The sequence below is a fragment of the Cervus elaphus genome, chromosome 20 (genome assembly GCF_910594005.1).
Source record: "Cervus elaphus chromosome 20, mCerEla1.1, whole genome shotgun sequence".
Taxonomy (NCBI): Eukaryota; Metazoa; Chordata; class Mammalia; order Artiodactyla; family Cervidae; genus Cervus; species Cervus elaphus.
The window spans coordinates 56,076,025-56,220,203 of NC_057834.1; the positions used below are offsets into that span (position 1 = coordinate 56,076,025).

General features: G+C 40.3%; 4 protein-coding genes across 10 annotated transcripts; 2 read left to right on the forward strand and 2 right to left on the reverse strand.

Moving 5' to 3' along the window:
- Positions 1–8,240: 8,240 nt before the first annotated feature.
- On the forward strand, positions 8,241–28,288 carry DENND2D (DENN domain containing 2D). 4 transcript variants are annotated; one of them, XM_043875772.1, is made up of 13 exons: positions 8,241–8,468; positions 12,146–12,285; positions 13,000–13,175; positions 14,512–14,624; positions 15,312–15,381; positions 16,065–16,142; positions 17,433–17,573; positions 19,690–19,838; positions 23,027–23,204; positions 26,250–26,291; positions 26,646–26,730; positions 27,057–27,296; positions 27,768–28,288. In XM_043875772.1, exons 2-13 carry the CDS (start codon positions 12,207–12,209, stop codon positions 27,842–27,844), a joined length of 1,428 nt encoding a protein of 475 aa, XP_043731707.1. In that variant the 5' UTR covers positions 8,241–8,468; positions 12,146–12,206; the 3' UTR covers positions 27,845–28,288. The 4 variants fall into 4 exon arrangements, with proteins under 4 accessions (XP_043731707.1, XP_043731709.1, XP_043731705.1 ...); XM_043875770.1 differs by lacking the exon at positions 8,241–8,468 and adding an exon at positions 9,257–9,905; XM_043875774.1 differs by lacking the exon at positions 12,146–12,285 and having other exon boundaries at positions 8,243–8,468.
- Positions 28,289–30,865: 2,577 nt separating this feature from the next.
- Positions 30,866–68,374, reverse strand: CEPT1 (choline/ethanolamine phosphotransferase 1). 2 transcript variants are annotated; one of them, XM_043875779.1, is made up of 9 exons: positions 68,273–68,374; positions 61,347–61,756; positions 56,141–56,288; positions 53,450–53,591; positions 48,431–48,515; positions 33,628–33,759; positions 32,991–33,149; positions 32,369–32,494; positions 30,866–31,641 (listed from the first exon to the last, which is right to left on the reverse strand). In XM_043875779.1, the coding sequence occupies exons 2-9, from the start codon at positions 61,683–61,685 to the stop codon at positions 31,522–31,524; spliced, it is 1,251 nt and encodes a 416-aa protein (XP_043731714.1). In that variant the 5' UTR covers positions 61,686–61,756; positions 68,273–68,374; the 3' UTR covers positions 30,866–31,521. The 2 variants fall into 2 exon arrangements, with proteins under 2 accessions (XP_043731714.1, XP_043731713.1); XM_043875778.1 differs by lacking the exon at positions 48,431–48,515 and adding an exon at positions 40,719–40,803 and having other exon boundaries at positions 68,273–68,372.
- Positions 68,375–68,399: 25 nt separating this feature from the next.
- DRAM2 (DNA damage regulated autophagy modulator 2) lies at positions 68,400–95,966 on the forward strand. 3 transcript variants are annotated; one of them, XM_043875781.1, is made up of 9 exons: positions 68,400–68,549; positions 68,931–68,987; positions 76,927–77,071; positions 81,322–81,389; positions 82,985–83,124; positions 92,306–92,483; positions 93,002–93,084; positions 94,400–94,492; positions 95,015–95,966. In XM_043875781.1, exons 3-9 carry the CDS (start codon positions 76,941–76,943, stop codon positions 95,120–95,122), a joined length of 801 nt encoding a protein of 266 aa, XP_043731716.1. In that variant the 5' UTR covers positions 68,400–68,549; positions 68,931–68,987; positions 76,927–76,940; the 3' UTR covers positions 95,123–95,966. The 3 variants fall into 3 exon arrangements, with proteins under 3 accessions (XP_043731716.1, XP_043731715.1, XP_043731717.1); XM_043875780.1 differs by lacking the exon at positions 68,931–68,987 and having other exon boundaries at positions 68,402–68,549; XM_043875782.1 differs by lacking the exons at positions 68,400–68,549; positions 68,931–68,987 and adding an exon at positions 69,384–69,444.
- Positions 95,967–104,165: 8,199 nt separating this feature from the next.
- LOC122676741 (syncytin-2-like) lies at positions 104,166–105,539 on the reverse strand. Its single transcript, XM_043876326.1, has one exon. The coding sequence runs from the start codon at positions 105,537–105,539 to the stop codon at positions 104,166–104,168; it is 1,374 nt and encodes a 457-aa protein (XP_043732261.1).
- Positions 105,540–144,179: the final 38,640 nt, after the last annotated feature.

Here is a 144,179-nt window from a genome sequence, read left to right on the forward strand (position 1 = left end):
TAAAAGATTACTGTCCAAAATAGCAAAAAGGTGATAGATGTACTATGTTGTAAGAAAAGCTATAGGATTGAGAAGACTTCATAAGAATAGTTCAGTTGATTCATTTGTGGCTCATCTAGAATGATCTTAGAATTATTATGTAAGCTTTGTTTAGTCATCCAGAGTCTCAGACCAAACTCTGATTCTGCAATGTCAGTTACTACAGTCATGAGACTGAGGAGTTTTTTTCCCTTGGTTGGATGAAAAAAATATGTAGTTCTAAGAAAATGTACAAATAAACCAGGAGACAATAAACAGATAACTGTGGGATCAGTACTTTTGGTAAATTGTGTTCATTCAGGTAGTGATTTGTCTTCATGATGCTGCTCTGGTTGGGCTTCCCCAGTGGCTCAGCAGTAAAGAATCCTCCTGCAATGCAGGAGACACAGGAGACTCGAGTGTGATCCCTGGGTCAGGAAGATCCCCTCGAGAAGGAAATGACAACCCACTCCAGTATTCTTGCCTGAAAAATCCCATGTGCAGAGGAGCCTGGTGGGATATAGTTTATGGGGTCACAGAGTCAGACATGACTGAGCACACACACATGCTGCTCTGGTTTTGTTCTATCTGCTCACCAAATTTAGCAGGTGGATCTGTCTGATTTGCAAGACTCATTCACATGTTTAGAAGATTCACTTGTTGGATTAATGTATCTTCCCTGCCAGAAGTCTGAAGCGTTGGACAACTGGTCATTAAAATTTTTTTAATGTAGAAGTATCTAAGGATCTTTGAGGAATTACAGAGCCACACATGATCTTCAGAGCACCTACTTTACCTCTACAATGGTGAATGGTGGAGTTTTTTCCCTTCCATTTCAGTAGAACTGTCTACTTTATCTCTAGGGGGTCATTTATATCTCTGAGGACTTTTAGTAGCTGGGACACTGATTATGGTAAGCCTCTGTCCCATATAGAGAAAAGCAACAACAACAAAACCCACATAGACTTTGAGGAATTCCTTCATGGGGAAGGTAGGGCATTTTAGGAGCACCAAGCAGACTGGCCTGACTGTAATCATAGAGGATATCTATCTGAGGACATCAGGGAAGGTTTTGAGGACCAGACCACTTACTTGTCAGTTCCAGAAACTGCTGGTGGGCTCACCCACAATGCCTCAAGAACCTGGAGGTAATGTTCCCATCTCAGAGTGAATGAAAGTTTCACTCTACCTCACTGTGTGACCTTGGGCAAGTTTCTTAACATCTCTCAACTTGTTTCTTCATCTATAATGCAGATATTGTAACACCTAGCTGAAAGGATTATTAGTAATGCTGATTTGAAATAATATTTGTAAAATGCTTAGCATAGTTCCTGGAACATATAAAGAGCTCAAACCATGAGAACTATCTGTTCCTGTTAAGTAAATAGCCAAGGAGAATTGGAAATCTCCTAAGTTAAAATCAAGGTTTAGGACTACAGTTCAGCTCAACAAATATCTACTAACCGTGTGCTAATGTTGTAGTCATAGCACTGAAGATTAATTCATATTTGTTCAACAAATATTTATTAAGCAAAGGTCTGTCTAGTCAAGGCTATGGTTTTTCCAGTGGTCATGTATGGATGTGAGAGTTGGACTGTAAAGAAAGCTGAGCATCGAAAAATTGATGCTTTTGAACTGTGGTGTTGGAGAAGACTCTTGACAGTCCCTTGGACTGCAAGGAGATCCAACCAGTCCATCCTAAAGGAGGTCAGTCCTGGGTGTTCATTGGAAGGACTGATGATGAAGCTGAAAATCCAATATTTTGGCCACCTGATGCGAAGAGTTGACTCATTGGAAAAGACCCTGATGCTGGGAGGGACTGGGGGCAGGAGTAGAAGGGGACGACAGAGGATGAGATGGCTGGATGGCATCTCCGACTCGATGGACATGAGTTTGAGTAAACTCTGGGAGTTGGTGATGGACAGGGAGGCCTGGTGTGCTGCGATTCATGGGGTCGCAAAGAGTCGGACAAGACTGAGCGACTGAACTGAACTGAACTGAAACAGGTGCTTGTCAAGGACATTTGTTATGCCTGTTGGTCACTCAGAGCTCTGAATAGTGTTGAAAGACACTGTCAACTTCTTACTGTTTTGTTCTTTTTCTTCGGAATGTATTTTGCATTCAGAGAAGTTTTTTAAAAGGTAAGTAGATACTGTTAAGTAAAAGAAGCCAATCTGACAATGTACATGCTACATGATTCCAATTCTATCACATTCTGGAAAAGGCAAAACTATGGAAACAGTAAAGGAACCACTGGTTGCCAGGGATTACAGGGAGGGAAGGAGGCAAGAATAGGTCGGAACATGGGAGATTTTAAGGCAATGAAACTACGCCATGTGTTATCGTAATGATGGAGACACATCATTACACATTGTCAAAACTGGCAGAATTTATAAGACCAAGAGTGAGTCCTAATGTAAACTATGGAATTTAGTTAATAATAGTGTATCAAAATTGACTCATCCCTTGTAACCAATGGAGTACGTTGATGCAAGATACTAATAATAGGGAAAACTGGGTTTGAGGGTGGGAGTGAAAGATATGTATAGGAATTCTCCACACTTTCCATTCAGTTTTTCTATAAACCTAAAATTGCTCTAAAATTACTCTATTAATTTTTTTAAGTAAGTAGCATTTTCACAATTCATTGTTTATCCCAGGCCTGCCTCCTGGAGATTAGATTTCATTCCACAGCTAGAATACATGTTTCTCCTTGGCGTTTTTGGACTGTTCTGTATTTCTCTTAATCTCAGCATCTCTATGCTACAGTGTCTTTCCTGCAAGAATGCAGAGTTCATGAGGACAGGGACCATGGCTTATTTATCTCTGTGAGAGCATGTCAGTCTTCTGTTCAGAGATCCCAATTTCTTCCCTTTCCAAGTGTTTTGGGTAAATTAACTTGTTTAATCCTTAAAGCAGCACTGTGGGGTAGGTCAGTCTTATCCTCATCAAATATGAGAAAACTGAGTCACAAAGAGGTTAAGAAACATGTCCAGTGTAACAAAGCTAGGAATTGGCAGAGGTGGGATACCACAGTCTGGATCCACAGTCTGAAGTTAAAAGTACCAGAAAACCCCAAAATGTTTTTTTTTTCTATAAATATATAAATATATTTATTTTTTAATTGAAGGATAATTACTTTACAGAATTTTGTTGTTTTCTGTCAAACCTCAATATGAATCAGCCATAGGTTTACATATATCCCCTCCCTTTTGAACCTCCCTCCCCAAAATGCTTTGAACTGCAGATTATACACATTTGGGGAGTGATAACATCATTTTAGGGTGCCTTAAATAACCATATTTTTAATGCAATTATAGAATGGAAGAAAAAAGTGGAAGTACATTGCATGTAGTAGGACTGGTATTGTTTTGTGAAACTTGTGTTTTTTTGTATATTACCTGTGTGTGTAATTGTGTTGGATGCCATGTAATATACACTTAGAAAGCTCACTGCCTTAATCTGTAAGACGAGTTGTTACCACAGACAGGTACCAAGAAATACAGGTCTGAGGCGTCTGCAGGCTCCTGCCAGCCCAGCTGCGCCTGGCTTCCATCTCCAGCAGCTTTCCCCTTGACTAGGATAGACCTCCTTACCTTTCACTGGACCAGAACTGAGTCCCCTGCCTGCTATAAATCATTCTCAAGAAAGGAGCCTGGGACTGCCATGATCAGATCTCATTGATCTGATATACCTCTGATCAAAGACTCTTCCAGAAAAAAAAAGAGAGAGACTGGGAGTTAAGTAATCTTAGTGTTAGCCCTGAAAGAACTTGGAAGACCAAAAATATTCCAATAAACTTTATGTCTACTTAGATGCAGACACTTTGGGCAGACTACCCACCTTGTCATTCACTCATTTATTCAATCAAGAAATGTCTACTGATTACCTAATGTGTGCCCAGCACTGTGCTAGGCACTGGGGACATAGGGATGAGCAAAAGAGACACGATCTATGTCTCCTGGGGACGACTCTATAAAGGGAGAGAATAATTGAACAACTAATCTCAAAAATACATGTATAGCTATAAATTTTTAAGTGCTTTTAAGAAAACAAAGGAAAGAGGGTGATCTGATGTTATAATAGGAAGGTCTGTCTGACTGAAATAGAGAGAAGGCATCAGGTTTGGTCAAACTTATCCAAATAGAACAGAGACTATAGTCCAGGAGAGAGGTTTGAGAACTTTGATTTCAGGATCTCCTTGTGGGAATGTAAAAGGTGGTCTTTGTTTCCAATATTCAGAGATCTTTTGCTAATTCTGGCTATTGTTGATTATTCTAGCAGATGTATGGGTTGTTGTTCAAGTCATTTTTTGCAGGAGATCAGAAGCCAAGACTCCAAGGTGGCTTGAAGAACAGAGAAAGAGTTGAGCTTCTGTGCATCTCAAGAAGAAAAACTGTACAGGACTATGGACAGTGCTGTTCTGTACTGAAGAATCCATTCTTTGGAGATGTATTTTGCTGTGGTTTTGTTCTGATACTTTGTGCCAAAAGATAGGATCACATCCTGTCCTTTGGGGCAGGGGTCCCCTGCTGAATGTGAACACAGAGGCAGGTCTGTGATCAGGGCATTTCCTCTGCAGTCGGGTCTGCCGGTCCCTGCAACATGGGGGCAGACCTAGGGGCAGGCAGAGAAGTACCAGGACAAGACCCCTCTGCAAACCCCAAGAGCAGTGATACTTAGTTTTGAAATTCTCTGTTTCGTAAAAATAAACTTTTCTTATCACAAAACCTTCAGCAAAGTCCTAACAAATCTTATTTCCTGATCTCAGTTATCACCTTACTGAACAGGAGATAGGGCCAATGTCCAAACTGGGCAAAATGACACAGGGGAGAGCAGTAGTTGTCTTGAGACAAACACGCCTAACTGAGGAAGGAGAAAGTAACAGTTTGCTTCCCTATTGCAGATTCTGATGACAAGCAACTACCAGAATTCATTTTCAGAATGTGTAAATACTTCTTAACAGTTTCCCAGAAATCCCTGGAAACAGGAGCCTGGTCATACATGGTACTTCTGCAATTAAAAGAGAGAGTTGAGACTACATGTGCATTAAAGGGATATGTGAAGTTTCTATATTTGGATTACATATCAATTCTTTCTAGTCTTCACAAGCACCCTGCTAAGCGATTCTGTTGTTTTAGGAGAGTGAGGTATCAGTTCTGCTCAGTTTCTCAGTCGTGTCTGACTCTTTGCGACCCCATGGACTGCAGTATGCCAGGCTTCCCTGTCCATCACCAGCTCCCGGAGCTTGCTCGGACTCATTCAGTGATGCCATCTAACCATCTCATCCTGTTGTCCCCTTCTCCTCCTGCCTTCAGTCTTTCCTAGAATCAGGGTCTTTTCCAGTGTGAGTGAGGTACAGGAAAAGCCTAACCCAAGACTGCAAGTAAGCAGCAGCCTGGGGCAAAGTCCATGCACCCAAGTCATTCTGCTGTGGGTCTTCTGCACCCAAGCCATGCTGCCTTCCTGAATAACACTTACCTGTTGGCTTCCTTTCAAGACCTTCAGGAAAAGGCTGGCACATTTTCTTCCACTCCACAGCCAGTCTCTGGGACAACAGGCAGAGGGATAGAGTGGGAGGCAGCAACTACAAGAACGGAGGGGCAGGGGGAGGTGGAATTTTTTCTAGTTGAAACTGAGCCCTCCTTTTTTATCCTTTAACTTATCACTTCCTCATCTACAAATTAATCCACATCTATGACCATTTCCCACAAATAAAGCTTTTTCCCCATTTAAAGCCAGTCTTCTGCCAAAGCCCCTTCCATCTTCTCAACCCTCTCAGACCTTGTTCCACCTACCACTTCCTTTACTCTACCTCTCCCTGCCAATCCCCGCTTCCGGCCCCTGTTCTGTAAATATGCTCTCATCTTCCCCACTTTATCCCGCTTTAAACCCAAATCTCCCTCTAACTCCACTTCCTTACATCCCAATAATTTCTCAATTAATTCTCAATTTGCTTTGCTATTGTTCAGTCGGTAAGTCGTGTCCGACTCTTTGTGACCTCATGGACTGCAGTGCACCAGACTGCAGGGTTGTTTACCTTTAGGATTAACTGGTTTGATCTTCTTGCAGATCAAGGGACTCTCAAGAGTACTCTCAACTTGCTTAGGCCTCCATTTATATCATCCAAACATCCTAATGTATACTTTTAAAAAACAGCTTTTTAGTTTCACATGCACAGGAAGAAGTACATGTAAGTATATACTGCAAAGAATGACCATATATTGAGCACACCTATGCATCTGCCACCAGGTTAAGAAGTAAGACATTACTAGCACCGCAGAAGCCCTATGACGTTCTCAATTATTACTTCCTCCTTCCTTCCTAACATAGCATCATCCTGACTTCTCATTCCATATATTAGTTTTGCTTGTTTTTAGCTTTACATAATTGGAACTTAAAATATGTCTTCTATTGTGTCTGGCTGTTTTGCTCAACATTATATTTGTATGACGTAGCCATGCTATTGCATACAGTAGTGGTTTATTCATTCTTACTGCTGTATTGTACCCCCACTGCAAGAGAATGTTGTGATTCATCCGTGTCACTAATTATGGATGTGTGATGTTATTTCTAGTTCAAGGCTATTTCAAAAAACTTTCGACATGAACATTCTTGTATATAACTTTATGGTGTACTTACACACAAATTTCTTCATCTGTTTTTAAAGGAAGGGAGTAGTTTGGGTAAGACCACCATAAAATAGATTGGGAAAATTGAGGCACAGTTATGTTCAACCAGTTGGAGAAGTTTATCATGAACAACCACTGTACTTACACAGCGAGGCCTAAGACACAAATGCAGCCAAGAGAAGGCACTTGATGAAGACATGTGTCCTTGTCTGTGGGAATTCACAGAGAATAGGGAACAGAACCAGGCTATGTAATTAAGTACAGAATTGCATAGGCCCAGAGAAGAGGCAACTTTTAGAGCCTCCAGGTTAAGGCTAGACAGTTTAATACCAGGGCTCACTCCTGCTCACCCACAGTCTGTGACATAAGAGTCACCTGGAGGCCTCGCATGTAAAGGATAGGGGTTGTGGGTCTGGGGGTCATTGCTATAGATCCCAGACATATTTCTTGCACAGTGTCCTCTTCCCCCCATCTCCCATACCTTAAACTGGGCTAAAACCTCTGTGAATGGAGAAATTTCAGATGGACTCTGTACTTCTCTATCTTTTCCCTAAAGATCCTGGGAAGCAGAGGGGGACCAGTGCAGACCCCTCTGGGAGCAAGTGGAGCTTATCAAATGCAAATTTTCATTTCTGACAGCACAAGCTTGAAATCTGGGTGTGTATGTTGTTGCTCAGTCGCTCAGTTGTATCCAACTCCTTGCGACCCCATGGACGCCAGGCTTCCCTGTCCCTCACCATCTCCTGGAGCTTGCTCAAACTCATGTCCGTTGAGTCCGTGATACTATCCAACCATCTCTTCCTCTGTGGTCCCCTTCTCCTCCTGCCTTCCACCTTTCCCAGCATCAGGGGATTTTTGACACACTTTTCTAGGTGTGTATGGAAGCTAATAAAGATGAGAGGCGCGGAGGAGGAGCTGAAAGGCTGTATTGGGATGTGGGATTAGAAGGGCAGTGTGGCTAGCTGCAGCTGTCATCATCACTAGCATCATTTTATTATCACCATCTCTTAAATTTACATCACTGTAGAGTTTACGGAGAGCTTTTCTATTCTTGACTTTCACATCTCTGCCGTGGCAGGGTGGGGATTGCCTTCCTTTGACTGAACTGCCCAAGAACAGGCAGGATGGAGGGCAGAGTCCAGGCCCTAAGCCTCCTCTCCAACCCCTCTTCGGGAGCCCACATGGCTCCGGTCCTTTAATTGAAGTGGAATAGCGAAAAGAGCAACGCAGGGATACGCGCCCCGCGGAGAAGGACAAACAGCGAGAGGTCTGCAACTGGACAGAGGCTAAAGCCCTTGCAGGCGGTAGAGGTGAAGGGGTTGGAGAGGTGTGCAGCCGCTGAAAACTCCTTCTGGGGTACGTGCCCCAGCCACCTGGACGGTGCACCGACGCTCTCGGAGCGGGCACCCCCCGCGCTTGCCGCGGACGTAGAGGGAGCCTTCGCGGAGACGCGGGGCTGGGAAAGTCACACTTTCCGGGGCGCCCCACGAAGGGTGGGAGCGAGGTGGTGCCGCCCCTCCGGGACGCGCGTCGGTGTCCTCTGTCACCGCACGCCGCCCCGCCCGGGGCCCAGGGAACAGCGGGCCCGCCCAGGTGCGCCGGGGGTTGGGCCGGAGTCCGGAAGGTGCGCCGCCCCGCCCCAGGCCGGTTCCCTCGGCCTCCCCCCGCGGGAAAGTGAAAGTGTCGCGCCGGCGGAGGTCGCGAGTTGGGGGGCGGGGCCGCCACGGACCTGGGAGCGGGCGCCCGGCACCCGAGGGGCCATGGATGGGCTCGGCCGCCGCCTCCGAGCCAGCCTGAGGCTGAAGCGCGGCCGCTGGGGTTAGTGCGGGCCGGGGCGCGTCCGGGCGAGGGCGCGGGGACGGCCGGGGGACCGCGGACCAGGACGGGAGGCGACGGGGGCGGGGGGCCAGGGCAGGGGTTGCAGAGCGTCGCGATCGATCGGGGAGCAGTCTAGGGGGCATTCCAGGGGCTTGGACAGGGGTCAGGAGAGCTAGAGAGAAAGGGCGCAGGTAGAGGTGGAAACGGGCGGATGGGGAAGGAAGGGGTAGGAGGTCAGAGGAGAAGCCACGCCAGCGGGGGTGAAGCGGAGGCTGTCAGCCAAAGGAAACCGCTGTGGGGCCCCGGGGCCACGTGTCCTTCCAGCCAGGAAGCTGGTGGGGCAACCGCAGGGTGCCTGCAGCGCCCTCACGGGAGACCCTGCCTCTGCTCCCGGCCGCCCACCGCCCCGCCCCGTCCCTCCCCACCCCCGGACTCCCCTCGTGGGAGCCCGCGATTCTGCCCCGCGCAGAGCCGCGGGCTACAAAACCGCTCTTACCGGCTACGTCACCCCCGCCCTACCCCCCACACCCGCACCCAAGGGCGACAAGGAGGCCTGGAGAGTGTGGCCTGGAGCAGAGCCGGGGTGGAGCCGGCTGAGCTGCTTCCATAGAGCCTGGGAACCTGACAAGTTAAACCTCCCTTATCCCTGAGTCCCCATTAGAGAAGCCAGAAGGATTCCTCCCGTCCAGGGTTGTAGGGATTAAATGAGAAGTCAATAATTAGAAGTCAATATTCGTTTCCTTTCTTCTCAGCTGGAGCGCTAGGTTTTGGAAGGAAGGGAATTCAGAATTCATTTTCTTTTTTTATTCATTCAGCACACTTTTTTTGCTGCTTCCCACTAGCCAGTCCTATGGCTCAGCAGCCACAACTCTTAGTCTGTCCAGAGGTCCCACCTTTTGAGAAGCAGGGAACCAATGGAAAAGTAGGGGTCATTCCCAAACAGCCCACCCCTTCTAACATTTGCAGTGAAAAGAGTGAGTGAGATCTCCTTCTATTCCAAGCGCCAGAGCTGGGGAGACCTGGAGGGGGAAACCAGCGCTCCTTCTGCCATTACCCCTGCCCCCACCCCAGCCCTGGCCGTTGTCCCTGAACGCAGGTTTCCATCATCTGGTCATTCTGCCTGTGCTGAGGCAGAGAGGTCAGAGACCATAGGTGGAGACAGAGCCCTGGGTGTGAGTGGTGGCCGGAGCAGAGGCAGGGTGGGGCTGGCGGCCTCTCTTCTCTGCCGAACGCTGTCTTGGTGTCTCCTTGGTCTCGCTCAATCCTCAGAAGCCTGTGTGAATGGAAGGGCTGAGAGAGACCTGTGTGAATGGCTGCTTCTGCAACCCAGAGGAAACATTCCAGTTGTTTCCAGAACAAGGCTGATAATTGTGGCTGGAGGAGCTTCCTGGACAGTGAGGAACTGGGAGATGCACAGCCAGTATTACCTGTCCTGAGGTCTGGCACGCAGCCTGCAGGAAAGTGTGCTCTTTTCATCTTCTGTACTATTCTCCACCTTCCCTGGAGCTTCCCCTCCCTCTTTTGCCCTTTTGGTTCCAAGGCAACTGTGTGGTAGGAGGATGTGCGTGTGTGTGTGTGTGTGTGTGTGCGTGCACAGATGCAAGTATAAATCATCCTCTGGGGAGCAGTGGCATGGTCCTGGGTTGAGAGCGGCTGAGCTAGAAGAGGAAGCTTTCAAGACCGAGGGCCCAGAAAGTCTCCTCACCTATATTCCAGCTGGTTCTGGGACTTTTCCTCAGAGGGCTGTGGGAGGGGCTTCCTGGTGGAGGAACAAGTGTAACCAGACTTCTGACTTCTCTAGAAAGGGTGGCTCCCTCTTCTACTTAAAATTCAAGATAATGATTCCTTTCCAGGGCACTGGGGATTAAACGAGATTGTTGTTGTTGTTTAGTGAGAAGCCCTTAGATGAGATGACCCATTATAAACCTGTGTTTGATGGACCTTTTCTCTTCTGTTGTTAACTCCCTTTGAGAGGGAGAAGGAAGCTATCTTTTTTTCTCTGGATTTTCTTGGTCTGCAGCCCAAAAGTCAATCTTCTGCTTGAGTTTGTGAGTTTTGCTGTTCTCTTGGCTTTTCCAATAAAGCAGGAAGAAATGGGCTGAAAATGCAACCCAAACAATTTAGGGAAAGAAATCATTTCCTTAGGTTCCAGAATGATCAGTGAAAAGATTTTGCTTCCCAAGGTCTTTTGCAAACAGGAGGCATCCCACATCTGTGAGATGTTTAGTGTGTACTGCATCCAGAAGGTAGGAGCACGAACATGAAACTCTCATAAGTCCCACCCCCAAGAGATTCTGTTGTATTCCCTAAGTAGTCCCTGAATTACTCTGTGCCTCAGTTTCCCCATCTGATCAGGAGATGCCTGTTCTTCAGATTGGTGGTGAGTATTGTGCAACCTGTCCGTGCAGATAGTGTGGTGACGGATCTGAGTGTTCTGGGTCACTGTTCTCACCATTGCAGTGACTGTAACATTCTTATTTACTGTGACTGTCGTTCTCCCCAGGAGTCATGGCTGGGCCACTGAACAATGGATTTTACTAGTCCACAGAAGTCAGGTCTGGAGCTATTAAGAGCAAGCAGCTGTCTCCCTTATTTCAGCACCCCACTTTTCTCCCAGAAGGCTGTTGATTCTTTGCAGGAGTGGCAGACACTGGCATCAAACCCTTTTGCTGCCAGGCTTCTCTTAGGGACAGCATCTTGGCAAAAGTCCTTCTCTCTTACCATGTACATTTACACACTCAAGAGCTTATGTGAGAATCCCAGGTGATGGATTGCTATTCTGTCTCTTTTCCCCAGCCTCCAGACACAGCATCACTGGAGCCCCAGGGGCCAGCTGTTCCGCTTTTAGCTTGTGTAGAACTGTTGACCTGGACCATCTGGGAAAAAAGACTGAGCAGGAGTAGGGATGGAGTGGACAGCACCCAGATGCTTTCCATTCCACCGAGTGCCCCTCAGGCTGCTGATGCAACCAGTCCCCTCCTGTAGGCCAGGGAGAATGTCCTAAGTCAGTGCTTTCTATCTGGGGGAGGGGTTCTCTGCTGGATCCCTGGCACACGTCCCAGCGAGACAAGTCTGCCTTAGGACATATGGCAGGGGGTGAGAGATGCACCATGGAAGATCCTGCTGCGATATCAGGAACTCTCCAGCCCAGAGATGGACTTTGTTCTCTATTTCCCCACCAGGAGAGGAGATTTTTAGGTTTGTGCTGATATCCAGGAATTGCTCTTGCTTGAACAATTTCTCCACCTAGATAATGGATGAGGTGAAGTCTATTGATGTTAATCAGGGGAGGCCGTGGCAACCTTGCTGCAAGGAGTCTTTGGTCCGTCCTCTTGCTTGCAGTCTTGAAGTCCTAGACATCCCAGAGTGCAGCAGGGGGCAGTGCAGAGGTTAAGAAGTGAAGGATCAGGGATCAGTTATGGAGATTTATGATCCTGGTCCTGGGGCTGATGAGGTCCAGTGCTCACAGTCTGATGTTATCAGGCATTCTTCCTTGTCCGGAGGTTGTACATAAATCCATTGCACAACCTTCAGCCCGGAATTAAAAGCCCTTAGCCCAGTAGCAGCTGGGCTCTGGGGGTGTTTGCCTATGACCTTTTCTCTCACCACACCCTGGGGCTCTTGGGAGGAGCTGAGGTCTGAGCTGCAGTGCCAGGATGCTGCCTCTGTCACTGCAGGCGTTCTGCTGCCTTCCTGGGTCCCGCCGCAGTCTTCTTGCTCAACCGTTGGGTGCACAGGATGGAAACAGCGCTCCCCTATTTGGAAGACAGCGTGTGGCTTGGCTGCATAGAGTCGTTGCTGGAGACTGAACCGGCAGGTGGTTTCTCAAGCTTTCTCTAGCTGGTCTGTATTGGAGGAAAGGGGGCACTCCATGCCTGACAGGCCCAAGAAGATGGAAAGACAAGCGGGAGGCGGGATCCTCAGTCGCTTCCGCAAACGACTGCCTCTACACCGAGCAGGTCTGGACTAGATTACCCACTTCCTTTTTTTCCAGGATGGCCCTCTTCATTGGGGCTGTTTCTTCCCTTGAAATACTTCTTTTTCTTCTTCCTTTTCTATCTCATCCTCCACGCGGTTCTCCCATGTGACCGAGCCGGGAGGTTTCCCCTGTTGGTTTTTAGAGCCGGTCATGCCCTCTGTGGGGGTTGGTGTGGTCACAGCCACGTGGCCCTTGGCCTGTTCTGATTTCTTGAGTCCAGGTTGACTTGGGGGGTGTATTACTTCAGGTAGGCAGGATCTCTACTACATGGGACTGCGGGCCTCCCAGGTGGCCTCCCTGGTACATTTTCTTGGCTTCTGAATCAGTGGTTTCTTTCCTTCTCTTGACTCCTGGTGGTTCCAAATGTTGCAGTTGCACAGAAACTGCCCAGTTGGCTCTGAGCCCGTGCTGGGATGTGAGGCACTGGGCCAGCTCCAGGGACCTCAGCGTGGGCCTGGCCGCCTGGAGATGCGGATGTTGCCAGAATCCCACAGCCTCCACTGGGAACCCGGATCAGTGAAATACCCATGGGCCCTGCTGTCTTGATTTCAGGACCTCCCCAGGACAATGTGGGAGAAGTAGTGAAGGAACCAGAAAGAGCCTTGGAGCACTATCTACCCAACTTTGCTGGAGGCCAGCACTTCTTTGAATACCTCCTCGTGGTTTCTCTCAAAAAAAAGCACTCAGGGGAAGATTATGAGCCCACAATCATCTACCAGTTTCCCAAGGTAAGGATTGAAGGAAGGGGCAACGGGGGCCGAGGGTTCAGCTGTTTGAGGGGCAATGGGGAGGGGTGTGCCCTCTCCCTCCCCCACCCACCCTGCCCGGGCTCCGCTGGAGCTGCCCTGAACTCACTGCTCCCATTTCCTTCAGACCCAGCCCTGTTTTCCGTTATCATCCACAGAATCTAGGTCTGGCCTCTTTGTGGGGAACAGACCTAGGTTCCCTAGCCAGGAAACTAGGTTAGTTCTTCTGCCTTTGGGGGGACCTTCTAAGACTTCCCTGGTGGCTCAGACGGTAAAGCATCTGCCTACAGTGTGGGAGACCCGGGTTCAATCCCTGGGTCGGGAAGATCTCCTGGAGAAGGAAATGGCAATCCACTCCAGTATTCTTGCCTGGAAAATCCCATGGACAGAGGAACCTGGTAGGCTACAGTCCATGGGGTCACAAAGAGTCAGACACGACTGAGCGACTTCCCAATTCCATCCTCAGCCACCCTGTTGAGAAGCTTACCTTCTGCCAGAGGTCCTTGCAGGAATCCCCTCCCTGGGGTGGGAAAGGGAAGGGCAGGCACACGGCTGATGGCCCCAGCCCAAGCATCAGGCTCCTTCTTGTCTGGTCCTGCTGCGGGTGAAGGGGTGGGGTCAAGGCACCCTTCTCATTAACCCTGACGGTGAGGCAACTGAGCTGGCCGCTTCTCTTCTCAGATGTGGTATCTCTCTGATGTGGTCCTTCCAGGAAGCTGGGCGGTCTCTGGGCCTTTCTGTATTCAGCGTGGTCCTGGCCCCCTTCCTGACCATGAACACCATTAGGGATACTGAAGTCCAACTCAGGTTCATGTAGACTTGGCCCAGGAGTGGCTGTTTCAGCCGTGGGATTGTTCCAGCCTGACCCAGAATGCAGTCTGCATGCAGTGATGGGCACAGAGGCAAGCTTTAGGTTGCACACGAGTGGAAAAGCTTATTCTCAGACTGCTTGCTGCTGCTGCTGCTAAGTTGCTTCAGTCGTGTCCGACTCTGTGCGACAACATAGATGGCAGCCCACCAGATTCCCCCGTCCCTGGGATTCTCCAGGCAAGAACACTGGAGTGGGTTGCCATTTCCTTCTCCAATGCATGAAAGTGAAAAGTGAAAGTGAAGTCGCTCAGTCGTGTCCGACTCAGCGACCCCATGGACTGCAGCCTACCAGGCTCCTCCTTCCATGGGATTTTCCAGGCAAGAGTACTGGAGTGGGGTGCCATTGCCTTCTCAGACTGCTTAGGAGCCTCCAAAGAAGCTCACCAGACCCTAAGCCCTCTCCACCTGCTCCTACCTCCACACCCACCTGTCTCTTTTCCTATCGTAGCGAGAGAACTTGCTTCGGGGTCAACAAGAGGAGGAGGAGCGGCTGCTTGGAGCCATCCCCTTGTTCTGCTTCCCAGATGGGAACGAGCGGGCCCCACTCACTGAGTGTCCCAGGTAATAGCTTGGCTCTGGGCAGGGGCCTGAGATTGGAGGAGAAGGGGACAGTGTGAACCATGTGATTCCTGTGCCCCCTTCATCTGGACTTCTCACCAGCTTCCTTCCTGTTGGGGAGGGACTGGAGTTGATTTGTTTTTTAATATCTTGCCTGGGGTCTCTCGAGGCAAGAGATGTTAACTAAACAGGTTAACCAGTCCCTTCTGTCCAGTAGAAGGGTGAGGTTCTCCTTCCTCTCCTAGAAGTGATTGTCACTGTGTTTTGACTGCCTCTGGCAAAAGATGGACACCAAAGAAGTCCTTTGGTCACGAATGAGATCCTTACATGGCAAAGCCCTTTACACCATGAGTCCTGGAATGTGACTGCCTGAGCTCAAATTTTGGCTTTACCACTATGAGTTGAGTGACCTTGGATAAGGAATACTCCCTCAGAGTCTCAGTTTCTTCATCTTTAAAGTCAGGTTAGTAATTGAACCTTCCTCAGAGTCATTTTGAGAAGTAAATGAGATGATGCATTTAGAGCTTGACACCAGTAAGCACTTTACATAAACTGACCGCTGTTATGATTACTCTCAGGATCACTCAGCAGCTCCCATGGCCCTCCTCTCCCCGCTCATCCCCCCTGATGTCGACCACCTTCCTGCTTTAGAACCCAGTGCAAACCAGGCCTTTGTTTGCTCTTCCTCAGGGAGACCTTCTCGTTCGTTCTGACCAATGTGGACGGGAGCAGGAAGATTGGATACTGCAGGCGCCTCTTGGTCTGTGCCACTCAGAATGCCCCCTCCTCTCTGCATCCTATTTTGCCCCACAGCTGGGTTTGCTCCAGCCTCAGCTGCAAAAGCCAAGGCTCCTTGGCAGAGGCGGTTGCAAAGAGAGAGCACAGTCCAGCACCTGCTGCCTTGCTAGTGCCCTGGGCAACCTCACAAGAACGGAGACACGCAGCCCTCCTCACCCACCGAGGGCACCTTTGCTGCTGGGGTTGGGTCTTTACTCTTCCCAGCTTTCAACCGTTCCCTTCTGTGGGAGGCTTCATTCTAGTCTGCTCTCCACCATCTCTATCTAGGCCTTGTTGCCTTGGCCCCTGGGCCCTCCCAGAGCCTAGCTTGGGATTGGGACCTTGAGGTTCAATCCTTGGGTCTCCCCAAGTCACTTTTATGGCACACCCTCCCTAGCTGTTTCTTGTCTCTACAACACACTTGCCCCCTCCTTGTCAACCCCTGAGGCTGTGGGTGCTGACAGAGGCAGTGCTTGCCCGTGAGCCAACCAGCCCCCTCAAGGCCACGGTCTTTTGGTTTCTGTGACTGCTCTGGCCTTCCCAGCTGCCCGTCCCAGGAGTGGGATCCCCCAGCCCCAGCCCCCAGCCCTGTGTCCCATCAGCCGCAGTCGGGCAGAGGCCCTGGAGAGGCTGCGGCACTGAAGGAGCCTGTCTGTCCCTCCGCAGCCCGCCGGCCGTGGTCCTCGCCTCCCCAGGGTGTACTGCATCATCAGCTGCATTGGCTGCTTCGGCTTGTTCTCCAAGGTAGGGGTGGACCAGGATTCCGCCAGTCCTGTCGGGCCTGTTTGGCCTCCAGCTCTGCCCTGGCTGCCTGCCCTGCCTGGACTCCAGGCGCTCCTCCCCCACAGTCGGGGTCAGGCGAGGCACTCTGGAGACACTCAGGCAGAGAGGGGCTTGGGCTTCACCTGGCTTTAGAGAAAAGTCGGAACTGAAACTAGTAGACTGTCTCCCCTGCAGAGAGTTCACTGCCCTCGAGTCTAGGCAAGGTAAGAAAGCAACTAAAGTAGGACATGAGAAGAGCTTCAGGTTAGAAATTGGGAGTTGCAGATTCGTCATCTGTCAGATGAATGTAATGATGCCTCATCTTCCTGTCTCATGGGTTGATGTGAGGTGCAGGTAACATGATATATGGAGAAGACAGAATGCTAAACAAATATAAAGACAATTATACAACGGGGCTTGGGGGACTCCCTCTGATTCCCTCCAGGATAGAGGGGAAGTTGAGGTCTTCTTGTGCCAGTACACCTGAGCCGGGGTTAGAAAGGAGTCCTTCAGGATGGATGGGGCATGTCTTTTTCTTCTTCTTTGTTGTTGTTTTAGTCGCTAAGTTGTGTCCAACTCTCTTGTAACCATGGACTATAGCCCACCAGGCTCCTCTGTCCATGGGATTTTCCAGGCAAGAATACTGAGAGGGTTGTCATTCCTTCTTCAGGGGATCTTCCCGACCCAGAGATCGAACTTGCAGCTTCTGCACTGACAGGTGGATTCTTTACAACTGAGCGACCAGGGAAGCCCATGGGGCATGTGTTGGTGGCCAGGAAAGGGCATCAGTGTGCTGTGCCCCAGACAGACCCCTTGGGGGATGAAGGCAATAAACTCCATCAGCCTTTGCTTGGGCGGATGGTTCATCTGTGTAGGGTTCTGCAGATGGAGGCCGTTCCTGACCCTGGGGAGTCTCCAGTGGAAGTTGGAGGTCAGAGTGGCACCCAAAAGGCCCAGCTTCTAGGCCGCAGCTAGCACAAATGAACATGGTACCATCATGAATGAGGAGTTTACTCTAGGATGACTTCCTGGGGAAGGTAGTTCAGGTTGATGTTAGGAGAAGGGAGGAATATGAATTGGTAGAGAGAGGATGAAAAGAAGAAGGCTAGGAAAAACATCAGGTCGTGTGCAGGAGATAAACAGCAGACTGGTTTTTGCCAAGAGGAAAGAACCCAGTTAAGGATTGGCTGGAGCAACCTTACACATGCAATCTTGGCTGGCAGCCCAGGAGCATTCCTCGAGTCATGTCTCCTGTGGTTCTTTTCCATACAGATCCTGGATGAAGTGGAAAAGAGACATCAGATCTCCGTGGCCATCATCTACCCATTCATGCAGGGCCTCCGAGAGGCAACCTTCCCCGCTCCTGGGAAGACTGTCACCCTCAAGAGCTTCATCCCTGACTCAGGCACTGAGGTGGGTGAGCAAAACGGGGGAGACCCTCCCTGGGTGGAGGGGGCGGGTTCCAGCAGCACCTCCCATCACAGAGTGCCCATTTACCAGGTTAACATTCCAAGAACCTGAGCTAGGCAGGGCCTGGCACTTGGCTAAAATTATTGGCAGAACTTAAAGTCAAACCCCAGTTCTCTGATTTCCTCAAGCTGATGCTCACAAAGACTGCTCACAGTTACTGCTCAAGTAACCAAGATCTTTTTTTTTTAAATAATAAACTATGTAAGTGGAAGCTCCCAGTACTAGAATGGCCTTTGCCTCCAGTTCCCAAACTGCTGCTCTTCACCATTACCTCCCTTATCTCCCTGTGTCTGTCCTTTATCTCTACCTATGGCTTCCACCTGTCTTTTTTTTATCACCCATCCCCACCCCTGAGTCCCCACCCATTCGGTACTGGGGATGCTATTGCTTTAAGACATTAAACAGACAAAGCAGCAAATAGAAAATTATTTTAAGAATCCCAGTCTTGACCCCTGGTATTCTGGATATTCTGTGTGTCCGTCTGAACTCTGGCTTTCCCATATCAGAATAAGGGGAGGGGTTAGGCTTCTTCACTTACTCAAAAAATAAGTGTGGAAGGCTTGCTATGCCCCAAGTTGTACTATTTTCCAGCTCGTTGTTGTTGTTCAGTCACTAAGTCATGTCCAATTCTTTGTGAGCCCATGGATTGCAGCACGCCAGACTTCCCTGTCCTTCACTATCTCCCTGAGTTTGCTCAAAGTCACATCCATTGAGTTGATGATGCCATCCAACCATCTCATCCTCCGTCACCCACTTCTCCTCCTGCCCTCAATCTTTCCCAGCATCAGGTTCTTTTCCAGTGAGTTAGCTCTTCCCATCAGGTGGCCAGAGTGTTGGAGTTTGAGCTTCATTAGTCCTTCCAATGGATATTCAGGACTGATTTCCTTTAGGATTGACTGGTTTGGTCTCCTTCCTGTCCAAGGGACTCTCAAGAATCTTCTCTAACACCACAGTTCAAAAGCATCAATTGTTTGGTGCTCAGCCTTCTTTATGGTCTAACTCTCACATCCATACATGAATACTAGCTTTGACTATACAGACCTTTGTCAGCAAAGTGATGTCTCTGCTTTTTAATACAGTCTTGGTTTGTCATAGCTTTCCTTCCAAGGAGTAAGCGTCTTTTAATTTCATGGATGCAGTCACTGTCCACAGTGATTTTGAAGCCCAAGAAAATAAAGTCTGTCACTGTTTCCTTTTTTTTTGCCCCCTCTATGTGCCATGAAGTAATGGGACCAGATGCCATGATCTCAGTTTTTCAAAAACTGTTGAGTTTTGAGCTAACTGATTCTGGCTACAAAATGGTAAATAAAAACAAATGTGGTCCCTGACCTCATGGAGCTAAAAGTCTAGTGGGGGAGACAGACTTAAATAAATAAACACACAAATAAATAGATCATTGAAAATTATATTGACGGAAGGAAAAGAAAACAGGATGCTACACGAGAAAATGATGAGAAACGTGTGTTGCATTATGTGGCCAAGGAAGGCTTCTAAGATATAAAGGAGAATAAGAATGAAGAGAGAAAATACTGTAAGTCAACTACATTTCAATGAAAAGCTAGTTAACTAATTAAAAAAAAAAGAATGAGGGACTTCCCTGGTGGTCCAGTGGCTAAAACTCCATGCTGCCAATGCAGGGGGCCCAGGTTCATTCCCTGGTCGGGGAACTGGTTTCCACATGCTGCAACTTAAACTCAGTGCAGCCAAATAAATAAATAAAACAAAAAAGTATTTTTTAAAATGAAAGGCAACCTAGGGGAGGGAAGTACCTCGGGCAGGAAAGAAGGAAGGCATGTGGAAGGAACAGAAGGGAGTTGATGTGGGGAAGCAAGGTGGTGGAGGAGGTGAGGGAGGCAGGGTGTTGCGAGCCACATAGAGGTTTACAGCAGCATTACCCTCAGAGCAGAGGGGAACCATGGATGGTTTTTTAGTAGCTGGGAGGTAGGATCAGATATACTCTTTTGGGGAGGATAGGGCAGAGGTAGGTAGAGACCCAGCTTTCTGGGGCTTGTGTGATTTTTCAGTGTGGTAACAGCCTCTCTCTTTGGTTTCCCGACAGTTCATTTCCCTGACGCGTCCCCTGGATTCCCACTTAGAGCACGTGGATTTTAGGTCTCTCATGCGTTGCCTCAGTTTTGACCAGATCCTTCAGATCTTTGCCTCTGCAGTGCTGGAAAGAAGAATCATCTTCTTGGCAGAAGGTCTCAGGTTAGTCCAGTCACTGAGCAGGTCCCCTGAACTGACTGGCATCCCTGGGTTCCAGGGGGCAGACAGGACGGTTCTCCAAGGAACCCAGGCTCTAGGACCTGTGTGTTCACCTTTCCTCCACACTGTCTTGATCTGCACTAAAGCCTAGAAAATAGCTGCTGTAATAGCTGTTGTAATTCCCTGTTCCTGTCTCCAAACTTGATCGCTGCCTAAGCCTGAAGGAGGTTTGTGATTTAGCTCTGAGAAGTGCATGAGGCATTCTTGTGACAGCCTAGGAGAAAACCAGTTAGGGTGGATGCAGAGAGGATTCTGCTCCTGAAAGGCTGAGGGAAGACAGGGCAGGAAGATGCTATGTATAATGGTATGGAGGTCAAACCCATTATCCTAGTGGCAAACACACCTCATTTGTCCATTTATTTACTCATTCAACAAATACTTATTGTGTGTCAACTGTTAACCAGACGCCCAGCATCAGGGAGATACAGACAAACAAAAGATGGCCCTAGACCTAAAGGGGATATAGACTTACTCCTGATTGAAAGGAAGCTTAGGTGTTGAAATCAGCAGAACAATTCAAGTTCTTTTCTTCTACCTTTAGCAACATGGTGTTCCTTAGGTTAGTTTCTTAACTTCTTATATTTTTTGGATGCATGGGCATGTGGAATCTTTAGTTCCCCGACCAGGGATTGGACCTGTACCCTTTGCGTTGGAAGTGCAGAGTCTTAAACACTGACTCACCAGGGAAGTCCCTAGTTTCTTAACTTTTTGAAGTCATGATCTCCTTACCTGTAATTGGACAGATTGACTGTACCTACCTCATAAGGGCGTAGTAAGGATTAAATGAAGCAATGCACTTTAGGTACCTAGCACCCTGCCAGGCCCACACTGGTAAATGCCAGTTATTTTTCTTAATAATAATTTCATAGTTGAGTATATCCCTGTATAGTGTATAGTTGAAGCAGAATACTATCATATCTTGGCCTCTGCCTCTTTGAAGCTTCAAGTCTGGTTAAGACATGGGGAGATATATGACAGATGGAGACAGGAGAAAAATTTTAAAACAGTAGAAGGTTGACTCATTTATGTCTGGGGATGGAGAAAGCTGCTTATGTTGAGCTGACAATCCTGGTTTTATCTTTTAGGAAAGAAGAAGGAAAGCACTTTAGGGACACAAATGTTAGACCAGAGGGTCAGGTGAATGTCATGGGTTTTAAAGGAAAGGAAGTTTGGGCAGGCAGTGGGGTCTGTGTAAAAACCCGTGATAACCAAAAAGGCACCGTGTGTGCGTGCAAAGTTGCTTCAGTCATGTCCAACTCTTTGCAACCCTGTGGACTGTAACCTGCCAGGCTCATCTGCCCGTGGGCTTCTCCAGGCAAGAATACTGGAGTGGGTTGGCAGGCCCTCCTCTGATCTTCACAACCCAGGGATAGAACCCGCATCTCTTGTCTCCTTCATTGGCAGGTGGGTTTTTTACCACTAGCGCCACCTGGGAAGCCCCAGAAGGCACCAGTTGTGGGCTAATCCTTGTGGGAAGTGGTGTAAGTCTCTTGCTTTAGACATAGCTCTTCCACTCTTGGCCCTTTAGGGCAGGGATCACCAACCCCCAGGCACTGGTCCATGGCCTGGTAGGAACTGGGCCACACAACAGGAGGTGAGCAGCCGAATAAAGCTTCATCTGTATTTACAGCCGCTCCCCACCAACTCCCATTACCATCTGAACTCTGCCTCCTGTCAGAGTAGTGGCGGCGTTAGATTCTCATAGGAGCACAGACCCTACTGTGAACTGTGTGTGCAAGGGATCTAGGTTGCATGCTCCTCGTGAGAATTTAATGCCTCATGATCTGAGGTAGAACTGAGGTGGTAATGCTAATGCTGGGGACCTGCTGCAAATACAGATTATCATTAGCACAATAAATGTAATGTGCTTGAGTCATCTTGAAACCATCCCACCCCTCCCCCGCAACCCCAGCCCTCGGTCTGTGGAAAAAATGTCTTCCATGAAACTGGTTACTGGTACCAAAAAGTTTGGGGACTGCTGCTGTAGGGAACTGAGACGTTTCTGTTGTGGCTAGAGCTGGGATTCTGGCTTTTGCCCCTTAGGGTCAAAGTGAAGGGGACTCCAGGTGTCAGCTGGCCTGGAGACAGGCAAAGGTTGGCAGGACTCACCTCTCAGGCGTTAACTTTCTTCAGGGAAACCCCACCACTCCCCACTTCCTTCCTACACTGAATATTTCAGATCTCTGCTGCTCAGTCAGGAAAGGGACTTCCAGTCAGCTTAAGCCTTGACTAGACTCTCAGAGACTCTATCTTTCTAACTCAGGAAGTGCTAGCTTGATACGAAGAATTGAAACAAGGTTTCCGCATCTGTGTTTTTGTTGGCCTTGGCTTTGGGGCAGTTTGGAGAAATGAAGAGCCACTAAAGCTAGTGGAGAATAGAGAAGACAGGGAGGGTGTGTGTGTTGGAAGGGTAAAAGGGAGGGTGGCGTGAGGGGACTTGGGTCTGAGTCGTGACTTAGGCAATAATTATACAGGGAATGCTTCCTTGGAAAGGGTGGAGGAGTCCTCTCAGGGGGACTTTCCGGGTGGGAATTGCTGGTCAGAGGTTCCTGGAATCCAGGAATTTCCCAAGCAAGCTCAGGCACCAACCTGATAAGTTTAAATAACCACGAGTGGTCGGAGGGAGCCGTGAGAGTTAAGGCCTGGGGATGAGAGATAAGGAGGAAATAGACTTGACCTCTCTGCTACACCCCAGTGTTTACATGTTTGTCTCCTTAACTACACTGAGTGCTTTAAAAGCAGGGCCAGTCTTTTGCTTCCTGGTACCCACATTCCTAACACAGTGGTGAACATAGAAAAGGGGCTCCATCAATGATCAATGACCTCATAGAGGGAAGATATTTCTTCTTCCTCCTCCTCTCTTTAAAGACACTCCCTCCACCCCCAGTGGAAAACAAGAATCACATAGAGGCCCCATACTTGACGAGGGGAGCCTCAGCCTCTTCTGGTTTCCACCCCTCCCCTCCCAGCATCGGGTAGCCACAAGCTCTGAGACCGGCATGGCTCCCAGACTTGCTGAGGCTCCGGCACAGCCAGCACGAGCCGCTGCAGCCTTGGCGGGCGGTGGGGAGGCGGCGCAGGCGGGGGCCTGGGGGCCCCTCTGACTCTCACTCTCTGTGCCCTGTCCCCAGCACCCTGTCTCAGTGCATCCACGCTACTGCCGCGCTGCTCTACCCCTTCAGCTGGGCCCACACCTACATCCCCGTGGTCCCCGAGAGCCTGCTGGGAACTGTCTGCTGCCCCACTCCCTTCATGGTTGGAGTCCAAATGCGCTTCCGGCAGGAGGTTTTGGACAGCCCCATGGAAGAGGTATGATGCAGCAAGAAGGGGGCCTGATTTGGAGCCAGGCAGACCTGGATCTGGATCCCACCTCTGCTGCTAATAGCTTTGTGATTTTGTGGCAAGTTGCTTAACCTCTTTAAGCCTCAGCTTCCTCATCTGTAAAACTGGAGTGGCAATGTTTAGACCCTAAGGATCCTAGGGGGAAAAATCAGCATAAAGCACCTAGCCTGGTGTCTGACATATAGCTGATACTCAGTAAGTGCTCCCTTCTCTGAATGATTTCCGTTTGGACTTAAGGGGCAACACATGGCTTATTTGGGCTTCACCCAACTGTACTAGGCCAGCTAGTCCTAGTGAGCAGGCCCTGGGTGTCCCATTTTTCTTCTGAATGGACAAGCACAGCTGGTCTGTACAACACACACCCCACTGGAATTTATTCACGTTGCTTGGAAGTGAACGAACAGTCTTCCTGGAAACAATGTCTTGAAAATGCAGATTTTTTTTGTAGTAGGGGTCATCCTTCCAATTAGCTCAGAGCTCAGTTGGTTAATGAGGATATAGGTCCAAATCCCCTTTGATTTTGTCGGCCTCTTGTGTCTTGGCAGTGCCCCCAGATACACCAAAGAGCTCAGTGGTGAGAATGGGTGTTAATAACATAAACCTCCCTCCAGTGTTGGAAGAACAACTTCTGCTTTGCTTGAGTTGTCAATAGAGACTTTCAAGAGATAGCACATTACTATAATCTCAAGCCAAAAGAGCTACTGAGGTTGGTCTGGCTAACCATCGACTCCCTCTGTGTAGACAGAAAAGGAAGCGGCAGAGCCTTGAAGTAAGCTACTGGAGGCATGCGACCAGCCCTAGTGGGAAGACTTCCTCCATTTACGAAATTATTTAAGAAATAACTAAGGTCCAGAGAGCTCAATCCACTTATCGAGGCTGCACAGGCAATCCCAGAATCTAGCAGAGATAGAAGCAAAGCACCTCTTCCACAGAGTGCTGCTGGGAAGTAAAGAAGCAGGCTGTTTCCCTTCCTTGCCTCCCTAGCCCGCCCTGCCCTCCTCAGAACTGCTGAGTACACATGCCCTTTGAGCCAACCTCTGCCTTGTGACTAACTGGGACAGAGTATCAGCCCCACGTTTAGTAATACGACTCAATAAATGTCCCAATCCCAGAAGTTATGAAACTTCCTGATGCTGCAGCGCCATCTTCTTGGACGCTGTGATTCCTCCCCCAGTGGCCTGGCGGGGAGACACCCCAAGGCTAGTCAGACTCCAGCTTGTGCTGTCCAAGAGCCCCAGCTGATGAAATGGTCAGGGGGTAGGGATGGGAGAGGGCAGGGAGATAGGTCAGGGAGAGAGATGGGGCATTCCTTGACTCCCAGGTCAGCTCTTTGGAAGGGCTCCTTGGACAGACAGTAATATACTCAAGTACTGGAAAGATTTCTGGGAGCAACCTCAGAAAGAAATTCTTCATACATGCCCTTACCTCCCAGCCCACAAGTGAACAACCTGCCCTAAATGAAGGCATCTGAGCGTATGTATACAAGTGGTTTCACGCCTGAACTAGTTCAACTTTTCTCCCCTGATGATGGATAATTACAGTGCCTGCTCTGTCTTTTGGCACACATTCCTATTTCTCTCTTCTTTTTATTTGGGAGAAGGGTGCACGGAGGGATCACTCACCCTCTTGTCGAGACCAAGGTCACAAACTGAAAAGAGGGACCCAGCAGGCATTTTAAATGGCCAACACAAGCTCTGGGGGATTATGATAAACTGCTGAGCACCTGCCTTGCCTAAAGGAGGCAGCTGTAACTCAGTTCCCTCTGAATGTGGATCAGCGTTAGAGCTCCTGACTTTTCCAGAGAACCCCTGGACCCAAATTCTATGTGAAATTTTTTAATTTAAATATTGGAAACTAATTCAATGATTTGAAAATTCTCTGAGTCTCAAAGAAACAGGTTTGTAGGTTGGAATCTAACTGGCAGGATGCGTATTGGTCTTCTCCAGTCTAGACTGAAGGCCCCTTAGGCTGTGTTGGAGCTGATACTAGAACTCAGGTCACCCAAGTTTCGGCCCTATGTTTGTCCTACCTGCACCCTACAAACATGTGATTACTGCCTTTCCATCCCTCCTCCTGTTGAGCCCAGGCTTCTTTTCTCCTCTCACTCTTCCCTGCTGAAGGTCCAAAGCTCTTGTGGGAGTTTTAATAATTTTTATTTATATATTTTTGGCTGTGCTGGGTCTTCATTCCTGTGTGGGCTTTTCTCTTGCGGTTGCAGAGGGCGGGGGGCATGCAGGCTTCAGTAGTTACAACACCTGGGTTCAGTAGTTGTGGCACATGGGCTCAGTTGCTCTGTGGCATGTGGGATCTTCCCCGAATCAGGGATCGAACCCACGTCTCCTGTGCTGGCAGGCAGATTCTTTATCACTGAGCCACCAGGGAAACCCTGTGGGAGTTTTAAAAATGGAATTCTAGGCAATTGTACATAAAGTTGTTGTAAGCATTAAAAAAAAAAAAAAATCAAAAGATGCCCATCCCTGTCCTAAAACTCACCAGAGGGAAGGGAACTGAAGAACTGTAGGAAGAATGATGCACTACCAAGGACAACACAACCCAGGCTTGGAAACTGGTTCTACCCTTTGCTGGCAGTATCACCTCAGGCAGTTTAACTTCTTTGGGTGTTTCCTCACCTGCGTAACAGGCACAGTAGCTGCCTCTGCAGGAGCATTGGGAGGATTAAATGAGATAAGATGTGCAGAGCACAGTGTGTGCCATGCACGTAAGGCTTCACACATAGAAGTTATTACTATGATCGATGCTTTTTTATTAAGGGAGTGACTGGCTTCAGTTTACCCATGTTGTGTACCCCATCTTCCTTAGCTCTCTCCCCTATTTCCTGCTTCCTATGCCCTCCTGCCCTTTTCTCAGGAAAGAGTGGGTGGTGAGAAAGGTGTATCAGACAGGAAATGAGAACTGAAGATGCTGATTTTGTTGTTACTTGGGCTGAAAGGTACAGCCACAGGCAGAAACGGAGAAAGGGGGAGAAAACAAGCTGTCCCGTTTTTATTTCAGGTCCTGCTGGTGAATCTTTGTGAAGGAACCTTCCTAATGTCAGTAAGTGTCTGGGTTCAGATCCCTTGCAGACCCACAACCAACTCAACTACTCTTGGCTCATCAAAGTTCCACTACTTTAAAAAACTTGAAGTATGCTAACAAGACTTCATCTCTTTCAAGGAGAGTGTGACTTCACGAGGCAGTCGGTGTTAGTGCTTTTAGAGCAAGGACATAGTCCGAGTACCAGAGGGAAAGAGACTTTCTAGTGTTTAGAGTTGAAGCTTCTTTTGTTTCTCTTGTAGGTGGCCAATGATTTGGGGGTGGAATGGGGTGTAGAATTCATGCCTCACATTCTCGTTCAACGCTTCACACCTGCTCCCTGACTGCTTGACCTCTGACTCTGTCCTCTCCTAGGTTGGTGATGAAAAAGACATCCTACCACCCAAGCTTCAGGATGACATCTTAGAATCTCTTGGTCAGGGCATCAAGGAGTCACGGAGTAAGTCCCAGGTCCCTCTTATTCTGGCTTTCTCCAAAGTTTAAGGGCATGATTCCCAAAAATTCCCTTCTAGAGCTAAAAGGGATTCACTCCACAGTCCTGGGCTAGTCCAAGAGGCCTTGATCCTAAAGGGCAAGTATGAGATTTTATTCTTCCTAAGCAATGGTGACCCCATCTCCAGTCTCACATTTTCATCAATCAGTAATTATGAACCCTGCCTCACCCCACCCCTTGCCCAAGAGCTTTCAGCCTACAATGAAAGCCACTTAGAGGTAAGTTTTCATCCTTCTGCTGCCCCTGAGATGGTCTCTTTATATCCCCTGCAGCTTCTGAACAAATCAATGAGCATGTTTCAAGGCCTTTTGTGCAGTTCTTTGTCAAGACTGTGGGCCACTATGCTTCCTACATCAAGCGGGAGGCGAATGGGCAAGGCCGCTTCCAAGAACGGGCCTTCTATAAGGCTCTGACCTCCAAGGCCAACCGCCGGTTTGTGAAGAAATTTGTGAAGACCCAGCTCTTCTCCCTTTTCATCCAGGAAGCTGAAAAGAGCAAGAACCCTCCTGCAGGTACGCAGTGAGAGCTCCCTATCAGCCCAAGCCCAGATGGTCACTGCCTCCAAGTCAGGTGTGGTCCTAGGAGGGGAGGGAAGAGCACTTCTAAGAGAGGTTCACGAAAACAGCTGTGATCTTATCAAATCGGGTTGGAAAGAAAGATCCCGAAGCCTAAGAAAATGCCTCCGAGGCTGATGTTTTGTAGACGTTGCTCTGTTCATCAGCCAGTAGGAGGACCTTTGCTTTCTGTTTTAGTCTAGAGCTAATTCCTACTAATTATTCTGTTTTAGGCCCCCGTAGGAGCCTAATCGAATACCTAGATCTACAAAGGCCTAGGATGGCATGGGGATCCTGGGGGGAATGTGGGTACAGTGGGGGAGCATGGGCCGCAGACATTGAGAGTATCTCTGACCCTTGTTCTTGAGCTCATCTTAGCCTGCCTGGCCAGGTTAGCTGCCTCTAACAGCTGTATCTCTAACTTCACAGATTATTTCCAAAAGAAAATACTTGAATATGAGGAACAGAAGAAACAGAAGAGACCAAAGGAAAAGACTGTGAAGTAAGAGCCGTGTTGAACACAAGTGACTAGACCTATAGGCCAGTAGTGGACTTTTACCCCTGCCAGCACGGTAGGATGTGAAGCTCTCAGTCAATAGAATCCACAGCCTTCTTCCGAGTCCTGGTAACCAGGTCTCGCTTCAAGTTGGTGTCTTGAGTTTGGGATTCCTGAAATCAGCTTTCTCGAGACTTTGGAAGGCTCTGACCTCTGTGCTCAGAGCTGGGCACATAGCTGCCTTTTCTGCAGAGGTGACACAGGGCAAGAGACAGTAGTAGAGGTGGTGTAGAGCCCCAGAAGTTTCTGGAACTGCCCTCTCCCAGGAAGCACTATTACAAAATCCTCCACAGAGAAACAAGCTGTCACCCAAATGCTCAGTTTCTTCACACATAAACAGAGGTCTGTGGACATGTGAGGATAAGAATAAAGATGAAAATCTTCCTGCTGTTTACACGTGTATCTCTGGCTTCCACTATGGAGAGATAACCAGCAAAACAAGGCAAGAGATGTGAGAATAAACTGGACTAGATGTGGAGGATCTGGCAACAGTGCCCAGAACTCTGGTGCTGTGTCTGGAGTAGTAGAATGATGGGCATCAGGAAAGCCTTCTACTAGGAAAGGTGAGGGATACTGGTAAACACAGCGGCAGTACTGAGGATACAGCGGCGGTTCTTGGTCCAAGTTAGGTGTTCTTTCCAGAATCCTGGGACGAAAGGCTGCTAGCCTTTCATGAAATATTTGAAGTTAAGAGTAACTTGACAGTAGGAATCTCAGCTGAAGAAGCCAGTGAAGAACACTACATTGTTTCCATCAATGGGTCTGTCCGCCCATCACTTCTAGTTTGGAACTTTCTGTTTTAGACATCCTACTTCCAACTTCATTATTGTGAGAAGCCAGTTCAACTCTTTGGCTAAGGGCAGAGGGATCTCCTCATTGACATTTTTTCTTTCGGAAGAAAAGAGAATCATCATCTTAAAAGTCCAAAGTTTAGTAGTCACCTGGTCCCTCTTCCCTCTGAATCTCTACTGACAGCTTCTGTTTAAATACTGTAAGGGATGGGAAACTTTTAGGAAGCATCCTGTTTTTCAAAAATTCCATCTTTTTAATGTGTGTATGTGCATGTGGCCCTCACAGGCCCCTGGATTCTGTACAGAGAACACAAATGTTGTTGCAGGATGGAATAGGAGACTGGGGTTACTGAATTGAAGTTAAAGTCAATATAATTTCATTTCAGGGGCACAGACACCTACCGCAGGTGGCACATGTCCTACTGTGCACATACCACCCCAAACTAGGCTGCTACTCTTCACAGCTTCCAAGGGTCAGTGCACTTTTTTAGGTCGTTCCTAATCCTAGTTGTACCTCAGGACTGGAATCCTGGGGAGTTTATGAAAATATGAGGCTCCATCTTTAACCTTCCAAATCATCATGAAAGACAGGACATGGGAACCCATATTTTTAAAACTTCTTCAGCTGATTCTGACACCTAACCAGGTATATAATATGCTCACAAGAATCAGGACCAACTGAGGTTTACTATAAACATAACTTGATCTCATGTTGATGGTTATCTAGAGCTGAAGGAAGCACACACCAAATACCTAGATGTCTTCCAGATTTCCATTATGCTGAAAAAGATTCTAGCACCTCAGTCTGTAGCTTTAGCTCACTAAAACCTAGTATAGTGTAGAAGATAATGCTGGACCAGGATTCAGAAGATATGGATTCTAGTCTCCATTTGGAAAAGGAACAACTGTTGTGCCACTGGTATGCCATTTAGCTTCTCCAAACCTCAGTTTCCACTGTAGGCAATTAACATCTGCTGTGTCTATCTCATAAGACAATGATGTAACTCTGCCAAAGTTAATTATCCTTCCTTCTTTTTCCCTTTGTCCTACCTTGTGACATTTGATCTGCCCTAGCATTTTCTTGTATGAACGTCTCTACCCCAGATGCTGGAGAAGTTGCTAGCAAGCAAAGATAATGAAAACTTCCTTTTCCAGCTACATTCTAGCAAATAAATGAATAGTTTCACTACCACTGCTAATCAAGATTACATGGAATTGATGGAATCATTAGAAGTGCAAGAAAGAGTTCTGGTTGCCAGGCAAAGCAGCACAGCTGTTGTGTATCCATGATTATGGAAACAGGGTATAAATAATAATCAATAGTAAGATACCTCATTTTAGTCAATAGTTTAAACCTTTGCTGTTTTTCTGCCTCTTCATTCAAGCAATTGAACTATACACAACAGAAACAGATCTGGTTTATAGTTACTGAGGACACCTGTTTTTTGTTTCAAACTTGTAGCCAGAAAAGGAGAGTGCAAATATTCAATAATTTCCAAGAGAGGCACAAGCCTCTCTTATTTTACACCTGGGGGAAGGGCTTGAGATTCTGAGAGCTACTAACCAGTCAATCCTAAAGGAAACCTGAATTTTCATTGGAAGGACTGATGCTGAAGCTCTAATAGCTTGGCCATATGATGTGAAGAGCTGACTCACTGGAAAAGACCCTGATGCTGGGAAAGACTGAAGGCAGGAGGAGAAGGGGATGACACAGCATGAGATGGTTGGATGGTATCACCAACTCAATGGACGTGAATTTGAGCAAACTTCAGGAGACAGTGAAGGACAGGGAAGCCTGGTGTGCTGCAGTCCAGGGGCTCACAGAGTCAGACACGACTTAGCAGCTGAGGAACAACAACAAAGACCTACTAAACTCCTGTGGGCTTTTAAGATTATGGTTCTCCTTTTACAAAGGGAAAAAGAGACTTAGAATCTTAAGGGTGATAACTATAACAACAGCAAAAAACCTACCAAGAGGGAAAATGAACATAGCACTCCCATGTTTTAAGTTAAACAGTTTTATACAAAATAGAAAGGTCACAGGACACATGTTGACGACGAGGCAGCTGACTTAATTTCCTTATTTACTAAAGAACAAAAATAAATTTTGCTTTAAAATTTAAAAAGCAACATTAAAACTTAGTTTATGTTTCCACTGAATAAAACTGAGAAAAAAAGACTGGCTTTCAGATCATATGTTTATTTAAAAAAATAAAATGGATCGACAAAGTTATCACATTATTATGCATGCTAACAGGATTTCCCAAGCCCATGAGATACCGTATCTTGAGCAATAAAAAAATGACTTCCTCAACAATGTAAAGATAGGAAACTTTTCAATCCAAATTCAAAATCTTTATCAAGTTCCACCTCATAAGCTAGTAGGATATATCTGTGCCACAAGCTGAGCTCCTTAGTAAAGAAAGCTTGAGAAGATACTAAACAAGGATGTCACTAAGAAGATGATGATTTGTTAAAATTATAAAGCAACCAATTTTGGCCTGCAAATATTCTACATTAGAAATCACCACTGGGGATCTGCTCCCCATGATGATTTTACTCTGAATCCAGGATAACTACAAACACATGGTATTTTTTTCTTGCATGCTTTCTTGGGCCAACCCTGCATGACAACACGTACATTTACAGGATGGAACTTGAAATTCCCATTCTCACACAGGGATAGTTAAGGAGTGTTATCAATAACAAAGAATAAAAGTTATACAACATTGATTATTATAAATTATTCTTGTTCTTAACCGCCCCATTCTCCTTAATATGTTTGGATTCTTTCCTGCAGAAAACACGAGCTTCCTATGTAACATCAGTTACATCATTAATGATGATTAGAATGAGCTGTAGAGACCTTGATTCTGAAGACATGTATATGCAGGTGAGATGCAATCTGATTGCAAACACTGACACAGTAGCGAATCAAATCAAAGAAAGAGAAAACCTGGAAAATACAAAAAAAAAGAAAAAAAAAGAGAGATTATTAGATTCTCAGCACCTGCTCAGGCCATCCCTAAAGCCGGAGAGGCTTCTGACTTTCTTCTCTTCTCCTGAAATTCATCTTCAATTCCATGCAATTTAATAACTCAATTTCCCCACAGATCTCCTTTACACCAAGGAGCAACAAACTTAGTGAATATTTTATGCTTTGTGGACCATACTTTGTCACACTGTTCAACTCTGCCTCTGAAGCATAAAAGCAACCACAGAAAATATATAAATGACAGGTTTTAGTAACTATGTTTCAAGAAAACTTTATTTACAAAACATGGCCACTGGCCCACATAGTATAGTCTGCCAGCTACTACTGCCTTATAGTCAGAAATATGGAATTTATGAGCCAGGATGTAGGCAGGACTAATAAGAATACAAAAGAATGACTAAAGACGAAGTCACAAGGAACTCTCATGAAGTCCCACAAATGTTTTCTGGTATTCTAAACCATTGTAATTTTTTAAAAAAATTTTGGCCACACCCCATCGCCTGTGGGATCTTAGTTCCCTGATCAGGGATAGAACCCAAGCTCCTCATTTTGGAAGGTGGAGTTTTAACCACTGGATGGCTGGGGAAGTCCCTAAATCATTATATGATCTCTCTCTCAGGACTGGCCCACTGAAACAAGAAAACAAGCAGCCTCCAAATCATGAAATAGAACACAGTACCAAACTTACCAGGGCTATCCAAAGTACAATATACTCATCAATAAAGCTGTTAAAATACTGGTCCAGAAACAACAGTGCTGGCCCGATGAAGGCTGTGTCATGCAGATGCATCTCACTTTTGGTCATGTGTGCCACCTATGAATAAAGGAGAGTCAGTGATGTAGGCAGCCGGTTCACTTTACAGCAATTGTGAGCTACACAGTAAGTCAGCATTGTGATCACATATCATTCTTTCAAGAACCCGTTAGCAGTATCTGCTGAATGTTCAAAACTAAGATGACAACAAGAGTGGGTTTGAGAGCTATAACACTGAAAGTATGTACCATGACAACAAAATCACCCCCAGAAGAGCTCTTCACAAGGAGCCATAAGTGTACAGAATGAGAATGAAGAATAGAGACAAACTAAATAATCAAATTAAACTGTGGACAGAAGAGTTGCAGAGGTTTTATGAGCTTCTGTTAATCTCAAATTGTAGCTTCATGTATGAGTAAAAACAGCTCCTATGTTGATGTCAAGAGATTTTGACTGGAGGAGAGCAAACTCTAGAATTGCTTAAGAAACTATGAAATAAAAACTCTGGCCATAAAACCAAAATAAGAAGAAAGTTAAAAACAAAACTGGTGCTTACCACAAGCTTATTGGTGATTTTGGCAGATACAAAACCAAATGTCAATATATAAAGACAGGGATGCTTTTCGAAAAGCTGAACTGCTGATTTCTTGTAGATCATTGCAGCTAATGTAATTACTGATCCAATATGGAGGAAAGGAGAAAGGACACTTGTTCCCTGTTTAGAGTAAAGAGAAGTGAGGAATTAGTGGTTTTCTATACCGATCAGATACTGTATGGATCTGCTTGATGTAAGACAGAGCAACTCAAACTTCTAAGAACCTCATGGTGTCTTGACAGCCAGCAATTTTTATAACTGAACACCAGAACAGCTAGGGAAAAGTAGCAGTGTGGACTGGTAAGGCACAAACTGATTTTACTTAAAGAGGCCAGACGTATTTTACAAAGTAGACTGCACTCTTTAAAAAAGATACACGTTTTTAAAAGTGTGTGTGTGAGAGTATATGTGCATGCACAAAAATATGCAAATATGAGCATAACGCTAAGTGCAAATTCTCAATTAACAAGTGATTTTTAATTAATTCAAATAACAATTCAAATAAAAAACAAAGCAATTACAAAACTAAGTCCAAGCACAGAGATTACAAAACTCAAGTTTGAGCAGACAATAACCAGAAATCTTAAGAAATACTTACTGCTATCGTTGATCCATTTTTTCCAACACCACCTGTGAAGATTACACGGAAGTAATTTGTACAGGAAAATATGGTCCCTGCTACAGTACAAAGCGCAGGAAAAATTTTCATTTGAATATTCAGCACTGGAATCTTCAATAGGTAGAGAGAGAGAGCAATTAATATATATATATATACACATATACAGATTAAAATAACAAAACACATATTTGATTCATATTCTGATATATTCTCCATTCCTTCTATAGTCTGTAAATACTCAAACTGACAGAAGTTTCCCTAGCCTTTCCATTATAAACAACATAACAAGTCTCAACAAATGAGAGACTACATAAAAATTAATCTTACTCCTAATACAACTTAAGAAAAAAAACGGATTCAACTTTATTAGTCTGTGTCATAGCTAAGTTCACCTAACACATCCCAGAAGTCTGGCAACACTGAATCAGGTTATCTTCTAGCCTTTTTATAAAAGAAGTGAGCTCTGCCTTTTTCTTTGTGCATTTTTTGAACTCTATTGGTAAATCTGTAACTAGTTATTAATTGTTATGAGAAAAGCATAGAGCATAAAGGACCAGAAGTATGTGCAACAAGATTTAAAAAAATCTCCAAACTTGAGAATGGAAGAGGAAAGAAGGTTCTACTGAAAAGAGGTCCCAATTCCAAACTGTTGGGATATAAACTGCTAGCAAAAGCAGACAGCAACTAAGAAAGCATTCATATTCAAGAAGCTTCTGATAATCTCAAATTATAGCTTCACATAAAAGTAAAAACAGCTCCCATATTGATGTCAAGAGACATGCAAGACAGAAAACTCAGGGACAGGAGGAAAAATATATGACACACACCCAAGCAGGTACAGCTCTATAACTGTGTATCCAAAATTTTAATGTACAAGTTTACTTTCCAGAAGAAGTAAGTAATACATTTTTGTAGTATACTGAAAATATGAATCAATTTACCTAAAGTAAGGTGGGGGGGGGGGTGGTGCTGAGGAGATTGAGATCATGTATCTAACCTTGCAAATACAATACCCTCATTTAAAACAAAACACGCTTGTACTAAATCTTAAAAATCATTTAAGATTTCCTTTTTACATTTCTCTTTTTAGCTTTTCTGAGGTCTCTAATTTTGTCCAGTATGGAAGGAAAAGAAAGCAACAGTAAAATGATACATTCTATTAAGAGAAACAAAATGGCTCTAGAAGTAAGATCCCAAAAGCAATGGTTTTCCAACAGCAACCATTCCAAAACAATGGTTTAATAGGCATTGAGTTCTTACAATGAAGACATTTTAATCAGGGCTGTTTATACTTTTCAGGGCTGCCATCTGCCTATATTTTAAAAATCAAATAAAGAAATGTGACATTGCCCATTCTTTTTGTGTATAAAACCCCATGAAGATTGATAGATACAAAATTAAACATTTAGATACTCTGTTTCTTTAAAACGCTCAAGAACTCAGTTTATTTACACAACTCTATGACCTCTTGCAAAACTGCAGTCTAAAAAACGGGAAAATCAACTATTCAAATTTCAAGTTGTACTGTGGCAGTGTTTAATTTTCTAAAATGAAATAGGTCAACTTAAAAAATTAAGCCCAGAACTTTATGGAGCATCTAAAATTGTCCCCTTCTTTCTCTAATTGATCTCCAAACCCTTACAGTCCAAATTCAAAGTTTCTTTGCAATAAAGGAGAAAATCAACACCACAGGGCGCTCTGAACTCCAAGAGATTTTTTTTTTTCCCTCTCATTCAGAAAACTAAAGGTACAATCTAACTCCGATGCACCTCACTGAAATTCAATACTCTGGCTAGTTCCCCTTTCCCTCCAGAGACAAAGGACCTGCCTGGCAAAGGAGGAAACACTGCTCTTTCAGATTTCAAAGGAAGCAAAGCATGAGTCCATTACAGGGGCATGCCTTTATTAGGGCCAGGGTGCTAAATGAGTGCCAGTAACCTAGTGCCACAACTAAATGAGTGTGACAGTAATTTGTGCCACAATGGAACTGAGTAACATCACAACTGTATTTAAAGTTTGGTGAAAATGGTTTAGGATCGTGGAAATTTCTGCTCTTTGAAAGAACAAACAGCAACATTAGAAAAGCCAGGCAAAGCAGTAAAAGCCAGGCAAACCTTGGACTACAAACCAAACTACAGACTTGGGGCAAAGAATCATAAACATTCTTAAAGCCCTCTTCACTTCTGTCATATATGATAGCTATATACACCAAAACATTCACTCCTGAATGTAGGTTTATGCTTAAATTGATTTTTATATTCTCTAGAACCCTGGATATTGTAGGTGCTCAATATAAACTTGTCAAACAGATTAAGATGTCCTCCCTTTCTCTTACTCTCTATGTAGAACTTTTTTGAGATACTATGCAGACACATCTTGCCCCCTCATTAAGAAGGAAAAAGGAAGTTAGCTACAAGAAAATCTGAGGCAATGTGAAGGAAAAGCTGAAGTCAAAGGAATCCCAAGTACTACCAGGTGATCCCTTAAAAATCAGCACAACTGAACCACCTATAAAAAGTACTAAAAGAGTTGTCACTTTCACCTCACTCAAGATCAAGGAGGGTGGACACATTCTGTCTTTCTCAATCTTTCTCCTTCTGTCCTCATCTTCCTGGAATGTATTCAAGGTGATCAAAGTGCATCTGCTTTATAGACACTGACAGAAAGCTGTATTAAAAACACCTTCATCTCAGGTGTGTCCTCAGACACTACTCAGAATGTCCTCAGTCTTTGCGGCTGGAAAGAATACAAACTCACTTGGGTCACAGTGTCTGCTCTATAGCTAGGGTGAAATCCTCAAGTTGTTGCTTAGTCTGGTTGTTGTTAAGTTGTGTCTGACTCTGTGACCCCATGGACTGTGGCCCACCAGGCTCCTCTGTCCATGGGATTCTCCAGGCAAGAATAGTGGAGTGGGTTGCCATTTTCTTCTCCAAAGAGTCTTCCCGACCCAGGGATCTAACCCCTGACTCCTGCGTGGCAGGCAAATTCTTTACCACCGAGCCACCTGGGAAGCCCAAAATTCTTTGGACTCATGCCATAAATAATATAACCAAATAGTACCAATCTAATGTAATCCATTTTCCAGAGATGAAAAAAATCTTAAAACTCTCAGGTTTACAAATTAAAACAGACATAGGTTTTGGTTGAATCGCTTGGATTAAAGCAAAATTTCAGTTGCTAATAAAATACTCTTACACGCTTTGTAAATTTCAGCAGAAAGTATAATTTTGAGATTAGATACTTTCTTCCAAAGAATGTGGATATGTCTGTTTGTAAATTATGACCAAACTAGACAGCATTTTAAAAAGCAGAGAAATTACTTTGCCAACAAAGGTCCATCTAGTCAAAGCTATGGTTTTTCCAGTAGTCATGTATGGCTGTGAGAGTTGGACTATAAAGAAAGCTGAGCACCAAAGAATTGATGCTTTTGAACTGTGGTGTTGCAGAAGACTCTTGGGAGTCCCTTGGACTGAAAAAGAGATCCAACCAGTCCATCCTAAAGGAGATCGGTCCTGAGTGTTCATTGGAGGGACTGATATTGAAGCTGAAACTCTAATACTTTGGCCACCTGATGCAAAGAGCTGACTCATTTGAAAAGACCCTGATGCTGGGAAAGATTGAAGGCAGGAGGAGAAGGGGACGACAGAGGACGAGATGGTTGGATGGCATCACTGACTCAATGGAGATGAGTTTGAGTAAACACCGGGAGTTGATGATGGACAGGGAGGCCTGGCGTGCTGCAGTCCATGGGGTTGCAAAGAGTCAGACACAACTGAGCGACCGAACTGATTGTCTGATTTACTTACGTATAAAGGCACTCCTGAAGTCTTTCAGTTTAACAGTAAGATACCTAATGAATTCTACCTAATGAATTCTGAAACTTCACCTGTAATATGTTTGTGTGTACACTCAGTCATGTCCGACTCTTTGTGACCCCATGGACTGTGGACTGCCAGACTCCTCTGTCCATGGCACTTTTCCAGGCAAGAATACTGAAGTGTGTTGCCATTTCCTCCTCTGGGGGAATCTTCCTGACCCAGGGATCAAACCTCTATCTCTTGTGTTTCCTGCATTGGTAGGTGGATTCTTTACCAACTGTGCCACCTGGAAAGCTCTTTTCCTGTAAAGCCCCTCACCTGTAATAACACCCACCATTTGCCCTAACTGGATTCTAGAAGGTGTCTCCTGGTTTAACACACTTTTATTTAACACACATCAACTGCTACTTAAAGAATCGAATGTCAGTGAAAGTAACCAGCAGGGGCTTTTATGTGGATCCTTCCAAAGTAATATTCCTTTTTTCAAGAGTGATATATATATGATAGAAGATAGATACAAGACATCCCAAAAGGATATATTCTTTTGGAGAAGCAATACATACAAATGATGTCTTGTTTCTTGCAATGTATAAACTATAGTAACTTTTGTGCATGAGAATAATTTCTTTTCTTAAAACACTGGAGAAAAGAAACAAACCACAGACACAAAAATCCTAACCAACCTAAACAAACAAAAACTAACTACAACCTCTGGTAAAACAAACAAACAAAATCTCTTTGAAGGAAAAAAAAAAAAAGCAAAAAGTGGGTGCTCAATAAGCAGTAGATGAAAATCACTTACCTTTGTAAAACAGCTGATCTTCTAAAATCAGCTTTAAGAAGACATTTGCACTGTTTTTATTTGTTTTCACCATAAAGCTGCTTTCTTAAATATCAATAAAAGTCTTTAAATGAGGATTTGGAAGGCAATTTCCATTTTATGTCCTCAGGCTCAAAAGAGACAAAAAATTCATTCCTGGGCTCTAAATAAATATCTCCTCTCCATTTTGGCACACAAATAAATCAGAGCACTGGAAGTATAGTCTTTCCTGAACTAAGACAATGCATTTCAAAACCCCTTATTCAGCCATGAGCTCATGGGGTCATGTATAAAGAAAAAAAGAAACAGTGGATGAAGTCAATTATGGGAATCTGCACTGAAAACTGCTCAAAGAATACAAATATTTCTCTAAGCCTCTGTATATCACCAGAGAGGGCAAGTCCTTTCCTTTTAGTTTAATGATGGTAACAGTAGAACCAATGATACTAATAATAAGACACAGGTCTGGGAATCTGTTTCCTTACTGCAACCTAACCTCGCTAATACTGCAATTGAATTGTTGGGTCTGGGACCTCCAATTCAGACTTGGGTCTGAGAGTTCCTCAGGTTACTTCTTTAAACATAAAAAAGAATGATTGTATATATCTTGTCAATAAAGACAGGACAAAATATTTGATCCTTTTAAAGAAAAATAATTTGTTATGCACATGTACAGATTCTGTGTATAAATCCTAAAAAAGGGAACATGTTTACTTGAAGCAAATTTACTGCCAGGTATCACCTAAAAATTAAGGATATGTGTACAGCCTGTGTGAATACACAAATGCACTGACAACAATGCTTTCTGTACTTCCATGCTGATATGGATAATTAGGTATACATACCTGATGTTGACTTGTTTCTAGACGATTAAGCCAGAAATTCTATTTTTTGCTATTGATATGTTGAAACACTACAGGTAATTTATATGTGTATAAGAGATGCAAAGTAATTTTGGAGGGGGAGAGATTTTGGTATAAAACACAAAGCCTATGAAAAAAATAATATAGTCAAGAAATGAAAAAAAATTAAGTGAGAGACAAGCTTTAGGCTTTATAAAATAGTTTCAGGAGAAGACTACTTTTTCTTTTCTTCTTCTATAGCCAAATTGTTTAAAACTATTACCTATTTAATAGTTTTATAGCTACTTATAACTTTTTAACTATTTAGCCTACAAGAGAGCAAAAGTAATAATATTACAGTGAAATCTAAGGTCTACAGAGAGATACATATATATAGGACATGTTTATATATCTATAGATCTTGGATTTCAGTAGAGACAGTACTGGCATTTGAGACTAATGTGTAAAAAAGATGTGATTTTGAATGATACTATGCATGAACGGTTTCAGAATTTTCCTGGTTGACTAACGATTATTTTTATTCCTTCATTTCCCTCTTCACAAGGCTATCCTGTCACCAAAAGGCATTATGCAATTTCTGGTAATAAATACTTAAGGAAGAATGTTAATTATACTTCCTTGAGTATCAAATTCACCATCATTAAATGAGTTAGGTAATGGGAAAATTGTGCTCAGTAAATTTCCCTTATACTTAAATATTAATCTGACTTTTAAGAACTGTGTTTGTTTAGGAGTAGGAAAAATTCCAATTGTAAGAGCAGCCACAACTTCTCTTGAGGGCTTATCATTTGATGGAGGCTGTTCCTGAGTGCTTTACACATACTCATTTAATCCACAAAATAACCTTATCAGACAGGTACTATTATTGTCCTCATTTCACAAGAGGCAAAAACTATGCCACAGAGAGTTGAATTACAGATCAAGTTCACTCACTCAGTAGGCAGTGAAGCCAGTACCAAACTCAGGCAGTCTGGTTCCTCAGCCTGTGTTCTTGACCCCCTGTATTATATATATTATATTCTCTCTCCAGAAGTTTGTGGGAAAGAACTTGTATTTGCTGGGGATGACTATATTTCAGGTCAGGTTGAAAATCAGGGTCTCGGCTTGTTGAAACAATCCTATAGCATTGTTTTCAATAAGCATTTATTCTGTTCTGGGGTCAGAATTAATTTACTACCAAAATTCATTATTCAGCTTTAAGCATATAATGGAGAAACTAGTAGACTCATGTAGTTCAGCAAGAGAATAAAAGCTCTGACTTAAGTCTTTTCATTGGTTAAACTGATATACTACCTGCTGTTCCCTCACTTATACAATGGGATAACAAATAATAATTCTGAAAGCCTTTAAAAATACCCTTGAAAGGGACCTACTGAACCACATAACTCCAAATAGTAAAATTCACTATGCCCTAAAGAGAAGTTTGTATCCTAATGTTGCTGTGACTTTTTGTTTCCGGAGAGAACAAAATAATTTGACATATCACCTTTTAAATGGATTATACTGCATTAGAAAAACACAAGCAAAAGACAACATGCATGACGTGGGATACACAATGTGAAGAGTTACCATAGATTGCCAAAAAGGTGGTCCTCCAATCACTGCCAGCAAATGCATGATTATTATGAAGATTTGCACTTCAGTCACATCAATTCTGATTAGGTACAAAAAGCCAAAAAAGCAGAATTACTCAAAACAATTTCAAGTTAATTACTTGCAAGCTTAGCAGCATTCCTCTATCATGCACAATAGAAAAAAAATCTCAAATATTGAGGAAAGGGGAAAAGGAGGTGTCAAAAATTTGTTATGAGCAAAATCAAATAAAATCCAGAGCGTTTTCATTTAATTTAATGAATTTCACAGAGCAATAAAAACCCCTCCTTTCTAAAGAAAATTTCTGAAGTTGGGTTGAAACTATAGCTTAACCTTTCTCACCAAAAAATAAAAAAGAAAAAAAAAGTGTGTATATTAAATTCTGAATGTCAAGCAGAGGACTACACTGTACTGGTATACAAGATCTTGAAATAAGTGCTTTGTAGTATCAAATGGAAGAAATGGTGAGCTTTTACTAAAGTAACATAAATCACAGATGCAAAACTTACTGCCCTTTATATTCATTTAATGCCTTCCATGGTATGGGTGTGGAAAAAAAATTCACCCAATTCTCAAATTCTTATGCTTATTATGTCAATTACTCTAAGACATCTGGAAAGAAGATACTGAAAGCAGTCAAGAATTAGCTTTGAGGTTGTTGGAAATGATCTTTACAGTCAAGAAGAGACAAACCTGGGACAAAAACAGGGCAGTGGAAATGAGAAGCCTGAGAGTCTGAAAAAAGAATACGGGCAAAAAGACTGAGAAGTAAAGCGTAAGCTGGTGTTCCTTTCCTCCATAAACTAGCACTTTATATAATCTTGAGACTGTCCTTCTCTGATTATTGGGTCCAAATGCCTTTCAGTTTTGATGATTTACCCTGCAGTATGCTCACACAAAATGTCTGTACAAGGTTATTTATTACAGCATTATTTGTGGTAGCAAAGCTTTAAAAATATCCCTCTATGAGGGAACAGTTATAGAAAGTATGGTATTGTACTTCCATACAATGGACTATTGGGTAGTTTTTTTTAAAAAAGAGTGGGGCAGCTCTCTATCTGGTGATATGGAAAAATATCAGTTATATTAGGTGAAAAAAAAAGTTGCAGAAAAGTATATGCTACTTTTTGTGTAAAAAAAAAAGAAGAAAATTAATATCTCATTTTAATTTTTGCCAGTAATTACATAACAAATTTCTGGAAGGATACATTACAAACTAAGAACAGTAGGTACCTATTGGAGAGGGCAGTGTGAGAACTGGACAGCCGGGAAATGAGGATAAGAGACTACTCACTGCATACCTTTTTTATACTGTTAGTTTTTAAACAAAGTGAATACTTTATCTACTAAGATAAGATAAACTAAAAAAAAAAAAAAAAAAAACCAGTCTAAGAAAGTGGACAGCAACAACAGCAAGGGGGTTCAAATTCTAGAGCAAAACAGAGTCCCCATTTCTAAAATTGATACTTCAAGCAGACAATCTACAATGTGAGCTTAAGAAATGTGAGTTTTATGCTAATAAACAACTAGACTGAAGCCAGTCTCTCACAACTGAAGAAACTGATCTTTGATTGCTCAATAATGCTTTTTAAACAGAAGCGTATTAAGCTGCAAACACATAGTGATGTAGTTATCTTGATACACACATTTATTGGAAAGAAAAATGGACTGAATTAGGCTAAAAAGAATCTGTAGAGCTGACCTGGTGAGTGATGTTGCCAATAAGGGGAATTACACTCAGTAGCAGACTCAGGAGACTAAGCAGGTGTCAAAGATGATCGACTCTGTCTTGGGTGGAGGAGGGTAGACATCTTACAACATTTTGCTGGATATATGAAGTAGCCTTCTGGGAGGGGAAGGGCCAGAAGTATAGAATTACAAAATAAAAATGGAGGGAACCTCATGCAATTAACCTATGTACCTTGGATGAATGTAAGAGATTAGGAAACATGAATGATTTATACAAAGCCCCAAACTGGGATTCCTAGGGAAATTTTTATGGATTTTATAGCCTGTTTGGAAACTTCGGAAGACAGAATTTTGTAAACCATTCAGATAATATCACTGAATTTAGATCAACAATGCCTTAATGTTAGGAAGGAGAGTCAAGGAAAACTTACTTACCAGTTGGTAATTAGTTAAGAATATTTTTTCCCATGTGTTTTTATGATTTAGAGGAATACTCTGTACTCCCTCCTACTGTCAATCATGAGAACTGCCTATTACCAATCCTGCATGTGTGGCTCTAATCATTCTAATGATTATCAGTCTAATCACTGACTGTTAAATGAAAAAGGGTGCAGTGTGAGGCTATCCCCAAAGACAGAAAAAGCAAGCTAAGAGGAACACAGGGCAGAAACAACAGTGAACAAGAATTAATAATTCTGTTAAGAAGAGAATTGGTTACTTGACAGTCCATTTTTTTCATCCTCCACTAAGAAGTCTCTCAGTATGGGCTGAATTTACTGTGACACACACTAGGAGGGGGCTCATCTTACGTTTTTTTGGCTATACAGGAAAGACATAATTATCTAGAGGGAAAATTCTATATAAAGGCAGGAATTCAGCATTTCTATAGCCACTTGCTTATTATTTTTTCTTCAAAATAACAACATGGGTGATAATATTTCCAAGTGCTAGAACTATTTCTCTAAAACAAAAGGAAACAAAAAAAATCAATCTCCATAACTACAGCAAAAAATAAACCCTTCAGAGTACAAGGGCTATGGGGTAGAAAACCACCTAAAACACCACAGTGATTTTTTTTAAAAGACATGGGAAAACAAATCTCATTATCTGTAGGATTAGAGTTCCACAGCCTGAGAGTTTCAGAGGGGGGGAACTAGAGGATAATAAATACAATTTTCTATAACCAAGATATTTAAATATCTTGACTGGTATTGCTTAATAATTTCTTACTTCTACTTTATTTTAGAATAGGTTTTGTCAAAGAACAAAAGAAAACTCCCCAAATGCTGTGGATAAATCTATGAGTGCTCTGGTCAGAACACAAAAAATTACTACAAGCCAACAACAAACAATATCCTGGTGGCTGTCACAGAAGAAAGATGGGAAAAAAGCAAACTAGTTGTGGAGACAGCTCTCTCATTTTTCTGACTGGCAGGCTGCAAGTGTGGCAGTCCTGAGTCAAAATAACCTTAGAGACTCACAGCAAAGCCCTTGGTCCATTACTCCTTACAGCATCCTAGTGATCTACTGATTAAGAGGTAAAGATATCAGGGTATCCTAAATAAATATGAGTAATTTAAACTTCTGAACAGGAAATAGAAATTTTCTAGTTGGAGTGATGATCTTAGGAAGCCTTCATCACCAGAGAAAGGCAGCTTAGAAAGATTCCTGATCAGGACAATTATTACATAAGAAGTACAGCTTTTAAAAGTGGTTAAGGGGTATAACAACTCCGAATCATTTAAGTTACCTAATTGTAAAGAAAATTTCTATTCTGAATGTTTCATTTTATGCATTTGGTTTGAATTCCAACAAGACTCAGCATTAACTGAGGGATGTGAAAGGATTTAACTGACATTCTGTGAACATCGATAAGCATGTTTATCATCATTTTCCAGAACTTTTAATATGAGAAATAAGACAATTTAATCTAGTTTTTTCCCTACATATAACATATGTATTACAAAGATGTACTTGCAGTTAATTTGGAAATTAATTTTTCTGTTAAACTACATATATGTAAATATGATTTTGTTTTAACTGGGTTGGCCACTAGCTTGGTTAACAGAGAAAGTGCACTAGGGTTAAATTCACAATGTCATAAAAATTCTGATTTGTACAATCTGACTTGTCAGTTGTTATTTTAAAAGAAGTATTCTTCTTAGAAGTCACTGAAGTGGGCTGGAGTCCTAGTTAAGGATTAGATTGTTATTAATTACAGACTTGCAATTATTTGTAAATGAATCTGATGCTCTAGGGAACTTATACATAAGCAGAATTGGATGGCATCATCGACAGGACAGACATGAGTCTGAGCAAACTTCGGGAGATGGTGAAGGACAGGGAAGCCTGGTGTGCTGGAGTCCATGGGGTTGCAAAGGGTCAGATTTGACTTAGTGGCTATATTGGTACTGGCAGACTGAAGACTGACCTAGAAATTCAACATACTGCCTTCCAATATTTTACTTTCTACCCTTGATAAGGGGCAAACTGGGCAGGACAAACTTAATGTTAATAACATTAACCATATAGCTAAGAGACAACTAAGAGTATTTTAAAGTCAAGTTCTGTTCTTTGGCCATTTTTTGATTGGGTCATTTATTTTTCTGGAATTGAGCTGCAGGAGTTGCTTGTATATTTTTGAGATTAATCCTTTGTCTGTTGCTTCATTTGCTATTATTTTCTCCCAATCTGAGGGCTGTCTTTTCACCTTGCTTATAGTTTCCTTTGTTGTGCAAAAGCTTTTAAGTTTCATTAGGTCCCATTTGTTTATTTTTGCTTTTATTTCCAATATTCTGGGAGGTGGGTCATAGAGGATCCTGCTGTGATTCATGTCGGAGAGTGTTTTGCCTATGTTCTCCTCTAGGAGCCCATCAGCAGACGAATGGATAAGGAAGCTGTGGTACATATACACCATGGAATATTACTCAGCCGTTAAAAAGAATTCATTTGAATCAGTTCTAATGAGATGGATGAAACTGGAGCCCATTATACAGAGTGAAGTAAGCCAGAAATATAAAGAACATTACAGCATACTAACACATATATATGGAATTTAGAAAGATGGTAATGATAACCCTATACGCAAAACAGAAAAAGAGACACAGATGTACAGAACAGACTTTTGGACTCTGTGGGAGAAGGCGAGGGTGGGATGTTTCGAGAGAACAGCATCAAAACATGTATATTATCTATAGTGAAACAGATCACCAGCCCAGGTTGGATGCGTGAGACAAGTGCTCGGGCCTGGTGCACTGGGAAGACCCAGAGGAATCCGGTGGAGAGGGAGGTGGGAGGGGGGATCGGGATGGGGAATACATATAACTCCATGGCTGATTCATGTCAATGTATGACAAAACCCACTTCAATATTGTAAAGTAATTAGCCTCCAACTAATAAAAATAAATGAAAAAAAAAAAGTCAAGTTTTATATATAAAGCCTAAGCCTCTATTTTTGAGATAAGTTGAAATATTTAAAACAGTACTATCTTACCACATGAATGACTATAGGGATCTTTAGAGTATCTGAGAAAACTAAAACAAAACAACCCACTCAGTGACTCTGAATAAGAGAAAAATAGGCAAAGGCTAGAACAGAACAAGTCCTCTAAGAGGAACGAAAGTTTAGGTCTCAAATTTAAGGGGCAGCCTATCCTTATCACCTTTGGAAATAGAAAAATTAGAAGAGAGGACTCTCATCTCATTTAGTAATAATCTCAGAGTTAAATAAAGAGGTCATGGACATATTCTTCCTCTCAAAATAGCAGTATCAATTTTGGAAGAAACCTGGAAATTAGTGGGAGTTATTAACACAGGTCTTATAACGAAAATGAACACTTACTATATATGATAAGCACTGCAGTCAGCATATAGCATGTTTTTCACTTTTTTAACCTTCACAACTATCCTAGGAGGTAGGAAATATTACCACCATTTATAAATGAGGAAATCTGGTCAGATACGGTAAGTGACTTTTCCAAGGTTATAGAATGGTAATGGTGGAAGAGTCTTGAAAGAAATTAATGTTGTTCCTCTACAGTGCTGAAACTCTTCTAATTTTCAGTCTACTAATCATCTGGGACAAACATTTGACATATGCTTTTAACTTGCTGTCATTAAGATGTCTGTATGTTTCAGCATGACCCTTCTCACATTCTAACACAATTTTCCCTAAAATGGCAGAATACAACAGGCAACAGCTAACACAAGTTTATATACTAATACGTTGAAATAAGTTGAAAATAAATTAGAAAGAACTGTTTCTGAAGCTTAGAACTTCCTCTGAACTTTGTAAAGAGAAAAGAAAGTACATCTGACAATTTCATTTCTATGATTAAATCAGTTAAAGCAACACACATTAAAAGCAAATGAAAATCTATGCAAGTTAGCAATTGATAAAAGTGAAGACAATATATCTGGAGAAAAAAATGTATTTCTAAAACATTATTCATGATGTTAAAATTAAAATGCATTAGTTTTAGAAACATTTTAATAGGAAGCACTCTATAAACAGAAGGTACTTTGTTATAGACAGACAAGGTGAAGGTAAAAGAGTCAATATCCTGACTGTTAGTTAAGAACACTAGCGGAAAAAAACCTTTGGTGAGTTTAACGTTAATAAATGAGCTATCAAAAATTATAAATCTAGACAACTGCAGTGAGCATAAAGCTTCAGGTCTTTGGAGAAAGTACTAGAAACAGGTTAAAGTTGAAGGAGTGCTAAAGAATGACACATCCTGAACTATGCACATTATTCTACTCTGGGAGGGAATCTCACAAAAAACTATGCCAATACATTATAATTCAACTGAAAATGGCTTCAGTTTCACTTGTAAAACATGTCTATAGTACTTCTTAATATATTCCATATTTCACGTTAATTTGAAAAAATGGTGTAGGATATCCCTCACTATTAATTTGTCCCCACAGCCACCACTACCACCACTGAATAAATGGCTTTTCAATGCTGCAAGATACTTTTCAGAAAGCACTCTGCTATCAAGAGACTCACTATTTCTATCATATTACTGAAACATTTTTGGATATGGGGACTCAATGCACAAAACCTAATGCAGCCTTCTAGCCTTGTGTTGCTAGAATGATCTATAATATGAACAGTTCCCCAATACTATTTTTTTCCCAATACTAAACTGTAAAAATTTTTTTGAAAAACTGTTTTTCTTGTAAATAAAACCTTTCAGACTAAAGTGTAAAGAATTCTGAAAAATTTCACTGGGAAACCATTTCCTAATAAGTTTTTTTGAACTTTTAAAAGTCATAAGGCCAAAATTATAATTCTAATATGAAGGGGGAAAAAGATATTACTTACTCTGTTAGCATTAAGGAAATAATATTTACCAAAACAAAATAGAACAAAGAAGGTATTCAAAGAACGACTGATAGTAACATGAAAAGCTAAGAATACTTAGTTTTTAAAGCACAACTAAGAGAGGAAAACAGTAAGCAAAACAAATAGAAGTGACAATAGCTTCTAGCATTATTTTTTTTAAACCAAGATCATTTAATAGAAGCAGAAGAACTAGCACCAGGTATCTTAAAGAATATTAAGAGAATAAACAATCTTTCCTATATAATTATAAAGAAGCTTCTCAAATTATCTAAGGAAAACTCTGCTTGGCTTATTTTTTTCAAAATATAAATACCAAAAAGTTCCGTTAAATGGTGGAAAGGTGTTTGTTTCAAAAATATTACATAGATCAAAAATAATATAAGGTACATCAGGTAAATGGGAGAGAACTGTTTTTAGTATCAAATCACCAGAAATATTAATTTCAAAAAATTTTGTTTAATAGGGTGGATTTTTATTGCCCTATTATACATTAAAATTATTTGTTTTCTAACGACCTGTTTGTCTGTGAAATACCACCAGGAAGACTTTTGAATTTTTGTTTTTTAATTACTCTGTGCATGACAAAGGTGCCGTCTTTATTGAGTTCACGCCATTGTTCATTGGACAGCATGAATATTCTAGCAGTTACCGTGAAGTTCCAGAACCAAGGTCCCAGGGTTCCTGTGAGAAGCTGGCATATTATAATTATGATCTGGGACTCTGTAACATCGAATCTATGCATAAGGAAACAAACATTTCAAAATAACTTTACTCAGAACTTTTGCTAAAGAGCCCTACGAAAACAAGGGAGCAAAAACAGATTTAAAATGTAGCATTCTCCGACATCTAAAGATTCAATGATACAATTTATACAGCACTATTATCATCCTTATGCATACAGGTATTCTTACCCAAATCAAAATAGTATAGAAGTTTAAAAATCAAAACTAATACACTGAACAAATGGCCTACAAACAGGCAGATGGAAACAATGGAAATAAAAACACAGAGTCAATGCTCAATTACCTAGGAATGCTGAATACTGCTGCCAAAACAATCACTGTCTGTGACGTAGGTCCCGTCAGTGCCAGAATCTACCCAGGCTTCCCAGTGGATAAAAATACTTCCCAGGAGCCCCAGTGGACAGTCATCTATGTGTCTGAAAAACCACTAATCATCTGACACCCCTTTACTTCTCCATACCTCATCCTGCTCCTGCCTTTGCAAGCTCAGTAAAATTATCATATGGATGTAGAAAGGGCAAGTAGGAGAGTGAACGTGTGACTTCTTTTGATATGGTCAGAGCAAAAATCAAATTGGCCATTTCTCTATCCTGCTTCCCTGATAATCTCTAGTCTAGAATCTTCTTCTTCTTCCTCTCTCTTCCCTTAATTCCTCATAATCATTATATCTCTCTACTGTATAGGATTACTTTATTAGTCATAAAAGTCATTAAAACATCCAATATAATCACTAAAGAAGTTTTGGAACACATGGTGACAGAAAAAGAGACTTCAAATAAAAACTACACAACAAAAATTAAGAACTGAGGAATGAGAATGAGAAAGAAGTCTATGATTTTACCTAATGATTTGAGAGTCCAAACTACAGTCTAGGTTTTACATTAATATAAATAGCTATTTTAGTATATTACCTATAATAATTCGATAAAATTTAAATGGGCAAGTCCAACTGGATTAATTATTACTGAGGGGGAAAAAAAACAGGAACTACAAATTAAAAGGAAAATCTTTGATACTAAATAATTCATGTGATAAATCTTAAACATTTAAAGACAGGTAGATCCTATACAGGCATTTGGAAATTTCCTCCTTGTTTTATTTTTTATTGAAGTATATAGTTGATTTACAATGTTTTGTTAGTTTCTACTCTATAACAAAGTGATTCAGTTATATAAGATATAACATTATATATATAAAATATATGTTGTAGATTATGTATTAAGAGACAGCAATTTTTAATTACTTGGAGGTAGGAGGTCTCTGAGTACTTATTCTTTAGAGGTTATTTGGATAAGAAGATGAACTTGATTTGTCAAACTATCAGTAAATACATAGCCTATTAACTTTTTTCAATTAACTACAGAAAAGGAAAACGTCATAAGTTATTTATTTACACAGGAATAAATGTTGGTGGCCAGGTTTTTGGTTAATGTAAATGTGAAACCCTAGATGTATGAACTGAAAAATGCCATAAACTGAAATAATATCTGTAAAAGTAATAGACTCACAGAAGGAATCTTAGATATCAAAACTCTTACAAGTTGGGAAATGAGGCCCATGAAAGTCATGGGCCTTGCCCAAGCTGATACGCAGATAATATGGCGATAACTCCTGAGGAAAGTCACTGGCCTGAGTTCAATCTATTACAATTTCTTTCTTTTATTCTCTTCTGAAAAGATAACTTGAGTATTTTTTTCCCTGAAATAGTAATTTAAGGGTTTTACCTTTTACAATGTGTAAGAATTTTTAAGGCCTTCATTTTACATAAATATAGTTTTATTAAAGATTGTTTAGGATTTCTAAGCATTTAATTTATAAAAATGACTCTATACATACAAGTTATATATTTAAAAGTATCTAGATATAGAGGGCTTAGGCTTTAAGAAATAGGAATTCTCTCATTTAATATAATCCATGAACAATTAAAAGACTATTTTACAAATGTTTACCCATGAGCTTCAATTCATAATTTTTCTTTTCCCCCTAACCTATGCTTCTATGAAGTTCTAACATCTAAGACCATATCCCTCCCTCAGTTTTTCATATCCAGGGCTAGGAAAAGTTCCAAAGGTATAAACTGGGTCAAGAAGGGTCCCAATTAACAGTACTTATCTCCATCAGATCTCTACTTGCTTAGTCCAGAAGCACTGTCACGGCAGAAGTCTGTCTAGATGTGAAAGGTGTTGATACTCTCTGTGCAAGGCAGCTTTTAGCAAATCAGATTTCAGTGATCAGAGCAAAGATATAGCTCATAATTGCATTCACTTCTATTCCCTACAGTATGGCCTCATTTTGAGTCTTGGCAGCATCTAGCATTGTTCTCCTTTGAAATTCATCCCTCTTCTGGCTTTTCATTCTGGTATGCCTCCTCCTACTATGGCTGTTCAATAATTTTCACAGGCTTCTTTCTAGGCTTGCTCTCTACATTTTCTGCTATCCTCAATCTGTTTGGATTTCTAAAATCCCTCACATACATGTTCTAGAGAAAACTATTTTTTCAAATAGGTTCCTCTCCCTCACATACATGTTCTAGAGAAAACTATTCCTTCAAATAGGTTCCTTTTCCCATCTTTCATTCAGCCACCCTAGAAGGGGAAATGGGACTCATTCCAATATCTGCTCTCTCATTCATTCTCCATATCCAAATACAGACTATGGCCTATAGTTTCTACCTGTTAAGTTTCTCTCCAACATATCCCTTTCTTGTCTTTTTTTTTTTTTTTTTTTAAGATTTTTTGATGTGGATCATTTTTAAAGTCTCTATTGAATTTGTTATGATACCGCTTCTGTTTCGTGTTTCGGTCCTTTGGACACAAGGCACGTGGTATGTTAGCTCCCTGACCAGGGGTTGAACCCACATTCCCTGCACTGCAAGGCGAAGCACCAACCACTGGACGGTCAGAGAAGTTCCCCCTTTCTCTACAATAGCACTGTGACTGTGCTAGTTCAGATTTCACCATTCCTCATATTTAAGTATGTTAATACCTCCTAAAGGATCTAACTTCTGTCACAGCCCACTCCAATTCACCCTCCAAACTGCTGCCAGACTGATCTTTTTCTCATTTCCTGCAAAGGTTCTCTGTTGATTGAGGATGAAAAACCCTCAGTTCTTGGCAGAACACAGAAGGCCCGTGATTTTCTGGATCTTCTCCAGCCTTATCTCCTACCACACCCCTACAAGCATCTTATGATTTAACAATATAGCTTGCAATTCTCCAAGTACGTATTTCATCAAAGGAATATACCACATGGGAAATTTCAAGACTGGCAAAAAGAAAGCAGTCATAGCAAATCACTCCTAAAAATACCGTCTATTTAACTCTTCCCCTGCTCCATGGTTCATTTTCTTTCCTTTCTTCACTTCCCACACCATAAGACTGGTGCTGCTTTATTTGAATGGGAAAGAAAATAAATTAGGGCTAAATGATAAATAAGCTTTCAAAATAAGGGTTTGAAAGTTAACCCTAACATAATAACCAATGAAACATAAACTATGTGAAATCCAAGTACTACAAATTCCGCTATTTTTGAAAACAATAACATTACTAACAATTAAAACTGAATTAGGGAAAATTAAGTGATCTTAGAAGTCCTTTATATTTTGTGGTTTTTACCTAATGTAGATAAAGACTATGAAAACATTACTGAGATTACAATGAAACTATGAAAATACTGAAAAAAAATCTGTACACAATATTTTTGATTACTGCTTTTTTTAATAAGTATCTGATATCTTCTATATTTTCTGAGCATAGATCATTTTATAAACTGCTGATGAATGCACAGAACGTAGTTTTCAATTAGAAACTCATGGCCACTATTATCACTTAAGCTGTGCCTTAAACACATTCTCTAAATCCCTCTATTTTTAAGTCATTCCAAGACATGTCTTTTAGTTAACATTCATATTATTATTAATTATTCATTTACTGTCATAAGAACACCTTAAATCCTATTTAAATAAGGTTAGCAAAAATCACCTGAAGAGAACTTGTAGGGGACAGCTAAATTTCTATGCCTTCTGGCTTTTTCAAGGACTAGAAAACTAAGTTTATCAGTGACCTAAAATTTTAAAATCCATTAATGATTTGTCTTAATGAAAGACTTGGTTAAGATGGTCTCCTATCACTTCACATCAGAGATTTTTATTATGATATTCCATGAAGTTTTCAGAGTCTTTTCTCATTTTTTTTTTCATCTAACCTACACCAGGAAAAAAAATAAAAGATTAACTAGAGTAGTGTAAATCAGATTTGTGATACTTAATTAAACACCAATTGGTGAATTCCATCCTTAACCTTTTCAAGACTGGCTTACTCATTAATATTTATACACACACACACAAAATATTTACAGAAAAGTGCTAATCATTAAGGAGGAACTATTCATTTTGGAGTTCAAACAAAGTTCCTATTTCATTTTTTAAATTCTTAAGCATTTTGTTGGCAGTAATAATCTATATGGTGTGCTCATATCCATTAATGTATCAAGAGCTTAGATATTTATAGATTCATAAATAAAAACAATGTGAAGAGAGTAAAATCTAATTCAGCTATGATATTTAAAGAGTTGCTCTTAGCTTTCATAAACTATCTTTTCTTTCCTGAAAATACAAGTTCATAGGTCAAAATAAAATGCAGTATTAAGATGAATTAACAGTGGGGAAAAAGAAAAATGAATTTGAGGGAAATACAGTGGGATATGAGTGAAGCGGCTACTATTTTTTATATTACTTTAAAAATACTGGTTGGGAGTTTCTAATATTTCCTGTTAAACAGTGTGACAGAAGGACACATGATAAAATGGTGACAGTTTCTTTTATTTACTAAAGTAGTGATTTGATCAATTTCTAACACTTAAATATCTATAAGCAACATTCTTTGTATCTGAGAGAGAAAAAACACACACCATTAAGTGTTACTTACATTCCAAATCGCAATGTTCCAGAAACGTATGTTTGCCAGTGTGCACAATAGAACATGAATGTCCCAGCAAAACAACAAAAAAACATCCAATCGGGGTTTGTCCCCAGCTGCACTGTAATACAAGTTCCAAGAACCACAAAAACTGAAAAAGAAAGATTACAATGAAAACTAAACAATCTGATTAACAAACATTAACTAAGCTGGTAATGATTTTAGATGAGGCAAAAAGAAAACATGCTATGAATGTTTAATCTTTTTTCAGTCATCTACGCAAATAGGACAACAGGCTACAATCTTTTATATTAACATTTACCCTGTAACTTCAATCTGTTCTTTCACTATACCACTAGGTGAAAACAAACTTCTTGAAAGCAACTAAAATACTTCGGCGTTTTTTTGCAGTACATGTGTATCTCGCTTTATTTCACGTAACAGATACTGTGCTTCCAGATATTGCATTTTTTTCCCAATTAAAGGTTTGTGGCAGCCTTGCATTGCATGTCTATAAGTGCCACTTTCTTTTCAACAGTTTTAGCTCACTTAGTATCTCTGTGTCACATTTTAGTAATTGTTAAAATACTTCCAATTATTTTCCATTATTACATTTGTCATGATTTCTGATCAGTAACCTTTGATGTTACCACTGCAAAAAAAGATTACAACTTGCTGAAGGCTCAGATGGTAGCATTTTTATCAATAAAGTATTTTTTAATTAAATAGTATACATTTTTCAGACATAATGCTATTGCACAGTTAACAGACTAAAGCGCAGTGCAAAAATAACTTTTACATACACTAGGAAATCAAAAAAACTTGTTTCGCTTTATTGCAATATTCACTTTATTGCAGTGGTCTGAAACTGAATCCGCAATACATCTGAGGTATGTCTGTATTCCCTCAACTCAATGATAGAGTACTAGTGAGCAGTGAAAAACTACAAGGCAGAAAGTCAAAAAGAAAGAAAAACAAAGGCCTAGATAATTCACTGGCTAGATAATCTACTGGCTTCAGATAGCAATCTTTTTTTATTTAGCAGATTTCACTATGGGTAATATACATTAAAAACAAAAAAAGGACTGCCTATAAAAGTTTCGAACTCAAACTACAATGCAAAAATGACTATCACTTAGGAAAAAAAACAGAACACCTATCATTCTGCTGTTACCAAATTAAATTATAATAGTTTTTCAAGATGCCCAACTAGCATCTTCAGTGGACGCTTTTTCTTGAGTCTTAAGAGTTACATGAAATTATCTGTTCCTTCCCCTTTGCTAAGCAAGCTGCTATCAGGATACAACCAAACAATGATTTTAACATACACTTACATTTGTGAATCTGAGCTCACAAAGTAAAACCATCAAGGGTTTTTGTTTGCCTCTTTAAAAATATTTTAAACGCTGTGCCAAATGACAAGAAACCAACTGAAGAACTAAAAAAAATAAGTGTGTTGGGAGGAATATGTGGCAAGGTGGGGAGTCAGGGGGAGCAGAGTTCTTAAAAGGAAGACTAGTTAGAAACTGTCATTTCATTTCTAAATCTCTTTTTTCCCTCTAAAGAAGTACTAAATTATTATTCTTTAAATGGTACAAATAAAGATATACCACATATAATCTAATTAGAGTAATCATCTTTTGCTAGCACCTTTTAATGTATTTTTTCCTAGTCTTTTCATCGAAGCCCACTATCACAGCTACAGTCCAAGTCTATAATGAAATTTTAAATGTCTGTATAATATCCATTTAAATAAAAAGACTATCTTATAAAACTGATCAACATTTATCTACCAGTACAAAATTAATAGCTAATACAACCTGGAGTAGAATCAGAATTCAGAAATATCTTTAGAGTTGAAATAATGGCTGAATTTACTAAGTGTTCATATGAGATGCCTAGAACAGGCAAATTCATAGAGACAGTAAGTTAGTGGTTACCAGGGCCTGGGGGAAGTAGGGAATGCAGAGTCACCACTAGCAAATGATTCCCTTTCGGAGTGGAAAGGAAAAAACTGACATCTGACAAAATGTTTTGGAATTAGAGGGCTTCTCTGGTGGCTCAGCTGGTAAAGAATCTGCCTGCAATGTGGGAGACCTGGGTTCGACCCCTGGGTTGGGAAGAGCCCCTGGAGAAGGGAACAGCTACCCACTCCAGTACTGTGACCTGGAGAATTCCATGGACTGTATAGTCCATGGGGTTGCAAAGAGTCAGACACGATTAAGCGACTTTTCGGTTGCATAATTTTGTGACTACACTAAAAGTCACTAAATTGTATACTTTAAAAGGATGAATTTTATAGTAAGTGAATTATATCTTAATAAAAACTTTAAAAAGGCAAAAACAAAAATACAAAGACTATGAATTTCTTAGTCTCCCATTACTGAACTCTCATCTATAAATTATGAGATTTTTTTCATGATAACAATTATGCCCTAAGAATTTAAAAACAACAGGTGCCAAAACAATAATATTTAGGGTTAAAAATAACTTAGGTAGAAATTAATTCCTAAATTTCCTGATATCATCAAATAATGAACAAGTATTAACCAATTTTATATTTTTGACAATATTAAAACTTAATATAAAATCACTTCTTCTGATAACTACTATAATATCACAAGCCTCTTATTTATCTTATCATTGTTTTCATATTCCTTTTAACACTGTTAATCATTAACATTAAAAAATCAATAATACCTGTCGATAGTGAATCACACCCATGATCAAAAAGTTCTCCCAAAGGAGAACTACTATTAGTTCTTCTTGCCTGTTTCCCATCAATAGCATCCAAAGACTGGTAAATGAAAAGGCCGCATGCACAAGCAATATACGCCCACAGAGGTGCCTGTGAAATAAAATTTAAAAAACAAGAGTAACAAGACATATTAATATTATGTTTGGCTAATATATTTTTACTTGCAGATATTCTTCATTCTCCAGAGAAGTTGGAAGCTATGGGAGAGAAGATCCAGGTGCTACATAATGAAAAACTTTTCAAAACAATCAGAATTATGAGAATTAAATTCCCTGTTTTGCAGGGATACTCAAGCAGATGCTGGGTAAACTACTTCACAGGGGTAATACAGAAATGCCATGCGAGATTAGATTAGGTAACTTGTATAAGATTCCTCCTAACATTTAGACTCTAAGAATCAATTAATGAATAGCTAGTAAGGTTTATCCTAAGTTGTGTTTTTGAAGATGTTTATAAGTATTACACAAAAAGAAAATTTCTATGTTAAACTCAGTTGGAAAACACTGGATTAAACAACGTTAAACCAATTTTTCTACTGCAGGACTGCTTCCAGCTCTTAAGATTGCTAACGCGTATTGTGCATGTTCAAGGAGGATACAACATGCTGCCATTTCCCAAATGTATTTGAGTGTGTGACTTATTTTTTTCACTGTTTCATGAAGCAACACTAGGGAAATAATGATCTACTTACTAGACAGAGTGCTTACATTACTTTTCAAATACTTATTATGGTCACATTTTCAATTAATAATTTTTCTTTTGTCAGACAGAAATTAAACCACTAATACTGAATTTAAATGTGACGCATTAAAAAAAGAGAGCTTCTATTTAGTCTGTTCTCTGTAAGAAAGTAAGAGTTTTTTGCATCATCTTTTCCAATTTTCCTATGCCTAGGCCATGAAAACAATTTTATAACCACAAGATATTTTCTCAGATATTGGTTTTCAAGTTAACTGCACTAAATGTTCAGAGCTGCAAATTAAAACTATTTAGAGCCGCAAAAAATATTCAGTATATTCTGCACTACAAAGAGGTATCTCCCTGAGAGAGATCTATTTGTGTGTGTGTGTGTGCTCAGTCATGTCCAACTCTTGCAACCCAATGGACTATAGCTTACCAGGCTCCTCTGTCCATGGGAATTTCCAGGTAAGAATACTGGACTGGGTTGCCAATTCCTTCTTCAGGGGATCTTCCTAACACAAACTTCAAACCCATATCTCCTGCATTGACAGGCAGATTCTTTACCACTGAGCTACCTGGGAAGCCCAGAGACCTATTTAGACTCAGTTATTAAAGGTAAAGATCTTCTCTTAAATGGTTTTTTTTTTGGAGTCTCATAATTTTAAAAACGCTGAGGCTGCTAAAAAGATCATCGTATACACCTCTCCCAAGCTCGAGTTACAAACCTGGAAAAGAATACCTGTGATTTTGTAACCAAGTTTACATGGCAGCACACTGGACTAAGTGGTTAATCTTTTTTTTTAACGTATTTGTTTTTTAAAATTTTTATTACTAATTTTTGGTTTTGCTGGGCCTTCACTGCTGTACACAGCTTGCTCTGGTTGTGGAGAGCAGCCGTGTTGCACGGGCTCCTCACTGCAGTCTTCTATTTCAGAGCACAGGCAGCAGGCACACAGGCTTCAGCAGCTGCGGCACGTGCATGGAGGAGCCGGGGCTTACCGGCTCCGGCGTGCACGCTTCAGGAGCTGCTGCACGCAGGCCCAGCGCGTGCAGCCCACGGGCTCTCGAGAGTGGGCTCAGCAGCTGTGGCGCACGGGCCTAGTCGCTCCCAGGCATGCGGAATCTTCCCGGACCAGGGATCAAATCCACGTCCCCTGCATGGGCAGGCGGATTCTTATCCACTGCGCCACCAGCAAAGTCCACTAAGCGATTACTCTTATGTGACTAAGAACCTTCCCTTCTAGACTTGGGTTTACTGCGTCTTACTCCTAGAGGAAGCCAGGAATTCTCTAGAGCTGCACTGTCTTATACAATAGCCATTAGCCAGCCATCTGTGACTATTTTAGTTTAAATTCATTAAAATAAACCAAAACTTAAGTTCCTCAGTTGCTAGGTACATTTCAAATGTTCAATAGCCATAAGTATCTATGGCCTCCATATCAGATCACACAGATACAGAACACTATCATCATCACAGAAAATTCTATTGAACACTACTGCTTTACAGAACTATAAAAACAAGCAGGGAGGGGGGATCGGGATGGGGAATACGTGTAAATCTATGGCTGATTCATATCAATGTATGACAAAAAAAAAATAAATAAATAAATAAAAATTAAAAACAAAACAAAACAAAAAAAAACAAGGAACTTCTTGGGGAGGGGGGCGGTTTAGGATTTTAAGGGGAAATGTGTTACCCTGGAACAGAATCAGATACAACTTAGTGACTAAATAACCACCACCCAGAAAAGAGCAAGATGGTAATTACATATATAAGAGAGAGAAGCAAAGCCTTCTTATCTTTGGACTTTTCTTTTTTCTTGTGAATACATAGAACACTTTAATATTTATCTATTTCTTCTTTGTTTTCATTATTTCACAATTCGCAGAGGTATTTTAAGAAGAAAGCCTTCTCATTCAGGAGCAGGTATGGTCTCACCTGGGTTAAGAGTCTGATACACTGAATGTGTAAGTCAGGAAACTATTATGTCATAATCTACCTTAATTTCTCCCAGCAGCATTCTGAAATTAGCGTAGTTCCTATTCTGGAAGTTTCCCAAAGATTTAACTAATGCTAGGGTTACTCTAATAATTCCAAATCACTTAAGAAAAGAGGCTGAGGAAAAGGATTACAGGGAACGTGGTGCCTGGTACAGTCTAGGTGTTCAAAAAATGACTATTCGTGGCCAAGCTAATCTTGAACTTGCTCTCATTCCCTGATCTTTCTCCTGGAACTAGTTTAGGACTTAGAAGGTTTCAACTGGAACCAACCCAATTCCCTGTTGTATCTCTAAGGATGTGTGAGATCTGGACCAGACTCCTCTGGAAGGAGATGTCAAAGCCTCAAGTGATCCACAGGAAAAACAACTCCAAGGAAATGTGATAAAGAATCCCAATACATATTTAAACAACTGCACTGGTGTTTATTTTTTGTTTCCAGATCGACGTAAAGAAAGATAGTTAAGAAAATGACGGGAAACCAGAAATATATCCATATAATCTGTATGAGTTGTATCTATATAGTAAAAGAGGAATTAAAGGTAATCAAGGGTGAGGGGAAAATAAGCATCTGGAAAAAGACAAAGAAATGTTTTATATGTAACTGTGACCCTCAATACAGAGAAGGCAATGGCACCCCACTCCAGTACTCTTGCCTGGAAAATCCCATGGATGGAGGAGCCTGGTGGGCTGCGGTCCATGGGGTCGCTAGGAGTCGGACATGACTGAGCGACTTCACTTTCACTTTTCGTTTTCACACACTGGAGAAGGAAACGGCAACCCACTCCAGTATTCTTGCCTGGAGACTCCCAGGGACGGGGGAGCCTGGTGGGCTGCCGTCTATGGGGTCGCACAGAGTCGGACACGACTGAAGCGACGTAGCAGTAGCAGCAGCAGCAGCAGTGACCCTCAATAACTATTTACGTTACAAGCTATATGTGGAAACAAATGAATTAATGAATACAGAAAAGGATAATGGATTAAATGGTGATAATTTTACCTCAAAAAACAAATCATCTGAAAAAGACTACATTGAAAAAATTACTTCAAGTTTAAAACAAGACAATGAGCGTTGTAGCCACTATGATTCACACAGTCACTTTCAACAGCTTTACTTGAGGATCACCTCCTATCTTCTTGGCTTATCTGTATTGATCATTCTGGCACAGTAAATGTTTTGATTCTCTTTCATCTACCTAACTACCTTGGTTAACTTTTTGACAAGGACATTGTGAAGCCAAATAAACTCCAATTTACCCACTGAGTTTCAGTTTTGGTTTTAAGTAGTGAGCAGAAAGAAGGTAAAAGTGAAAGAGCAGCAGAGACATTTATCTTTGAGAATGTCCAGCAATACCATGTTTCCTTTTTTTAACAACAGCCACAGCAGGATACAGAGCAGGAAATACATTATACCGTTTCTTTCTTCTATTTTCTCTTGCTGTGTTAAAATAACAGAACAATAGAGATACACCTGGGGTTATCAGCCACATATGTTTACAGGAAGAGAAAAGGGATATTCAACAACTCTCACTGGAAATCAACACAATACTTTTGATATGACTAATTTATAGCTGTGCCATCTTCCTACCAGAGACTTTGCTCTCTGATCATTTTAAACCTTGCTAAGACTTTATTTAAAAGCAGAGACATTACTTTGCCAACAAAAGTCCGTCTAGTCAAGGCTATGGTTTTTCCAGTAGTCATGTACGGATGCGAGAGTTGGACGGTGAAGAAAGCTGAGCACTGAAGAATTGATGCTTTTGAAGTGTGGTGTTGGAGAAGACTCTTGAGAGTCCCTTGGATGGCAAGAACATCCAACCAGTCCATCCTAAAGGAGATCAGTCCTGGGTGTTCACTGGAAGGACTGATGCTGAAGCTGAAACTCCAATACTTTGTCCACCTCATGCGAAGAGTTGACTCACTGGAAAAGACCCTGATGCTGGGAAGGATTGGGGGCATGAGGAGAAGGGGATGACAGAGGATGAGATGGCTGGATGGCATCACTGACTCGATGGACATGGGTTTGAGTAGACTCTGGGAGTTGGTGATAGACAGGGAGGCCTGGCGTGCTGCGATTCATGGGGTCGCAGAAAGTCCGACACAACTGAGTGACTGACTCAACTGAAGACTTCATTAGCCATAATAAAGGGGGATAAAATTCTTTTTGTAAAGCATTGAGATTTACTGATTTTAAAGGACTACTTTACATGTTAATCTCAACTAACATTAATTTATCTAATGGCATCAGAGTCCACACTTTGCTTCTGGTTTCTCATAAGCATAGTGTATGTAAAGTAGGTTGCAGTTATGAGAGCTATTTATAGTAATATATGACAGGATATTTTAAAACAGCTGACAAATAGCTGTCACATTATCTTACCTTTAGCTAAAATGACCTAAAAATCCCAATTATAGTGTTTCCAGCATGCAATAAATGTTTATATCTGTTATAAAAGAAATTCCTCTTACCTGCTCTGTAGCTGTAGGGCAGTAGAAGACTAATAAAACAGTTGTACAGATGTTTATTGACAATCCAATGATCGTGATGAGATTTGGAGCGATCCAGGAGGGAACTCGTCCAACGAGCCATTCCCAGTACCCCTGCATCAAAGGCTCAAGCAAGGACCGTCCGGCACTCTGATACCTGTGTTCTTCTAGCCGCTTAAGTTGATGTCTTGACAATGGTGGTGTAGGTAACTGGAACAACTTATTTAATACACACCCGGGAGTAGTCATATGCCCGAAGCCCAAAGGGGACTCCGGGTGAGAATCTCCACATCGTTTCCTTGTTGACCGATGCCCACTCATGGATCTTGGCTTTCTTTTATTTGAGGAGAATACTTTATTTTGTTTTATAGTTTTTGGTGGATGGTCTTTCCCTGGGGATAGGAAAAAAGATATATTTGTCAGCCACTATTTATATCAATGTCAGTAAATTAAAAAAAATCAAACTGGCAATAAAACAATACATATTGAACAAGGATCAGAAAAACAGGGATCTGCTTTTAGTTCTAATTCTTACTGGTGTAAAGCCAAAAGAAGTCATATAACCTCATCTTTATGTGAAAAATATTAAGAATTTTAATAATGTGCTTCCTGTTACCTTATAGCTTACCTGACTTCAAAGCTCATGATTTTTTTTTTCAATTTCACACTGCTATCATAGTATAAATTGGAAAAAAACCTAATAATGATCTGATCATTTCACATATGAGGAAACTGAGGTCCAAAGCACACCCAAAGACAACTAGTAAACCAGTCTTAATAGTGGAGAAATGACCTACATAGAATGGGTCTTAAACTAGATTTTTATTTAATGTGAATAGCTAATACTTATTGAGCACTTACTATGTACTAAACATTTTAAGCAAGTTTTATATATTAACTCATTTACTCTTCACAACCACCATAGATGCTAAATACTATTAATTACTCCAGTTTTTGCAGAAAATTAAACTAAGGCACAGAGAGGCTAATTAACTTGTCCAAGTTCACACAGCTGTTAAGTGAGGTTCATATAAACAGGGTTTCTGTTTAAATAAAAGATAGAACTTTTTAGAGGAAAGGGATATAGATAATATTTCATGAGGGAATAAACAACAATGAAAAAAATTAACTTTAAGAGGACTGTATTTATGTGTTAGAGTGAACTGATAAACTGAGGTAGTAAAAAAACAATTATAAGTGCATTAAGTGGTGACTGTTTATGTTGTTGTTCAGTCACACAGTCATCTCTGACTCTTCGCAACCCCAAGTACTACAGCAGGCCAGGCCTCCCTGGCCCTCATAAGGTTTTCTATAAACCTTAAATTTAAACCCATGAGGTACTTCTACCTGACTTAGAAAGGATCAGAAATAATACACTTACCGTAAGTTATTAACCAATGTAAGAAAACAATGACAAGCTGATAACATATAAAAATTAGTATGGTGACACTAAAGGTTTGAAGTGGTGAGGGCCTACAGTAGGGTGGTAAAAATGGAAATATGAAGACAGTCAAATCTGTAAGTAATTTCTACTTAGGAGGAGGAATCAAGAGGAAATACTTAGGAATTAGATATGAGGGACAGAAAACCAGAAGAAAAAAGAAATCAGTCAGAGACTACTGGTACTGTGGTCAAAAAGGAGAGTTTAGAAGGAAAATCAGTTATTTTGGCTTTTGGGAGGTATGAGATGAAAGGGGATCTCGCAATGAAAGGAAAGACATACATGCAACTTTTATATAGAGATGTTTTAGACAAAAATCAAATGACTGGAGTTTAGGTGAGATATCAAAATTTCAATTTTTTAACTTGGAAGCTAACGCCTAGTTGAAGACTGGAAAGCAGAAAATTTCTTAAAAGTATTAAGTATGAAGAGAAAAAGAAACTCATGGTTAGTGAGCAGAAAGAAAAACCATGAAACGATTAAAAAAGGAAAAAAAAATCTTAACAGAACTAAAAGGGTAGTGACATTTGACCGACAAAGATGTACTTTGATCTGGCAAAAAGCTATCCAGAACACAGTACGAAATTCCCAGAAATGCTCCACCATGGGAATACAGAATGTGATACAGGGTCTAGGACAACTCAGCAATGTACCTAGTATCAAAATATGCCCACGACTTCTCTCTATTCCCATAAATAAATCCCAAAATTCCAATGTCACTAATGATCTAAAGTGGCATCCCAAACCTCAGTTAATCCTGTATCTCAATAATCGGTTTAAAGAATAGTTACTGTAGTTACTAACTGACTTACATTTTCAGAAATCACGAAAGAATCACTGGTAGCCCAGTTTAACTAACTCAAGTGCTCTGAAATAAAAATAATGATTTCAAGCCAAGGCAAACCAAAGCTAATTTCCTACTATTTCAAAGAATTCTTTCACACATTCAATTGTATCATAAAGAAACTGATTTAAACTGTTTAAAGTAATATTTACATAATGTCAAACATCTGGTTACAAAATCATTTTAGATGATGAAATGACAGACTGATGACCACCAAAATACTGTACTACCAAGCAGCCAAATTTTCAGAAGTCAAACTGAATGATGTATTTTCATATTTGGTGAGCTATAATCAATCAGCTCTTACAGATTTCCACTTAAATGGGAATAAAAAGTTTGGCCAACTCAATTTATATTTTATTTTTGTCGTGTCCCATTCTCCCATGGTTAAAAAAAAAAAAAAGTGACATATTGAGGATGCTGGCCTGATTTTGGCACTAAACAGCTACAAGTTTCTGATCCTAATGGTTTTAAGTTTGAGCATTTGGCAGGACTATATGATAAACTGGATACTTTTCCTTTTAAGTCTTTTCCCCTTCTGACCTAGATTTTTGTCCTTCTATTTCTCTTTTAAGAAAAATCTACATTTTGATCAACCTTCCTAGACCTAGTTATTATATAATACATACATGTAAAAAGGACATTTCAATTTGGCAACACTATCTCTGGGAAGGTTACTAGCAAAAAGATTGCAAATAAAAATTCAGATACATGTTGCCCTTTGCTTTCCACACACAGGTAGCCACAGAGGTTGCTGACACTGCCACAGATCCATCTCTACTCTTCCTTCCTCCCGTCACACCTGAGACCAGGAGGCAACTGCCAGGAAAACCACCTCAGGAAAAAAAGAGGAGTTTCTGAACTTCAGCAAGTGAAAAGCAAGCATATCAAGGGAGCAAGACAGTGAAGGTTACTACAACAGAAGAGGAGACTCCATGGAGAGAAAGGGGAAAGGATCTGAGATAGGAGTATGGAAAGAAGGTACAAACATTACAAAAATTATTTTAGCTACCTGATATTTTTATCTAGAGTCAAGCCTATGACCAAAAGGTTGAGGAGAAAATGTCATTTTCTACCCACACTACAAGGAACTAAAAAATTAATGCAAGAAATTAAAACTAGTGCTGGTTAGCTTAGAAACCCAGACACCAGTGGTTAAGTTTTTATGAGAAAATGAATTCCAAGTTTCAAATGCATTCAGCCAATATCTGAGTGCAGTAAACAAAACAGACATAATCCCAGTTCCCAAGTCCAATGGAAAAAGTAAGTAAAAGAAGGTAGATAAGCAAATGACATTACACACTTACACACTGTGATGGACAATGTGAAGAAAACAAGATGTGGAGCCAGAATATAGTTGAAGAGGAACACTGTAGATAAGGTGGTTGAAGACCATGAAAAAGAAGCATTTATACCTGGTGGCTCAGACAGTAAAGCGTCTGTCTGCAATGCAGGAGGCCCAGGTTTGATCCCTGGGTTAGGAAGATCCCCTGGAGAAGGAAATGGCAGCCCACTCCAGTACTCTTGCCTGGAAAATCCCATGGACTGAGGAGCCTGGTAGGCTACAGCCCATGGGGTCGCAAAGAGTAGGACACCACTGAGCAACTTCACTTTCACTTCACATAGTAACTTCAGAGGAAAAGGAGAGAGCCATTCCAAGAGCAAGAGGAAGAACAGTCCAAGAAAGAAAAACAGACTTGAGGCAAAATCCAGCTTATCTTTCTTATTCACATCTCTGGGATCACTATGGCTGGACAGTAGTAAACCATATGAAAGAGTGAGATAAAGGAGACTATGAAAAGTTCAACAATGCAGAGGTTTATAGATTGTGGCAAGGAGCTAATATTTTATTCTGATCTTATAGAAAGCCATCAATTAACCTATAAATAAATCTGTAATTTTGCAGCACAGCCAATTTATTAACTAAGGAAGTGTTTTAACAAATTATAACAATAAAAGTGAGTATTTTAAATGTTTTAAAATCCTCATTACCTGGAATTCAGATTATAATAATACTGATCACTGTCCTATGTCACCTCTCCACTTATAATCAATAAACTCCCCTCCTCTGCTATAAGTTGGCTTGAACGTGATACTTCTTCCATAGCACTTACCACATTTTGAAGTTTTTTTGTTAATTGTTGGTGTTTTTTTTTTGGTCTTTTCCCCACACTGATATGTAAGACACAGGAGTGCAGGAGCCATGCATGTCTTAACATTCTTTTCCCAAAATCTTATACCATACCTAACACTAGGTGGGTGATCAGTACTTATTTGTGGGACAATGAACAAATGTGATTCATCTAGTTATTTAATAGCTCCGGATTGTTCTATATCTTTGAGGAAACAGAAAGACTGAAATATGCCATCCATGCCCTCAAGCTCAAAGTGGTGGTGGGGAGCCTTGTAAATAGCTAAGCTATGGCATACTGGGAACAAACTGCCGTGGGAGTTCAAGGGAGGGGGCACATATGGTCTAACAAAATTCTCCTTTGCACAGACATGTATCTATGTAAAAAGTCCAATGAAGGTACAAAAATAAAATCATAGACATTTAATGAGTATCTTTACTAAAATTATACACAATTTGTAGACCTTAAGTCTGTGATGCGAAACATCTGTGCTTGTAGCCGCTAAAGATAATAACATGCTGTCTACAATATTCCAGTGTTCAGCACTGGTGAAAATCTGACAAGGATCACACTAAAAAAGGAATCTCCAACCGCTCAGCAGAGCATAAGGTAAGCTTACACAATATCCAACCTATAGTGTGAAATTCCAATATTCCCATCCCCCCTGTGTCTAAGGGTGCCAAGTTTTGAGCTGCACTGATTCAGCAGTATGTTTACAACCCTTTCAAAGGAATTGGTGACTACACAGCTCTTTCCACTTCTATAGCACAACTAAAGGAAAATACTAATGGTGAACAATATCTGGGAGGCAGAGCAGCGAACTATAAAAAATCAAGCTTAAAAAAACTAATAGGATCACAGGATTACATTCAGCATTATTTAACAAGTGATACACAGAACAAGTTACCAAAAACAAAAGCCTTTTCAGAAGACTTGGAAGCTAAAACAGTACTGTGTAACACAATTTAGATCTACTGCTTTGCTGAAGTGAAATCTTGCATTCCTTAAAAAAAAAAAAAAAGGAAACAACTTCTTCCAGAAACAAACAAACAAGCAAAAAAAGCCAAAGCTTAACATTTGGTGGATTATTTTCCTATACCCTTAAAAGAGACAGCATAGCATGACCCTCAAAAAGAATGTCACCAGTACTTTTAGCCTAAACAAGTCTACTGCTGCCTAGAAGACACACTGACTATGCAGTAATATCTAACGGAGGTTATAAAACAAGTTTATATTTAAATATCAAACATATAATAGTGTTTATAATATAAATTTTGAGAGATTGTGTATGGGAGAGGAAGAAGAATGCATTTATGAAACCATAGTTGTAAATATTCAATAATAATCTAACAGCTGGACAACAAATGAAGGTACCTCTGTCAGAACAGGTTAATACAAGAGGCAGATTTATCTGGCTTTTTTCCAAAATGCAAGGGTTGTAAAGACAAGTTGCACAAGGGGCTTCCAAATAGTTTTTGCTCAGCACAAAACGAATATGCAGCAAAATGCCTTGAGAACTTCAATATCTGGAATTTTACATGAAAGCCAATGGTTCTTAAGTTCTTATGCTCTAAATGCTCTCAATTCAACACCTCCACTGAACACATGCCTAGTAGTACGAGAGTAGAAATAGAATCTTTATTCCTTGTTCACACACACGACACTAACGTTTGTTTAAAGATAATTATGAACTTGCCTATTACCGTTAACACGGATTCATCAATGAACTAAGAGACTTAAAGCAAAATCACATATATATATTAATACGAATGATGCAAAATGCCATAAATGACACAAAAACGCCAATCACCGAACTGGAGTAAAAACAAGTTAAACACAGCAAAATGTAAAGATCCCATTCATCTAGTGTTCTAGGGACACCGGCAAAGACTAGCAAACCCTTCCGTCCTTCCAAGAATACTTCTGAAATAAACCCTAGGTGGCAACCTTAGAGACCGTCAGTATACTCTGAGATTTCTAGAAAAGTTGCTGACCAAGAAGTGTGGCCCCAGCTACGAATCACCAGCACCGTATTCCAAACGGAAGGCAAATTCGGCACAGGATTCAACACGGTTTGTGGACTTGGCAACACCTGAGCAGGAGGGTGTGGACCTGATAGGCAAGGTCGGTTCCGCGCAGGCAGCGCCTCCAGCTCTCGGCCCGCCCAGCCCGGGCCGGGCCGCCGAGGTTTTCTCCAGCCTGACACCCAGCACAGTAGACCGCGAGCTCTCGGGCTGGCAATGCGCCACCTCAATCTCTCCATCCGGGGTCAGAGGAGCAGTAGCCCCTCGCCCTCCCCACAAGTCCGCGCGCGAGGCTACCCTGCGCGAGGAAGAAACTGCGTTCGCCTCGCGCGAGTCCATACAGAGATATATTCCAATGCCCCACCCCAGAACTTGCAGCCCTCTCTCTGCCCCTTTTGAGAATCGTGGCCCCCGACCCATTCTTTACACTCTGGCCGTTTCCCCAGGACCGAGCATCGCAGCCTTACCACGGCCCGCAGAAGCACACCGCTAGAATTAAGACCTGCGACTCCAGCCGACTGGGTGACTCTGATCCGCGGCAGCACGTTCACGACACTTTCGCGATTGCCGTAAAGGGATATAGTGTCGGAGCAGGCGGCGGCGCGAGCGCGCACCTCCGGGTGGTGAGCGCGCCCCGGGACCGGCTTGGGTGCTCGGGAGCGCGCTTCGGGGCCCTGCCCCATCTCCGTTCAGCCGGCCGCCTCCGGACCCGGCGGTCCGTACTGGCAGGGTCGTCTGAGCGAGGTAGGCCAAAAAAGGGATGAGGGCCGACCCCAGGCCCAGCTAAGGAGGGGTGTATTGGAGAATGGGTTCGGGCGGGTCCGAGACGGGGATGCTGCCGGGAGCCCCACAACCCCGTGGCGGGCGTGCGAGGCGTCCAGCTTCCAGGGACCACGATGTGCGACTTGCGGGAGAGGGACCAGGTGGCAGTCGGAGCGCGGACGGACTGCTGGGGGTCCGAGTGGGGAGGAGGGGTCTTGAGTGGGTGCAGGCTGGGTTCAAGTCTCCGCGCCTCACCTTTCTGTGTGAGTTCTTGGTCTTTCCCCCTCCCCCGCACCCCTCCACGCCTCGCTTGCCCCAAAGCCCTGCCAAGCCTCCGCCTCCCACGTCTTTTCTCTGCCCCAGGCACGGGTTAATCGAGCTCTTCGTCCCAGTTCTTTGCGCCTCCGGAAGAAGGCAGCGGTGGGTGTAAATAATTCCTTGGTTTTATTTGTTTTAAGTGGTTATCGTTGCCCCAGTGGAACTGTTGTCCCAGTCCCACAAAATCTATGGTTGAGTACACCTTCCCTTTGTCACTCCCGGGCTTGGATTCCTTGGAGGGGTGGGGTAGGGGAGGAAGGTTATTGTGGTGACTTGTGTTTACCCGAAGCTCAAGTCTGCCCTGGGGTGAGCAGAGTAGTGTGTGTGTGTGTTGTGTGTATGTGTGTCTGTTAGTCGCTCAGTCGTGTCCCACTCTCTGGCACTCCCGGACCGGGGCTCGCCAGGCTCCTTCTCTCTCTATAGACTTCTTCAGGCAAGAATACGGGTAGCCATTCGCTTCTCCAGGGGATCTCCCCCACCCAAGGATCGAACCCTGGTCTCCTGCATTGCAGGCAGATTCTTTACCGTCTGAGCCACCAGGAAAGTCCAGTATAGAAAGGTAAATATTGTAGTCCTTTGTATCCTCACAACTGTGCTTACATTAGGATACATTTGTAAAACTTCGCATTTTTCCATTTCTCCCAAATTTAAGTGTATAAACCAATACTAAAATACAGCTCTAATTTTTCATGCACCACCAGATTCTCCCTCGACTTCTCTCCCTGTAATGTTTGATCCGACTTATAAAAGTGTTACTTAATTTTCTAGATTATTTAATTTTTAATCATTACTAGAATAGTATGTTTGTTAGAAGGCCAAATTAGAGTTTAGAAAAATAACCATTTACTATTTTGCTTTGCTTTGGGCATGATTCTGTGTACCTGTGGCTTTCTTTCTTCACTTGGAATATCCAGAATTTACTTTTTTATTGTCCCTGAGCAGTCACCACTTAAAGGAGACAGCATAAAGAATTCATCTTTTTACCTGTGGCATTTAAATATTGCGGAATTTAAAACTTGTAGCTGCAGTTCTGATTCAGGGATCTTCAAGGAAAGCAGAGATAAGATAGGTGAGAAATGCAAGAACATTTTGTTAAATGTTTCTGTCATTGCTATGTGAAGGCTATTCCTGCATATTTTCAGGAATCTTGAAAGGTTTCTTAAATTATTAAGCATTAAAATTCCAATTTTGCTTGGTTGGCAGTGCTTCCAGCTTTCCAGTGTGATAATACATAGGCAACAGTAGTCTTCCTCACCTTGGTGCACTTAAATTTCTCAGTGGTCCTTTGCAAACTGGTAAACCATTTGCCCAATAATCTCAGATATGCAGATAAGACTAGCCTAATGACAGAAAGCCAAGAGGAACTAAAGAGCCTCGTGATGAAGGTAAAAGAGGACTGTGAAAAAGCTGGTTTCAAACTCAACATTCAAAAAACTAACATCATGGCATCTGGTCCCATCACTTCATGGCAAAGAGATGGGGAAAAAATTGAAACAATGAAAGATTTCATTTTCTTGGGTTCCAAAATCACTGTGGATGGTGACTGCAGCCATGAAATTAAAAGATGCTTGCTCCTTGGAAGAAAAGCTATGACAAACTTAGAGTATTAAAAGTCAGAGACATCACTTTGCCAACAAAGGTCAGTGTAGTCAAAGCTATGGTTTTTCCAGTAGTCCTGTACAGATGTGAGAGTTGAACAGTAAAGAAGGCTGAGTGCCAAAGAATTGATGCTTTCAAACTGTGGTGCTGGAGAAGACTCTTGAGAGTCTTTTGGTCTCTCAAACCAGGCAGTCCTAAAGGAAATCAAACCTGAGTGTTCGTTGGAAAGACTGATGCTGAAGCTGAAGCTCTCATATTTTGGCCAGCTGATGTGAAGAGCCGACTCATTGGAAAAGACCGTGATGCTGGAAAAGATTGAGGGCGGGAGAAGAGGGTAACAGAGGATGGGATGGTTGGATGGCATCACCAACTCAGTGAACATGAGTTGAGCAAACTTCAGGAGATAGTGAAGGACAGGGAAGCCTGGCATGCTGCAGTCCATGGGGTCCCAAACAGTTGGATATGACTGAGCAGCTGAACAACAACCATTTGCTGCTGCTTTTCCTCTAAATTGTCAATTTAGATAACTGGAACCCTCAAAACCTCAGGAGATAGGAATCTAAGATGATTCAGATGTACAAGGAATTAAGAATTGTCATTCCCCATCCCTGTGGCTAATTGTGGTTGTACAGAGTTAATAAATCACCCATCATTATCATGGGGCTTCACAGGTGGCTCAGTGGTGAAGAATCCGCCTGCCAGTGCAGGGAACCCTGGAGATACAGGTTCCATCCCTGGGTCAGAAAGATCCCCTGGAGGAGGAAATGGCAGCCTACTCCAGTATTCTTGCCTGGAAAGTCCCATGGACAGAGGAGCCAGCGGTCTACTGTCCATAGAGTCACAAAGAGTTGGACATGACTTAGTGATTGAGCACGAGCATCATGAGTATTTGTATGTTTACTTTGTACTACTCTAAGGAATAGCTACTTTACAAGTCAGAATACTGAAACTCAGAGAAGCTAAGTAACTTGCCTGAAGTTGTACAGCTGGGATCTGATAAAGCTGAGATTTGCACTTATGTAAATCTCATCTTACAACTGTGTTCTTCCCATTGCATCTCAGGGACTAGTCAATGCTTTATTTGGCTTAATAATAAGCTATCATTTTTTCCTCATTGTTTTTCCTTCTGTGGGAGGGAGCTCAGTGTTCTTCATTTAATTTTATCCTTTTTGAGATCAATGAAAGGTGTCTAATGTAAGAAAGAATGAGAAAATTGATATCCCAGATTTAAAATATTATTTAATTCTATATATTATTATAAAATGCACACATATGAGCTCTTTAAAGAAAAAATTAATAGCATAGTGCTCTACCCTTGAGCAATATTGGTGCATTGACTTGAAATTTTACATGTTTTAAAGACACGTGGGTTGAAACAGCCTCTATTTTGTTTATATGTGAGTTTCAGGACTTACAAAAAGGTGCAGGTTTGGGCATATTTGACTGGTATTTTGTGAACTTTTATCTTTTACATTCTAAAAGAGGAAGAAACATTTACTGACCACCCATGAGAGCTTCTTTACATGTATTATCTCATTTACTTCTTGAATAAACCTCTCTGAAGCAGGTATTCTTTTAGAGCATTTAACAGTTAATACTAAAAGGTACCAGTATCAGTAAGTATTTAGGTTCTTCACTTGTGCTGTCAGTGTAATCCCTGTAATAGTGATCCGGCGCTGTCCAATAGAACTTTTCCATGATAATGGAAATGTTCCATATTTTCACCATCCTGTATGGTAGCTACAGCTGTGGCTTCTGAGCACTTGAAATGCATCTAGTACAACTGAGGAACTGAAAGTTTTAATTTAAATAGTCACATGTGGCTTTGTTGTTGTTATTCAGTCTCTTAAGTTATTCCATTCTTTGTGACCCCATGGACTGCAGCAAGCCAGGCTCCTCTGTCCTCCACTGTCTCCCCAAGTTTGTTCATTGAGTCTGTGACGCTGTCTAACCATCTCATCCTTTGCCGCCCCCTTCTCCTTTTGTCTTCAGTCTTCCCCAGCATCAGGAACTTTTCCAGTGAGTCAGCTCTTCGCCTGTGGCTGGTACTAACTGTATTGGACAGTACAGCCTTTGCCAATAATATTATTGTCATTTTTCAAAGGTGAAACTGGTTCAGAGAAATTAATGAAGCTTGCCCAAGTTCACACAATTTTATTTGAAGAAGTTTTTGAGCAGAAATGTATTTTAGGAAAGTTAATTTGGCAGTGCATGTAGAATGGATGGAGGGGAAGGAAAAACACAGGCCAAGAGAACTGAGAATCTTATTTGAGTGTTTACAGTGGTAACTAGGAATAAGAATGGTTGCAAATGACCAAGAGCTGCATCTTGTCACAAGAATATTGTACTGCATATCACTAGGCTGGGAAAAGGGCAAAATTTGAAGTGTGATTTCTACTGAATGTAAATTGCTTTTGCACCATTGTAAAGATGAACTACTTTAAGTTGGGGATCACTTGTACTGTTAACTGAAATAGAAAAATTGTTGGGGTTTATGGGGATTTGGTTTGGGCTATTGAGTAATTTTTATGGGCAAGTGCCTATTCTGTGCTTGAGTAGAGAAGTAGAATTCCTCATCAAGGATTTTATCCACTTCAGACACCCTCCCCAGTTTTTATACTGTCAAAGAAAATGAGGTGTAAGAGATGTGCAAGTCAGATGTTCTCAGAAGAAGGAATGTTTATTTCGAGATCCAAATGGATTAGGAAGGTTGTGTGGATATGGTATCTCAGCCCGATTTTGAAGAATAGGAAGGATTTGGACATGCACAAACAATTAAAGGAAGAGGTCGTGTGGGAATTCTCTGGTGGCCCAGTAATTAAGAGTACCAGGCTTTCACTGCCATGGCATGGGTTCAGTCCCTGGTCCAAGAACTGAGATCCCGCAAGCTGCGTGGCCAGGCCGAAAAAGTAAAATAAAATAGGCTTTCCCATTCTCCCTGGAGAAAGACAGTGCTTTCCCCAACTTTGAACAAAATGAATCATCTATCTCCACCACTCCTATGCTCTTCTCTGACTTTATCCCATACTCTAGAACTTGCCTGGGACCACAGCCTCCAACATAACTGAGATTAACACGGCCCTTGGGATTCTTGGAGAAGGAAATAGCAACCCCCTCCAGTACTATTGCCTCGAAAATCCCATGGATGGAGGAGCTTGGTGCAGGCTACTGTCCATGGGGTCGCAAAGAATCGGGCACTACTGAGCGATTTCCCTTCACTGGGATTCTGGGAGTTTTTTTTCGTTTTTTTTTAAAGAAGAGGTCATGCTACTAGCAATAGGGTGGACAAAATCTTTTGAAAATCCCTTTTGCCAAAACACCCAAATGCTGAATAAATGCCTTGTAAATGTATAGCGGTCCTCGGAGAAAAGAAGGGGAAATTCCCAGGGCTAAAAAGTTGAAGAGAGTTGACACCAGGGTAGTAAACTAATAGTGTGTCTTTTGAGGGGGCTTTGAAATAAAGTACAATTACGGATAAATGATAGGCTACCCCTGTTACCACCCAAGTTAGAGAGCGAGAATTCATAACCCTTTGACCTCCCGGATGTATAACTTCCAGAGACACCATTCATGTTATATAGTTTGTGTAGGTGATGCCTGTGTGTCAGGGGATGATTTTTTCCTAAAAAATAAAGTGTAAATATTCCCATTTGAAATTGTACAACTCGTGGACTTGGAGAACCACCTCTCCCCTCAAATCAGCCAGGACCCTCAAAAATCTACATATTCAGTGAAAGGTGGGCTAGGAAAAAATATCTCCTTCCTGGCAAAGAGGGATCACAAATTTGTTCCTTTTCAAGCCCCATAGCTCCAGGTAGGGGAATAAAGATACCACATAAGAACTTAAAACTATAGGGCCTGTCATCACTCAGATTCAAAGTTTAAATTTACTTGTATACATGGTCTGAAAAACTTGGAAGCCAAGAAATTAAAGTCAACCCAGGTTCATAATGTACCAGAGTACCTGGAAAAAATACAGACCCTCTCTGGAATGATTCACCCTTAATCTAAACCTTTTAGAATACTCCCATTAAGATCATCTAAACAGGAGCTCATAGTCAAAAATTGAAAAAAAAAAAAGTGTGCAAAGGTTGTCAGAACCAACAAATTCGAAACTAAACTCCTAAAGATTTCAAATTCAAGTTTTTAGAAGTTACTCAAAATTTATAGAAATTAAGAATTATTGTCCAGAAACATGCTGGGGAAAGTCCTATAGGAACTTCACAAGTAATTGGCATCAGGTGAAGAAGGACTGGGAGTGAACCCTGAGAGATGGGAAACAATGGCTCCAATTTACTGCCTAGGGAGAGTTCCCAAGCAAGGCACCCAATGTGAAAATGTTAGCTGCTCAGTCATGTCTGACTCTTTGCGACCCCGTGGACTGTAGCCCACCAGGCTCCTCTGTCCATGGAATTTCTCCAGGCAAGGATATTGGAGTGGATTGCCATTTCCTTCTCCCAGGGATCTTTCTGAACCAGGGATCGAACCTGGGTCTCCTGCATTGCAGGAAGATTCTTTACCATCTGAGCCACCAGGGAAGCCCCAGGGAACTAGCATGATTAACTAAATAGAAGAGTAAAATTGATGGAATGTTAAGGGATGACATGAAGAAAGAACAGAAAAGAGGAGATTATGATGATTCAGACAGGAAATTACTCAAATTGAGTGTACACTGGTGACTCGAGGGATAAAGGAAAAGAAACTTATTTAGCAAGGTTTAGATGTACATATTTAGTAGCAAGTCAGATGATCAGAGTTAAAGAGAAGTACAAGTCAAAAATGGCTGAGGTTTCATTATTTGGAAGGTCAGTCTGAGATGAGGAAGCTGAGCACTTTGGAGGATCATGGAGATAAGAGTGTAAGTTTTTACAGAGTTCATGGGGAATACTGAATTGCAGTCTCACACTATGAGAAGATACTCCTCCAAATATGAAATTATTTTCACATATGTAATAGTAATTTCTTATAATTTGAAAGTATTTCTATATTTTTAAAAATTAAATGCATGAAGATACATTAATATTTTCTAATTCATATTATTGACACCTTATTACTTACCAACATCCTCAGTCTGGAATTTAAGGGAGAAAGTGGTGATGTGTGGTATGTGTGTAGATAGGCCCTCTAAAGTTTAGTGAGAAAGATAAAACCAAACAATCAGTGTCCTTGTTGAGAAAGTAAGGGTGCCATCGGAAACAAAGCAGAAATACTCAGATGAAGCTAGAAGAGTTGAGACTTGAAATGTATAGCAGTTAACGTGTGGTAGTGGAGGAGGAGGTGTGACACTATTTGTAGCCAGACAAAACAAAGGTTCAAAGATGTGCAAGAGGGCATGACACACTTGGCAGCCTGAAAGAGATTTGCATCATGATTGGTATTAGAATGGAAAGGCCATGGCACCCCACTCCAGTACTCTTGCCTGGAAAATCCCATGGGTGGAGGAGCCTGGTAGGCTGCGGTCCACGGGGTCGCTAGGAGTCGGACACGACTGAGCAACTTCACTTTCACTTCTCACTTTCACACATTGGAGAAGGAAATGGCAACCCACTCCAGTGTTCTTGACTGGAGAATCCCAGGGACGGCAGAGCCTGGTGGGCTGCCGTTTTATGAGATCACACAGAGTCGGACACGACTGAAGTGATTTAGAAGTAGAAGCCTGAGTTTGAATACTGTCTCTACTGCAGCCCTATGACCTTGGGCAGTTCTCTTCCTCTATGATTCTGTTCTGAGGAATAAAGGAGATCATATGTTTAAGGTACTTAGTAGGCTTGCTGACACAGTAAACACTGTTTTTGTTTTGATGGTGAAGATGATGATAGCTAGGGCAGGGAACTGGGAGCAGACAGAGAAATGGCCAGAGAGGAATGTATTGAATAGATAGAGATAAGACAAGACCATAGGCCATGTTAAGAAGGAAAGAAAACTTGTAAAGGCATCTTTACGAGGGGAGGCACTGAAAGGTTCTCTGGAGGAGAGTAAAGTGGTCAGATTGGTATTTTAGAATTAGAATGCTTTTTAAAAAAAATTTATAGTAGAGTCTGGGTTGGTTGTGGTCCAGACTAAGGGAGGACCATTTAGAAGGTTATAATAATAATCTGGTCAGGAAATGATGGTGGTTTAGGTAGAGTAGTAGCGGTAAAGATGGAGAGAAGCGGTAGATTTGAGGAAACCCAAGAGGTGAAATTAATAGTCCTTGGTAATTGATTATGTGTGGAAAGATGGGGTAGAGAGATAGTGTCTGGATGCAGAAAGTGGGTGATTCCTGGTTCCATTTACTGCGAAACTGAAGGAGAGTAGGTGTCAGTAGATGGTGTGGGAATTGATCAGAAGTGAAACAGCTGAGGATGAAAGTATAATTTTGTGGGATGGAGGGGCTGAAGTAGAATAGATGAAATACTCGTGAATAATCTTACCTAATTTTTTTTTTTCTTCCCTGCCTCAGGAGACCTGTTTGAGATGTGGTGGTTTCAGCAAGGCCTCAGTTTCCTTCCTTCAGCCCTTGTAATTTGGACGGCGGCTGCTTTCATATTTTCATATATCACTGCTATAACACTTCACCATGTTGACCCTGTTTTGCCTTATATCAGGTCAGTGAAATGTATTCTTTTGTCGAGAATGGTATGTATCATTCATGTTTTAATATTGAACTCAACATTTAATTTTAACATTTTGAAATTCAAATTTTATGTTTGATATTACAAGAATAAAATCAGAAAAAGGAAGTTGTATTTGGTTCTTCCTGTGTGATAGAGAAATATGGAGACAGATGGTTAAGGTTCAGTTAGTGAATTGTGACACCTCAATGCCTGTTTTCCAAATAAGTATTCAAGGTTTCAGGAGATAGAGTTGGAATTATTTTCCCTTTACAATTCAAAAATACTAGAACAACAATAATAAGAATCTGCCTACAATGCAGGGGACTTGGGTTCAATCCCTGGGTCAGGAAGATCCTCTGGAGAAGGGTATGGCAACCCACTCCAGTACTCTTGCCTGGAGAATTCCATGGACAGAGGAGCCTGGCGGGCTACGGTCCCATGGGGTCTCAAAGAGTTGGACACGACTGAGTGACTAACAGTTTCACTTAATGGTAATGGCAAACATCAGTTGATTTGCTTACTGCATACAAGGTAATGTTCTAAGCATTTTTCTTAAATAGGTCTTAAATAATTGAATGTTTACACCCACCCTTTGAGTTAGGAACTATTACCCCCATTTGACAGAGGAAGAAATGAGGTCCAAGGAGGTTGTTTATTCAAGGGCATATGACTCAGTAATTGATGGAACCAAGATTCAGTTTGACCAGGCAAGCCATTTGATTCTAGAGACTATGATCTTACACTTTATGACATGTTGCCTAGACTTTTCTGACACACTAAGTATCTAAATTTGTTGATAATGTTTTTGAAATATCAAAACTACTTGTGATTTAAGTATGGGTACTTGATTACATGTGCTATGTCCATAATCTTTTTTTCCCAGTTATAAAGGCAATATGTGCTTATTATAACACATTTTAAACAGTACTAGAGTGATTCAGTTCAGTTCAGTCGCTCAGTTGTGTCCGACTCTTTGCGACCCCATGAATCGCAGTACACCAGGCCTCCCTGTCCATCACCAACTCCCAGAGTTTACTCAAACTCATGTCCATCGAGTCGGTGATGCCATCCAGCCATCTCTTTCTCTGTTGTCCCCTTCTCCTCCTGCCCCCAGTCCCTCCCAGCATCAGGGACTAGAGTGATTATAAAAGTGAAATTCAAAGTCTTTTCCAGTCTCCCTCTAGTTTCTGCCCCTCCAGAAATGATTAACCACTTGGTTGATTTCCCCCCAGTTTGGTTGGTTGTCATAGTTGTTTCATTTATTTGTTTGTTTACCCTCTGAAAAATAACCTTTCCAACACAGAAAATAGAGCACTTCTGAAAGGTGATAAACTCAAAGGCTAAATTTATCTGTTGAAGAGATCAGGGCAATGCCATTTCATTTATTGTTTCCACAATGGTGTGGTGTAGCACACAGGTCACCAACAGATTGAGTCTACTTTAAGAAGATTTATAAAATCCAAAAATATTGTAGAATTTAAGTTTCCAGTTGTAGGAATCATTTTGATAAGTCACCACTGTTCACCACTCTGATCAAAGGACCTGTAGCTTAAAGAGCCAGTTCATTCTCTAGTAACACCAAGAGAGCATACATATTCGTGAGTGTCTTTCATCATTTTTATTTCCCCTTAGAGAATTTGCTTTCATTTCAAAGAGCTCTTTATAATTTGAGGCCATTGAGTTCTTTATCAGAGTTTCAGTTCTCTGATGGTACTGCATGTGATAGAACACTATACACTTCCTTGTCTGTCTCTGTCCTTCTGCCTTTTAATTTTTTTTTGCTAATGAACTTAGTATTATTATCTGGAGAATTTCCTCCCACATTTTAATGTATGTAAACTCAGTGGTACTTATTTTTACTTCTCCTAGGCTCATTGTCTTCATCTGAAAAATGATAGAGTTAGATTAGATACTCTGTGAAGTTCCTTTCAGCTCATAGACCCTACCCGAAAGACTTCATTGTTACAGTCCCCCTACGACATAACCAAATATAAATTTCACTTCAGAGATAATTCACAGTTCAGAGACAATTCTGCAAGTGTGCTTCAGGTGTTCTCTTGGTTCAAGTTATGAATGTGTAGGTGGGGTGCATGAGACTAACCACTGGGCTATGAGAAGAAATTGTTAGAACGTCTATGTATTTTATATTTCAAAATATTTAAACTTTTATTTGGGAATTCCCTGGTAGTCCAGTGGTCAGAACTCCTCACTTCACTACCAAGGGCCTGGGTTTGATCCCTGGTTGGGGAACTGAAATCCCACAAACCATGCTACGTGGCCAAAAAAAGAAAAGAACTTGTATTTAATATATGCATGATAATATAAATAACATATAATAGTGATCAGATAATTTTTTTTTAATGGTATGTAATGACCACTGGGTTGAAATGCAATGCTGATGAGATGATAGGCTTGGCTATTTTTATTTGTAGGCCAGTTTGTCATTCTGATCCAGAGCACACTTAGCCAGCCATCTTGGAAGTGCATGCTGTTATTTACTTGAAAGTGAAAGTGTTAGTAACTCAGTGGTGTCTGACTCTGTGCAACCCCATGGACTGTAGCCTGCCAGGCTCGTCTGTCCATAGAATACTCCAGGCAAGAATACTGGAGTGGTTTGCTATGCCCTTCTCCAAGGGATCTTCCTGACCCAGGGATTGAACCCATGTCTCCTGCATTGCAGGCAGATTCCTTACCATCTGAGCCACCTGGGAAGCCCCATAATTTATTTACTTATGGGTAATCTAAAACAGGAGCATCATTTGGAATACCACAGTTAAAATTATGGATTTTTTTTTTTCTAATTTATTTTTATTTTTGGGCAATAACCATGCAGCATGTGGGATCTTAGTTCCACGACCAGGGATCAAACCCATGCCTCCTGCCTTGGAAGCACAGAGTTTTAACCATTGGCCCACCAGGGAAGTTCCATGGATTTTTTTCTGATTATAAGAATAATACATATGCATTTATTCTTGAAAATTTGAAAGGTAGAAGCAAAGACAATCCCTGCTCCCTGAAGATGATCAAAGAGTCGCAAAATCATTTGTGTCTCTTAAGAGAGTAGAGTGGGAAGGAGCAATCCTTAGAATCCGTATTTGATACTTTACTTTCCTAAACCTGATCCAAATATTCACGAGATATTATTGATAATCCGTATTTGATACTTTACTTCCCTAAACCTGATCCAAATATTCATGAGATATTATTGATTCCTTAGCAGATATGACTTTCCTCTTTTTTTAAATTATGTTTATCAAGGTTGAGATCTTTATTATCTCTTTCCTATATTACTTCAATTTGAGGATAAAGACTTTGTCTTTTTAATCTTTTCAGTAGTTTGAGGAAAGGGGAAGGAACTAACATTCACAGAGTGTCTTCTGTGTGCCGGCAGCTATGCTAGATACTTTGCATGCATGACCACAGTTTCATTTCCTTATGTTGACCTGGTGAGTCTGGGAAGGAATTGATAGCCCCATTTTTTAGATAGAGGACAACCGTGGGTATACATAGAACATACTCAAGGTTCCCCAGTTAGTAAATAGAGGGCCGTTAATCAGGATCTATGCATTTCACCCTCACTGAAAGACAGGCATGTAAACAGACACATTGCAATACAGTGTGATCTGTGATTTTAATAGAGGTCTGGAGTGGAAGCTGTGTGAGTCAGCTAGGATGTAGAGAGGAGAGAACTCAAAACTGGCCTTGAGTGGAGTCTCCAGAAGGGCAAAGGCAAGGGCTTTGTCTCTTTTATTTCCACAGTGTTCTTGTCCCTAAAATGCTGTCTGACAATCCTGTTAGATGCTTGATAAATATTTCTAAAAAGTAATCAAGAAACAATTAGGTGTTAATTATAGGCAGAGAACAACAGATGGCCAAGGAGTCTGAAAGGATCTTTGGTGTTTAGGGAATATTCAGGTGTGACAGATAAACATGGTGTCTGACTGATGTAAGTTAGTAATGCAGCCTCAACATGACAAGGATAGCTATTTTATCCATTTATAGTGAATTCTATTATGTGAAAAAGAAACAACCTTAAGTGATATGTGAAAAAAGTGAACGTCAAATGTTGAGTCCTGAAATTGTCATGTTCTCATTATAAAATTAAGGGTTGAGTCATGGAATTTATAAAACGGTAAAGGATTTGAAATAACCTCTTTTGTTTCTTATCCATTAGAAGAAATACACATGTATATCTAAGTCTAATATGAGAAATCCTCATACCTATTTTTTTTTTCTTCTAGTGACACTGGTACAGTGGCTCCAGAAAAATGCTTGTTTGGGGCAATGTTAAATATCGCCGCAGTTTTATGTAAGTAGTAAGAATGATTTTGGGATGCCCTTTTATTCTTCAGTACTATTGAGTTATTTGTTTTACTTGCTAGTTACATTGAAGGAGAGTTATCACTAAATTATTGATGACAGATATGTTTCTTTTAAAGTAAAAACAATGTCTAGAAATGCTAAATTATGGAAATAAATCTTTTAAAAGTATCTATAGAGCTATTTGACTACTCATGCACATAGAAGCTGTAAAGTATAACTAAATATTCCTTGAGTCTTAAGGGGATTTCTTAAGCAACCAGTGGAGGACAAGGAGCTATCAACACACTGACCACAACTAACCTCAACAAAATTCCTTTAAGATAAACAATTGAGAAGTTTGAGAATAGCTGTGAAACTCTGTTTTATTTTTGAGCAACATTCTAATGCCAAAGAAATGGAGTTCTACTATGCTATTTTACATTCCTTTCTCTTTTTTTTTTTGAGCTAATTTTTTATTAATGGTTTACTAAAATAATGCTTTTTCCACCAATTGTGATTGTTTTAAATATTTGCATTTTTCCATATCATGTTTATTATTTGCTCAGGGCAATCACTTAAGTTAAATTATTTCAGTGTACAGAAGTTCATCTTAACTAAAGTTTTCAAAAATATGTCTCTACAAAAGTATATCTCTGTTATGTTTCCTACACTTTCAGTTCTTTGGCAATATTTTTTCAGTGGAAGGTTTAATTTGACCCTTGACCAGTTAGGACAGTCAAGTGGGGTTTTGTTTTTTTTTTCCTGTGTTACTGACCCCAGTATCTGATTGAGCCAAGTTGTAGCAATTTGAATTGAAATGAGAGTGAGGCAAATAATCCTTTGGTGTTTTTTGCCTATGTCTATCTTATCCATATTCTTCAAACTAATTACTTTAGACTTTAATGCTAATCATATGTAATGGTTTGAGTGAAGTCGCTTTAGTTATATCTGACTCTTTGGGACCCCATGGACTGTAGCCTGCCAGGCTCCTCTTTCCATGGGATTCTCCAGGCAAGAATATTGGCGTGGTTGCCGTCCCCTCCTCCAGAGGGTCTTCCTGACACAGGGATCCACGTCTCTTATATCTCCTGCATTGGCAGGTGTGTTGTTTACCATTAGCACCACCTGGGAAGCCCCCAGTTTGTGTTTTATATAACATTTATTACTAGAGATTTTCAGAAAACATCAAACTCATCTCTTAAATTTTTCCAAAATATTTTTAACATGAGGCCCACAGGAAGCAAAGAACTTGCTCAGTCACACAGAGATAATAGTAGTTTTACAGTACAATCTTAAAAGTTCTGTAGAAACTACAGCTGGTTTTTTGCTTGTTTTGTTTTTTCTTCTCTCCGATTATCTTTAAAAGGAAACTATGTTTCTTGAGACTTCCCTGGTGGTCTAGTGGTTAAGACTGAGCTTCCAATGCAGGGGGCATGGGATTGATCCCTGGTCAGGCAACTAAGATCCCACATGCAGGGGGGTCAAGGGGTGGAGTGGTGGTGGTGGGGGGGATTCCATGTTTTTAGATACCACTGACTTTTGTGAGCTCTTTATTCCTTAGTTATTTATTACTTTTTTGTTTTTCCAATTGTCTTTTCCCAGGCATTGCGACCATTTATGTTCGTTATAAGCAAGTTCATGCTCTGAATCCTGAAGAGAATCGAATCATCAGATTAAATAAGGCTGGCCTTGTACTTGGATTACTGAGTTGTTTAGGACTTTCTCTTGTGGCAAATTTCCAGGTTTGTGTTTTAACTCAGCATAAGTATTTTCCTGAAGTCGCAAAAAGTCAGACACGACTGAGCGACTGAACTGAACTGGACATAAAAATACGTGCTAAAAAAGAAAACCTAAAGATCAAGTTACATAATCCAAATAGATATTAGAGTAATGCTTGCTGCTATAACAAAGTCCAAAATTTTAGTGCCTTAACACAATCGAAGTTTATTTTTTACATAGATGCATCACATGCTGGTATTTTTGGTTGGTAGATGGCTTACCTTCCACAGTGATTTAAGGTCCACACTGCCCATCTTTGGGCCTTGCAAATCCTTAAGACTCTTTTGACATCTGCATCTAGCAGCCTGAAAGAAAGAGAACATGAAAAATTCACACCTGCTTCGTAAAAACTTTGACCTGGCAGTGACTCACATCATTCTACTCACATTCCATTTTGCTAGATACAAGAAAGGCTGGGAAGTAAAATCTTGCTGGGCAGCAGTTCCCAGGGCAACTCTATACTATGGGAGGGATACAGAAATTTGTGTGGACAGCTAGTTAGCTGTCTACCACAAATACAGTCCTGCCTTCTGTAGTTGGTTTGTATAGCTCAGTGTTTAAACATGTGTTTGGTGGTTTTTAGTATTTGGATAGTGATTCTTTGCTCCAGTTGTCCTGTGATCAATTTAACAATATCTCTCATCACTGTATAGTAAAAATGGATTGCAAAGTGACCTTCACATTTAACATACTACTTCTGTTAGTATCTGATACTTTTTTATAGAACCCAGTGAATTCCAGTGGGAGTTCCTAATGGCACCCATGCAAAACTGCCTTTCTCCCTTAATCTCCTTCAGCCATTAAAACAGTTTATATTTGTATACATTCTTTATTTTCAGCTTCCATTCTAATTCACGTTCATCACAAGGGTCTCACTGACCTTGTAACTTTCAAATTACTTTTTCTCTTGATAATATGTATTTTCATGCACCTTTGGACCTGTTGAATGAATGTGCTCTACACCTTTTACTTATGGCTTCATTGCCTGTTTATAAGCAAACCCTGTAGCATTACTCACATAGCAAACAGTTCTCCTTCCTTCCTTTCTAATGTAAACTTTCACTGCTTATTTAAAATGGTGAGTTAATTCCTCTTTCTCTTCTCCCCACTTCTCTCTTGCAGAGACAAACTCTAGTTAATTCATATAGGAATAATTGTACACAAACCAGGTCTACAAAGGAGTTATAGGTGCAGAGCTTAAATTGGAAGAGAGGCAAGCACCTTATTTTAAAGTAGGGACTTGTTGGTTTTATCTCTTAAATATTTCTTGAAATCATCTGCGTCTCCATTTTTTTTTTCCGACTGTCTCTACCATCTCCTTCTCAACCAGTTTAGATTTCAGCACCTCTCCTCTGGATTACTGCCATAGCCTCCCTGATAGTTCTTCTGCATTCAGTGTTATATCCCTTTAATTTGATGCTGCAGCCAAAGTAATCTTTTAGAAATATCTGTACACCTCATTCCTGTTTCCTTGTACCTGTGCTTAAAGCTCACGGGTCCAAGGTCACTTGAAAAGAGAAAATCAAGAGAGGAAAAAAATAATTTGTTAAACTGCCAAGCTGCTTAATTAATCAAAAGGTCCTGTGTGATCTGACTGCTGTCTACCTGTATAGCCTCATGCTGCATCATTGCCCCTCCTTATATTATACATAGCAGGGGTCTTTCTGTGTTCCTTAAATAAGACAGGGTTACTTAACTCTGATTCATACACTGTTTCTGCTGTTGCACATGCTACAAACCAAGCCTAAATAGATGTAGGCAGACTTTATTTCTTGAGGGCAGTCTTTTTTGTCAGTAGATTTCCTCTTGTAAATTTCAGGTTTTCTTTCTTTGTGTTCTCTGACCCTCTGGAAACTAATTCTTTGCAGCACTTCTGGTAGTATAATCTTTTGTTTATGTTTTTTAAATTTACTTTTATTTTTTAAGTTGGTATATTTCTCCATTAAGTATAGCTCAGTGGTTTCATTCACCATTGTATACCCAGCACCTAACATAGTACTTAGCACAGACATGCTTTCATACTAAGTATTAATATTTAGTAACTTATTGAGAGGGGTTAAGGGAACTAAGCAGGATGGATAAAAAAATTCCCTGTGACTGCTGTGATTGTCTGCATTTAAAGAGACCTAATAATTGCAATATGGCCTTTGACAACTCTTGACTTAAAAAAGTACATTATTTAATTTCTTTGAAAACAAGTGTGTATAAAAGCATCCAGCAAGGGAATTCCCTAGTGGTCTGGTGGTTAGGGCTCTGTGCTCTCACTGCCAAAGTTTTTGTATGTGTGTGCTCCGTCACTCAATCGTGTCCAGCTCTCTGCGGTCCCAGGGACTGTAGCCAGCCAGGCCCCTCTGTCCATGAAATTTTCTAGGCAAGAATACTGGAGTGAGTTGCCATTTTCTGCTCCAGGGGATCTTCCCGACCAGAGATTGAACCCACATCTCTTGCGTCTCCTGCATTGGCAGACAGATTCTCTTTCAGAGGGCTTGAGTTCATTTCCTGGTTGTAGAACTAAGATCCTGCAAGTGTACAGCCAAACAATCAAAAAAAAAAAAAATGCAGCAAACCAAATATGTGTCCTCAGTGTTTAGGAATTTTTCCCATCCTAGTGTGTTGACTGAAATAAAAATATACCGTGTGAGAGATGTGAGTTACAGTTTTATTTGGGGACTTATGAGGGCTTCCCTTGTGGCTCAGCTGGTAAGGAATCTGCCTGCAATGCAAGAGACCTGGGTTCAATCCCTGGGTTGGGAATATCTGCCGGAGAAGGGAAAGGCTACCGACTCCAGTGTTTTGGCCTGGAGAATTCCACAGAGTATACAGTCCATGGGATCGCAAAGAGTTGGACATGACTGAGCGACTTTCACTGAGGATGATAGCCTGGAAGCATTCTCTGAGATAGCTATAGGAAACTGCTCCAGAGAAGTTAAGGGGACTCCCATCAGCATATATGTGACGCTGGAGAAAGAGTACATTCCGTCAAACACACGTCTCATAGAAAGTTGCTGCTAGTCATAAGGCAGGACTATCTAAGTAAGTGCTTTTCTAAGTATGAGAGGATATAAGAATTTGGGTTCCTAAAATTATCTCTTGAAAATTATCTTTGAAGGCCTGTTCTGCCAGTTTCTCCCAGCACACAGAGGGCCTCATTCATGGGCTCTGCCCTGAGCTCTGTTCAGAGTGTGTTGAAGATCAGTGATTACCAGGGCTAATCCCTATAGGGCCAGACGGTGAGTGACATTCTTTAGTTGACCCTAGAAAAATTTATCCTCAAGGAAACTTGGAAGGGATAACCAGGCAGGAATCTATATTGATTTTCTAGAGCTGTCATAACAATACCATAAGCTGGGTATTAAAAAATAAGAGAAATTTATTCTCTCAGAGTTCAGGAGGCCAGAAACCTGAAATCAAGGTGTTAATAGGGTTGGTTCCCTTTTGGGGGCTCAGAGGGAGAATCTATTCCATGCCTCTCTCTCAGCTTTTAAAATTCTTGGCATTTCTTGGCTTGTGGTGGCATAACTGTAATTTATGCCTCTGTTGTCACATGGCATTCTCCCTTCCTAGAAAATTTATCTTCAAGGAGACTTTGGAAGGAATGTCATTCAGTTCAGTCGCTCAGTCGTGTCCGACTCTTTGCGACCCCATGGACTGCAGCACGCCAGGCCTCCTTGTCCATCACCAACTCCTGGAGTTTATCCAAACTCATGTCCATTGAGTTGGTGATGCCATCCAACCATCTCATCCTCTGTCGTCTCCTTCCCCTCCTGCCTTCAATCTTTCCCAGCATCAAGGTCTTTTCAAATGAGTCAGCTCTTCACATCAGGTGGCCAGAGTATTAGAGTTTCAGCTTCAACATCAGTCCTTCCAATGAACACTCAGGACTGATCTCCTTTAGGATGGACTGGTTGGATCTCCTTGCAGTCCAAGGGACTCTCAAGAGTCTTCTACAACACCACAGTTCAAAAGTATCAATTCTTTGGTGCTCAGCTTTCTTTGTAGTCCAACTCTAACATCCATACATGACTAGTTTTTAAGTTTCATTAAAACTTTTAGGTGAAGATTACAGGGTATTCAATACATGGTTTATAATTTCTGTGGCAAACATTTGCCCCTGACCACACATATACCTCTATAATTTCTCTTGTCTTTGTCAAGGAGTATATTTTTGTCTCTGCTAAATGATATATATTTTTTTTCTTTTTGTTAAAGATTTATTTATTTATTGGCCGTGTCGGGTCTTTGTTGTTGTGTGAGGGCTTTCTCTACTTGCAGTGATTGAGGGCTGCTGTTTAGTTGCAGTGCACAGGCTTCTCATTGCAGTGGCTTCTCTCATTGTGGAGCACGGGCGATAGGGTGCATGTAGGCTAAGCAGTTGTGGCCCACAGAATCAGTTGCTCCATGGCATGTGGGGTCTTCCTGGGCCAGGGGTTGAACCAGTATCCCTTGCATTGCAAGCAGATTCTTAACCACTGGAGCACCAGGGAAGTCCTAAATGATATATTTTTAAAGAAGATAAAATTGTGACTTTTGTGGTACATGTGTCAAAGATTGCATTTAATTTATTAATTAATGAGAGGAATAGTGGATACTGCAAACCGCTTCAAAAAGAAGTCAAAGTACCACACAACTATAAGTCAGAAAAGGAATGCTCAAATGAATTTACAAATAGATTCTAAACTAACAAAACTGGTCATTATTCACAAAGTGAAAGTCAGTTGCATTCAGGAGGACACAGTATGCCTTTCTATTCACATTGATTACTTGTGTTACTATGCATTTTCAATAAGTTAACTTTTATATCTATACATAATGTCTATCATACAAGTTCTCTCTTCAAAATAGCCTAATCAAAGCCAAGTACAATTAACATTTCTATAGAATCATTCCCACAGGCGATAGCATACTATTGAAAGGGTATCTGTTGCCCATTTCAAGATCTTTTGCTGTTTCCCTAGTCTCTAAATGACAAAATTAAATGGATTAAGCCAAAGTACTGTCAGTTAAAACCAGCTTTATACACCTCCATTCTGATTATAAACATAGTGGTGAATGCTGTCCATTCTTTTTCTTTTAACTACGGGATTTTGTTGATGGAACTGTGTGCTGATCACATGTGGGCATTGATCAGACTATATCTGTATTTAGCTTCATCAATATGTGAATGAAAAATGTTGCCTGCCACGTCAGTAAACAAAGGATATCGCAGTCATCAAGCCCCTACAGCTGTCCCCAGCAGTGAGCCTTGAGAAAACTCAGGATGGAGACAGATGGGCTCCCAGCTGCCAAGCCTGCAGCCACTGCAGCCACCGCCCAGCAGTGCACCCTGAGGGGACTCAGGATGGGGACTGGACACTGGACCTAGATAGCTAAGGTGCTTATCAAAGGAATGATTTCAGTGAGCCCAGGCTCTTGCATCTTTCCATATATAGAAAAGCACAAACTAAGTTGAGATATCTGGTTTTCTTTAATTAATAGTAGCCATCTTTGTTGCAGAACTCCTTACCTCTTCAGGACAGTTTCTTAGAGCTACCTGAGAGGCTGCCTCCTGGTCTTGAAGTCTTCAGAAAGTCTTCCAAATAAAATATAACTCTGAAGGTGGCTCAGACGGTAGAGAATCTGCCTGCAGTGCAGGAGACCTGGGTTTGATCCCTGGGTTGGGAAGATACCCTGGAGGAGGGTATGGCACTCCAGTATTCTTCCCTGGAGAATCCCCGTGGACAAGGAGCCTTGTGGGCTACAGTCCACGGGCTCACAAAGAGTTGAACATGACTGAACAACTAAACACAGCACACACTCAACTTTTATCTTGTGCATGTTTTTCAGTCAGCAAATATATTTGAGAATATTTTTAAGGAGAAAAATCCTGCTTTTAGCCCTAAGTCAATTTCATTTTTGCAGCCTTTATCGATATACAGTGGTAAATTCACATGAACCAAGAAGATACTACCATTTTGTATTGTTTTATGGGTGCTGAATTTTTTTTTTCTTTGTGACCCAAGGTGATAGTAACAATGATTTTTTTCCCTTCCCAGTGCTCATAACTTACTGCCAGTTAAAACATCCCAAACCTTATCAAAGTAGCACTTTCTCCAAAGGAATCCAAATAACTTGTTATCTTTATTTCTCTATACTTGAGACTTCTTACACCTTCAGCTAAAAAAAGTAGACTGTATGTGAATCAGCATAGTTGATTGTGGAAGGACAGAACCAACCCCTCACCTAATCTCTCTTCTGTTACCTTAGTCATACCCTCTTTTTTCTTTTAATTTAGATTTTACTTTTTAACTTGTAATGTAATTGGTTTACAATGCTGTGTTAGTTTCTGCTGTACAGTGAAGTGAATTAGCTATGAAAGTGTAGTCACTCAGTCATGTCCCACTCTTTGTGACCCCATGGACTGTATATAGTCCACCAGACGCCTCTGTCCATGGAATTCTCCAGGCAGGAATATGGGAGTGGGTGGCCATTCCCTTCTCCAGGACATCTTCCCAACTCGGGGAATCAAACGCAGATCTCCCACATTGCTGGTAAGTTCTTCACCATCTAAGCCACCAGGGATCATATCCCCTCTCTCTTGGACCTCGCTCCCCTCTCCTTCCCCCGCCACCCTGCATCCCTCGCATGTAGGTCATCACAGCACCAAGCTGAGCTCCCGGGGCTACACAGCAGGTTCCCATTAACTGTCTGTTTTACACATGCCAGTGTATATATGTCAGTCCCATTTTGTCTCAGTGTGTCCTGCCTTCCTCTTGCCCATTGTGTCTACATGTCCATTCAAGATTCTGCATATATGTGTTAATATACGATATTTATTTTTCTCTTTCTGACTTACTTCACTCGATATGACAGACTCTCGTTCCAACTATGTCTCTACAAATGACCGTATTTCATTCCTTTTAATGGCTGAGTAATATTCCATTGTGTATTTGTGTCACCTTTTATTCATCCATCTGTCAGTGGACATTTAGGTTGTTCCTATGTCCTGGCTATTGAAAATAGTGCTGCAATGAACACCGGGGAGTCATACCCTCATGCCACGTGCTGTGTAATATCTTGTCAACCAAGTGACACAGACAGCGTCAGTTTAGAAAACTGTATTAGGTTGCTACAAAAGTAATTGTGGTTTTGCATTGTTGAACTTTGCTGTTTGATATTGGAATACATTCTTAAGTAAATATGATTATGTTATACACTGTTTTAATGCACATTTCTCACTTTTTTTTTTTGCTAATGACTTAGTACTTGCTGTTTATTTTATATTTATTTTAGACTAGGGAAATGATGTTAGACAAAGCAAATTTGAACAATTTTCTTATTCAAGTTCAAAATGGGTCGTAAAGCAGTGGAGACAACTTGCAACATCAGCGCATTTCACTCAGGAACTGCTAAGGAACATACATTGCAATGGTGGTTCAAGAAATTTTGCAAAGGAGACGAGAGCCTTGAAGATGGGGAGCACCATGACTGGCTGTTGGACGTTGACAACAACCAATTGAGAGGATTATTGAAGCTGATCCTCTTACAACAACACGAGAAATTGCCAAAGAACTCAATGTCAACCGTTCTATTGTCGTTCAGCATTTGAAGCAAATTGGAAAAGTGAAAAAACTCAATAAGTAGGTGTCTCATGAGCTGACTGCAAAAAAAAAAAAAAATCATCATTTTGAAGTGTTGTCTTCTCTTATTCTATGTAACAGCAAACCATTTCTCAATTGGATTGTGATGTGCAATGAAAAGTGGATTTCATACAGCAGTGGGCAACGACCAGCTCAGTAGCTGGACTGAAAGGAAGCTCCAAAGCACTTCCCAAAGCCAAACTTGGTCATGGTCACTGTTTGGTGGTCTGCTTGCTGCCTGTCTGATCCTCTACAGCTTTCTGAATCTCAGCAAAACCATTATATCTGAGAAGTATGTTCAGCCAATAGATGAGATGCTCTGAAAACTGCAATGCCTGCAGCTGGTTTGGTCAACAGATAGGGCCCAGTTCTTCTCCACTACAGCATCCAACTGCACATTGCACAACCAACACTTCAAAAGTTGAACAAATTGAGCCATGAGGTTTTGCCTCATCCGCCATATTCACCTGACCTCTCGCCAACTGACTACAACTTCTTCAAGCATCTTGACAACTTTTTGCAGGGAAAATGCTTCCACTACTAGCAGGAGGCAGAAAATGCTTTCCAAGAGTTCATTGAATCTCAAGGCAAGGATTTTTATGCTACAGGCATAAACAAACTTATTTCTCATTGGCAAAAATGTGTCATTGTGATGGTTCTTATTTTGATTAATAAAGATATGTTTGAGCCTAGTTGCAGTGATTTAAAATTCACAGTCCAAAACCACAATTACTTTTTCACCAACTAATACTTCAACCAAAGGCTTTGATAATAGAATTTTTTTGGAGCTACTGTCATCACTTTTAAACAGGGGCATATATAGTAAAAAGTAAAATGTAGATGGATATTAATGAGAGTAAGGCAAAGGAAAACAATAAATTCAAAAGCAAAGAGTAAGGTAACAGAGAAAAAATTTGCAATTTATGCTAATCCCTTATTGTGTAATTTATCAAAACAAGTCAAACTAGAAACAAGACTGTTTTAATTTCTTGAACCTTTAAATTGTATTTAGATTTTATTTAGATTTAAGTTGATACTCCTTGCCTCCTGCATTCCCAACCATCTTAGTTCTCTTTACTTTATTCTACTCTTCTTCTGTAACCCGTATCACTATTTAACATATATGGAATTATTTCTAAAGTTTATTTTTTATTGTTTGTGTTCCTTCACTTGAATGTAAGCTTTGAGGGCCAAATTTTTATCTGATTTGTTTATTCATATATCTGAATGCTTAGAACAGTAGCTTGACACATAAGAGGCACCCAAATAAGCATGATTAAATGAGTAAATGAGTAATTACTCTCATGTTTTCACTAGTGGCATGTGAAGTAATTTGGATGACTGTAATTTTCAGGTTTATGCTGAGTCCTGAGAGAAGATTATCTCAGGAAATAATCTGTAGACTCTGCATAGCTTTCCTACTCAGCAAATGTCCTGTTGAATTTGCTGGACTTGTGTTTTTAAATATTGTGTTTGTGATGCTTTTGGAGTTTCTTTTATTGACTTATTTCTTCCTTTTACCTCTCAGAAAACCACCTTTTTTGCTGTACATGTGTGTGGAGCTGTGCTCACATTTGGTGTGGGCTCATTATATATGTTTGTTCAGACTATCCTTTCCTACCAAATGCAGCCCAAAATTCATGGCAAACAAGTCTTCTGGATCAGATTGTCATTGGTTATCTGGTGTGGAGTAAGTGCATTTAGCAGTATCCTTTGCTGTAAAATGTGGCTACCCTTGAAAGGGAATTGAACAACAAAGTTTAAGTGAAAATTGTTGACGTATTGTAAACAGGCCTTTTGTGGGTGAGCTTCTTGGTTTACTAAGTCCTAAATTAATTTGAATCATGAAATTCAGATTTTTACTTGGGACTTGGTAATTGAGTGAGAAGCAAGGATAATGTCTAGCCTAATCATACTCACTTCAAAAACAGGAAAGATGAGTTGATGCCCTCCTTAAGAACAACTGTTAGCAAAAGCTTATGATAGAACTAAGAATTTATTGAGCAGAGAGAGACTGACTCTGCAAAGCATTTCATAATAATCTGGGCACATTTTAAATTTTACTAATGCCATGTAATGTGAAGTCTTTAAGAAAATGGTTTTGGGCCTTGGAAACAAATATATGTGTGGTCCTTTTAGATATTTGAAGATATTTGTTTTTAATTTTGAATTAAACTTACAGGTCTTCCTTGAGGTTCTTCCTTGACTTATTTCTTTTTATTAGTGCTGACTTGCTCATCACTTTTGTACAATGGCAGTTTTGGTGCTGATATAGTACAGAAACTCCATTGGAACCCTGAGGACAAAGTAAGAACTGAGAGGCTATAAAACTTAGTTTTATGTTAAGGATGACTGTTTTGATTGATTTTGATATATTTTTCATTTCACTACTAACAATGAAACTTTTTCAGTAGAATAATCAGTAATGTATTATTATTTTCTATAAATGATAGAGTTTGTGTCAAACCCATTCTATATGCTTCTGTCTCTTTGTGATCTGTGAATGTTTTTATGACCTGAAGAGAACTGTGATGGCAGAGTTTTCTCAGAAATTGATCCCTCTAAATGTGGATATAGTATGCAGTATATTCGACTGACCTAGAAAAGGGAATGGCAATCCACTCCGAGTATTCTTGCTTGGAGAATTCCATGGACAGAAGGCTAAAGTTCATGGGGTCGCACAGGGTGGGACACAACTTAGTGACTGAGCATGCACACATACTCGTCCAAAATCTATTATTTAATAGAATACTTGTTTTCAAGTTAAAAAAATTACTTCTATTTTTTGTTATCTGGAAGTTTGTTATTATGGACTCTGCATTTGGATTCCAATATAGTGGATATCTGAATGGAGATAGTATCTTTGATCCTGAGAAAAAGGGAGGTGGGGCATATACTTGAGTGGGTAATACAATGAGTTTATCTATTTTCACAAACCACTCAGGTGGCATTTTATTTTAAATTAAATATAGGAATCAGCCCTAGAAAGGACATGATTGTGAAAATGATTAAATGAAATAATTTACTAGATAATCCTAATCAGAATCCATATTTTAATGCTCAAAATGTAGTATCAAGTTTGTCATGAGCATTTTTTGCATGTGTGCATGTTCAGTTGCTCAGTCATATCCAACTTTTTGGGACTCTGTCGACTGTAGCCTGCCAGGCTTCTCTGTCCATGGAATTTTCCAGGCAAGAAGACTGGAGTGGGTTGCCATTCCCTTCCACAGGGGATCTTCCTGCCCCAGGGATCGAACCCGCATCTCCCGCATTGCAAGTGGATTCTTGACCACTGAGCCACCTATTAACCTGAGCATTGTTTACTTAAACTTTTTTAGTGGCATTTAATGTCTCATGACTTTGGAAAAGGCAGTGACTTCTTGGTTGTAGAGTTACGTTCTTCTGTTCTTAGTTATTTGAATGAAAATTTTACTTGCTATAAATGAAAATGTGATAGGTCATTTAGGATGTCTCTAATTCTTTAATTCTAGAGATATGTTAAATAAATCAGGGGTTGATATTTCAGAATACTGATTGGTTTATAAATGTTACAGGTTTTTTATTTGAGGTAATATGAGTGAAATTTCACAGAACTGTTTTTTTGTTGTTGTTGTCACTTAAGGGTTATGTGCTTCACATGATTACTACGGCAGCAGAATGGTCTATGTCACTTTCCTTCTTTGGTTTTTTCCTGACTTATATTCGTGATTTTCAGGTAAGAAAATATAGAATTAGATACATGCTGTCAGACTTCCTTTGAAGGAATAAGAAACTTTCTATAGGCAACTCTCTCACCTTTTCAAAAATAAACCTCTTAAGCAGTGAGCCCAAAGAGGAGCTTTTAACGTGATTTGTTTCTGTGCTTTGAGAAATAGTGTTCTGTTCGCAAGGTTAAGCCTTGAAAATAGGGTTGTAAAACAATCAAATTTGCAGATATTCTCTCAGAGAGTTTTTATCAACTCAGGCTACATTTATATAGGCTATCCTCAACATTTAGTTTTATTGATTCTTCATAGAAACCTGAGAAAACCAAGGAACTTCTGAGGAAAGAAACTTATTTTTCCCAATTCTGTTGGTACTACACATGATACTTTTGGCAGTACAACAGCCGTCTCTCTCTTGTTCCTCATTAGAATTGGTTTACATTCCTGATCCCAAGATATTCCCAGAGTATATTGAATATGTGATCTGTCTTTAAGGAGCAAACTTCTATATGTAATTTTCTTTTCTGTTCCAGAAAATTTCTTTACGGGTCGAAGCCACTTTACATGGATTAACTCTTTATGACACTGCTCCTTGCCCTGTTAACAATGAACGAACATGGCTACTTTCCAGAGATGTATGATGAAACGACAAAATATACCTTTGGTGATTATGATTCTCAGGGATTGGGGAGATATTCATGAAAGTTACTTACTCTGCTCTGAAATTTTCAACCATTTAATCAAGGCTGACAGTGACATGAAAGAATCCTGATAATCAAGAGACGTGAATTAAGACATTTGATGTTATTTTAAAGGATGTCTTCAAGAGGATCATGTAAAAACATTTATGCCTATACTTTTTTAGCCCAGAAAGTAAAACCAAAGGACTACAAAATTGTATATTTTTTTCTACTTTTTCTTTTCTTTTTTTTTTTAAAGAGAAACAACCAGATGTGCACCAAGCAGTCTGCAAAATCCAACTTTTCACATTTTTAAAACCATTAACATTCATGTTTTGTTTGGATCACTTATGTAAGAGAAATGTTTCAGGACCCCAAATAATCGCAATGCTCAACAGCTCCTTTAGAATTGGGTTCTGAAGTAATAGTTTTACATTTCATATAGTCTTTATAAAATTTATTTCTTCTGGAATCCAACTTTAAAGGGAAGTAGACCTGAATTCACATGAGCACTTTAATTGCTTAAGCTTTGCACAGGATAGTCTGTGAATATTGATTTGATTCCTGCCACAAGGCCAGATACTATGCTAAATGGTCTGTCATACATGCTTGCTCTCACTTGTTTCGTGAAGCTTAGTCTCAGATGTGAAATTTTAATTACTAATGAATGAGAAAAATAGCTGTAGGTAAATGTACTCCAGTTGCATTTTGTATAAAACAGTGGTTAATGTTCCTACACAAGGCTGAGAAGTTTGTGAATAACAGCAAGTATAATTATATAAAATAAAAGTCACCTCAAACTGCACTCAAGAATTTCTTAAGATTTCATTTATAGCAAATTATAATTATTTGAAAAAGAAACCTTGAACAGATGTTGGACATTGTTTAATGGGATGTGATCTTTGTAGAACCCCAATTCTAAAGGATAGAAACAGCAATCCAGAAAAACTAGGTGCAGAATAATTATGATACATGCACCCACCAAAATAATTTTCTTTCTTTCTGGACATGCAAGTAATTGGAGCACTTCTACTTGAATCCTTATCTGTGCAGATAAAGAATGGTTTACAGATCCCAGATAAAATTCAGAAGAAGAAAACACTCATTTGGAAGGTGCCCAGTGATCAACTGATTTGCAAAAGAATCTCTGAAGAAGATTAACAAGGTTTTTCTTTTTAGAAGAAGTGGGTCCATAGCCAGAATAAAAGATGGTAAGGAAAAGTTTAAAGTGTAAGAGGGAGCAATTAAGGGAAGGTGGTTATATGGTAGAACCATAGATCTCAATTATGAAAAGGTTGCTGGTTATAAAAAGGTAAATGTTTCTGAAGACTCCTGGACTTAAAAGATAGACAATGGAATACAATACTGTTTAACTATATAAAGCAACAGTGAACATGGGAAACATTTCAGTAAACACTGATTGAAATCTGACATCACTAGAAAAAAATTTTCAGTACAAACCATAAAACATCTTTTTCATGCCTCTGAAAATCATGATTTTCATCATGTGCAACCACATATGTGAAACAGTATCTAATCCTGACTCCTGTCCCTCAAGGAAGCTATAATCCAAGTTGTGAAGGACCATAGTATGGTAAGAAGGAAACAGATAAAATCAAAGTTCATAAAATTATAGTTTGTGTGGGGGGAAGATGGCACAGGGAAGAATATGGCCTTGTGCTTCCATATTAGAACTTAGAGATGTATTAACAACTTTAAATTATTTTAAAAACAAAAAATATTACTTGAATAGTATTTTAATTTCATTATTTAACTTTTACCCTTAGAAATAACATGGGCTTAAAATATGAATAAGTTTAAAAAGAGATTATAAATAGAAATTTTTGAATGTGCCTTCATCCCTTATCTTAAGCCTGAAGTAATGGAAGCTAACCATACCCTCCCTCAAAGTGTGCCTTGCCAGCACTGTCAGATAGTACTATTAATAGCTTGGATGAATGGGTAAGGTAGTTCAATTTATTTTGTTTTGAATGTAGACTTTTAAGAATAGGAGGTTAAGCTGACAAAATCAACAAATGCTATTTCCTGTGTTCTTAAGACACGGCAAGACATTTCCCTTTTAGTTAAGTATAGGCAGAAGAATGAATTTTAGTCATGAAATGTAAATGAAATGTACGTGTCTCCTATTTCAGCATTATGATTTTGAAAAACAAGAATGCTGTTTCCCATTTTTTTCTCCTTACATCAGTTGTTTATTGATAAGAACAGGGTTTCAGGAGATGGCAGACTAACATGTAGGAGCCTGAACTAGTTCTCTTTTCATCAGATTTTAGAATACCAACCTAGAGATCTAATATAATATAAGAACTCTTTTTAATTATCCTACTTGCCAAGATTATCTTTTTCTAGAATAGTATCATGCTGTACTCAGTGGATTTATGAAACAGAAAGACAACTTTTCTTGAGTAGTGTTCTATACAGACTTGCCATGAAATGAAGTTGAATAAATGTTGGATTACTGTCCCTAATATTGTCTTTTTTTCAACCAGCCAGAGTGCTGGTTTTTAAAACATGTATTTATTAGAAAGGTAAGAATGTAGAATAGATCCAAGACAAAGGAACAGTCTTTCTGAGGCATTATTGGTCTTAGCAATGTAAACAGTTGTATCCTCCACAAGGCATGGTGATTTGAAATACAGTTTAGCTGAGAGTTCACCTACTCAGAAGGTTCAGACAGAATATAAAGAGAATGCCTCAGAAATTCTAAAATATACAGTTGGAATGTAGGGCAGAGAGAAATTCCCCATGTTTGGATAACTGGCAGCTCAAATGAAAAGCACAAAGATTCCAGTAGAGTCAAGTGAATCAAACTAGCAGTAACAAATCTCATCTCTACCTCAACTATAAATCATATTAGCTAACCTTCCATTCTATATACTTGACAAAATAGGCATTCCCCTTTTGAGAGGCAACTGCCATTTTGAATACCTAACTGTTCTTTTATAGAATATATACAGTATATAATCAGAAGTTATAAAATCATGCAAAGGCACAGAAAAATTTGATACAGGCAGGAAATTGTCAATAGAAGCAAACTCAGAGATTGCTCAGATGTTGCAGTTATCAGGGAGATAACTATGATAAAAGTGCTGAAGGAGCTAGTAAAAAGAGTAGAAAACATGCATGAAAAGGGATTTCAGCAGAGAAATGTTCATTTTGAAAAGCAAAATAATTCTAGAATATGATATGACTGCAGAGGAAAGGATTGGTAAACTGAAAGATAGGGCAATTGAAAGTATAAAAGCTGGAAACCAAAGAATAAAGCAAAAATAAAAAGAATCGAATGAGTTTTGAAGGCAAAATAAAGTGATCTTATAATTGGGTTTCAGAAGAAGATAAATATGGTAGTGAAGAAATGTTTGAAAGGTATTGACTGAGGACATTTGCAAAGTTAATGAAAACTAACAGAAAATCAACAAAATCAAAAGTGAGACTTCAGAAATTATAAAATTGATAAACACCTAGGCCGATTGATACACTGTATTGAATGGTATTCCCCGCAAAGTCATGTCCATGCAGAACTTGAGAATATGACCTTATTTGGAAATAGGATATTTCAGATGTAATAAGTTATGATGAAATTGACAAGGTGATTGTAAAATTTGGAAGTTCACAACATCTAAAATAGTCAAAACAATCTTGAAAAGATTGTATGTCTTAGGCTGTCTGGTTTCAAAATGTATTATAATGTTAAATAAAACAATGTAGTTATTGACATAAAGATAGATCAATACACCAGTGAAATGGGATAGCATCCTAAAATAGACCATACATACATAGTTTATTTTCAGACAGAGTCCCAGAAAATGTAATGAGAAAAAAGTCTTCAACAACTGATGCTCTTTCACCAGAATATCCAAGTGGAAAAGTGAGCTGCAACATTTTTCTTGGTCCTGTACAAACATATCAAGGTTTATCTCAGGCCTGCAAGAAAGAACCCAAACTGTATAGCTTCTAGATGATAATTTAGGAAACTATCTTTGTGACATCAGGGGAGGCAAAGCTTTCTTAGCAACACAGAAGAAAATTATATGAAGGGTTTTTTCAAAATTTAAGATTTCTATTTATCAAAAGATACCTCCTGGGGACTTCCCTGGTGGTCAAGTGGTTAAGAACCTGCCTTCCAGTGCAGAGAATGAGAGTTCAGTTCTGGGTCAGGGAACTAAGATCACACATGTTGCAGGGCAACTTAGCCCATGCATCACAGTCACTAAGCCCAGGCACCTCAACTAGAGAGTCCACATGCCAGGAACTACAGACCCCAAGCATTCTGGAGCCCACACACCACAGCAGAGCCCACCCACTACAACAAAAGATCCCACATATTGCAATGAAGACCAGATACAGCCAAAAATAAATACTTTAAAAAGATACCACTTAGAATCTGAAGAGGCAAACCACAAACTGGGTGAACATATTTACAATATTTACAATTTACAAAGAACTTGTATGCAGAATATATAAAGAACATAAAAAGTGCATGTTCAATTTTTTGTAAATGTGCAAAGGACAGAAAGATACTTCATGAAATAAAGGACATGCATACACAAGAAAAGGATGCACACATCAGAGTAATGGAAATAAATGTCATAACTGCTACAGACCCACTAGTATGGTGACAATAAAAAAGACTGACAACACCATATCTTGGTAAGAAAACTAACAAGGATCTTCCCACCAATCAATAATTAAAGAGTGACAATAATGACTTAATGACCATCAGTAAGAAAATGGATAAATAAGTTGAGGTGTATTTATACAATGGCATACTGCTTGGCAGTAAAAAGAGACAAGCTACAGATATGTACAATGACATGTATGAATCACAAAAGTATTGTATGGAGAAAAACTACACACAGATACAAATATGTATAATTCTATGTATTTGAAGCAAAATAGCAGGTGAAATTATGGTAAATAGAAGTCAGAAAGTGATTCTTACGGGAAAAATTTACTAGAAAGAGGTTTAGGAGATTCTTGTAGATTGTGTCCCTCCAAAATTTCTGTTTTTAACTTTGAAGTCCTAGGACCTGATAATCAGACTATGTGGAGAATGTCTTTAAATAGATAATTAAAATAAGGTCATTAGGGTGTGCCTAATCCAATATGACTAGCATTTTTATAAGAAGGAATTAGAACAAAGACATATACAGAGGGAATATGGCCATCCACAAGCCAAAGAGAGAGGTCTTAGGAGAAACCAACCCTACCAACACCTTGGTCTCACACTGCTAGTGTCCACGACTATGAAAAAATAAATTTGTTGAAGCTGTCTAGTCTCTGATATTTTGTTATGGCAATCCTAGTAAACTAAATTTACTGGGGATGATGCAAACATTCTCCATCTTGAAGTAGATGGTATGATAAGTGTATACAGTTATCAGTTCATCATACTGAAATATTTCAAGTAAGAAAAGATAAAAGAAGAAAATAGAAGAATAGAACAAATAAGACAATTAGCTGATGCTGTGGGGAGAAATTAGTAAAATGTGTAAAATTTTAGCTAACCTTTTTAAAAATATTAAAATGTACAAAATGAGAACTATTCAGGAAAAGTAATTGAAAAAGCAGAAATTTTAAGTAATGAGACTACTTTGAGTTTATAGAAATAAATGTGACATTTTCAAAAGTTCTCAAGAATATGTAATTTATCAAAATTGATTTAATGTGAAACAGAAATTTTAAAGCAACCAATTTCCATAGAACAGAGAATGTATAAATTGGTAGGAACATAAAATAACTAAAATTTTGTGTGAGGTATACATCTATATTATTTTGCCAATACTTTCACAACAAAATACCACGGATTAAGTGGCTTGAATACCAAATTTATTTTCTTGACAATTCTGGAGTCTGGAATTTCATGGTCAAAGTGTCAGCAGGCTTGATTTCTTCTGAGTCCTCTCCTTAACTTCTAGTTAGTTGCCTTCTTGCCATTGAAAGGTTGTTGCTGAACGATAAGACACCGGGATTCTTGGCCTCCGGAGGAGAAGAATTCAATCCGGGGCCAGAGACGAGGCTGGATCGCTCAGAGCTTTTGTGTAATAAAGTTTTATTAAAGTATAAAGGAGATGGAGAAAGCTTCTGACATAGGCATCAGAAGGGGGCAAAAGAGTACCCCCCTCCTAGTCTTTAGCTGTATGTTATATAGTCACTCACAGTCTGTTAATGAAAAGAAAGGAATGTCATAAAATTTAGAATGGCACCAGATAATTCATCCCTGGCCATAAAACGATTGACTTGAATCTTGTAGAAGGGCAGACTACCAAAAAATAGTTTCTTTTACATAGATTAGGGGAACAATACCTGAGTAAGTTAGGCCGTGGAACCAACTTGAAGATAGAGTCTGGGGTACATTAATAACTTAAGACAACATTTCAATAAGAAAAAGAAATGTATTGGTTAACTCAAGGTTTGAGAGTAGTTAGCTTTAGGTGAGACCAGGTGTCATGGCAACACAGCATTTTAAGAGAAACCTTTTAAATTTGTATAGAGAAGGAAAAACATGGCTGGTTTGTTTCTTCTTGCCGCTTAAGAGAGATAAAAATGTCTGGCACTTGCAGCCTCTTTCCTCCATTTGGAGACCCCCGGGCCTTCCTGCCTGTTACCCTCTCACTATGTCTTCACCCATAGTCTCTGTGCATTTACATCACTGGTGTCTCTTGATGTATCCAAATTTACTTATAAGGACACCAGATTAGATTAGGTCACAATCTAACAGCCTCATTTTAATTAATATGATCTACAGTCATTCAGCATCACAGTAATCCAAGTCTATGCCCCAACCACTAATGACGAAGAAACTGAAGTCAAACAGTTCTATGAAGACCAACAAGACCACCTAGAACTAACACCAAAAAAATGTGAAAGTGGGAAGTCAAGAGATAGCTGGAGCCAAGTTAGGCCTTGGAGTACAAAATGAAGCAGGGAAAAGGCTAACACTTTTCCCAAGAGTACACACTGGTCATAGCAAAACCCTCTTGCAACAACACAAAAGATGACTCTACGCTTAGATGTCACCAGATGGTCAATGCTGAAATCAGATTGATTATATTCTTTGCAGTTGAAGGTGGAGAAGCTGTATACAGTCAATAAGAACATAACGGAGAGCTGACTGTGGGTCAGATCATGAGCTCCTTATTGCAAAATTCAGACTTAGATTGAAGAAACTAGGGAAACCACTAGGCCATTCAGGTATCTGAATCAAATCCCTTACTAAGGAAATGGTAACCCACTCCAGTATTCTTGCCTGGAAAATTTCTTGGACAGAGGAACCTGGTAGGGGTCCATGGGGTCACAAAGAGTTGGACACAACTGAACGACTTCACGTTCATGTATTATGACTATACAGTAGATGTGACACAGATTCAAGGGATTAGATCTGATAGAGTGCCTGAAGAACTATGGATGGAGTTTCATAACATGTGTGGGAGGTGGTGACCAAAACCATGCCCAAGAGAAAGAAATGCAAGAAGGCAAATTGATTGTCTGAGGAGGCCTTAGAAATAGCTGAGAAAAGAAGAGAAGCAAAACATAAAGGAGAAAGGGAAAGATATACCCAACTGAGTGCAGAGCTCCAAAGAATAGCAAGGAGAGAAAAGAAAGCCTTCTTAAGTGAACAACGAAATAGAAGAGAACAATAGAATGGCAAAGACTAGAGGTCTCTTCACAAAATTAGAGATACCAAGGGAATATTTCATGCAAAGATGGGCACAATAAAACAGAAATGGTAAGGTCATAATAGAAGCAGAAGAGATTAAGAGGTGGCAAGAATACACAGAACTGTGCAAAAAATGTCTTAATAACCCAGGTAACCACAATGGTGTGATCACTCACCTAGAGCCAGACATCCTGGAAAGCAAAGTCAAGTGAGCCTTAGGAAGCATTATGATGAGCAAAGCTATTGGAGGTGACAGAATTCCAGCTGAGCTGTTTCAAATCCTAAAAGATGATGTTGTGAAAATGCTGCAATCAACATGCCAGCAAATTTGGAAAACTCAGCAGTGGCCACAGGACTGGAAAAGGTCAGTTTACATTCCAATTCCAAAGAAGGGCAATGCCAAAGAATGTTCAAACTACGACACAACTGTTGTAGGAAGGGGGACCCCCTTCCAGGGCCCGAAGTTGGGCTCTTGTCTAACACTCGGAAAAGAATTGTCCGAGGAGACACATACTGACAAAGCAAGAGATTTTATTGGAAAGGGCACCTGGGTGGAGAGCAGTAGGTAAGGGAACCCAGGAGAACTGCTCTGCCGCGTGGCTCACAGTCTTGGGTTTTATGGTGATGGGATTAGTTTCCGGGTGGTCTTTGGCCAATCATTCTAATTCAGAGTCTTTCCTGGTGGGGCACGCATCGCTCAGCCAAGATGGATGCTAGCAAGAGGGATTCTGGGAAGTGGACGGACAGGTAGTGTCTCCTCTCGATCTTTCCCGAACTCTTCTGGCTGGTGGTGGCTTATTAGTTCTGTATTCTTTATCAGGATCTCCTGCCATAAAACAACTCATGCAAATGGTTACTATGGTGCCTGGCCAGGGTGGGCGGTTTCAATCAGTGTGCTTCCCCTAACAACTCCCCCCTGAGAGACTTTATACTCAAGATGTTTCTTGGGAATTGGGGCGGAGGTCTCTTTTTTCTGTAACTTTTTTCTGCTGTGCCTGGGCGTAGGCCTGTCTAGCAGAGCAGAAGTCTCTCTCTACCTGATCTAAGTTGGGGTGTTCTATATTTGAAACCAGCTCCCGCCCTTGTAGTAACATCAATTTGGCCTGGAACTGCTGGAGTCTGCTGGAGATAAACTTTGTAAGGAGTTGGAGTATACAGGGGCCAAATAGGAGGCCTAATAGGATAGTTATCACTGGACCCATGAATGGTAAGAGCCAAGAAGGGAAAGAAGGAGAACTCCATACACCTGTTGAACTTAAATCCCGGATCTTTGTAGCTTGTTCCAAAAGCCCCTTGATATCTTTTTGGACCTGCCCAGACTGGTTATAATAAAAACAGCATTTTTTTTTTTAGATATAGACAAATGTCTCCCTGTCCTGCAGTCAATAAGTCTAGGGCCCGACGATTTTGTAGGACCATTGCGGCTAGGGAGTCTAACTGGGATTGTAGGCGTTGGAGGGTCCTCGCTGTTTTTTTTATGGATACCGCAGTGTCGGTAGAAAGCTGCTGAAATTTATGTAAAGAAGTTCCCCCCACGGCAACTCCTGTTAAACCAGCAGTCAGTCCTAATGTCAGGAAAATAGGGGTAAGTATTACCGCACGACGTATCTTCTGGTTGGTATATACTGGCAAAGGCAAGGAGGTATTACTCCAGGCCAGATCTATGTGGGGCGTGACATACCCTAGGGAGCAAGTTCCTGACCAAAAAGGTGGTAGGGATAAATAAGCTTTATCTCTACATATGAAATAGACACCATGACTAGGTTTAAGTTGGGCAGCAAAATGGGTTTGCCAAAGAGGAACAGGATTTCTATCTGCCTTACAACTGGAACATGGCATAATGGAACAGGGGCAGTCCTTTAGCAGCTGGGAGGAGACTGTCACTCCACTTGCTGCAAAAACGGCAACAGTGAGGGCATTTAGGAATGGATTTAAGTGTTGTGAGGCATCCTGGGTTTTGTCCTCAAGGTAGAGAGTATTTCGTTTGGGCTCCCACCATAGGGTTAGGTTTTTAGGGGTAGGTACCCCTACAAGGGAATAACAGGGGTCAGAGTTGCCCATCCGGTTTAGAAACCAGGATGAACGGGTGTGGTTCTTTGGTCGTCCAGAACAGAACATGGATTTTCTAGACTGGTTAATGGCATCTGAGGAGAGCCTCATGTTCGGGGATAGGTATAGTGTGTCGGTTCTGTCAGAACCTCTAGTTTTCAAACTTTGGGCTAAATCGTAATACCCTAGTGAAATTTCTAGGTCCCGGTTTTTTCCATCAGTTTTAACAGTGAAGGTCACCCCACATTGTGAGTCGTCTAGATTTTTCACTGACACCCCTGTTAGGGAGTGGCTTTTTAGACAGATAGGGAAGGTCACTTGGGGGATGTTAGTCAAGAGAGAAAATAAGGGCTCAGGTGGGATTGCAGATGTCATCGAGGGGGTAAATAGAGACAGTTGTTGCTGGTACCAAGGCATGAAGTTTTTTTTTCTTTTTTCCCAAAAGGCCATACTACGTCTAGATGGGGTGCGCTGAGTAACAGCTCGTAGCTCGGCTGGAAGGGTGGGCCATTGATACCCTGGGGTAGGTTGGACATACCCCCAACTTCTGCCATTAATGTAGATCCAGCACGGGCTGGTTAGGTCGAGTTGAGAAGCAGTGTGGTTTGCAAGTGTATATGTCTCGTTTAGGGAGAGATCAATAGCCATACAGGGAGATATGATTAGAAAGAGGAAGAACATCATATGATGCATTTTACTTATCTGAGGGAGGGCTGATGGGGTTCCGCTTGAACAAGAGCCTGAGATCTTGGTTCACAGGAATAGCTGTCCTCTGGCTTTGGAGTCTCAGTTTCTGTCTCCCCCTCCTGTAGGCCATACGGTTTTATTCTAGAATTGTGGACCCAGGCAGATAGACCCTTTACTTTTACAGCAGTTGAAGTCACTAGAACAACCTGATATGGCCCTGTCTATTTCTCGGACAGCTGGTTTGGACTCCCTTTTTTTTGCCAGGTCTTTACTAATACTTGATCCCCTGGCTCTACCTGGAGATTTTTCAAGTCTTCCTGTGGTTTAGGGAGGATCTGTTTTCTATACCGTTGGAGTTTTTGTTGAAACCTTCCCAGGTCAATTATATGTTTTAAGAGTGTATTGGCATCTTCATCAAAAAACAAATCAGAAGTTAAGAATGGACATCCATACATCATTTTATAAGGACTTAACAATAGTGGCCATTTGGGGGATGTCCGTACCCTCATGAGGGCTATGGGTAGCATATGTGTCCACTTATTATGTGTTTTTTGACATAGCTTAGCCAGAGGACTTTTAAGAGTCTGGTTGGCTCTCTCTACCTTTCCTGAATCTTGAGGCCTCCAGGATGAGTGGAGCCGGTATTTTATGCCTAAGCATGCGGCTAGGTTTTGGGATATCGTGGCTGTAAATGAGGGCCCATTGTCACTCTGAAGTGACTGGGGCAGCCCAAACCTAGGCACTATCTCTTGTAGCAGAGCTTTACAGACTTTTGTAGCTCTCTCTGTCTTAGTAGGGAATGCTTCGATCCATCCTGTGAATGTGTCAATAAAGACTAGCAAATAAGAAAACCCTTGGGTCTTTGGCATGGCTGTAAAATCTACTTGCCAGTCCTCTCCTGGGCATGATCCCCGATGTTGGACCGGTTTAATTAGAGGAGGTGGCAAGGGTCTGGTTTTTGGATTATTTTTTAGACAGGTATCACAATTCTGTGTGACCTGTCTAATAATCTTAGCTAACTGGGGATGGTAGAGAATAGACTTAAGCAAGATTTTTAGATTATCTCTTCTGAAATGGGTGCTCTTATGTAAGGAGTTAGTAATTTTTCAAACCTGAGAATCAGGGAGTATTATTTGGGCCTGATCAGTCTGAAACCACCCAGGTGACCCAATCTCCCAGCCCCGCTCAGCATATCGGGAATGTTCCTTTGGGGTATAATCTGGAATCAGGGTTTCCTTGGGGAAAAGGGGGCAGATAGCAGTGGCAGAGGTAGCTTCCCTGGCAGCTCGTCTTGCCTCTTGATCAGCTTTCTTATTTTCTTGGGCCTCTTTTTCTTGCCCCTTTTGGTGACTCTTGCAGTGGATGACAGCTAATTTTGCAGGAAGTTTGACTGCCTCCAGGAGCCTGAGAATGAGCTCCTTGTGTTTAATAGGAGAGCTTCAGGCACTGAGCATCCCTCTTTCTTTCCTAATTGCTGCATGGGCATGCAGAATGAGGAAAGCATATTTAGAGTTCGTATACAGATTAATCTTCTTTCCTTCTCCTAACTCCAAAGCTCTTGTCAGGGCAAAAAGTTCAGCTTTCTGGGCTGAGGTGTCTGGGGGAAGAGACCCACTTTCTTTAGTTTCTTTTAGGCTCACTACAGCATATCCTGCTTTCCTCTCTCCTTTTTCTACAAAACTGCTGCCATCTGTGTACCAATTTTCCTCTGGGTCAGATAAAGGTGTCTCTGATAGGTCCGGGCGAGAAGAGTATAACTTGTCTATGATTTGTATGCGTTGGTGATCCAGAGGGGAAGTAGGGGGATCTGGCAGTAAGGTTGCTGGATTTAAAGTCTGGCAGACCCTCATGGCTGCTATCCAAAAGTCTACAAGCAATAAATGCTGGAGAGGGTGTGGAGAAAAGGGAACCCTCTTATACTGTTGTTGGGAATGCAAACTAGTACAGCCACTATGGAAAACAGTGTGGAGATTCCTTAAAAAACTGGAAATAGAACTGCCATATGACCCAGCAATCCCACTTCTGGGCATACACACTGAGGAAACCAGATCTGAAAGAGACACGTGCACCCCAATGTTCATCGCAGCACTGTTTATAATAGCCAGGACATGGAAGCAACCTAGATGCCCATCAGCAGATGAATGGATAAGGAAGCTGTGGTACATATACACCATGGAATATTACTCAGCCATTAAAAAGAATTCATTTGAATCAGTCCTAATGAGATGGATGAAACTGGAACCCATTATACAGAGTGAAGTAAGCCAGAAAGATAAAGAACATTACAGCATACTAACACATATATATGGAATTTAGAAAGATGGTAACGATAACCCTATATGCAAAACAGAAAAAGAGACACAGAAATACAGAACAGACTTTTGAACTCTGTGGGAGAAGGTGAGGGTGGGATGTTTCAAAAGAACAGCATGTATACTATCTGGTGAAACAGATCACCAGCCCAGGTGGGATGCATGAGACAAGTGCTCGGGCCTGGTGCACTGGGAAGACCAAGAGGAATCGGGTGGAGAGGGAGGTGGGAGGGGGGATCGGGATGGGGAATACGTGTAAATCTATGGCTGATTCATATCAATGTATGACAAAACCCACTGAAATGTTGTGAAGTAATTAGCCTCCAACTAATAAAAAAATTTTAAAAATAAATAAATAAAGTCTGGCAGACCTTCAACTTTATTTCTGGAGTGTCAAGGAGGAGGGCTTGGTATTGGGTGATCCTTCCCCCTGTCATCTACCTGTCCCCTTTAGTTTTTAAGACTGCTTGCACCTAGTGAGGCATATACACTGTGGTGGGCTGACCCAGGGTCAGCTTAGATGTCTCCTTAACCACAAGAGCGGTGGCTGCTACTGCCCAGAGGCAAGTGGGCCACCCTCTGGCCACCTCATCTAGTTGTTTTGAGAGATAAGCCACGGGTTGTAATACGGGCCCCATCATCTGCCCTAACATCCCAAGAGCATTTCTTATCTTTTCAGAAACATAGAGTCTAAAAGGCTTCTCCAGGTTTGGGAGGCCTAAAGCTGGGGCTGTAGTGATGGACTCTTTTAGGGCATTAAAGGCCACCTTGTAGGTCTCATGCCAGCCGAGTGGCTCTTCCTCTTTTCCCCTTAACTTTTCATATAGGGGTCTGGCCAGATTGCCATAATTAGGAATCCAGATCCTGCAAAACCCAGTCATTTCTAAAAATCCCCTAAGCTGTTTTTTTGTTTGGGGGTACGGGGTATTTAAGATGAGGGATTTTCTCTCGGGGTCAAGCATTTTTTTTCTTTTGTAATTATAAATCCAAGGTATTTTACTTGGGTTAAGCTAATCTGAGCCTTTTTGGGGGATACTCGATAACCCTTTTCATATAGGAAATTTAGAGTTTTAATAGTGTCTATTTGAGAGCTGGTAAAATCTGCACTAGCTATGAGCAAGTCATCCACATACTGTATTAGACTACTGTTTGTTAAAGTTTATTCCCTTAGTTCTCTCCCCAAGGAAGTCCCAAAGATATGAGGGCTATCCCTAAACCCTTGTGGTAGTCGAGTCCAGCAGAGTTGTATGGTCTCTCTTGTTTCTAAGTCCCGCCACTCAAAAGCAAAGAGTTTTTGGGATTCAGGATGGAGAGGAATGCAAAAGAAAGCATCTTTAAGATCTAAGACTGAGAAGTACTTGGCATTTCCTGGGACTTGGGATAGGAGGGTATACGGGTTTGGGACTATGGGGTGGATGGGAACCACAGCTTCATTAACAGCTCTTAGATCCTGGACGAATCGATAAGATCCATCTGGTTTTTTAACGGGCAAGATTGGAGTATTGCAGGGGGACTCACAGCTGATTAGAATTCCAGTATCTCGGTATTTGTTAACTAATGGTCTAAGACCCTCAAGAGCTTCTGGTTTTAAGGGATATTGTCTTTTTCAGGGGTAGGGAGCATTTGGCCTCAGAGAAATCTTTACCGCTGGAACATTTATGGCTAAACCAGGGCTGGAGACATCCCACACCTGGGGATTGACCTCAACTAGGAAAGGGACAGACTCCTCCTTTTTTACCTCTGACTGTAAATATTTAGACACTAGGCAAAGAAAATTATCGACTTCTACCTTTCCCCAAGTCACTTTGGTTTGGAGGCGGCAAAGAAGGTCTCTCCCCAGTAGGGGAGCAGGGCAACCAGGGATGTACAAGAAGGGGTGGGTTGCTTGCCAATTTCCCACCTTACAATGGAGGGGCTTAGTAAAATTCCGGCTTTGGGGTTTTTCATCTACCCCTATCACCATTTTAGTCTGGGAGTCTAAAGGTCCTAATCGGAAAGGAAGAACGGAGAAGGCAGCCCTGTGTCTAAAAGAAAGTTTACATCCTTACCTTTTATTTGTAGAGTCACCCAAAGGTCGAGAGGAGTGATCTGGATCTCACCATTCACGGGGGTTTCTCGAGCCGCTGGGCACCGTCAGTCCTGGTCGCCCAGAACTGACACAGAGGGAGCAGGTGTAGGGGTCGCCATACGCCTTCCCTTAGGGCGATATGGACACTCCCTTTTCTAATGTCCATCCTCTCTGCAGTAGGCACATTGGGTGCGGCTCAGCCGCGGTGGATTGTTAAGATCTTTTTTTTCTTTCCTGCTCTCTCTGGGACTCTCGCATAGTGGCAGGATGAATCAAGGCCAGGATTTTAGCCTGTTGTTGGGCCAAGGCCTGGGTCTGCCTCTCTATTCTCCTATCTTTTCAGACTTCTTTTTGCTCCCTTCTTGCTTCTTCCTCCCGGTCCCTGTTCAAAAACACCCTATTTGCCTCCTCCACCAAATCGGAAGTTGGGGTCTCTGGTCCTTTTCTTAGTTTTTGTAATTTTTTCCTTATGTCTGGGGCTGCCTGGGTTATGAAGGAATGGACCAACAAGACTCATCTTTCCATACTTGTTGAATCTGTCTCGGTAAAGTTTTTAAAGGCTTCTGTGAGTCTGCCCAAAAAAAGAGCTGGATTTTCATTTTCTTCCTGTGTAACCTCTTTTATTTTATTATAATTAACAACCTTTCGCACACCCTGGGTCATTTCCTGTAGTAGGCAAGTAATGAGGTGTCTTAAGGATTCCTTTCCTGACCTAGTATTAGGATCCCAGTCTGGCTCTGTCGAGGGAATTGTTTCTTCGGCAGGGGCCAGCCTGACATCTACCCGCTGTCTTTCATCAGCCACTTTTCTAGCCTGGTCTAGGATTTGAGCTTTTTCTTCATCATTACAACACCGGGTGAGGATGACCATTATATCCCTCCAGGTGAGGGAGAAGTTAAGGCTAAGACGCTCAAATTCATCTTTAAATTTTTTGGGGTTCTCGGAATATGAACCCAATTGTTCCTTGCATTGGGTAATGTCTTGCATAGAGAACGGAACATGAACGTGTATAGTTCCCCCCTCCCCATCTGGTACCTCTCTTAGGGGGCAGATTTTGTCTGAGGATGACCTTTCCTTCTGTAGAGGACAAAGCTTACTTCCTGATCGTAACCCCATGGGGGAGGGGACATACGGAGGAGGAGCCGAGGCGACTGGGAGTGACTCCCCTTCTGATCCCAAGTCTTCTGGGCCCAGCCTCCTGACTTCTGGGCATGTCTGACCCTCCCTTCCTCGTGGCCTCTCTGCTGAAGCAGGGGAGGTCAAGAGAAGGTCAAGGGGATCTTCTGTTTTAGACCTTGCTAAAAGGATTTTGGAAGAGCATTTATCAAAGTCCTCAAGCTTATATTTTCCCTTTTTTTCAGAATCCTGGTAGCGGGCCATAAAGGCCTGGACATAGGGAACTTCCTTGTATTTACCCTCACGTTTGCAGTATAAACTGAGCTGTAAAATGGTGTTGTGTCTAAGTGATCCTGACTGGGGCCATTTTTCCCCTCCTCCCAGGGAGTAAGTAGGCCAGTATTGAGTACAGTATTTGATAAGTTTGTTTTTTTTTTTTTCACCCTCCCAGTTGGTATCCCTCCCAGTTGGCCAAAAGACAACCGAGCGGGGTGTCTACAGGGAAGCTAGGCTTATTTCCCATTTTAGCGATGGTATAGCTTATATCTCGTTCCCAAGGGACCAGTATTGGGGCGGATGCCTCTATATCTGACTCTAGAGAGATTGTAAGCTCTCTCCTGGTCCCAAAGGGCGTGATTGTATAAGCGCCAAAGGAAATGTTCGGTAGTAAGCACAATTAATGGGGCTGTAGGGCTGGTCCCAAAAGGTAAATTAACCCCTAAGGATGTATCTAGGGTGTTAATTTTCACCCAAGACCAGGTGCGACTATACTGAACCCCGTCAATCACTTCCATGTGGAAGCACTCAGCCAAATGCTCAATTAAATGGCTGAATTTATAGAAACAGGGCACCCGATGGAGGGCTTCTAACGCCCGATCGTCTCCCCAAGAACAGAAAACACAGTTGATGGGGAGCAGAGGGCGTAGCCTCTCTGAAAATCTCTTACAAAGACCCAGAACTTCAGGTCCAAGTATTGACAGACAGAGTAAGCGGAAATAACTTGGGTCTTCAAAGAGAGGGAAAAGGGCCAGGTTGAGAGAAAAGGAGTGGGACGAGACAGAAGGTCTAGGAGTGGGGGAGAGAAAGAGAAAAAAAGGGGTGGCATTACAGACGTCTCCTGCCACCTGCAGACACCCAGGCGTTACGGGACTTTTCCCTGGGCTTCCAGAGAAGGGAGGACTGGAACTCGGCCCTACCAGAACCAGAATTCGAGTTTTCTGCCAAGAGGAGGTGATTAGTCTCCAATCCTCAGCTTAAGTTGAGGCCCTTCGACCAGATTCCTGCATCCAGAACCGGGGGGCTAGAAAAATAGGATAGGTTGAAAAGAGGGGTGAGAAAAGAAGGGTCAACAGAATCTCTTGTTCTTTACCCGGTTGGGGCACCCTGGCCAGTTGTCTGCGTCAGGAGACCAGGGACAAACGAGTCCCGGTTGCGGCCGCTGGGTCAGATCCGTCGGCAGGCGAGCTGGTCCTGGAGTACCCCGAGCGGTCTGGATGTCCACCCAGTAGAAATGGGGGGGTCCCTTCGTGGTCGCCAGTTGTTGTAGGAAGGGGGACCCCCTTCCAGGGCCCGAAGTTGGGCTCTTGTCTAACACTCGGAAAAGAATTGTCTGAGGAGACACGTGCTGACAAAGCAAGAGATTTTATTGGAAAGGGCACCCGGGTGGAGAGCAGTAGGTAAGGGAACCCAGGAGAACTGCTCTGCCGCGTGGCTCGCAGTCTTGGGTTTTATGGTGATGGGATTAGTTTCTGGGTGGTCTTTGGCCAATCATTCTAATTCAGAGTCTTTCCTGGTGGGGCACGCATCGCTCAGCCAAGATGGATGCTAGCAAGAGGGATTCTGGGAAGTGGACGGACAGGTAGTGTCTCCTCTCGATCTTTCCCGAACTCTTCCAGCTGGTGGTGGCTTATTAGTTCCGTATTCCTTATCAGGATCTCCTGCCATAAAACAACTCATGCAAATGGTTACTATGGTGCCTGGCCAGGGTGGGCGGTTTCGATCAGTGTGCTTCCCCTAATACAACTGTGCTTATTTTACATGCTAGCAAGGTAATGCACAAAATCCTTTAAGCTAGGCTTCGACAGTATGTGAACCAAGAACTTCCAGATGTACAAGCTGGATTTAGAAAAGGCCGGGGAGCCAGAGATCAAATTACCAACATTTTTGGATCATAGAAAAAGCAAAAGAATTCCAGAACATCTACTTCTGCTTCATTGGCTACACTGAAGCCTTTGACTGTGTGGTTCACAACAAAGTGGGAAATTCTTCAAGAGATGGAAATACCAGACCACCTTACCTGCCTCCTGAGAAACATGTATGCAGGTCAAGAAGCAACAGTTAAAACCGGACATGTGACAATGAACTGATTCAAAATTGGGAAAGATGTACAAGGCTGTATATTGTCAGTCTGCTTATTTAACTTCTATGTAGAGTACATCATGCTAAATGCCAGCCGGTATGTCACAAGCTGGAATCAACAATTCTAAGAGAAATAACAACCACCCCAGATATGCAGATGACAACACACTAATGGCAGAAATAGAAGAGGAACTGGAGAGCCTCTTGATGAAAGTGAAAGAGAAGAGTGAAAAAGCTGGCTTAAAACTCAACATTCAAAAATCTAAGATCATGGTATCTGGTCCCATCACTTCATGGCAAATACATGGGGAAAAAATGGAAGCAGTGACAGACTTAATTTTCTTGGGCTCCAAAATCACTGTGGGTGGTGACTGCAGCCGTGTAATTAAAAGATGCTTACTCTTTGAAAGGAAAACTATGACAAACCTAGCAGCGACATCACTTTGCTGACAAAGGTCCGTATAGTCATAGCTATGGTTTTTCCAGTAGTCATGTGTGGATGTGAGAATTGGACCATAAAGAAGACTGAGTGCCAAAGAATTGATGCTTTCGAATTGTGCTGCTGGAGAAGACCCTTGAGAGTCTCTTGGACAGCAAGGTGATCAAACCAGTCAATCTTAAAGGAAATTAACCCTGAAAATTCATTGGAAGGGCTGATGCTGAAGCTGAAGCTCCAATAATTTGGCCACCTTTTGCAAAGATTCTTTTCATCGGAAAAGACCCTGATGCTGGAAAATTTTGAGGGTATGAGAAGAAGGGGATGACAGAGGATTAGATGGTTAGATGGCATCAGTGACTCAATGGACATGAGTTTGACCAAACTGTGGCAAATAGTGAAGGACGGGGATGCCTGGTGTGCTGCAGTCCATGGGATTGCAAAGAGTCAGACACAACTGGTGTTTAGTCACTAAGTCGTATCTGACTCATGGCAACCCCATGCCAGGCTCCCCTGTCCATGGGATTCTCCAGGCAAGAATACAGGAGTGGGTTGCCATTTCCTTCTCCAAGACACAATTGAGCGACTGAATAACAACAACAGTCATGTTTTGTGGAACAGGGGACTAGGATTTCGTACAAAGTTTGCCTGCTAAGTTACTTCAGTCATGTATGATTCTTTGCGACCCTGTGGACTGTAGCCCACCAGCCTTCTCTGTCCCTGGGCTTCACCAGGCAGCAATACTGGAGTGGGTTGCCATTTCCTTCTCCAGGGGATCTTTCCAACCCAGGAATCAAATCTGTGTCTCATGTCTCCTGCCCTGGCAGGTGAGTTCTTTACCACTGTCGCCACTTGGGAAGCTCATATGAAGTTTGAGGATACACAGTCCAGCTCATAACAGTCCACTTTCTAGACCTCTGAAATTCACGTTCTCATATGCAAAATACATGTGTCCATATCACAGCATCCAAACATCTTAACCATTCCATCATCAACTCTAAATCCCAAATCTTATCTAAATGCCATCTAAATCAGATTCAGTTCAGTTCAGTTCAGTCGCTAAGTTGTGTCCGACTCTTTGTGACCCCATGAATCGCAGCAGGCCAGGCCTCCCTGTCCATCTCCAACTCCTGGAGTATACTCAAACTCATGTCCATCGAGTCAGTGATGCCATCCAGCCATCTCATCCTCTGTCATCCCCTTCTCCTCCTACCCCCAATCCCTCCCAGCATCAGGGTCTTTTCCAATGAGTCAACTCTTCGCATGAGGTGGCCAAAGTATTGGAGCTTCAGCTGCAGCATCAGTCCTTCCAATGAACACCCAGGACTGATCTCCTTCAGGATGGACTGGTTGGATCTCCTCGCAGTCCAAGGGACTCTCAAGAGTCTTCTCCAACACCACAGCATCAATGCAAAAAGCATCAATTTTTTGGCACTCAGCTTTCTTTACAGTCCATCTCTCACATCCATACATGACCACTGGAAAAACCATAGCCTTGACTAGACGGACCATTGTTGGCAAAGTAATGTCTCTGCTTTTTAATATGCTATCTAGGTTGGTCATCACTTTCCATCCAAGGAGTAAGCATCTTTTAATTTCATGGCTGCAATCACCATCTGCAGTGATTTTGGAGCCCAAAAAAATAAAGTCTGACACTGTTTCCCCATCTATTTCCCATGAGGTGATGGGACCAGATGCCATGATCTTAGTTTTCTTAATGTTGAGCTTTAAGCCAACCTTTTCACTCTCCTCTTTCACTTTCATCAAGAAGCCTTTTAGTTCCTCTTCACTTTCTGCCATAAAGGTGGTGTCATCTGCATATCTGAGGTTATTGATATTTCTCCTGGCAGTCTTGATTCCAGCTTGTGCTTCTTCCAGCCCAGCATTTCTCATGATATACTCTCCATATAAGTTAAATAAGCAGGGTGACAATAGACAGCCTCGACGTACTCCTTTTCCTATTTGGAACCAGTCTGTTGTTCCATGTCCAGTTCTAACTTGCTTCCTGACCTGCATACGTGTTTCTAAAGAGGCAGGTCAGGTGGTCTGGTATTCCCATCTCTTTCAGAATTTTCCAGTTTATAGTGATCCACACAGTCACAGGCTTTGGCATAGTCAATAAAGCAGAAATAGATGTTTTTTTCTGGAACTCTCTTGCTTTTTTGATGATCCACAGGATGTTGGCAATTTGATCTCTGGTTCCTCTGCCTTTTCTAAAACCAGCTTGAATATCTGGAAGTTCATGGTTCATGTATTGCTGAAGCCTGGCTTGGAGAATTTTGAGCATTACTTTACTAATGTGTGAGATGAGTGCAATTGTGCAGTCGTTTGAGCATTCTTTGGCATTGCCTTTCTTTGGGACTGGAATGAAAACTGACTTTTTCCAGTCCTGTGGCCACTGCTGAGTTTTCCAAAATTGCTGGCATATTGAGTGCAGCAGTTTCACAGCATCAGCTTTTAGGATTTGAAACAGCTCAACTGGAATTCCATCACCTCCACTAGCTTTGTTCGTAGTGATGCTTCCTAAGGCCCACTTGACTTCACATTCCAGGATATCTGGCTCTAGGTGAGTGATCACACCATCGTGATTATCTGGGTCGTGAAGATCTTTTTTGTACAGTTCTTCTGTGTATTCTTGCCACCTCTTCTTAATATCTTCTGCTTCTGTTAGGTACATACCATTTCTGTCCTTTATTGAGCCCATCTTTGCATGAAATTTTCCCTTGGTATCTCTAATTTTCTTGAAGAGATCTCTAGTTTTCCCCATTCTATTGTTTTCCTCTATTTCTTTGCATTGATTGCTGAGGAAGGCTTTCTTATCTCTCCTGGCTATTCTTTGGAACTCTATGTCCAAGTGGGAATATATTTCCTTTTCTCCTTTGCTTTTCACTTCTCTTCTTTTTACAGCTATTTGTAAGTCCTCCTCAGACAACCATTTTCCTTTTTGCATTTCTTTTTCATGGGGATGGTCTTGATCCCCATCTCCTGTACAATGTCACAAACCTCCGTCCATAGTTCATCAGGCACTCTATCAGATCTAGTCCCTTAAATCTATTTCTCACTTCCACTGTATAATTATAAGGGATTTGATTTAGGTCATACCTGAATGGTCTAGTGGTTTTCTCTACTTCACTTTAATTCTGAATTTGGCAATAAGGAGTTCATGATCTGAGCCACAGTTCAGTTCCCGGTCTTGTTTTTGCTGACTTTATAGAGCTTCTCCATCTTTGGCTGCAAAGAATATAATCAATCTGATTTCAGTGTTGGCCATCTGGTGATGTCGATTTGTAGTGTCTTCTCTTGTGTTGTTGGAAGAGGGTGTAGCAAGAGTCAAAGTCTAATTCACTCTGAATCAAAGTTTTTATCCAACTGTCAGCCTGTGAAATCAGATAGGATCTGCTTCCAAAATGCAATGGTGGAACAGACATAGGATAGACATTTCTATTCTAAAAAGGAGAAATCAGAAGACAGGAGTCATTGCTTCCAAACGAGATGAAAACCTAGGAAGTAACATTCCATTAGATTTTTTTTTTTTTTTTTTAAGGCTGGAGAATAATTCTGTTTGGCTCAGTGCTCTGTCTTCCAAGCCCACTGGGGAGGTTGTCCAGCCTGACGCCAAGATGCCAGCCTTCTTACAACCCTGGGCAGCAATCTGGCCTGCTGAAACCATTCAGGTGGCTATGCCATTTGGAATCATAGAAGAAACAATCTTGGCACCTGGACCTGTGCCCTATGATACAACAGTGACAGTGTCAGGCAGCCCGTACTGATCTCTGAATTATCTTCAAAGTCATTCTTCCATTTTCTTGAAGGATAAATCATGTTCACAGATATACAACTCTGCCATCCAATTCTGTCATATCCCAGAACAGAAGTCTGATCACCTGCTTTCATTTTGTCTCATCTCTGTCTCCCCTTAGTCCAAGCTAGCAGTAATGAGTATAATCCATCTCTATTCCTGACTTATGCTGAGACAGCTAATTACTTCCATGAATAATACTGGTGCTCTTAGTCCATTTTGGCTGCTATAAAAATACCATAAATACTTCTCACAATTTTGGAGGCTGGGGCATCCAAAATGAAAGTACCAGCATTTTTGGTATCTGGTAAGGACCTCTTTGGGCTTTCCGGGTGGCACTAGTGGTGAAGAACTTGCCTGTTAATGCAGGAGACTATGCGAGATATGGGTGTGATCCCTGGGTTGGGAAGATTCCCTGGAGAAGGGTATGGCAACTCACTGCAGCATTCTTGCCTGGAGAATCCCATAGACAGAGGAGCCTTACGGGCTACAATCCATAGGGTTGCAAAGAGTCAGACATGACTGAAGTAACTTAGCACATATGCATGCAAGGACCCTTTTCCTGATTAATAATTGTCTTTTTGCTCTGTCCTCACATGGCTTCCCTGGTAGCTCAGACAGTAAAGAATCTGCCCGCAATACAGAAGACCAGAGTTTGAACCCTGTGTGGGGAAGGTCCCCTATAGCAAGATTTCCTATAGCATAGGAAATGGCAACCCACTCCATTGTTGCCTTGAGAATCCTATGGACAGAGGTGTCTGGTGGGCTACAGTCCGTGGAGTTGCAAAGAGTCAGACACGACTGAGCAACTGACACTTTCACATGGCAGAAAAATGAAGGGGGGCTCTCTGGGGTGTCTTTTTTAGGACACCAACCCCATTATGAAGGCTCTATCCTCATCATCTGATCACCTCCTAAAGGCTGTATCTCTAAATATCATGTGAAGTCAACATACGAATTGGAATGACACAAACACTTAGTCTGTAGCATACATGTAGCCTCTTTATCAAATAATTGTTCAGCCATACTCTTAATGTTCTCTCAAAGCATGTTTGCTTTTTTGTTTTTGCTTTTTTAAATTATGGATGAGCTGAGACTATTCAAAATTATCAAGTCCTGGCTACTTTCTGTTTATCAAGTCCTGGCTGCTTATCAACTTCATCTTCACTTTATCTCTTTCCTCATATTTTACCATAAGCCATATGGAGGAACTAGCCCATTTCAACACTTTGAGTAGAAATCTCAGTTAAATATCCAAGTTCATCACTTACTCAGGGAACTCTACACAATACTCTGTAATGGCCTAAAAAAGGTGTGCATATATTTATATGTATGACTGATTCACTTTGCTGTACAACTGAAACTAACAATATTGTAAATCAACTAAAATCCAATTAAAATTTTTTGAAAAGAAATGGACAAATTCATAGAAACACAAGTCTCAGATTTATTTTAAAAAATTGAATAGAAGAGTACACTTCCTAACTTATTCTGTGCCCCCATTCCTCTTATATCCAAGACAAACTCTATAAGAAAACTAGACCAGTATTTATTGTGAACACTGACACAGAAATCCTCAACAAAATACTAAGAAGCAGAATTTGGCTACATATTTAAAAGATTAGACATCATAAGTAGAATTTACTCCAGGAAAGCAAGGATGGTTCAACGTATGAAAATTGATCAGTGTAACATACCATATCAATAGGCTGAAAGGGAAAAATCCCACATGAACATCTCATTTGATGCAAGGAAAGAACTTGACAAAATTCCACACCCTTTCATGATAAAACCTCTTAACAAACTAGGAGTAGAAGGAAGTTGTGTGTGTGCTTGCTAAGTTTAGTCATGTCCAACTCTTTGTGACCCCCCAGGCACCTCTGTCCATGGGGATTCTTCAGGCAAAAATATCGGAGTGGGTTGCCATGCCCTTCTCCAGAGGATCTTCCCAACCCAGGGATCGAACCTGAGTCTCTTATGTCTCCTGCATTTGTAGGTGGGCTCTTTACCACTAGCACCACCTGGGAAGCCCAGAAGGAAGCTACCTTAACAAAGCAAAAGCCATCTATGAAAAATTCACTGTGAAACTTATGCTCATTGGTGAAAGAAGAGAAGCATTTCCTCTAAGATCAGGCCCAAGGCAAAGATGCCCTCTTAACATATCTATTCAAGACAGTACTGGCAGTTCTAGCCAGATTAATTATGCAAATTAAAAGACAAACAAAAAAACGTAAGAGATATCCAAATTGGAAAGAAGAAAGTAAAATCATGGCTTTGCATATTACATGATTTAATGTATATGTAAATAACCCTAAACATTCCACAGAAACTCAGAACTAATAAATTAATTCAGCGAAGGAACAGGATGCTAAGCAACACCCAAAAGCCAGTTGCATTTCTTTATACTAACAATGAACAATCTGAAAAGGATATTATAAAAGCAGTTTGAAAATGAATTTAAAAATACTTAGTAATTAATTCAAAAATATAGTACACAGATGGGACTATCTGCTCAATTTTTCTGTAAACCTGAAATTGTTCTAAAAATTAAAGTTTACTAATAAAAAATTTAGAGAACAAAAAATTACATAGTAATTAATGTAGCAAGAAAAGATGAAAGACTTGTACACTGAAAACTACAAAATATTGCTGAAAAAATTAAAGAAAATGTCAATAAATGGAAACACATCCTACATTGATAGAATGGAAGACTTACTACTTTGAATTGTTGATACTACCGAAAGTGATCTACAGATTCAATGTAATCCCTACCATAATGCTAATGACTTTGTTGTTTTTTTTTTTTTTTGCAGAAATAGAAAAACAAAAATAAAAATTATATGATATCTCAAGGGACCCTGAAAAGCCAAAACAATCATGAAAAATAAAAAAGTCAGAGTTTCTAAAACTTATTACAAAGTAGCAGTAATCCAAAAGTGTTGTGTTGGCATGAGGACAGACTTATATAGACTGATAGAGTAGAAGAGAGAGCCCAGAAATAAATCCTTATATATATGGTCAAATGATTTTTGACAAGGTGCTAAGACCATCCAATGGGTAAAGGCCAGTCTTTTCAGTGAATGGTTCTGGGAAAACTGGGTATCCCTATGTAAAAGAAAAAAGTTAGACCCTTAACAATATATCCAAAAATTATAAAGTATCAGGAACCTAAATGTAAGACCTAAAGTATAAAATTCTTAGAAGAAAATAGGACAAAACCTTTAAAGCATTGGTTTTAGCAATGGTTTCCAGAATGTGATAGCAAAGGCACAGATATCAAAAGAAAAAAATAGACAAGTTGCACTTCTTAAAAAAATTAATTATTTTAAAAAGTGATACATTAGAAGACATTGCCAATGGAGTAAAAAGGCAACCCACATAGTATCAGGAAACACTTGGAAGTCACATATCTGATAAGGGGTTAATATCCAGGATATATAGAAAACTCCTAAAAATAGCAAAAGCCCAATTTTCCATTCAAAAATGAGAAAAGGAATGAACAAACATTTCTAAAAAGAAGATATATGGTATATTCAATAAACCATGAGAAAGTGCTCAACAATACTAACCTCTTGTTGTTGTTCAGTTGCTAAGTCATGAATGAATCGGTGTGACCCCATGGTCTGCAGCAAGCCAGGCTTCTCTGTCCTTCCCTATCTCCCAGAGTTTGCTCAAATTCATGTCTTTTGAGTTGGGCTTCCCTGGTGACTCAGACAGTAAAGAATCTGCCTGCAATGTGGGAGACCCAGGTTTGATCTCTGGGTCAGGAAGATCACCTGGAGAAGGGAACGGCTACGCAATCCAGTATTCTTGTCTGGAGAATTCCATGGACAGAGGAGCCTGACAGCTACATCTAGGATAAATTACAGTATTTCTCTTTCTCTATTTCATTAAGCACAATACCCTCCAGATCCATCCATGTTCTTGCAAATGGCAGAATTTTACTCCTTTTTGTGGTTGAATAATATTCTGTTACATATATATAAACACATCTTCTTTAGATGTGTATCTGTTGCACACTTAGGTTGCTTCCATATTTTGTAAATAGTGCTGTTATGAATATGGGGGTGCATGTATCTTTTCAAATTACTGTTTTCATCTTTTTTCAGATAAATACCCCAGAGTGGAATTGCTGGGTCATATAATGTTTTTATGTTTAGTATCTTGAGGACATAAAGTATGCTTTATGTTTAGTATCTTGAGGAACTTCTGTGCTATTTTTCATAGTGGTTACACCAACTTACATTTCCACTAACAGTGTAAAAAGTTTTCCATATTCTCCATATCCTCACCAACATTTGTTATTTGTTGTCATAATGATTTATAGCCATTCTGACAAGTGTGAGGTGATACCTCTTTGTTGTTTTGATTCACATTTCTTTGATGAGTAGTAATGTCAGGCATGTTTTCATGTGCCTGTTGGCTATCTGTATGTCTTCTTTGGAAATTGTCTACTCAACTCTTTGCCCAGTTTTTTTTTTTTTTTAATATGATTGATTGTTTCTTTGATATTGAGTTATATGATCTAAACAATATAGTTTGGATATTAACCCCTTACTGTTCATATCACTTGAAATATATTCTCCCTTTGTGTAAGTTGTTTTTTTGTTTTATTGATGGTTATTTTTGTTGTTGTTGTGAAAAGCTTTCAATTTTAATTAAGTCTCATTTTTGTTGTTGTTGTTTTTTCTTTTGCCTTAAGAGCCAAATCCCACAATAATATGTTGCTGCAGTTTATTTCAAATGGTATTCTTCCTGTGTTTTTTTTCCTAAGAACTTTGTGATTTCTATTCTTATATTTAGGTCTTTAATCCATTTTGAGTTTACTTTTGTATATGGTATAAGAAAATGTTCTAATTTTTTTCTTTTACATGTTAGTGTCCACTTTCCCCAGAACCACTTATTAAAGAGACTGTCTTTTCTCCATTGTATATTCTTGCCACTTTTGTCCTATATTAATTGCTAATAACTGAATGGGTTTATTTCTGAGGTCTCTATTCTGCTTCATTGATCTATCTGTCTTTTTTTATGTGTACCATTACCATGCTGTTTTAATTACTGTAGCTTTGTAGTATAGTCTGAAGTCTGGGATGGTGATACCTCCAGCTTTGTTCTTTTTCTCAAGATTTCTTTGGCAGACTGAGGTCTTTCATGGTTCTGTATAAATTTTAGAATTATTCTAGTTCTGTGAGAAATTTCATGGGTATTTTGACCAAATTTGCATTAAATCAATAGATCACTTTAAGTAGTATCATCATTTTAACAATCTTAATTCTTCCAATCCAAGAGCATGGAATATTGTTCTACTTTTTTGTATCATTTTCAAATTCCTTCATCATTGTTTTATAGTTTTCAGAATATAAGTCTTTCACCTCCTTGGTTAAATATGTTCCTAGGCATTTTATTCTTTTTGATGAGATTTAAATGGCTTGTTTTCTTGCTTTCTCCTTCTTCAGGTTTATTATTAATGTATAGAAAACAACAGATTTCTGTATATTACTCTTGTATCCTGAAACTTTACTGAATTCATTTATTTGTTCTAATAGTTTCTTGGTGGAGACTTTAGGGTTTTCTATATATAATACCATATTATCTGCAAACAGTGACAATTTTCCTTCCTTTCTGCCAATTTAGATACTTTTTATTCTTTTTCTTGTCTGAATGCTGTGGCTAGGACTTCCAAGACTATGTTGAATAGAAGTGGGAAGAGTGGGCATCCTTGTCTTGCCCCTGACTTTAGAGGAAGTTTTCCAGCTTTTCACTATTGAATATGATGTAATCTTTGGTTTTGTCATAATTGGCCTGTATTATGTTGCAATATATTCCCTCTATACAAACTTTGATGAGAGTTTTTATTATGAATGGACGTTGAATTTTCTGTTGTTTCTTTTGATACCTGTGCCTTTGGTATCATATGCCAAAAATCATTGCCAAAGTCAATGCCATGAAGTTTTTCTAGTGTTTTCTTCTAAGAATTCTATGGTTTAAGTCTCTCATTTAGATCACTCATGGATCTGAGTTAGTTTTTATATATGGTGACAGGTAAGGGTCTGACTTCATTTGTTTGCATTGTGGATACTCAGTGTCTCAGTACTGTTTGTTGAAAATACTTTCTTTCCTTGATTGAATGGTCTTGGTATCCTTGTTAAAAATCACTTGACTATTTTTATGCTGTTCTATTTATGGACTCTTTTTTTCTATGAGTCTGTATTTCCTTGTGCCAGTGCAAAACTCTTTTCATTATCGTAAATTTGTAGTAAGTTTTGAATTCAGGTAATGTGAGTAGTTCAACGTTCTTACTTTTCAGGGTTCATTTAGCTGTTTGTGGTTCCTTGAGATTTCATATGAATTTTCAGATGAGTTTCTTGATTTCTGGAAAAAAAATGTCATTGGAGTTTTGATAGTGACTACTTTGAGTTGGTAGATCATTTTGGACAGTGTTGACATTTTAACAATAGTAAGTCTTCCAATTCTTGAACATAAGATATGTTTCTATTTATTGATGTTTCCTTTAATTTCTTTCAGCATTATTTTGTAGTTTTCACTGTACAAGTTTTTCATCTCCTTGGCTAATTATTCCTAAGTATTTTATTAAATTAATGTCATTTCAAATGAAATGGTTTTTCAATTTTCAGATTGTTCATTGTTACTGAATAGAAATGAAACTTATTTTTGTGTGTGGGTTTATATTCTGCTTCTTTGCTGAATTAATTTATCACTTCTAAGGGTTTTTTTGGGGGTATCTTTAGGATTTTTTATTTTCTATATATTAGATTATAATGTGTGCAAAGATAATTTTAATTTTTCCTTTCCAGTATAGATACTTTAAATTTATTTATTTATTTACTGCTCTGGCTAGAACATCCAGTATGGTGTTGAATAGAAGTGGCAAAAGTGGGTATCCTTGATTTGTTTCAATCTTAGGTGAAAAGATTTTAGTGTTTCAACATTTAGTATATTTTTTGTGAGTTTATTGTTTATGGCTTTTATTATGTTAAGGTAGTTTACTTATATTTCTAGTTTGTTGAGTGTTTCAGTATGAATGTGTGTGTTCAATTCTGTCAGATTATTTTTTGCATCAATGAGGTGATCATGTTTTTTCCCCTCATTCTGTTAATGTATTGTGTTACATTCACTGATATTTGTGTGTTGAACCATCCTTATGTCCTAGGCATAAGCTTAATTTTCTTGTGCCATGTAATCTTTTAAATATGTAGCTGAATTTGTTTTGTGAGTATTTTGTTAAGAATTGTTGCATCAGTGTTTACAGTGGCCATTGGTGAGTAGTTTTCTGATAGTGCTTTCTTCTGGCTTTAGTATCAGTGTAATGATGGAGAAGGGGACGACAGAGGATGAGGTGGCTGGATGGCATCACCAATTCGACGGGCATGAGTTTGAGTAAACTCCGGGAGTTGGTGATGGACAGGGAGGCCTGGTGTGCTGCAATTCATGGGGTCTCAGAGTCGGACATGACTGAGCGACTGAACTGAACTGAACTGAACTGAACTGAACTGAATGAAGATCTTGTAAAATTAGAGAATATTCTCACCAAATTTTTGGAATCACTGTGATTACTGTTAAGTCCTTAAATGTTCGTTGGATATTACCTGTGGAGCCATCAAGTCTAGGATTTTTCTTGGTAAGGAGATTTTTGATTACTGACTTAATCTCCTAACTAGTTTTCAATGTGCTTAAATTTGCTATTTCTTCATGACTTAGTTTGGGTAGATTTTATGCTTTTAGAAATTTGGACATTTCATTTAGGTTATCATGTTTATTGCCATGTGATTGCCAATAATCTTCTATTATGATTCTTTTTATTTCTGGAGAATCAGTAATAACATCCCCAGTTTCATTTCTGACTTTAGTAATTTGAATTTTTTTTTTCAGACCATCTACCTAAACATTTGTCCTTTCTTTATTGTTGTTGTAATTTTCAAAGAACCAATTTGGGTTTTGTTTATTATCTCTTATTTTTCTATTCTCTCTTATGTTTATCTCTGACCTAATTATTATTTCTTATATTTCTGCAGCTTTGTCTCATTTGTTCTTCTTTTTCTAGTTCCTTAAATTGTGATGTTAGGTTGTTGTTTTGAGATATTTGTCACTAATATAATTATTTATGGCTATAAAATTTCCCCTTAGGACTGCTTTTATTATGTCACACAAATTTGGGTAACTTGTGTTTTGTTTTCATTCATAGCTAATTCTTTCTAATTACTCTTGTGATTATATCTTTGACCCATCTTTTTTAGAAGAGTGTGTTGTTAAATTACCACAAATTCTTGAATCAATAGAAACAATTTATGGCCTAACATTTTGTCTATACTTGGTTGAAATGTACCATATACTTGAGAATATATATTCCATTGTTATTGCATCATATGTGTTGTACATGTCTCTTAGATCTACTTGGTTTGTTGTATTGCTCAAGTCCTCTGTTTTGTTTTTTAACTTATCTTCTGTCTGGATTTTCTAATATACATGAGATGTTGAAATTTCTAAGTATTATTGTACAGCTGTCTATTTTCCATTCAGTTCTGCCTTTTTGCTTCAGATATTTTGATAGTCTGTTATTAGATATGTAAATGCTTATAATTGTCTATTTTACTGATGTATTGAAACTTTTACTATTATATAATATACTTCTTTATCTCAGGTTACCTCTTTTAATTTGAATTCTATTTGTCTGATATTAATATATCCACCACAACTCCTTTGCTTACTATTTACATGGGATATCCTTTTCTGTCCTTTTGCTTTTAACCTATATATGTATTTTTAAAATCTATCCACCAATCTCTGTTTTTTGATTGGAAAGCTTATTCATTTATACCTAGATTAATTAGGTACAAATTAAAATTAAAGATGTACTTACTTCTGTCATTTTCCTATTTGTTTTCTATAGTCCTTGTGGCTCTTTTATCCCTTATTTCCTGCACTACTCTTCAGTTTCAGTGATTAGTTGATTTTTTTATGGTGAAATTGCTAAATTCTTTTATAATATCTTCTTATGTATATTCTTTGGTTATTGTCTTTGTAATTACCATGGGGAGTACATTTAACATCCTAAAGTTATCACATCTTAATTTGAATTTATACCAGTTTAATTTCAATAACACAAAAACTCTGCTTCTTTAACAGCTTTGTCCCCACGTCTTTTGGTTAGTGTCAGAAAATTACAACTTTATACATTGTGTAGCCAAAATAAAAGAGTTTTTAAGTCCAGCAGTCCCTTTAACTATGTAGAAAAGAAAATGTGGAGTTACAATCCAAATTTATGATAAAGCTAGCTTTTAAGCAATGATTTTTAATTAATTTCTTGATCATGTTTAACATAAAAAGTGGAGTTATATACCATGGTTACAATAATACCAATATTTATTTATTTAATTTATCTTTCTTTTTTACTTTTGGCTATGCTGGATCCTTGTGGCACACAGGCTTTCTCTAGATGCAGAGTGTGAGGGTTTCTCTCCATTTGCAGCATGTGCACTTCTCTTGCTGTGGCACACGGGGTCTCTTTGAAGTGCACAAGTTTCTCTAGTTGCAGTACACAGGCTTGGTTGCTCCACATCATCTTAGTTCCCCAACTTGTGGCATCTTAGTTCCTCAACCAGGGATCAAACCCACATCCCCTGAACTGGAAGATAGATTCTTAACCATTAGACCAACAGGGAAGTCCCAATACTGTTTTTTATAATTGCCCGTGTATTTAGCTTTACTGAAATCTTTCTTTCTTAATATGGCTTTGAGTTATTGTCTATTTTCTTTTGTTTCAGCCCTCAGGATTCTCTATAGTATTTCTCAGGGCAATTCTAATTGAGCTTTTTCAACTTTTTTTATCTGGGAATTTATTAATTTCTTCTTTACTTTTGAAAGAGTTTTACCAGATCTAGAATTCTTGTTTGGCAGGAATTTTTTTTTTCTTTTAGTCCTTTAGATATACCAGGCTATAGTCTCCAAAGTTTTGTTCAGAAATCTGCTGCAGTCTTATTGAAGATCTCTTACATGTAAAGAGTTGCATTTCCTAAGTTCTGTATGTCTTTGGCTTTTGACAGTTTGATTTATTATTTTGTCTCAGTGTCAATCTCTTTGAGTTGATTCCTCTCTTCTCTTCTGGGACTCCCATAATACATATGTTGGTCTTCTTGGTGGTGGTGTACTGGTTCCTTTGGTTTTCTTCACTTTTTTCAGTCTCTCTCTCTTTTTTTTTTCATGCCTCCTCATACATGATAATTCCCATTGTTTTATCTTCAAGTTCACCTTTCTTCTGACTAATTCAATTGACATTCAGGTTCCACTGTGATTTTTTTTTTTAATTTTGTTATTTTACTTTTCAACTTTTGCATTTGTTTTTAATTTCTGCTTAAGATTTTTTTCTCTATTGATACTTTATTTTCCTCTTACATTGTTTCTTGACTTTCTTCACATCTTCTTTTGGTTCTTTTAGCATTTGTATGATAATTGTTTTTAAATCTTTATCTAGTAGGTACACCATGAGATCTTTTTCAGGGACAGTTTCTGTTTTCATTTTTACTTTGAATTTTCCTGCTTCTTTGTATGACTGATGATTTTCTTGTTGAAAAGCAGACATTTAAATCTAAAAATATGGTAACTCTGGAAACCAAAATTTTGCTCTCCCCCACAGTTTTTTAGCTTTTGTTTTTATTGTTTTAGTCTGTCTCTGTGTTGCAAAGTTAAGGTCTTCTCTGAGCCTGTGCCTTCCTTTGGACATACATCATGACTTTCTAATTTCCTCACATATATGGTTGCTTTTAATGTTTTTAATGTCTGCCAAAATGGGAAAATAGAAAAAGAAAGGGATAGGAATAGCCTGACCTTTAATTCCCCTCTAGTTCAATTCAGCCAGAAGAAGAAGGGTTTACAACAATAGAGGGAGTTGCAACAATTATGACTACAAACTTTTCCTTCAGATTTCTGTGATTAGAAGTAGCAATCAGTGATCAGAGCACAGGTGCCCAACGTTTGGAGGACACATTTCTTTTTGCTGGCCTTGGTTCCTACAAGCTTTGTGCAAGTTCCTCCAGGAACACTTTCACAGCTGCCTTTCACTGGCTGATAGTTGAGTGATGGATAAATTCAGCTGTGTTATAAATGAAATTAATATTAACTGCAGCTTTTCATCCATGACTTCTGTTGGAAATTGAGTCTTCAACAGACTTCAGAGTACCAATATAGTTAAAACTATAGTGAAACAGAGTACCAGTATATTTAAAACTATAGTTAAACAGAGTACCAATATAGTTATAGTCACAAAGAGTTGGACACGACTGAGCGACTTCACTCACTCACTCATAGTTGAACCAGATACATTCTGCCAAGCAGTTGGCTAGGTGGAGACACAGTTTTCTGGTTCTCTGCTCTGCCATCTTCTTAGAAGACTCTGTATTTCCCTCATGGTGAAGAATAATTTTTCAGGATACAGAATACTCTACTCATTTCTTGCTTGTAAGGTTTCTGAGGAAAAGTAAGTTGTGGTTTTTTCTGTGTTTTCTTTCAAGCTTTCTTTTTTTTTTGTTGTTCTTTATCCATGTTTTTACACTTTGAACATGAGATGCCTGCCTGTAGGGTTTTGGGTTTAGTTGGGTATTAATTCTGTTTTGTGTTTTCTAATTTTGCTGGACTTATGATGTGCTGCCTAATATTAATTTGGGGAAATTGTCTTGTATTATTGCTCCTAATATTTTTTCTTTTCTCTTCTTTATTTTCCTTCTGGTACCCTTATCATGTGTACCTTTCAGTTTTTGTGGTTTTCCCAAAGTTCTTGGACATTCTGTTATTTTCCTCAGTGGTTTTTGTTTTTTGTTTTTGGTTTTTTGTTTTGTTTTGTTTTTGCCGTTTTAGTTTTTGGAAGTTTCTATTGATACATTCTAAATATCAGACATTCTTACTTCGGCCATATTTCACCTACTAAGGAACCTATCAAAGTTATTTTAAATTACCATTACAGTAATCTTGATCTCTGGCATTTCTCATTGGTTATTTCTTTGTACATCACTTTCTATGCTTATGTTACCCATGTGTTCTTACCTATTGTAAATTGTCCTGCTAGAGTTCCTAATGTCATTGTTTCTTTAAATTCTTGGTCTAATTATTCCAATATTTGTGCCATATCTAAGTCTGGTTTGATAATCTGTTGCTTCACCTATTTTTTTTTCTTTTAGAATGTTTTGTAACATTTGTCCAAGAAATGGACATAGTAGGTAAAAGAAACTCGAAATAAAGTTTCTATAGACCTATGATTAGATCTCAGTCTTTTAGTGAGCCTGTGCCAATAAGCTATGAACTTTACAAGTGCATCTTAGTTGTTCCACCATTTAACAGGATGGTAGGACAAGATTTCTAGAGCAGGCTGGAGTTTCGTATTTCTCTTCCCCCATACTGGTTTGTGTATTAACCAGGGTTCTTCAGATAAACAGAACCAATTGGTGATACACACACATTTACATATAGTGAATTATTATTAGGAATTGGCTCATAAGATATGATTATGGAGGCTGAGAAGTCACACAATCTTCCATCTGCATGCTGTATATTTGGGAAATCCAGTGGTGTTTCCAGTAATAGTCCGAAGACCTGAGAAATAGGAACACAAATGGTATAAGTTAAACTCCTAAGGCAGCAAGAAGCTGATATCCCTGCTCTTTTAGTCAGGCTGAAATAGACCAATTTCTTCCTTTCTCCATATTTTTGTTTTTTTCACCTCAAAGAATTAGATGGTGCCCATTTACATTGAGGATGGTAATCTGCTTTATTCTGTCTACTGATTTAAATGCTACTCTCAACCAGAAACACCTCACAGAAAATTTTTTTAAAAAGTTATATCTCAGCATCCTGGAATGTAGTCAAATTGATGCATGAACTTAATCATCACAGTTAGGCTCTGACAAAACCCTGGTAAGTTAGGTTCTGGTGGAATAGAGGACCTTTCTCTTGAGGACAGACCATCTTAAGAAGAACAGAATTCTCTAGCATATTTCAAAATGCTTACTTTCCCCCAACTCCTGCTGGAAACACAGGGAAATTTTCTCTAATATTCAGAATGTGAACCTGGTATAGCTCCTGGAGTTAAAATTCTCACAAGTATGGGAGGTAAACCTATGACTGCCCTCGACTGAGAGGACTTTTAATTCTCAGACTTGTCCACACTAAGTATCAAGCAATTCATCAAAGTTGAGGTTTTACTATTCCAATGCTGTCGGGCTTCCCTCATAGCTCAGTTGTTAAAGAATCCACCTGAAATTCAGGAGACCCCAGTTCAACTCATGGGCTGGGAAGATCGACCAGAGAAGGGATAGGCTACCCACCCCAGGATCCTTGGGCTTCCCTGGTGGCTCAGATAGTAAAGAATCTGCCTGCAATGCGGGAGACCCAGGTTCAATCCCTGAGTTGGGAAGATCCCATGGAGAAGGGAAAGGTTACCCACTTGAGTATTCTGGCCTGGAGAATTGCATGGACTTTATAGTTCACAGTCAAATTTGGCCTTGGAGTACAAAACGAAGCAGGGCAAAGGCTAACAGAGTTTTGCCAAGAGCACACACAGGGAGAAGACTACACAGGGACAGCACCAGATGGTTGACACCAAAATCAGGTTGATTATATTCTTTACAGCCAAAGATGGAGAAGCTCTATACAGTCAGCAAAAACAAGACTGGCAGCTGACCGTGGCTCGGATCATGAACTCCTTATTGGAAAATTCAGACTGAAATTGAACAAAGCAGGGAAAACCACCAGACCAGTCAGGTATGACCTGAATCAAATCCCTTATGATTATACAGTTGAAGTAACAAATAGATTCAAGGGATTAGATCTGATAGAGTGCCCAAAGAACTATGGACAGAGGTTCGTGACACTGTACAGGAGGCAGTAATCCAGACCATCCCCAAGAAAAAAAGAAATACAAAAAAGCAAAATGGTTGTCTGAGGAGGCTGTACAAACAGCTGAGAAAAGAAGTGAAAGCCAAAGGAGAAAAGGAAAGATATACCCATCTGAATACAGAGTTCCAAAAGAATAGCAAGGAGAAATAAGAAAGCCTTCCTCAGTGATCAATGCAAAGAAATGGAGGAAAATAGTAGAGTGGGAAAGACTAGAGATTTCTTCAAGAAAATTAGAGATACCAAGGGAACATTTCATGCAAAGATAGGAACAATATAGGACAGAAATGGTATGGACCTAACAGAAGCAGAAGATATTAAGAAGAGGTGGCAAAAATACACAGAAGAACTATACAAAAAAGATCTTCATGATCCAGATAATCATGATGATGTGATGGCTGGCCTAGAGGCAGACATCCTGAAATGCAAAGTCACATGGGCCTTAGGAAGCATCACTATGAACAAAGCTAGTGGAGGAGATGGAATTCCAGTTGAGCTATTTCAAATCCTAAAAGATGATGCTTTAAAAGTGCTGCATGCAATATGCCAGCAAATTTGGAAAACTCAGCAGTGGCCACAAGACTGGAAAAGGTCAGTTTTCATTCCAATCCCAGAGAAAGGCAATGCCAAAGAATGTTCAAACTCCTGCACAGTTGCACTCGTCTCACACGCTGGTAAAGTAATGCTCAAAATTCTCCAAGCCAGGCTTTAACAGTACATGAAGGATGAACTTCCAGACGTTCAAGTTGATTTAGAAAAAGCAGAGGAACCAGTGATCAAATTGCCAGCATCTGTTGGATCATTGAAAAAGCAAGAAAGTTCCAGAAAAAATGTCTGTTGTTGTTTTTTTGTTGTTGTTGTTGTTCCAAAATCACTGAAGATGATGACTGCAGCCATGAAATTAAAAGACACTTGATCCTTGCAAGAAAAAGCTATGATGAGCCTAGACAGCATATTAAAAAGCAGAGACATTACTTTGCCAACAAAGGTCCATCTAGTCAAAGCTATGGTTTTTCCAGTGGTCATGTATGTATGTGAGAGTTGGACTAAAGAAAGCTGAGCACCAAAGAATTGATGCTTTTGAAATGTGGTGTTGCAGAAGACTCTTGAGAGTTCTTTGGACTGCAAGAAGATCCAACCAGTCAATCCTAAAGGAAATGAGTCCTGAATATTCATTGGAAGGACGGATAGTGAAGGTGAAACTCCAATACTTTGTCCACCTGATGCAAAGAAGTGACTCATTGGAAAAGACCCTGATGATTGGGAAGATTGAAGGCGGGAGGAGAAGGGGACGACAGAGGATGAGATGGTTGGATAGCATCACCGACTTGATGGAAATGAGTTTGAGCAGGCTCTGGAAGTTGGTGATAGACAGAGAAGCCTGGTGTCCATGGGGCCACAAAGAGTCAGATATGACTGAGTGACTGAACTGATTCCAGTGCTAGTTCCCATGGTGACTTCTACTCATGGATTTCTGGTCTAGTAAGCTGTGATTCTCTTTATCTGTGTGTCTGTCTCTCAGTTTTGGAAGTGGTGGTTTTCCCTCTGACCCACTTCTCTGATGACTCTAAGGAAAGTTGCTTAATTTTAGTTTCAGGTTTTTTGCTTATTTAAGTGGAATAAAGCCTTCCAGTCACCATATAAACCTGACTGAAATTTAACTGATTTTTAAATTCTAGCTATTCTTCTGAATGTATGTGGTCTCTCATTTTTTAAATTGTAGTTTAGATTTGCATTTCCCTTGTGATTATTAATGTCAAATATCTCCTCATGTGCACATTGGCCATAAGTATATCTTTCATATGAGAGTCGCCTGTTCAAATTATTTTTCCATTAACAACATTCTGTTGTCTTTTTATTACTGAGCTGGAAAAGTATTTGGTATGCTAAGTCATTTCAACTGTGTCCAACTCTTTGCAACCACATGGACTGTAGCCCGCCAGGCCCTTCTGTCCATGGGCTTCTCCAGGCAAAAATACTGGAATGGATTTCCATGCCCTTCTCTGGGAAGAGTACTTAATATGCTCTAAATAGAAATTTACTCTGAGATATATGATTTTCAAATATTTCCTTCATTTTATAAATTGTCTTTTTTACTTCCTTGATGATATTCTTTTATATAGAAAGTTTTTCATTTTAATGAAGCCCAATTTATCTTATTTTATTGGTGTTGATTGTGCTTTTGCTGGCATATGTAAGAATCTTTCACCAATTCCAAGGTATCAAAGGCTTATTCCTATATTTTCCACTAAGAGTTTTATAGTTTTTACTCTTACATTTAGGTGTTTGCCCATTTTGAGTTAATATTTGTGTATGATATTAGGAAATAATTTCAATTTATTCTTTTGCATGTGGCTATCCAGTTGCCTACTGCAATTTATTTACAAAAGCATTATTTCCCCCAATGAATGATCTTGGTAAATTTATTAAAAATCTCTTGTCTTTAGATGTGTGGGGTTATTTCAGGACTCTCACTTCAGTTACATTTTAATCTAGATATGTGCTTGTTCTACTAAAACATTGTCTTGATTACTGTTGCTTTGTAGTAAGTTCTGAAATGAGCAAAAGCAAATTCTCCTATTTTATTCTTCTTTTTCAGGTTTGTTTCAACTATCCTTGGCCTGAAATTCCTTATGAATTTTAGAATTGGCTTATCAGTTAGTAAAAAGAACTCAGCTGCAATTCTATAGAAATTATGATGCATCTGCCAATCTGTCTGAGGGGCCTTTCCAGCTTTAAAATATTGTCTCAATCCATGAAAATGGGAATGTTTTTTCATTTATTTAGTTTTTAAATTCTTTGGACAATATTTTGAAGTTTTCAGAGTCTAAGTTTTGTACTTCTTTTGTTAAATATATTCCTAAGTATTATATTCATCTTGATGAAATGTTCTCTTAATTTTATTTTCAGATTGATTATTACAAGTGTTTAGAAGTCCAGTTGAAGAGAGATCAAAACCAAGATGCAAATAGAAGGGCTTTGGTCTCACTTCCTCTCATAAGCACACAGAACCACTATTAACTGCTGTACCATCATCAACAAAAATAATCAGTTCAGTTCAGTTCAGTCACTCAGTCGTGTCCGACTCTTTAAGACCCCATGAATCACAGCATGCCAGGTCTCCCTGTCCATCACAAACTCCCGGAGTTTACTCAAACTCATGCCCATGGAGGTGGTGATGCCATCCAGCCATCTCATCCTCTGTCGTCCCCTTATCCTCCTGCCCCCAATCCCTCCCAGCATCAGGGTCTTTTCCAACGAGTCAACTCTTCGCATGAGGTGGCCAAAGTATTGGAGCTTCAGCTGCAGCATCAGTCCTTCCAATGAACACCCAGGACTGATCTCCTTCAGGATGGACTGGTTGGATCTCATTGCAGTCCAAGGGACTCTCGAGAGTCTTCTCCAACACCATAGGTCAAAATCATCAATTTTTCGGTACTCAGCTTTCGTCACAGTCCAACTCTCACATCCATACATGACCACTGGAAAAACCATAGCCTTGACCAGATGGACCTTTGTTGGCAAGGTAATGTCTCTGCTTTTTAATATGCTATCTTGGTTGGTCATCACTTTCCTTCCAAGGAGTAAGCATCTTTTAATTTCATGGCTGCAGTCACCATCTGCAGTGATTTTGGAGCCCCCCAAAATAAAGTCTGACACTGTTTCCACTGTCTGCCCATGTATTTCCCATGAGGCGATGGGACCAAATGTCATGATCTTAGTTTTCTGAATGTTAAGGTTTAAGTCAACTTTTTCACTCTCCTCTTTCACTTTCATCAAGAGGCTTTTTAGTTCCTCTTCACTTTCTGCCATAAGGGTGGTGTTATCTGCATATCTGAGGTTATTGATAATTCTCCCGGCAATCTTGATTCCAGCTTGTGCTTCTTCCAGCCCAGCGTTTCTCATGATGTACTCTGCATATAAGTTAAATAAGCAGGGTGAAAATATACAACCTTGACGTATTCGTCTTCCTATTTGGAACCAGTCTGTTGTTCCATGTCCAGTTCTAACTGTTGCTTCCTGACCTGCATACAGGTTTCTCAACAGGCAGGTCAGGTGGTCTGGTATTCCATCTCCTTCAGAATTTTCCACAGTTTATTGTGATCCACACAGTCGAAGGCTTTGGCGTAGTCAATAAAGCAGAAATAGATGTTTTTCTGGAACTCTCTTGCTTTTTCGATGATCCAGCGGATATTGGCAATTTGATCTCTGGTTCCTCTGCCTTTTCTAAATCCAGCTTGAACATCTGCAAATTCTCGGTTTACATATTGCTGAAGCCTGGCTTGGAGAATTTTGAACATTACCTTACTAGCGGGTGAGATGAGTGCAATTGTGCGGTAGTTTGAGCATTCTTTGGGATTGCCTTTCTTAGGGATTGGAATGAAAACGGACCTTTTCCAGTCCTGTGGCCACTGCTGAGTTCTCCAAATATGCTGGCATATTGAGTGCAGCACTTTCACAGCATCATCTTTCAGGATTTGAAATAGCTCAACTGGAATTCCATCACATCCACTAGCTTTGTTCATAGTGTGATGCTTTCTAAGGCCCACTTGACTTCACATTCCAAGATGTCTGGCTCTAGGTGAGTGATCTCACCAGTGTGCTTATCTGGGTCTTGAAGATCTTTTTTGTACAGTCCTTCTGTGTATTCTTGTTTACCTCTTCTTAATATCTTCTGCTTCTGTTAGGTCCATACAATTTCTGTCCTTTATTGATCCCATTTTTGCATGAAATTTTCCCTTGGTATCTCTAATTTTCTTGAAGAGATCTCTAGTCTTTCCAATTCTGTTGTTTTCCTCTATTTCTTTGCACTGATTACTGAGGAAGGCTTTCTTATCTCTCCTGGCTATTCTTTGGAACTCTGCATTCAAATGGGAATATCTTTCCTTTTCTACTCTGCTTTTCACTTCTCTTCATTTCACAGCTATTTGTAAGGCCTCCTCAGACAACCATTTTGCCCTTTTGCATTTCTTTTCCATGGGGATGGTCTTGATCCCCGTCTCCTGTACAATGTTACGAACCTCCGTCCATAGTTCATCAGGCTCTCTGACAACCAGATCTAGTCCCTTAAATCTATTTCTCACTTCCACTGTATAATCATAAGGGATTTGATTCAGGTCATACCTGAATGGTCTAGTGGTTTTCCCTACTTTCTTCAGTTTAAGTCTGAATTTGGCATTAAGGAGTTCATGATCTGAGCCACAGTCAGCTCCCGGTCTTGTTTTTGCTGACTGTATAGAGCTTCTCCATCTTTGGCTGCAAAGAATATAATCAATCTGATTTCGATGTTGACCATTTGATGATGTCCATGTGTAGAGTCTTCTCTTGTGTTGTTGAAAGAGGGTGTTTGCTATGACCAGTGCATTCTCTTGGCAAAACTCTATTAACCTTTGCCCTGTTTCATTCCGTACTCCAAGGCCAAATTTGCCTGTTACTCCAGGTGTTTCTTGACTGCCTACTTTTGCATTCCACTCCCCTATAATGAAAAGAACATCTTTTTTGGGTGTTAGTTCTAAAAGGTCTTGTAAGTCTTCATAGAACCATTCAACTTCAGCTTCTTTAGCGTTACTGGTTGGGGCATAGGCTTGGATTACCGTGATATTGATGGTTTGCCTTGGAAACGAACAGAGATCATTTTGTCATTTTTGAGATTGCATCCAAGTACTGCATTTTGTACTCTTTTGTTGACTATGATGGCTACTCCATTTCTTCTAAGGGATTCCTGCCCACAGTAGTAGATATAATGGTCATCTGAGTTAAATTCACCCATTCCAGTCCATTTTAGTTCCATGATTCCTAGAATGTCGACATTCACTCTTGCCATCTCCTGTTTGACCACTTCCAGTTTGCCTTGATTCATGGACCTAACATTCCAGGTTCCTATGAAATATTGCTCTTTACAGCATCGGACCTTGCTTCTATCACCAGTCCCATCCACAACTGGGTATTGTTTTTGCTTTGTCTCCACCCCTTCATTCTTTCTGGAGTTATTTCTCCACTGATCTCCAGTAGCATATTAGGCGCCTACCGACCTGGGGAGTTCCTCTTTCAGTACCCTATCATTTTGCCTTCTCATACTGTTCATGGGGTTCTCAAGGCAAGAATACTGAAGTGGTTTGCCATTCCCTTCTCCAGTGGACCACATTCTGTCAGACCTCTCCACCATGACCCAACCATCTTGGGTGGCCCCACAAGGCATGGCTTAGTTTCATTGAGTTAGACAAGACTGTGGTCCTGTGATCAGATTGGCTAGTTTTCTGTGATTATGGTTTCAGTGTTTTGCCCTCTGAGGCCCTCTCGCAACACCTACCATCTTACTTGGGTTTCTCTTACCTTGGACGTGGGGTATCTCTTCACGGCTGTTCCAGCAAAGCGCCACCCCTGCTCCTTATCTTGGATCTGCCAAAAAATATATTCTGCCTCCTAGAATATAAAGAAGAACCACAATATGGTAGGAGGGACACATTCATGATACAGTCAAGATATATTCCCTGTGTGGCTGATCTACAAACTGGAGAATAATTAAATCATGAAAGTTCTCCCATAGGAGTAAGAGTTCTGAGCCCCATCAGACATCTCAGCCTCAGAGTCTGACGTCAGGCGAAGAAGTCTCCAAGAATTTTGTTTTGAAGGCCAATAGGGCTTGACTGCAGGAGCTCCATCTGACTGTGGGGGCAGTGGAGGAAGCATAAACTTCACTCTTAGAGGACACACACAAGGTCTCACATGTACCAGGACTCAGGGCAATGGCAGTGACTTCATAGGAGCCTGGGTCGAATCTACAAGCTGGTCTTGGAGGGTTTCCTGGGGATGTATTGTATGGCTGTGGCTCGCCCTTATGGCATGGAAACTGATGGTGGAGATTTCAAGTAGTCAGCTACTTGAACTCTTGTGGAGACAAACATCTTGCTTTCATTAGCACCAACACCTGGTCCTATCCAAAAACCTGCAGGCTCCAATAGTTGGATGCCTCAGGCCAAACAATCAACAGGCTGGGAACACAGCCCCACCTATCAGCAGACATCCTAAGGGATTTCCCTGGTCGTTGATTTGTTAATGCCCCACATTTCACTGGACAGGACACAGTTTCAGTCCCTGGTTGAGGAAATAAAAGCCTGCATGCTTCATGGCACAGCCAAAAAAAAAAAAAAAAATTCCTGAGCTCACTCACACCTCCAAACACACACCTTAACATAGCCTTGCCCAACTGGGCCAAGACCCAGCTCTACCAACTAGTGGGTAGGCACCAGCTCTTCCAAATAGGAGGCCTGCACAGGCCTCTAGACAAGCCTCATCCACCAGGATGGCAGACACCATTAGCAGGAAAACTGCAACCTAGTAACCTGAAGAACCAAATCCACAAACACAGAAATTAGACAAAATGAGAGTGTGGAAGAATATGGACAGATGAAGAAACAAGATAAAATCCCAGAAGAACAACTAAGTGAAGTGGAGCTAGGCAATCTACCAGGGAAAGATTTCAGAGTCAGAATCATAACAATGATCCAAGATCTTGGAAAAAGAATGGGTGCACACTGCAAGAAGTTGCAAGGAATTTTAACCAAAAATTAGAAAATATGAAGAATAACCAAGCAGAGTTGAAGAATAAAATAACTAAAATGAAAACTACACTGGAAGGAATAAATGAGGCAGAAAAACATAAGTAAACTGAAAGGCAGAATGGGGAAATCACTGCCATGGAACAGAAGAAAGAAAAAAGAATGAAGACAGGAGAGTTTAAGAGACCTCTGGGCCAAGTTTAAATGCAAAAACATTTGAATTATAGAGGTCCCAGAAGGAAGAGCAAGAAAGTATTTGAAGAAATAAGAGCTAAAAACTTCCGCAATGTGGGAAAGAAAGCAGTAAGCCAAGTCCAGAAAGCGTAGAGTACCAGGCAAAATTAACCCAAGGAATAACATGCCAAGACACATATTAATCAAATTGACAAAAATTAAAGAGAGAGAAAGTATTAAAAGCAACAAAGGAAAGGCAACAAATAACATGCAAGGGAATACCCATAAAGTTATCAGCTGATTTTTCAGCAAAGGCTATACAGGTAAGAAGGGAGTGACATGATATATTTAAAGGTATGAAAGCAAGACATCTATGACCAAGAATACTCTATCCAGCACCGTTCTCACTTATATTTTACAGAAAGATAAGAATTTTTACAGATAAGCAAAAGCTAAACAAATTCAGCACCACCAAACCAAAGGTAAAGGAACTTCTCTAGGTAGAAAAGAAAGTCACAACTAGAAACAAGAAGGCTGTGAAATGACAAAGGAAAACATGCAGTAAAGTTAGGAGATCATCCACACACAAATATGATATCAACTAGCAAGCATGACAGGTGGAGAGTACAAATGCAGGATATTTGAAAAAACACATTCAAAACTAAGAGATCATCAACTTTAAACAACCATGTATTTATTTAGACTGCTATATCAAAACCTCATATTAACTTCAAACCAAAACTCTATAATAGATGTATACACAATAAAGGAAAAGGAATCCAAATATAACACTGAAAATATTTATCAAATCAGAAGAGGGAACAAAGAAAAAAGACTTTCTACAACAAATCCAAAGCAATGAGCAAAGTGGTGGTAAGATTGTACATATTGAGAATTCATTATGTAAATGGATTAAATGCTTCAACTGAAAGACATATTCTGGCTAAATGTATACAAAAACAAAACAGCTAATAAATAAAAATACACTGGACAGAATCAATAGTAGAATAAATGAGGCAGAAAAACAGATAAGTAAACTGAAAGGCAGAATGGGGGAATCACTGCCATGGAACAGAAGAAAGCTGTTTACAAAACACTCATTTCAGATCTGGAGACATATACAGGTTGAAAGTGAAGAAATGGAAAAAGATATTCTATCCAAATGAAAATCAAATCTGGAGTACAATACTCATATCAGGCAAAATAGACTTTAAAGACTGTTGCAAGAGACAAAGGACACTACATAATGATCAAGGAATCAATCCAAGAAGAAAATATAACAGTTGTAAATACATATACAACCAACACAGGAGTACCTCAATATATAATGGAAATACTAACAAATAAAAAATGACAAATTGACAGTAACTGAATAATAGTGGGGGACTTTAACACCTCATTTACATCAGTCAACAGATCAAGACAAAATAAATAAGGAAACATGGCTTTAAATATCACATCAGTCCAGATGGACTTAATTGATACCTACAGAGTGTTCCATCTAAAAGCAGCAGAATACACATTCTTCTCAAGTGCAAATGGAACATTCTCTAGGATAGATCACATTCTTGGCCACAAAGCAAGACTTGGTAAATTTAAGAAAATTGAAATATCACATAAGCATTTGCCTGACCACAACACTATGAGATTAAAAGTCAAATATAAGGGGAAAAAATCTCAAAAACACAAATATGGGAAGCTAAAACAAGAAATCAAAGACTAAATTTGAAAAATACCTAGTGACAGATGAAAACAAAAACACAGCAATCCAAAGCCTATTGGGATGCAGCAAAAATAGCTCTAGGAGGGAATTTTATAATAGTACAAACTTACCTCAGGAACTGAGAAAACTCTCGAATAAACAACCTAAACATACACCTAAAGCAAAGAAGAACAAGCAAAACCCAAAGTCAGTAAAAGGAAAGAAATCATAAAGATCAGAGCAGAAATAAATGAAATAGATGACAAAAATAATAGAAAATATTAATAAAACGAAAAGCCAGTTCTTTGAAAACATAAGCAAAATTGATAAACCTTTAGCCAGACTCATCAAGAAAAATAAGGAGAGAGCACAAACCAGCAAAATTAGAAAGAAAAAAGGAGAAGTTAAAGTAGACACCACAGAAATACAAAGGATCATAATAGAATAATACAAGCAACTATATGCTGATAAAATACAGAGGAAATGGACAGATTCTTAGAAAGGTACAAGCTCCCAAGACTGAACCACAAAGCAAGAGAAAATATGAACACACCAATCATAAGTACTGAAATCGAAACTGTGATATTAAAACTCCCAACAAACAGAAGCCCATAACCACATGGCTTCACAGGCAAATTCTGTCAATCATTTAGAGAAGAGTTAACATCCATCCTTCTGAAATGCTTCCAAAAAATCACAGAGGATGGACCATCACCCTGATACCAGAAACAGATAAAGATAGCACAAAAAAGAAAATTGTAAGTCATATCACTGGTGAACATAGACGCAAAAACCCTCAACAAAATACTAGCAAACTGATTCCAACAAACTTTAAAAGAATTATATCTCATGACCAAGTGGGATTTAGCTCAAGGATCAAGGATTTTTCTATCTCCACAAATCAATCAATATGATACATCACATTAACACAACTGAAGGGTGAAAATCATGATCATCTCATTAGATGCAGAAAAAGTTTTTGAGAAATCACAACACCTATTTATGATAAAAAAAAAAAATTCCAGAAAATGGGAATAAGAGGGAACACACCTCAATATAATAAAGGCCATACATGAAAACACAGCTAACTTCATACTCAGTGATGAAAGTTGAAAGTATTTCCCTTAAGATCATTAACAATATAAGAATATCCACTCTTGCTGATTTAATTCAACATAGTTTTGGAAGTCCTAGCCATGACAATCAGGGAAGACAAAGAAAAGGAATCCAAATTGGAAATGAAGTAATATTGTCAGTGTTTGCAGATGATATAACTCTATACATAGAAAATCCTAGAGACACCAACAGAAAATTAATACAGCTCTTCAATGAAATTAGTAAAGTTGTTGGATACAAAATTAATATATAGAAACCTGTTACATTTCTAAACATTAGCAATGAATGATCAGAAAGGAAAGTTAAGGAAATTATCCCATTACCAGCTCATCAAAAAACAAAAACAAAAACCTAGGAGTAAACCTACCTGAGGAAACAAAAGACTTGTGTTCCAAAAACCGATGAAAGACATAAAACAATTACACAAGGAGATGTAAAGAAATACCATGTTCTTGGATTGGAAGAATCAATATTGTTAAAATGACTATACTACACAAAGTAATCTACAGATTCAATGCAATCCTTGCCAAATTACCAACAGCATTTTTCACAGAACTGAAAAAACAAATTTTTTTAAGTTACAGGGAAGCGCCACAGAATCCAAATAGCCAAACCAATATTAAGAAAGAAAACAGCTGGAGGAATCAGTTTCCTGTCTTCAGTTCAGTTCAGTTGCTCAGTCATGTCTGACTCTTTGCGACCCCATGAATAGCAGCATGCCAGGCCTCCCTGTCCACCACCAACTCCTGGAGTCAACCCAAACCCATGTCCATCGAGTCGGTGATGCCATCCAACCATCTGACCCTTTGTTGTCCGCTTCTCCTCCTGCTCTCAATTTTTCCCAGCACCAGGGTTTTTTTCAAATGAGGTGGCCAAAGTATTGGAGTTTCAGCTTCCACATCAGTCCTTCCAATGAACACCCAGGACTGTTCTCCTTTAGGATGGACTGGGTGGATCTCCTCGCTGTCCAAGAGACTCTCAAGAGTATTTTCCAACACCACAGGTCAAAAGCACCAATTCTTCGGCGCTCAGCCTTCTTTATAGTCCGACTCTCACATCCATACATGACCACTGGAAAAACCATAGCCTTGACTAGATGGACCTTTGTTGGCAAAGTAATGTCTCTGCTTTTTAATATGCTGTCTAGATTGATCATAACTTCCCTTCCAAGGAGTAGTATCTTTTAATTTCATGGCTACAGTTACCATCTGCAGTGATTTTGGAGCCCAGAAAAATAGTCAGCCACTGTTTCCCCATATATTTCCCATCAAGTGATGGGACCAGATGCCATGATCTTAGTTTTCTGAATGTTGAGCTTTAAGCCAACTTTTTAACTCTCCTCTTTCACTTTCATCAAGAGAATCTTCAGTTCTTTTTCACTTTCTGCCATAAGGGTGGTGTCATCTGCATATCTGAGGTTATTGATATTTCTCGCAGCAATTTTGATTCCAGCTTGTGCTTCCTTCAGCCCAGTGTTTCTCATGATGCACTCTGCATATAAGTTAAATAAGCAGGGTGATGATATACAACCTTGACGTACTCCTTTTCCTATTTGGAACCAGTCTGTTGTTCTATGTCCAGTTCTAACTGTTGCTACCTGACCTGCATACAGGTTCCTCAGCAGGCACATCAGGTGGTCTGGTATTCCCATCTCTTTCAGAATTTTCCACAGTTTGTTGTGATTCACACAGTCAAAAGCTTTGGCATAGTCAATAAAGCAGAAATAAATGTTTTTCTGGAACTCTCTTGCTTTTTTGATGATCCAGCAGATGTTGGCAATTTGATCTCTGGTTCCTCTGCCTTTTCTAAAACCAGCTTGAACATCTGGAAGTTCTCGGTTCATGTATTGCTGAAGCCTGGCTTGGAGAATTTTGAGCGTTACTTTACTAGCATTTGAGATGAGTGCAATTGTGCGGTAGTTTGAGCATTCTTTGGGATTACCTTTCTTTGGGATTGGAATGCAAACTGACCTTTTCCAGTCCTGTGGCCACTGCTGAGTTTTCCAAATTTGCTGGCATATTGCATGCAGCACTTTCACAGCGTCATCTTTCAGGATTTGAAA

What these genes read in the sequence shown, in the direction of transcription:
- DENND2D (XM_043875770.1), top strand. Translation starts at nt 9,778, where the DNA reads ATGGCTGCTTCTGCAACCCAGAGGAAACATTCCAGTTGTTTCCAGAAC. An exon ending in GCTGGAGACTGAACCGGCAG is followed by an intron (nt 12,286 to 12,999) that starts GTGGTTTCTCAA and finishes TCTTGATTTCAG; the next exon opens with GACCTCCCCAGGACAATGTG. An exon ending in GATACTGCAGGCGCCTCTTG is followed by an intron (nt 15,382 to 16,064) that starts GTCTGTGCCACT and finishes GTCCCTCCGCAG; the next exon opens with CCCGCCGGCCGTGGTCCTCG.
- CEPT1 (XM_043875779.1), bottom strand. Translation starts at nt 61,685, where the DNA reads ATGAGTGGGCATCGGTCAACAAGGAAACGATGTGGAGATTCTCACCCG. An exon ending in AAAATGGATCAACGATAGCA is followed by an intron (nt 33,150 to 33,627) that starts GTAAGTATTTCT and finishes TACTCTAAACAG; the next exon opens with GGAACAAGTGTCCTTTCTCC. An exon ending in AAATCACCAATAAGCTTGTG is followed by an intron (nt 32,495 to 32,990) that starts GTAAGCACCAGT and finishes CTTTATTCATAG; the next exon opens with GTGGCACACATGACCAAAAG.
- LOC122676741 (XM_043876326.1), bottom strand. Translation starts at nt 105,539, where the DNA reads ATGGCTATTGATCTCTCCCTAAACGAGACATATACACTTGCAAACCAC.
- DRAM2 (XM_043875781.1), top strand. Translation starts at nt 76,941, where the DNA reads ATGTGGTGGTTTCAGCAAGGCCTCAGTTTCCTTCCTTCAGCCCTTGTA. An exon ending in CCTGTTTTGCCTTATATCAG is followed by an intron (nt 77,072 to 81,321) that starts GTCAGTGAAATG and finishes TTTTTCTTCTAG; the next exon opens with TGACACTGGTACAGTGGCTC. An exon ending in CTTATATTCGTGATTTTCAG is followed by an intron (nt 94,493 to 95,014) that starts GTAAGAAAATAT and finishes TTTCTGTTCCAG; the next exon opens with AAAATTTCTTTACGGGTCGA.